The 135895-nt window shown below is 48.0% G+C and overlaps 13 protein-coding genes across 44 annotated transcripts in view; 6 read left to right on the top strand and 7 right to left on the bottom strand.

The window, feature by feature from the left end:
• Window positions 1-8101, top strand: part of CHUK (component of inhibitor of nuclear factor kappa B kinase complex) — a 33508-nt gene extending 25407 nt beyond the window's left edge. For 4 of the 5 annotated variants that reach the window (XM_084525265.1, XM_084525264.1, XM_084525263.1 and 1 more), the window contains 5 exons: window positions 574-670; window positions 1511-1658; window positions 3863-3999; window positions 5466-5565; window positions 7767-8101. In XM_084525265.1, coding sequence (XP_084381391.1) covers window positions 574-670; window positions 1511-1658; window positions 3863-3999; window positions 5466-5565; window positions 7767-7793 — 509 coding nt within the window. In that variant the 3' untranslated portion in view covers window positions 7794-8101. Of the gene's footprint in view, window positions 1-520; window positions 671-1510; window positions 1659-3862; window positions 4000-5465; window positions 5566-7766 lie in introns of those variants that run through there. The other variant, XM_084525266.1, reaches the window with a different exon arrangement.
• A 140-nt stretch (window positions 8102-8241) lies between these two features.
• Window positions 8242-27613, top strand: ERLIN1 (ER lipid raft associated 1). 6 transcript variants are annotated; one of them, XM_084525307.1, is made up of 13 exons: window positions 8242-8395; window positions 8682-8805; window positions 9920-9989; window positions 10139-10220; window positions 10696-10742; window positions 16984-17045; window positions 17997-18122; window positions 19383-19456; window positions 24801-24859; window positions 25896-25987; window positions 26487-26576; window positions 26853-26932; window positions 27137-27613. In XM_084525307.1, the coding sequence occupies exons 3-13, from the start codon at window positions 9970-9972 to the stop codon at window positions 27353-27355; spliced, it is 951 nt and encodes a 316-aa protein (XP_084381433.1). In that variant the 5' UTR covers window positions 8242-8395; window positions 8682-8805; window positions 9920-9969; the 3' UTR covers window positions 27356-27613. The 6 variants fall into 6 exon arrangements, with proteins under 6 accessions (XP_084381433.1, XP_084381432.1, XP_084381431.1 ...); XM_084525306.1 differs by having other exon boundaries at window positions 8242-8517; XM_084525305.1 differs by lacking the exon at window positions 9920-9989.
• Window positions 27614-31231: 3618 nt separating this feature from the next.
• Window positions 31232-44937, bottom strand: ADAM8 (ADAM metallopeptidase domain 8). 18 transcript variants are annotated; one of them, XM_084525245.1, is made up of 23 exons: window positions 44815-44937; window positions 43950-44059; window positions 41454-41530; window positions 41088-41166; window positions 40067-40143; window positions 38763-38961; window positions 38302-38367; window positions 38144-38212; window positions 37483-37652; window positions 37328-37409; window positions 36344-36492; window positions 35958-36135; window positions 34832-34921; window positions 34135-34330; window positions 33868-33967; window positions 33601-33784; window positions 33439-33516; window positions 33228-33312; window positions 32941-33055; window positions 32664-32838; window positions 32414-32578; window positions 32186-32290; window positions 31232-32068 (listed from the first exon to the last, which is right to left on the bottom strand). In XM_084525245.1, the coding sequence occupies exons 1-23, from the start codon at window positions 44873-44875 to the stop codon at window positions 32018-32020; spliced, it is 2661 nt and encodes an 886-aa protein (XP_084381371.1). In that variant the 5' UTR covers window positions 44876-44937; the 3' UTR covers window positions 31232-32017. The 18 variants fall into 18 exon arrangements, 14 of the variants coding, with proteins under 14 accessions (XP_084381371.1, XP_084381378.1, XP_084381381.1 ...); XM_084525252.1 differs by having other exon boundaries at window positions 32414-32500; XM_084525255.1 differs by having other exon boundaries at window positions 32414-32464.
• Window positions 44938-46864: 1927 nt separating this feature from the next.
• Window positions 46865-75117, bottom strand: TUBGCP2 (tubulin gamma complex component 2). 3 transcript variants are annotated; one of them, XM_084525228.1, is made up of 18 exons: window positions 74999-75117; window positions 73948-74101; window positions 71416-71544; window positions 70887-71063; window positions 67544-67703; window positions 65688-65895; window positions 63752-63951; window positions 62413-62602; window positions 61358-61503; window positions 60526-60706; window positions 59426-59606; window positions 58551-58723; window positions 57076-57204; window positions 55579-55699; window positions 54913-55056; window positions 54184-54312; window positions 53138-53301; window positions 46865-47235 (listed from the first exon to the last, which is right to left on the bottom strand). In XM_084525228.1, exons 2-18 carry the CDS (start codon window positions 74095-74097, stop codon window positions 47130-47132), a joined length of 2688 nt encoding a protein of 895 aa, XP_084381354.1. In that variant the 5' UTR covers window positions 74098-74101; window positions 74999-75117; the 3' UTR covers window positions 46865-47129. The 3 variants fall into 3 exon arrangements, with proteins under 3 accessions (XP_084381354.1, XP_084381355.1, XP_084381356.1); XM_084525229.1 differs by lacking the exon at window positions 74999-75117 and adding an exon at window positions 74309-74857; XM_084525230.1 differs by lacking the exons at window positions 46865-47235; window positions 53138-53301; window positions 74999-75117 and adding an exon at window positions 53335-53385 and having other exon boundaries at window positions 73948-74116.
• ZNF511 (zinc finger protein 511) lies at window positions 75016-81473 on the top strand. Its single transcript, XM_084525239.1, has 6 exons — window positions 75016-75245; window positions 75322-75395; window positions 75938-76139; window positions 76358-76482; window positions 77362-77547; window positions 79550-81473. The coding sequence occupies exons 1-6, from the start codon at window positions 75126-75128 to the stop codon at window positions 79617-79619; spliced, it is 777 nt and encodes a 258-aa protein (XP_084381365.1). The 5' UTR covers window positions 75016-75125; the 3' UTR covers window positions 79620-81473.
• A 1474-nt stretch (window positions 81474-82947) lies between these two features.
• LOC311439496 (uncharacterized protein) lies at window positions 82948-84072 on the top strand. The gene is made up of 4 exons (XM_084525243.1): window positions 82948-83362; window positions 83443-83501; window positions 83677-83714; window positions 83820-84072. Exons 1-4 carry the CDS (start codon window positions 83294-83296, stop codon window positions 83984-83986), a joined length of 333 nt encoding a protein of 110 aa, XP_084381369.1. The 5' UTR covers window positions 82948-83293; the 3' UTR covers window positions 83987-84072.
• Window positions 84073-84392: 320 nt separating this feature from the next.
• On the bottom strand, window positions 84393-86106 carry ECHS1 (enoyl-CoA hydratase, short chain 1). Its single transcript, XM_084525238.1, has 8 exons — window positions 85956-86106; window positions 85614-85811; window positions 85407-85534; window positions 85234-85333; window positions 85050-85154; window positions 84855-84974; window positions 84710-84777; window positions 84393-84624 (listed from the first exon to the last, which is right to left on the bottom strand). The coding sequence occupies exons 1-8, from the start codon at window positions 86065-86067 to the stop codon at window positions 84559-84561; spliced, it is 897 nt and encodes a 298-aa protein (XP_084381364.1). The 5' UTR covers window positions 86068-86106; the 3' UTR covers window positions 84393-84558.
• Window positions 86107-86682: 576 nt separating this feature from the next.
• On the top strand, window positions 86683-87123 carry SPRN (shadow of prion protein; the record flags this gene model as incomplete). Its single annotated transcript, XM_084525490.1, has 1 exon — window positions 86683-87123. The coding sequence occupies one exon, from the start codon at window positions 86683-86685 to the stop codon at window positions 87121-87123; it is 441 nt and encodes a 146-aa protein (XP_084381616.1).
• Window positions 87124-87625: 502 nt separating this feature from the next.
• On the bottom strand, window positions 87626-90313 carry MTG1 (mitochondrial ribosome associated GTPase 1). 3 transcript variants are annotated; one of them, XM_084525235.1, is made up of 11 exons: window positions 90131-90313; window positions 89997-90060; window positions 89656-89761; window positions 89492-89572; window positions 89243-89299; window positions 88914-89004; window positions 88766-88827; window positions 88457-88664; window positions 88169-88250; window positions 87966-88078; window positions 87626-87827 (listed from the first exon to the last, which is right to left on the bottom strand). In XM_084525235.1, exons 1-11 carry the CDS (start codon window positions 90267-90269, stop codon window positions 87730-87732), a joined length of 1101 nt encoding a protein of 366 aa, XP_084381361.1. In that variant the 5' UTR covers window positions 90270-90313; the 3' UTR covers window positions 87626-87729. The 3 variants fall into 3 exon arrangements, with proteins under 3 accessions (XP_084381361.1, XP_084381362.1, XP_084381363.1); XM_084525236.1 differs by having other exon boundaries at window positions 88457-88553; XM_084525237.1 differs by lacking the exons at window positions 88766-88827; window positions 88914-89004 and having other exon boundaries at window positions 88457-88553.
• Window positions 90314-90656: 343 nt separating this feature from the next.
• On the bottom strand, window positions 90657-93684 carry PAOX (polyamine oxidase). Of its 2 annotated transcripts, XM_084525231.1 has the most exons (7): window positions 93483-93684; window positions 92924-93413; window positions 92623-92822; window positions 92064-92319; window positions 91691-91803; window positions 91332-91489; window positions 90685-90835 (listed from the first exon to the last, which is right to left on the bottom strand). In XM_084525231.1, exons 1-7 carry the CDS (start codon window positions 93667-93669, stop codon window positions 90704-90706), a joined length of 1536 nt encoding a protein of 511 aa, XP_084381357.1. In that variant the 5' UTR covers window positions 93670-93684; the 3' UTR covers window positions 90685-90703. The 2 variants fall into 2 exon arrangements, with proteins under 2 accessions (XP_084381358.1, XP_084381357.1); XM_084525232.1 differs by lacking the exon at window positions 91332-91489 and having other exon boundaries at window positions 90657-90835.
• A 314-nt stretch (window positions 93685-93998) lies between these two features.
• Window positions 93999-103304, bottom strand: LOC311439497 (lysosomal acid lipase/cholesteryl ester hydrolase-like). Its single transcript, XM_084525244.1, has 10 exons — window positions 100143-103304; window positions 99185-99293; window positions 97991-98108; window positions 97136-97334; window positions 96379-96488; window positions 95756-95901; window positions 95241-95387; window positions 94871-94942; window positions 94438-94503; window positions 93999-94237 (listed from the first exon to the last, which is right to left on the bottom strand). Exons 1-10 carry the CDS (start codon window positions 100160-100162, stop codon window positions 94004-94006), a joined length of 1221 nt encoding a protein of 406 aa, XP_084381370.1. The 5' UTR covers window positions 100163-103304; the 3' UTR covers window positions 93999-94003.
• A 2875-nt stretch (window positions 103305-106179) lies between these two features.
• Window positions 106180-118276, bottom strand: LOC311439490 (lysosomal acid lipase/cholesteryl ester hydrolase-like). Its single transcript, XM_084525233.1, has 10 exons — window positions 117078-118276; window positions 114881-114970; window positions 114148-114313; window positions 112365-112563; window positions 111731-111840; window positions 111217-111353; window positions 110226-110369; window positions 109183-109254; window positions 107871-107936; window positions 106180-107282 (listed from the first exon to the last, which is right to left on the bottom strand). The coding sequence occupies exons 1-10, from the start codon at window positions 117081-117083 to the stop codon at window positions 107049-107051; spliced, it is 1224 nt and encodes a 407-aa protein (XP_084381359.1). The 5' UTR covers window positions 117084-118276; the 3' UTR covers window positions 106180-107048.
• Window positions 118277-119862: 1586 nt separating this feature from the next.
• LOC311439491 (lipase member M-like) lies at window positions 119863-135649 on the top strand. The gene is made up of 10 exons (XM_084525234.1): window positions 119863-120187; window positions 130786-130899; window positions 131236-131353; window positions 131618-131816; window positions 131949-132058; window positions 132947-133083; window positions 133571-133717; window positions 134481-134552; window positions 134983-135048; window positions 135207-135649. The coding sequence occupies exons 2-10, from the start codon at window positions 130795-130797 to the stop codon at window positions 135438-135440; spliced, it is 1188 nt and encodes a 395-aa protein (XP_084381360.1). The 5' UTR covers window positions 119863-120187; window positions 130786-130794; the 3' UTR covers window positions 135441-135649.
• The last annotated feature ends 246 nt before the right edge of the window (window positions 135650-135895 follow it).

Here is a 135895-nt window from a genome sequence, read left to right as displayed (position 1 = left end):
CCTAGAGCTCTCCCAAATTCCTGTAGCACTGTTCCTCAGACATGAGTTTGTCCTACAATTTTCAGACTTGGAACATCAGCCTTGAAGAAGTCTGTCTGCCTCCAGGTATTTTTTTTCCTGTCCCAGTTACAGGGTAGTCCTTTATTCCCCGCAGATTCAGGAAGAACTCTGTCATCACTCCAGTCAAAGGGCAGTCTCTTTTCTTCTCCTGCTTCTACCTCTTAGTTGTACTGGATGGAGCCCCATGTCTGGGTGTTAGGTGTTCTGAACATAGTAGCTCATGAGCAGGAAGAGTCAGTTACGTATGTGTTTGACAGCCACCTGCAGACTGTATTGAAACCAGTATCTGGGCAGCAAGAGTTGCTGGAATTGTATACATATCTGTGGAGAGAAGAGACGTTAAGGAAAAGCTGTGCCTAATGAGAGATTTTAGCTAATTTCAGAATTTTTTAATTATGTTTGTTTATGTGACTGCACGTATTCAGTGACTTTCCTTGGTGCTGGGCATTTGTATCCACAGTGGCTCCTCACTGAAGAGTATTATACTTATATGGTGATTGATGTCCCTTCCAGATCATGCCTACAGTGACAGCACGGACATGGTGAAGATTATTGTGCAGACAGTTCAGAGTCAAGACCGAGTTCTCAAGGAACTTTTTGGCCATCTTAGGTATTTATGCAGAAAAACAAACAAACGCAACTTTCCATATTTGTATCTTTGTAGCAGGAAAGGAGAGGAAAACCATGGAGAACAGAACCCAGATGATGTGTTCACAAATGTGAACTTCTCATAGCAGTATTAGTTCTGCTCCTTTGTCAGAGTTGAATTTCCACCTAGCTCTTTTAAAATGCAGCTAATGTATGCAACTAGTAGCAAAAGGGAGGAGAACGTAATGGCTTGTACTGTTAGCATCCAAGAGGCTGCTCTAAAATGTGACAAATTCTGCCAGTGCTTAGGTTGGGATTTTTTATTTTTATTTTTTTAAATAAATTAAAGAACATTGTAACAGTTGAGAAGGTAACATTGATTTGTTCATTAAATTTTCAAACAGATCAACAAAAGAAATAATATGTAGATCTCAGTAATCAGCAAAACATGACCTAATTTTATTTTCAGATGTAGCTTATGCCACAAAAAAAAAAAGTTGCTAGCTAAAGTACAGTCATCCCACAGAGACCAGCACAGACCAAAGAAAATTAAAATACCATGGTTGAGTTTCTCTGTTGTTCATTGTCATTAGGACCAATTTTTGTATCTCGTATAAGAATAGCTTATATTCTGGGTATTGTTGTGTGTTGTCTGCCCACTTTTTTGAGTCTTAACTGGACTTAGAAAAGTCCAGGGGCCTCTCCAGTCTTGTGGCTATTGTACCTGCATCACAATGTTGTGCTAAGGGAAAGGGCTGTTCTCACAGGCGTTTTCATGAATCCCAAGATGAGGCCACCTTGGTCCTGCCAAAGCATATTGCCACACAAGTAGAAAAGTAACTGTGCTTTGTTTTAATTTCAGCAAGCTCTTGGGCTGCAAGCAGAAGATTATTGACTTGCTTCCAAAGATTGAAGTGGCTTTAAATAACATCAAAGAAGCTGATAACTCGGTGATGCAGATGCAGGGCAAAAGACAAAGGGAGATATGGCATTTGCTCAAAATTGCTTGCGTAAGTAGCTTTTGGATTAGTTGTTGGCTCTTCCTTCCATTACAGGAACCAGGGAACATCAAATGAAACTAAAGAGACAAGATCAAAACAGACCAAAAAAAAAATATATATCCACACAACCGGTACTTTCCTGTAGAGAAGGGAAGTTTGAGATGCTAATAGTTCACACAGATTTAGAAAGGCACTAGACAAATTAATGGAAAAGAAGTCCAGTAAAAGAGTTGTTGGTTCCAGTGAGTCCTCAGATGGCAAACTGCTGGAGGCTGGAGTACAGTACACATGGCATGGCACGACATGAGCCTTGTTCTTATGTTCTCTGAGCATGTAGCACCAGAGGACATATACTGGGATAGGTGAACTCCAGACTGCTCTTTTAAACCTATCATTATGATAGTATTGCTGCAAAAGTGAAATAGGTGCTTTCTTGAATAGTATAAGGTGTTTTAAGGATACACTGCTTTTTATGCATTGTTTCTAGTGACTGTAGGGCCAAAACAATCTCCTGATTTCCACATGCTAACATTTAAGGTTATCATAGGAAACATAGCCTTTACACGCTCAAAATTGTTGTTGCTGTGCATGGCTCACGGTTTAGGACATGGCATATTGCAGTGGGTGGGCCTCCACATTCCCACCCAGCTGTGCTCTCACTTCCCTTCCAAAGCAGGACAGGGAGAGAAATAAAATGAATAACCTGTGGTTGGAGATGAGGACAGGCAGATTGCTTACTAATTACCATCAGTTGTCACAGACTCAGCTTGGAGAAGATTAATTTAATTTTTTGCCAGTTGATAACAGTAGGACAGTGAGAACTGAAAAAAATAAAACCACTTTTGCTCACCCTCCCTTTCTTTCCACACTCAACTTTGATCTCTGTTCTTCTGCTTGTTCCTGCCCTGGGCAGCACGAGTGATGGGGAATGGGAGTTGCAGTCAGTCCATAATGCTTCATCTCTGATGTTCCTTCTTCCTCGTGCTCTTCCCCTGCTGCAGTGCAGGGTACCTCCCGTGGGATGCATTGCTTCCCAATGTTATAAATGGCTCAGTCTTCAAAATAGGATTATAATGAAAGTTTACAATTTATTAAAAGAATAGAGGTAAGCAAACAGTGCTGGGTGCACCGGGAGTCTCCGCTCCACCAGGACGCACACCAGTTACATCAAGTAGCTGATTTTTATGCTCCAAGACTAATACATATTCATTACTACTTCTAAAAAAAAAATAGGTTATTATAATTAGCTTCCGTGATCCAGTCCCTCCTACTGGAGCATGCGCATCGGTCTCCGGTGGTCCCTCTGGGGGTCTTTAGGGGTCTTTCATGCTGAAGGCTCGTAGTTTTTTTCTTTCCTCTCCCAAGTTTTTTTCTTGTCCTTCCCCTTTGTACTCCTTGGCAGCATGTCAAATTTACAGAGCATCCCCTGCAAGTCTTGTCTCCTAGCTGTCCTTCAGCTTCTTTTTTTTCTTCTTAATCTCCTGGCCAGATATCAGAGGCTTGCATAGTGTCCCATTCAGAAGCCATAACAGTCACTAGTTGTTAGCAGTTGTTCTGAAACCCCCAGACTTCAAAGAAAGAACATACAAACACAAATAGCTCTCTTATTGACACTTCACGAGTAGTTAAAACATTCCTCACAGGCCATTCACAGGGACAGTCACATCTATAGCAGTGCTAAATCAACCACAAAGAAGACAAAAAAGGCTGTAACTGTTAGAAATAAGAGTTCAGAATAACAAAAGCAAATAGGTTCATAGATTTGAGGAATATTTTCTGACACAAATTCCTTTGCAAGGTACAAGAACTATATACATCAACCATTCTGTTTTTCTTAGACTTGTGGTTATACAAGGGTATGTAAGACAGAAGGTCACATTTATCATACCATGCGGCCCTAGCACTGTTCCATACTGACACAAATCAGATGAACATATATAACGCCAAGCTGCTCCTTTGGATGGGATGGAGTCCTTCAGGAAAGGACTGCTCCAGCATAGGTCCCCCACAGGTTGCAGCTGCTTCCACAAACCTGCTCCAGGATGGGTTCTGCTCCACAAGCTGCATCTTCCTTCTAGGCACGTCCACCTGCTCCAGCATGGGTTCCTCCATGGGCTGCAGTGGGACAGCCAGCATCACAATGGTTCTGTCCACAGGCTGCAGGGGAACTTCATTTTGTCTATAACAGCAAATCGATTTTTTTTTTTTCCTAGACTCAGAGCTCTTCTCGATCACTGGTAAGCTCCAGCCTGGAAGGGGCAGCCTCAACTTCCGCAGCCACCTGGCTCCCCCAGAGCTCCTCGGAACATGTTCCTCACCCGCTATCACCTATGGCAACTCCTGAAGATGGGTAAGAACTATGGGGAAAGGATGCTGCTGCAGAGAAAGAGCCAATGTAACTATTGTTTGTGTGTACACTTTGAAATCCTGTCCTCTGCCACTGAAGTCTTCAGTGTTTGGGGCCCCATCCGTTTGACATGTCTTCGCTTCCCATGTGGTGGTTTTTGGATAACAGGCAAGGAGTGTTATGGCATACTGTACTGCCTCCGAAGGCAACATTGTTCAGTTCCTGACTGGCATTTTTAAATAACTTCCTTCCAGCTACACCACAACAGTGGCCCGGGGGACCACAGCAAAATTAGACTTTGGCCGGTTTCTTTTCATACCCAAGTTCTCATAGAAGTCTTAGATAAATCAGACTATATTTATTGCTTGTTACAGACAGCTTCAGTAATTTTAAAAAGTCTTAATTGTGTGAATGGATGTCTGAAGCTGGGGTTATTAGTAAGCAGTCCATCTGCTTCAATATCTGTTTTTTTAATCCTTCTCAAAAAGCTTTCAATACCTAGTAAGTTACTAATGCTATAAAAATCAGAAGTTAGGTTAACTTTATTCACAAACTGCCACACTCTGGTCCTGTGCAAGTTCTGCAAACTACTTTCAGCTACAGCTTGGAATCTCCATCAGCTAGCACTGTACAATTAATTTATTTCATGTCAGATTACTTAGTCTTGTGGTTGGGTAACTTTCATTATTAAGGTCGATCAGCTAGTCCTAGCTGAAGTAGGAGAGTTGTCAGGAGCTGAGGGGTTTGGATTTTGTCTTTTTTTTTTTTTTTCCCGCTCTTCTGAATTCAGTAATAGTTTTACTTCCAGTCAGCCTAACAAAAAGAAGATACTCCTCAAAGACTGCTCAGCACTCGATCTGCAGCCATGATGATTTTGTTGACGAGGGCAGGGGGTATAAACACAAGCATTTAATTTATCAAACCATTTGGCCATCTCTTTGTTTTTTGGTTGTCAGGGAAATATTTAGGTTCTGAAGGTACACATTTTCTAAGCAGGCTGTTGCTGGAAGTCCGTTTTTTGAAACTTGAGCAACTCTTGCTACTTTGTCTTTTCTGTCTGCTGCTGCAGGGCAAATTCCACCTCCAAGGGATGTGCATTGATCACCCTTTAGCTGGTGATCTCTGGCAAAGCTCCTCCTTGAACTATGGCTTTTCTGTGAGGCACTACAAAAAGTTGAGAGATTTAATTCCAGTCCCTTTGTACTCAGTTTGCTTCCCAGGTTCTGTTAAGGTTGGATTTCAGTGTGGTTTGTGTACTGCCTCTGAAGAGCAAATCCAGTGTCAGGATCTGCACAATGCCACCTCAATACAGGTTTTGTGCACTACAAGGCAGCTCCTACAGTTGCATAGAACAATTAGTCCTTGTGTTGTTTTTGTTTGTTTGTTTTGTTTTGTTTTCTTCAGTGCAGGGCCTACTGACATCAGTTTTAATTGTCTTTTAAATCAGTCTTCTTATGCTTTCCCTACAGGGAAGATTTTATTGATGTGATAGAAGAGAATCTGAATTATCTCGACCGCTTCAGCAGTATTTTACAGGAGGCAAGACAAGAGCAGAGTAACAGCATGATGGTAAGTCTGTCGGTGTATTTCTGAGGACCTGATTTTTAAAAGCCACAAGATCCTCTTGGGGTGCGGATAACTCCTCCTTAAATAGGCTAATTTATAATTATGCAAATTGATGTGGCTGCCACATGATGTCTTTCACTCCCCTGGACTCTGCTAACATGCTGGTCCTTATGGAAAGTAGTACTTGGAAAAGTCTCAGCTGGCTAGACTGCACAGAGCGAGACTCTCCGGCGGGTAGAGTTTGATCAGAATATTGGTTTCATTTTCAACAAGACTGTTCTGGTTCACATCAAAGAGAAACCAAACTTCACCATCCTGCTCCCTGAACTCTGGGTGTTGCTCTACTGAGCAACAAAGGAGGATGGGGCAAAGTCATCCCTGCACTGGAGTGAGCAGGGCTCTCCAATTCTGAGAGCCCTTTTCTGATTATTAAATGAAGCTCTCCTTGTGGCAGAAGCAGAGAGTCCTAGGAAGGCTTTTTGTATTAGTCTGTGCTTGAAATACCAAGACGTGAAAAAAGTAGATAAAGATCACCCAGAAGCGTTGATGTGATCTGAAACTGTTCCTGAACTACTGGTGAAGGCTGGTAAGTTACTGCTTAAAAGAGCTCATTTACTGGGAGGATGAAGAGCACCACAGAACACCAGGTTTCTAGAAAAGGTTCTTACCTGATTTTGGAGGCTATATCATAGAAACACCTATATAAATACAATGAGAAAAGAACAATTAGGCATGTATATCAAACTTTTTATCAAGGAGAAGTGTCAATACAGCTTCTGTCAGCGTGAAATTGTCTCACAGATTTATTGCAGTCTTCTAAGGAAGTCACTGATCTGTGGAGAAGTAAGATCTGTTGGCATGCTATACCTTGGATTTTGAAAAAGCTTCTTATAGTGTCTTCTTAGGGCTAACATCTGTTCTCATGAGATAAAAAGTTAAAGCTGTTTACCAGTTGTAACTGCTGAAATAGCAAGGAGCAGAGGGTTGGAGAAATGAAGATGTTTGAAATGGAGCTCTTGTAAACATTATAATTCATAGACATTTTAATGTTCTGCTGTTTATGAAACATAGTAAACAGCGAAGTGAGTTTGTTGGAGTTACTAAGTTATTCAGGATGAGTTCAGTGAAATGAAAATTCATCTGCAAATGAAAACTCATTAGTAGGAGTTGCAGACAACTTCATAATACCAAGGCATTGAGCAATATGCATGAGGGATGAAATTAGCCACTGAATAATGCAAAGTAGTTATGTTAGCAAGAAAACTGCCTTAATTATGCATAGCCATTGGCCATTGAATACTTTGTTCAGCCCTGACAGGGTTGGTATCAATTCTGTAATACAATCTTTCCTGTTGTGTTTCCTTGCTGTTGCTGGAGAGGAGAAAGTAGACCTGTGACTGCCTACTTACCTGTTGATCTCTGTCCTCTCCAGCCTCTCATTCCAAGGTGCAGCATCTGTCTCTGGTATATTTTAATCCAGAAAGATTGTTTGCTTGTGGTGGCATTATGCTCTGCAGATCAGCATATGGATTGTTGATGCATAGAATCATGGAATCATAGAATATCCCAAATTGGAAGGGACCCCTAAGGATCATAAAGTCCAACTCCTGGCACCGCACAGGTCTGCCCAAAAGTTTAGACCATGTGACTAAGTGCACAGTCCATTGCAGATTGTTTATGCTTGGTTTCCTTCCTGCTTTCCTTGCATCATGAAACAGAAGTTAGGCAACAGAAAAGCAGCAGAACATGAAATTTGTCCTCTTCAATTCACTTGGAAAAACACAGAGTTAAAAAAGAATAGCTATAAGATTATTTTCTCTATTCTTACAGAAGTACGACTTGGAGCCTTTAGTTTTCTTTTTCTTTGGTGTTCTTGCAGTACCTGTACAATCAGTAGGACCAGTAGCACTAGGTTCTGTTCAGACACAGAATGTAATTCCCAAAATCATGTATTCACAGATCATAATTTCCAAAGCGACTTCACAGTACAGCTTGTGATGTGCCCGAGTGCTGTAATGAGGACAGGGACTTTTGCACAGGAGGCAAACCAAGCGGTGAAATCGGGAGGATTTTTTTAGCTGTTCCCTCAAAATGATTCTTTCAAGGAGAGCCACGCAATAGCGAGAACCCTTCGGTCACTGCCTTGCCCTCAGGCATGGAGCAGCTGCTTCCTTCACCAGCCCTTTCCTTGCTTCTTCTTGCAGGGATTTGACTGGAGTTGGCTGAAGTAGCACTGAGACCTGCCGTGCTGCTGCCTGAAAAGAGGGTACTGGGCTACTGAGGGGCACAGCAGCCCCCTCGCCTCGCCTTTTGGAACCGCAGCCGAGCCGGTGCCAACGGCTGCAACGGACATACGTGCCTAGCAGTGAAGGGGCCTGGCGGCCGTTACCGCATGGAGCTGGGCGGCGCTGCACCGAGGGAGCAGCCGCCGCTGCCGGGCTCTGCGCTGAGGGGACGGGCTGGAGCGGTTCGCGCTGGGGTGCCGTGTGTTTTTAACCCGAGTTTATTGTAAATAAACGCTGCCCCGAGGCCCCCTGCAGCTGTCCTGCCGCTCTGCTCGGGCAACTGTGCAGCGGCCGCGCGCCGTGACGCCATCAGCGGGCGCCTCGTTTGCCGCGCTCTCCCCCCCGGCGGCTGGAGAGTGGGGGAGAGGCGGAGCCTGCGCGCGGGGCGTGGCGGGAGCCGTTGGGCCGCCGGTGCAGCGGGCGCGGCCCGGCCCGGCCTCGCCTTCAACAGGGGGCGCGGCGTCCAGCGGCACGGGCCCGCGCCTGCCTCCAAAAGTACGAGGGCCCGGCGGGCGCCTCCCCCGGGACGGCTCTGCCGGGTTAAACGGGTGAGAGCTGGTCCCGGGTCAACCCGCAGGGCGACGGCGAGGTGTGCGGCTCCCCGGTGTGGGGGGCGTCGAAGGAAGGTCGCGATAATTTGGGGGGCGGAGAGACCGCGCCGGCCGAGGCGGTAACAGCGCTGGGAACGGGGGAGGCCTGCGGGGTGCTGCGGGGGCGCCTCCCGCATCGCCGGCCTAAGCAGGCCCTTTGCTTCCCGTTGCAAAAGGGGCAGCGGGAGGGGAGGCGGGACCCCGGCCCCGCCGCCCGCTGAGCTGTTTTGTGTTTGTCCCGCAGGTGCTGCAAGGATGACCATGGCCCAGGCTGGAGCCGTAGTTGCCGCCGCCACGGGAGTTCTCGTCTTTTTCTTGTACGCCTCCATTCACAAGGTTGAGGAGGGGCACCTGGCTGTGTATTACAGGTACTGTTTCCTTCTAGCACTCTGAAGGTTTCCGTGGATTTTCGTCTATTTTTTTCCTGTTGCTAGGTTTCTTCCTCGGCCCTTGGACCACATTTGGAGGTGATTGCTCCCCTCTGATTTTTTCCCAGGGTTTCGTTCAGAGATTGGCAGGCTGAGTTGTTTCTGCCCTCTTACACGAATGTGGGTCTAGAAAGCCTGTCTGTGTATAGAGCCATTATGAACTTTGGTCTTTCTGAATCCTGAGCTACTTTTCATATCTCTTATGAGATGACTTTTCCGGTCATAACTTGGATCTAAAAGCGTAAAGTCAGTGTTCTTGGTTTACCCAGTCCTTTCCTGTTTGTAGACCCTCTTTCTCTCATGCTGAGTGCTGTTACCTCTGTCCCAGGCCATCCAGAATATTGACTCAGGACCAAGTTTCACAGGGGGCTTGCAGCTGCTGTGGATACTCTTTGCAGAGCAAGAGAGATAGTGGTAGCAGTCACTAAATGCCACTAGTTGACCAGATTTTACTTCAAACTTTAATGAAGGAACAGATGAATTCAGCACCCAGCCTTTCTGATTTTCTTTCTTTTTTTTTTTTTTCCTGCCTTATTTCTGTTACATCCTTTCTACGCTTCACATTTGCCATCATGGGCCATTTCCTTTGTGCTGCTTTTTCTTTTTATTACAAGCGCGTTGAAGTAGGATGCTGCAGGAGACATTAACGCACCGAGAGGATTCATTACTTAAGAGTTCTGTGTCTCTTGTCTTTTAACTAAATGACCGCCCAGGAGACTGTAGATTTGTTTTGTGCTTTGGGTAAGGGACTGTACCGAATGCCTTGTGGAAATTCAAACTGACATTATCACACCAACTGAATTTTTCCATGGTTGCCAGTCAACTATTTAGGGAAGAAAAATATGTATTCTTGAAGCTCTTTGCAATGCTGCCAGTGATGGAGGATTTTAGCGATATCTGCTATCTCTAGAAGTTAATTGCTCACAGGACTGAAGAAAATGATTGTCAAGTGGCAATTGACAAGCATCTGATGCAGAATCAGCTCTTTCATAGGTGAGTTGTGTAGTCAGGGCAGTTCGCTTTATGCTCACCAGCTTGCTGTTTGGTATTGTAGTCTATAAGGTTACAGGCCTGCAGTGACTCCTTCTGAGACACCTTGTGTTGATGCTGCAACTTTGGAGCAGGTGAGTAATGTAATTTGCCCTACCACAGCTGTGACTCCTGGTGTTTTGAACATTCTCTCTCAGAACCAGCACATAGTATTTTCTGTTTGCTTGAATCTTTTCTCCATTTCCCTTTTTTTTCCTGCATTTCTCTTTCTCTCTCTCTCTAGGGGTGGTGCATTGTTAACTAGTCCGAGTGGACCAGGCTACCACATCATGCTCCCATTCATTACCACCTTCAAATCTGTGCAGGTTAGTGCCTCCTCATCTTGGAAGAGGGTGAGTGGGAGCAAACGTCAGAAGGGATAGTGCTGCATAGGGGTGACTTAGGTAACTGGTGTTTCCAGAGAGGCTCAGTGAGTTGGCAGTTGGAGCAACAGCTCCTCAGAAACCCTATGTTCCCACCACCTGGGTGCCCTAGTGCATGTGCCTTGCTTGGACAAGACATGTCTTGCTTCAGGAAGACAGTCTGCATTTGTGGCCTGATTGTTTGCCAGGAGAGTTGCAGGAAGTATGAGTAGGGAAATGAGCACAGCTGCATTGTGTCTTCCAAAATGCAGGCAGAACAAAGTCTGTCTTCAGCTCACACCTACAGAAGTCATGAGGGAGGCAGAGGACATGTTTTTGATTCCGCATGCCTATGTAATGGTTGTAAGGGACTGGATACTGTGCAATCTTCCTTGGGAATGTGGTGTTTTTCTGAGCACTGGCTGTCTTTTTATTTCAGACCACGTTGCAGACTGATGAAGTGAAAAATGTGCCTTGTGGGACAAGGTACGTTTTTTCTCTGTATTTCTTCAGGTGATGGGCAGATGTCTTCTATTGCATAGCTTGCAACTGTATATATTACTGTGACACAGAGGCTGGAAAGTAAAGGCACCTACCCTAAAATTGGTCCCAAACATGAACACATACATTATACGTGGAAATTAAGCAGAGGTATGGGAGAGAATGTTCTTGCTTTCACTGGAATCTATGTTCAGAGATCATTTGCATTTCCAGTGATATTCTCTTAACTTGTTTTCTTCCCTCAGTTACTCTGCTAACCCGTTGTTGTGCCTTGGACTGCCCTGTGTTTTGCAGTATTTCTAGTCTGAGGCTTGTGGCTCATACAAGTGTTGACTCCAGCAGTGGGCAAAAGTAAATAATGAATGGGAGAATAGGAAGCCTCCCTTCTGATGGGGAGATGGTTCATGTCAAAAACAGCTCAAGAAAATGAGTTTCTTGGGATAGTTGGGGCATTTTTGGAATAAGCATTTCACCTGACGTAAAGGAAGAGGCAGGCTAAAGAGACAGCCTATGCATGGGTGGCCCTTGAGTGCTTCATAATTAAGTTGATCCTTTTATAGTTCCAACAAGTAGAGCAAGAACAGAAGTAGAGAGCAAGTTGAGTTGGGTTGCAGGTTCTGGTTTGTTCATTCATTCTCAAGTTAAAGGGATCACAGAATCTGTTCCTGCAGGATCAATCAAGACCAGTGATTCTTCCTGTGTTTTAACTGTAATGTGTTTTAACTTAATATTTCTGTTGTTGTTGTTGTTTTTTTGGTTGGTTGGTTGTTTAAAAACAAACAAACAAACAAAAAAAACCCTGCCAGTATGACTTGAGTAATGACACATAGCAACCCTGCTGAAATTGAAAGTTAAACACTAGTAACATCCTAAATAAAGCAAAGTTGATTTTGATCTCTTTTTCTTCTTAGAATTATTCCTATAGCAAGTCATGAGACATTGCTTGGGCTTAAATATTAAAATTAAATTCTTATGGATTGCTAACAGATCTAAAATTTTAGATCTTAAACTTCTTACAGGAGTGTTTGTAAATAATGCTACTGTTCAGAGCTGCAGCCAGGGCTTTGTTGTTAGGTAAAGAATCTTTGGGTGCAAATGAAAAGCAATTGCTGGAAGAGAAGTAAGACTTGTGATTTTTCCATGTCTTAAATGGCATGGTTAAAAATAAGTCGTCAGAGCAGAGTTTTAAGAATGTGTTTAATGCTAACTTCTTTGGCTTACAAGTATCAATAATATTTCACCTGCTGGACTTAGTAAAACAGTGTCACACCTCTGGGCCAGAGACATTGTCCTGGAAGCCATCTCAGCAGACCTAACAGATTTCTGCTGAAGCTTAACCACGGTAGACATACAGTCAAAATTAAACTGTGCTGCTCTGTTCCTGCTTGAGCAGAGACAGTTGTTCTGCAGGTCTGTCATTTAACAGCTAAACTTTGTAGTTTCATATGACAAGTTCATTAAGCTCCTGCTAAGTTTCAGAGTTGCAGAATTCAGTTGTGCACTACAAGTCGTTGTGAAGTTGCAGGTAATACGCATGCTCAAATACACCAAACAGCAGCTGAAGTAGTTCTTAGTAATTGAATATACTTCAGACCAAAGGTCCCAGTAGACCTGTCCATTTTTAAGATGTTATTACTAGAATGAGTTTCTGTATTTTCTTTTATGCATTTAAATTTTCCGCATTTGGAATCAAAAGTCTGAAGCTACTCTGTGCCAAAGGTTTGAATCCAAATTTCTGTAATAAAACATTTGTTTATAAGTAATGAAGGGATCAAATCTGAAATTTTACTATCTAGGCTCAGAGTTTGTTAAAAGAGCAGACCCTAAACACTTAAAAGTTCTGTAATTGTATTCTGAACCATCAGACTTCAAAGGCTGGTTTCTCTTCCACCTTGTTCATGTCCCCTGTATCCTCATCTACATTGGGAAGATTTCCAGTGGCTGTGTGGGTGCCCATCTCCAATTTTTGCCTTACTTGTCCCATTTATACTTTACAGTATTAAATGATTATGTTTAATAGAGGTTTTAAAATATTTTGGCACCAGATGTATGTTTTTCATAAAACAGCTGTCACCCCAGAGACTACATGTAAAACCATTTCATTACAGCAGGTAGGATATTTATGTGCTCTAAGCCATGAAGAAAATCAATTATGTGATTGCCTCTAGCATCTGAGACTTCTGACTTTCCCTGACAAGAAAATGCCTTCTCACTTCCTTGGGAGGTTCAGCAGTTTCCTCAGGGCACATCTCCAAAATAAAGGAGAAATCAGGAGAGCTCAAGAAACTAGTTGTAGAAGAGCAAGGTATTCCAAAGAACTGACTTGAAGAATACTTCACTAAATGTATTACTTGTGCAATATAATAAACAAGTTGAGAGTAGTTTAGTCAAATATTACATGAGAGAATTAGGTAAGTGGCATTTTTCTTGCAAACTTAACTGGAAGGACTCATTCTAAATATTGTACAGGTTTTACCATGCCAAGAAACAATAAATAGTCAAGACACTAAGTAGTATTGTTACCCAGGTAACGTTAGATGTTTTATTTGTATTAACATAGATGTTTTATTTGTAGTATTAGATGTTTATTTGCAAAGGTGTGAGAGTTGTGTTGTGCTTGTGCTGAAGATCCTAGGCAGGAACCCAGAGTGCTAGAGGAATGCTGCTCTAGGATGGATCCCTGTTAGCTAGTCCTGTGGAAAAATGTGTTGTGCAGATTGCAAGTGGATGTGTTAGGTTTATCAGGTCTAACCTTCAAGCCTTGTTTTTGTATGCTGTCATTACCTAACCTTGTCTGGTCTTGTCTGTGGTCAGCTCTAGCAGTGAGCATTGAAGATTTGCTTTTTTTATAGCCTCTTTTATGGCAGCATCCTTAGTTCTTCCCTTGACTTCTCCTGGCCCAGCACAAGCTAAAATCCTGAAATGTATGAGACTAAATTCTACTGAAATGCTTGCTAGTGTATGTCAGTCTCCTGTAGCATCCCCTGTACGTTTTCAACTGTCCTGTAAAGTTAGGGATGGCTTTTTTTTTTTTTTTTTTTTTTTTTTTTTTTTTTCACAGTACCCAGAGTAAGAGCATCTTGTTTTGTGGCTAGGGCTGACAGGTACTGCTGAAGGTTTGTAGTAGAGACATTGCTACCATGGGTCTCTTTCTAGCAACTTTTCTTGGTTTCATCTCTTAGATGATATAGCAAACTGCCACATGCTTAAACTTCTCCCAGATGCACATAGCCAATGTGCTGATTTTCCTTTCAGACTTCCTACGGACTTCTTGTTCTTCTCTTCCTGACTAAAGAGCCTGCTCAGTTCAGGGCTGCTCTGTCTGACCAACCTCATGAGCAGCTCTGACATGAGGACTTTGGGCCCTGTGAGTCACCACTACAGAGGCTGCAAATTTGAGTGCGTGAGAGGCTGCGGAAACTATGATGCAGAGTTGTAAGCACTGGAGGTCCCTGCGGGAGCTGTACTGTAAGAGTCACCCTGCCTTGCATCTGGCTCTTGTAAATTGAGGTGTTTTTTGAGTGGATGTCAGTTGCTGAAATGGGAAGAGTTTTGTCCTAGATGGCGTTTAAGCTGTAGGTGCTAAAGCAGTTGGATTCTCATCCCAAATCAGTGCATGGTGCTTTGCAAGAACAACTGTCCCCAAACTGCCCAGGATGCTATCTCCTGCAGCCCAGTAGATTACCAGTATCCTCTGTACCAGGCTGTTTGCAAGGAGATCTTGTCTGAGGTGCTCATCATAAGGTCAGTGTGTTACAGTCCAGTTTGGCTCCTGGATCTACATCAGCAAGGTCCAAAAGACCATCAACGCTGCCCAGTGTTAGATGAGATGCTTCAACAGCTGGCTGAACGTAAAACAGCGTTAACTGCTTTGTAGGCTTGCGCCCTCAGTGAGGAAGGAGGTGGCCTGCCTATTCAGCGGGCATACTCGCTTATGCCCCTTCTGTTGACCCACACTGGTGGCTGGGATCCTTGGAAGAGTTATAGATAGTGTTGGTTGGGTTGGGGTCAGCAGGCAGTCCTTTCTGACCTGAGGTGCTAATCACCTCATGCTTGCACATGAGGTGATAAGGAATTGCATATGCATGCTGCATAGGAGACAGATTGTATGAGATGTTACCATTTTTCTTCTAATAGCCCCATAAAATTGAAATGCAAAAAAGACCCCAGTATTTAAATGTGCAGCATTGCTCTACTGGGGGATTGCAGTGGATGAAACCCACACTCTCTGCTATGGTTCCTCACCAGGATGTTTTGAAGATAAGCCAAGATGGTAACTGGATTTCCCTGTCCTTGTGGAAGCGTTATGAGGTGACTGGAGCAAATCATTAGGATGAAAGCAGGTTCAGAAAATCCTGCAGAATGATGTTGGAAGTCACTTGAAATGATAAATAGTCATTTTTTTGAGCACAGAGGGACAGAGTGCAGAACAAATGAGATGGAGAAAAATGCACATACCGTGTTGTTATAACTGCTCATATAGCTTGACACATCTGTGAAGGACTTTGAAGGCCTGTCTTAAATAAAAGTAATAATTCTTAAGTAGGAATGACCATGGCCTAGAAAGAAATCTTGAGAAAAAAAAAAAAAAAAGAGAGAAATTCTCCTTAGAGTATTATCTCACCAGGAAATAAGTCTATCTTCAGCTATGAATGTCTTTTCTGCTGGCTTTTACATGTACCTCTCAGCAGACAAGTGCAGTCCATCATCATCTTTTTCAGATAACAGCTTACCGTGAAGCACACTGGTTTGTAGAACAAGCACAGGCTGTGCCTGGCAGACCTCTCCTAAAAGAGCACAGAAATGATTCCCTGTTTCAATCTGCCCACTTGCAATAAGATTTGGCTTAAAACTGGCAAGGTAATTTTTCTGCAGACTTAACTTTTAACTGATGAAGTTAAAAAGTACAAAATAAGAAATCAAGTTTGTTGTGGGGAATACATCTGAGTTAAAACACTAGAGAGTCTTAGTTTGGAGCTGGATAAGATCCACATCTAGAGAGCAGCTGTCTCTTAATGGTTTCTGATAAAACTTCTTCTTTGTGCCCTGCCTTTCAACAGAGGGTAAAACAGAGAGTATCATATTTTAAAAACGTGCTCTTCAGAAAGTTAAAAGCTGTTGCAAGTTAGTTTTTTCTACTCTGCAGAGTCTGTGCTTTTTACCTGTGTCATAAACAAGGCCTGAATTTAATGGCATTTAATTTCATAAATTAAAGGTAGGGATGAGCTCTAATAGAGGCTAAGGAGTGAAAGGGAGTGGAAGTACATTGGATGCTGCTTAATGCCTTGGACTGAGAGGCAAGTCTGGAGACCATTAGGATCAGGAGGTCCATGTGCTGATGATGGTTTATTTCCATCTAGTGCCACAGATTTAAAATAAATGGCTAGTGAGTCTTCCTGTGGGCTGGCTCAGAGCTTTCTCTTCTATTTTGGATTGTCACTGCTGTTGCTCTGGAGTATGAGCAGTAGCTCCAGTAGTCTGTTATCATTTGGAAGTGCTCATGGGACCAAGCCCTGCCAGCTTTCTCTGGCCCATCTGACAGTGCCTGGTCTCACCAGGAGGGCCATGGGTTCCTTCCTATCAGCATCTGGAGGTGTGGTTGTTTTTCTGCAGCTGCATTACTGCTGCAGAGCAGTTGTGGTGTGGCATGGTGACACGTGAATGCAAACTAAAATCTCTTACATGCTTTCTTTCTTTCATTTCTGACAGTGGCCTTGTCCAGTTACTGCTGGAGTTAGTGAACTTAAACAAGTGGATTTTCTGTTTAAATGTATTTGCTGTCTAGAAGAGCTGCCATCTGTCTCCAGTTTGTGTAAAACAGAGGCTGCTCTGCTGCTTTCAGTAGGTATACCTGCTGTCTTTGCTGCCTTCCCTTCATTGTGTTGGAATCCAACTTTCTGATGGTTGCAGCTACATTCCTGTTTGAGGTTATTTTCCTTCTGTTGGTTGAGTAGGAGATAAGGTGAAGTGAAAGCTGCCTTGCAGACTTGTTGAAACAGGCTTTTGATTTATGCAGAGAGAGGGACCAGTCTGTGCAAAGCTGGGGCTTGCTTGCTGCCATCTGATTGCAAAATGCTCGAGAGGTCAGAATTGTCCTGGGTAAAAATTAACTGCAAGTTTCCAACAGAGTTTGGTAAAAAAGTGAAAAAAGACAACTTTGCTTTAAATGCAAACCAGTGTTAACAATTTAATTAGTAATTCATTAACTCTTCTTTTTCACTTGTAGTGGCGGTGTTATGATCTACATTGACCGAATAGAAGTTGTGAATAAATTGGCACCATATGCAGGTATTTTCCTGTCCTGTTTCAACAAGCAGCACTGTGACTGTTTTCACTCATCCTCTAGCAGCTCTGTCTTGGTTTGCAGCACTGCTTCCTTTTTTTCTGTCTTAGTACCTTTGTGGTTACCAGTACTTAGTTTCATGTTTGTGTCTGCAAGCTTTTCAAAGAGCCATAGATTTGCGGAGATGACAATAAGTTCTAAGACTGCTTCTCCCTTGAAGGATTTTATACCTGGGTATGTTAGGCTGCTTGTGGCAAGTGCTAGAGCAATCCTATTTCTTGGAGCTGAAGAGAAGGGAGACCTGTGAAACTCAGCGTACACAGCAAAGCTCCCAGCTGCTTGCCAGCTCAACAGCTGAGACCATTACAAAGGCAAAGCCCATACAGGAGCCTCTTACCTTATTTCACCAGCTGCCAAACCCAAAGACCCAGACAGCTTTTTTTTCAGCAGCATAGTTTAATGCAAAACTCTTGTGTTACTGAGGTGTTTTTCATGTTACAGTTGTAGGAATGATGCTTTTTGTCATTTTTTTTCTAGTGTCCTTTCCTATACATGTGGGTCCTGAACAGGGGCCATTTTTTTTTATGTTGATCATAAACCAGGATAATGTTTGACAAAATATGTTGCTGTATTGACTCATCTCTTTGAAGTCATATAACTCCAGCAGTGCTTGTGGAGAGGACCGCTGTGGGTTTCTCCTCTGACCTCCCTCCCACTTGCTACAGGCATATCATGAACAGCCGGTCTGGGCAGTTGCGACTGTGTCCGACCAAGTCCTGACACATCCAAGGATGGATGTCCCCTAACTCTCTGGTGACCTACTGCTGTACTAGTTTCCTGATGTCTTGAGCTGTCATTTTGATGTTCAGGCATTGCAGAAAGCAGTACTTGTCAACAGAGTCACTGGATGCGATCGATGCTGGTGGTGAGCTGAGATAATTCTCTTATTTCCTCAGTGTATGATATTGTGAAAAATTACACTGCGGACTACGATAAGACCTTGATCTTCAATAAAATTCATCATGAGCTGAATCAGTTCTGCAGTGCTCATACTCTTCAGGAAGTATACATCGAGCTGTTTGGTAAGTGGATGGCAGCCGGACACACCTACCAAGGTCTGTGTAGTCTCCCTCTTCTGTTGTGGAATATGTTACAACAGTTTCCTGTGAGCAAACAGCCTCTGTACTGAAGTTGTAGTCTAGAAACCATCTCCTTATATATCTGTATGCCACTTCCTTTGTAGCTTTACTCCTTAATGATTTGGATTTCTTTGTCTTACCCCATCTATATGTGGGATTTGATTTGTCCTCTTCCACTTAGGACTGAATTCTGGATATACTAAGTAGCTCTCTGCTATTGTGCATGGAGTCGTGCTCATTGTTTTCATTATGATGATGCTTCTGTCTTGTTCGCTTACATTTTAAGCCTCCGTTCTGTTGCTGCATTAACTTCTTTACTTAAAAAGCTTAATTCTGACTGTTGGCAGGGAAGAGCCAGAAGGACGTGCTTGCAGTTCATTGCACTGCTCTAGTTTTTTCACAAGGGGTATCAGTCATTCAGGAATTATCCCATTTAATGGTCTGCTCCTGGGATCCAATGCCCTGACCTTGGCATATGCCTGTGGATCCAAAGGCATAACAGCATTATGTTCCTTCTTAAGGGAAGGAGGAAGGGAAAACGGATTTATCACTTTGGAAGGTGAAAGGCTGTCAGACTTCTAATGTTAAGAAACAGTAGATCTTTGAATGCTGTACTTAGACTTGCCAAATATCTGTAGTCAGAGAGGAATTTTCTGATGGTATGTGCAGTTTAATCCCATTGTAACTGTCCAGTTTAGTGGAAAAATCTTCCTGGAGCTTGGAAGTGACAAATACATTTTTTTTTCAGTAGCAAGTATTGGATCCTGCATGTCCCTCGAGACCAGAGCTTGCTGCTGGCAATGGGATTGGCATGGCTCTCGCTAGGGAGGGATGGGCTTCTGCTGTGGGCTCTGGGTATGTTTCCTTTCTGAGAAAAGCCACTTACCCTCAGCTCAGGTATCATGAATTCATCAGTAGTTTAACTTTTCCATAGGCACTAGTGTGTGGTTCTTACAGCTCTCCTCTTGGGAATATTTTCCAGGGAGTATAGGAAAGGAAGCAATGTACTCAAAAAGTCTTTTTATCTTGCACCATAGAGATGCCTCTTCAAAGCCAGCTGACTTGTTGTCACACAGAGAAATGATGATAAACACTGAAATGGAGATAATATGATGGAGATAATGGAGATAAATGATGGAGAATGGAAATAAGTGGAGAAATGGTGATAAAAGCTAACTGGTCTCTCTCTTGTCCTCCAAACAGATCAGATAGATGAGAATCTGAAGCTGGCCCTGCAGAAAGATCTCAATGTCATGGCACCAGGTCTTACTATCCAGGTAGGTTCCTTGCCTAACAAAACGTATTTTTTTCTACCTGTTATTTGCTCATGTTTTACTGTATTGATGAAGTTTCTTGCTTCTGTTTTCCACCTCGTGAAATAGTTGAACCTGGAGATGTGAGGTTTGTCAGTTGAAGACTGTCCATGTGACAGTTACCACTTTGAAATGCTATGAATCCTGGTTGATTTTCTGTTCAATGTTAGAAAATCATCTTTAGTCTTAGTCAGGCTATGGGACCTGCCAGCTTTTTGTCATGTTGAAGTTCAGGGCAACTGACTGGGAAAACCTTAGGCTTGCAAGGGCTAAAATGGAAGTCTCTGGAAACTTTCACTGTGGGGAAGAAAGAAACTAAATCTGTTTTGCTATTTTTATTGCGACATTTAGCTAAGCTGGCTGTGCAGGGACAGAGAGCCTCCCTTTGACAGCATATGAAGTGCTGCAATAAATACTGCTTTCTGCTTTAAGGTTTATTTTTGCCATAGGCTGCCCTGTTGACAAGAGTCAGCCACAGACAGTATCTTACCAAAAAAGATGAGATGGCTCTGCTCTTCCAAATATCCAAGTGTACATTGCTCACAGCATTCCTATGGAAGATTTTCATAAAACAAAATTACCATCATGATTAAAAGCTCAGATCTTTTCTTATTATTTTTTAATAATTCATAGAATCATAGCATGGTTTGGGTTGGAAGGGACCTGAAAGATCATCTACTTCAAGGCCCCCTTCCATGGGTTGGAAGGGACCTGAAAGATCATCTACTTCCAGGCCCCCTTCCACCAAACCAGGCTGTTCAAAGCCCCATCTGGGCTGGCCTTGAGCGCTTCCAGGGATGGGGCATGCACAGCTTCTTGGGACAATCTGTGCCACTGCCTCACCACCCTCATAAGTAGAGAGTTCTTCCTTACATCTAATCTAAATCTGCCATCTATTAGTTTAAAGCCATTACTCCTTGTCCTATCACTACACTTCCTGATAAAGGGTCCCTCCCAATTCATTATTGCAAAGGTGGTATTAGAGGGATTTAACAGCATTTATTTCAGGGTCCTATTAAAACTAGTTAATGTAGATGAAACTTTGACGAATCCTCCAAGTTGCTTGATAAAAAACTTTATTTCCTAGTGGAGTGGAACGTTGACCACAGTCTGAAGAGTTGGAATAGCTAGTTAGTCAAGGGAAATGCTTGTCCTGCTCTGCTTTGCACTGGTGCAGCCTCACCTCGAGTACTGTGTGCAGTTCTGGGCACCACAGTACAAAAAGGACATGAAACTGTTGGAGAGTGTCCAGAGTAGGGCTACAAAGATGCTGAAGGGCCTAGAGGGGAAGATGTCTGAAGAGCAGCTGAGATCATTTGGCCTGTTTAGCCTGGAGAAGAGGAGGCTGAGGGGAGACCTCATCGTGGCCTACAGCTTCCTCGCAAAGGGGAGTGGGGGGGAAGGAGTTGATCTGTTTTCTTTAGTCACTAGTGATAGGACCTGTGGGAAGGTTTAGGCTGGATATCAGGAAGAGGTTCTTCACTGAGAGGGTGGTCACACACTGGAACAGTCTCCACAAGGAAGTAGTCACTGCACCAAGCCTGTTGGAGTTTAAGAAGTGTTTGGACTGTGCTCTTAGTCACATGACCTGAATTTTTGGGTAGACGTGTGTGGTGCCAGGAGTTGGACTCGATGATCCTTACAGGTCCCTTCCAACTCAGGATATTCTGTGATTCTAAGAGAAGCGGAGGCCAGTGGATAGTAAGAAGGTGTCTAGGGACAGTGTCATAGGGCAGGCTTTTGCACTTTCCTTCAGATAGCAGTACATTCTTGGGCTTTTCCTATGTGTCTGGACACAAATGGGTGCATCTTGGGAAACAAAAATGTGCAACTGGAAACGCTTGCCTGTTTGCAGTCCCATGGCTTGTTGGGGATAGCTCACGAGATGAGATACTGTGTAAGTAAAGACTAGGCAAACACTGGGTATGGTGTGGTCCTTCTCTGCTACAGACTTTCACCCTAGCTGGGTGACGAATGAAGTAGATAAAGCTGCATGAGGAAAACCAAAGGAAGCATCGTTATCACTAGAACTCATGGAGAGCTTTAACCACTGACATATTTTTTGGAAGGGCAGAAAGGGTTGGCTGCAGGCAACACCAGATTTTCTGAAGGGCATTGAATACATATTTTGGCATGGGTATGGATGAACACAGTGCTCCCAACTGAGTTGAAAAGTGAAAAGCCTACAAAAGGGGATAGGTGAGCTGGGGCTTGGACTTAATGGTGGATGTTCAGGGTAACATAAAGGGCTTCAGAGGTGCATCCAAGCGAGAGGAAGCCTCAAGAAGCTGTAGGCCTACTGTACTGTGGGGCAGAGGACGTGGTGGCTAAGAACATGGAAAAGGCTCACGTACTTGGCACCTTCTTTGCCCATCACTTCTTTCCAGCATGGCTTGCCCTCAGACTGCCCAGGTCCTTACCCTGCTGCCAGAATCTGCAGAGGTAAAGCATTGCCTGCAGTAGAAGACATTTGAGCATAGAAACCACTTAGGCAGATGGGAATACACAAATGGGTGGAACCAGGGGGGATGCTGCATCCAGAGGGTCTGAGTTGCTGCCTCCTGACATTGTGAAGCTACTCATTTATCTTTGAAAGGTTACAGCCAGCAAGGGAGGTTCCTAATAACTGCGAAAAGGAATCTTTGACCATGTTTGAAAAGCCACACTTCTGGAAACCAGTCTTTGTTTTGGTGCAGGTGGTATTACAGAGGTAGAAGTAATATACCCCTATGCAGCCTGCTGTGGCTGGGAGCATGAGGGAGTTGCTTCGAGGAGAGCTTTCTGCATGCAGAACCTTTCCAGGAACTTGGAAAGGCTTTGTTCCTGTTGGGAGCTTAAAAAAAATCCTTTAGCTGAAAGATGTTCTGGTCTTAAGTACCATAAATCTGCTTGCTTTGCTTGTTTAGAGAAGCAGCAGTTGTTCCTGAGTGTCTTGTGATGCCATGCTGGCTGCTTCTCTCCAGGCAGGATGCATGTAACAGGGTTGAAGTACCTGTCATACCAATGTTTCCCTTTCTCTTACCACCTGCAAAGACTTGTTTCAGATGTGCCCATGTGATGTTCCCCTCTGTGGAAGTTTAGATCTGTTCTTTGCAGATTTGCTGGCCCCAGAGAGAAGTGAGCAGCAGGTTCGGTGCTAGACCTGCAGTGGAGCTGGAACAAGAGGGTTGTGAAACCATTGTATTGCCATGGACTGTGTTAATCTGCATCTTGCAAAGGTCCCTAATGAACCAGGCAGCACATGGGCTGTGTTATAAATGAAGTCTCAACTCAATCTGAATTTAGTAATATTTATAAAAGGAATATTTATAAAAGGCAAGTAAACAGTGCTGGGTGCGTGGGGAGTCTATGCTCTACCAACACACACACACGAACATAACTTTTAATCGGCTTTTACATACTAAACCCGAGTACACCTATACATATGTACAATCAGGAAAAGTAACAAACAGTCCTTTAAGTCTATTACTATTAATGTCCATGACTGGGGGAGCATAGTTGGCCTGGTTGAAGTGCTCCCATATCTTCCATGACTTATAACAGTCTCCATTTTCCATTCCTTCTCTTGATTACAAACACCAGAGAATTCCAGGGCTAGTCGTGGGAACAATATGTCTTGCTTTAAGTTGTCAAGCAACTCGGCCTTTGGGCCTTATATATCCTATTCTTTCCGGATTGAAGGAAAACATACCCATCTCCTTTTTAAGGCCTGGGTCAGAAGGCACGTCCAGGTCACCAGGGGGTGTAACAGCGAAAGCCTTTGATGGCTGTAGCAGCAGAGGGGCCGATGGCGTAGCAGTCAGATCAGTGAACGAGCCTGCAGCTCCCTCACTGTCTGGCAAACCACACGTTTCTGACTGTGGCCCCACACGGCTCTTTAAGGCCTCAGAGACTGCTCGCCAGGTGCCGAGCAATCCCACTGTAACCTTGTCGTTTTTACTTGCAGAGTCCCACACCTTGACCTTAATTTGGTCCCATATTTCAGGATCATAAACTGTCTGATTGTTACCAGGACAGTCTTTGTTTCTAAGGAGTATGATTCCCCGTAATGCACAACTGCTTACCAGCGAGGGGCAGTTGTGTGCGCAGCTCCACTTCTCTCAGCTTGACCTTCTTCCCAGCTCCGGTGTGCCTATTTCCATCGACTTTCTGTAGGAGCTTCTCTGAGAAGGTTGCTGAGTTTGGCCGAACCTATCATCATGAGGTGATCAATGTGCCTGTTCCTGTCCTGGTCTCTGTTCTGCTAGCCTGTCCCTATTCGTTCCTTTTTATCTTGAGGACAGGTTCCCCTCTTACACCCTTCGCCCCATAGCAGTTCTTTTCAAAACAACTTTTCATTGCTCAAACAACTTGGCCCAGTAACAGCAAACACCCAGCGACTTCCATGCTGTAATGGCTGGAGAACAAGCAACCCAAGACTGCATGGCATCTCCTGAATCACCCTTTTTTGTTCCCTCTAACCTCTCTTACACTCCTGATGGCCTCATCGTTAAGAGTCTGATGTTATCATCAACCATGGGGCTTGCTGACCCCTGTGGCCACACTCCCAAATCTCCCCCTTCTTTATTAATATCAACCATCTTATTGACACAAATTATTACTCCGTATATCACAGCTGGGAGGCATCAGCTCTTGGTCTTGTCTCTAGATGTTTCCTTCCTGTTTCAGAGGAAGCCCTCTGCAGAGCAGCTCAGCAACTGGCTCTGCCTCTTGCCACGTGGTATCAGTATTGCCATGCAAATCGTTCTTGGTGATCAGCGGTCACATGCAGCAGCTGTGCCCAGTTGCCACATGCCCTGCTGCTCTCCTGTGTCTTCGCTGCAATGTCTGTCATTGCATGGTAGCTTCTGCAAGCTTTTCTCCTAGAAAACTCATTACTGAGCTTGTGGCTCTGCCTCTGTTTGCAATTCTTACTCCTGCAATTTAATTTCATTGGGTTGGTGAACCTCTTTCTTGAGCACTATTTTGGGAACTGTTGTCTGGTGATGCTTGAGGAGTCTTCCCATCTGTGGGATGTAGAGCTGGGCTTCTAGCAGAGTTGGCGAACCTCTTTAGGAGTCTTTTCCACATTCATTACTTGATCACTTTGGTTTCATTAAAGGTACAGAGACAGGAAATAAAATGTAAGGTACTTGTCTGGAAGTGGTTGTACTCAACTGTCTTGTACACAAGGACTGGAATCCTCTATGTGTGGTCTTGGGTTAATTTGAAGATGTCTGGTTTTGCAAAGACATTTCATAGCTATGCAGATCTCGTCAAAATGTTTAATCTAAAATGCACCCACTTTTTTTTTTTTTTTCCTCTATAGGCTGTTCGTGTTACGAAACCCAAAATCCCAGAAGCCATCCGAAGAAATTTTGAGCTCATGTGAGTAGCAACACCTAAAACTGTATGAATTGGTTTGGAAGGCTTATGCCTTCCACCCTGTGTATTGTTAGAAGACTCTAACCTCGCGTTCAGAAGGTGAGAGGTGGACTCTAGCCAAGCAGTTGCTTGGTTAGGTACACCTGTGCAGTCTTTTTCCATTTTCATATCTCTTTCACTCTGAAGCCTTTTAGCCTTTCATGGTTATTAGATGGTTAGTCTGTAGCAAGGCTACATTACTACTCCCTTTTGGAGGGGACACTAATCTATAGAGAACCTGTAGAAGATTGATAAACCAAATTCAGGGTTCTGGAGTCCGTGTGCTTTGCTTGCAAGGTCCTGTCTGCAAACTTAAAGAATCATAGAAAGATTTTAGTTTGATACAGACCTGTGGAGATCTCTTGTCCAAACCCCCTCCCAAAGCAGGGCCAACACCACAGTTCCTTGGGGCTGTGTCCCAGAGCATCAGGGTTGTCTCCAAGGACAGAAATGCCCTGCTTGCATGGGAAGGGCTGTCTCCTCGGGGCTGTGTGGTGCTACAACTTGTGCCGGTGCCTCCAGTGCTCTCACTGTACCCCTGGGAGCAGGGTCTGCCCACAGCATCTCCAGGACCCCCTTGGGCCAGAGGAGATGCCCTCAGGACCCTGGTGCCTCCTTGCCTGCAGCTGAGTAAGCCCTGCTTCTGCATCCTGGCCACACATACCCACCCCCCCCACGTACGTGTTTTCCACCCACCATCACCAGAACCTCCCTGGGTTTGCTTCTGTTTGTTGATGTCTCCCTTGCAGTGGGGGGACTCAAACCATATGCAGTGTCCAGATGTGGCCTCACCAGTGCCAAATAAAGAGGAGGAATAATCTCTTCCATTGATCTGCTGGCAATTCATGTGCTCGTGCAGCTGAAGATAGAGCTAGCCTTCATTGCTGCAAGGGAATGCTACTGACATCTGGTCAACATCTTCCCACCCAGGCATCTACTGCCCTTGTTTGCAGAACTGCTCCCCTACTGTTTTCATGCGATGTTGTCTTTTGCTGTGCAGGGAAGCTGAGAAGACCAAGCTGCTCATTGCAGCCCAGAAGCAGAAGGTAGTAGAGAAGGAGGCAGAGACAGACCGAAAAAAAGCACTTATTGGTAAGTGAGCAGTCAGTACCAGCAGACTGGGGCTAGACAGTTTTCTCTGAAAGCTGCACCAACAGTCAGAGACGGTAGAAAACAGGAGTGTTTATGTTGCTGTATCTACTTCCCACCTCCCTCCCCACAGCAGCAGAGCAACGAGTGCCTCCATCCTACAGCACGGCTGCTGCTGGAGTAGATCAAGAGTTAACAGTTCTGCCAGCAAAACTGATTGGGCTTTAAAATGTCCCCAGGTCAGGGAACGTTGACATATTTGTCAAGGGAGGGGGTCAGCCAGTTCGGTACTAGACGCATCAGCACTATTGTCATTCTATAACTGTTTCTTGAAGCATAAACGCACTGAACCTATACAGGACCATAGGACCCAAGCAGAAAGGGAGGCAGCGGAGGGCAAATAACTTGCATGGCAGCATGTCCCTGACCATGTCTGGGGTCAGGGTGCTAATGCTTAGGCCTTAAGAAGTGAATATCTGAGATGAGCCTGTTGTGATTGCAGAGGCAGAGAAGGCTGCTCAGGTGGCCAGGATTCACTATCAACAGAAGATTATGGAGAAGGAAACTGAGAAGCGAATTTCTGAGATTGAAGGTAACCATAGTGCTGGCATGCTGCTGGGGGGCATCTTTAGCCTAAGGGTGGTTGTGGGTTGAGAAGCCTCAAACTGGGCTTGCAAGCGGTACTGCCCTACAAAAATAATAAAGGGTGCAGTAGCGTGAGATCACCTCTCCAAGAAGCCAGAAGTGGAGGTGCCTAGCAGCGGAGCTGTCGCAGGTACACCTGGGTTAGTTTGTGCCATGCTGGGCACGCAGTATTTGTTCACTTCCTAATGCTTCTTTTCCTGTCCATCCTCTGTTGCTGTGTTAGATGCTGCATTCTTAGCAAGAGAGAAAGCAAAAGCAGATGCAGAGTATTACACTGCTCGGAAGCTGGCTGATTCCAACAAGGTGAGCACTTGAAAGCTGGTCACGAGAGGACTTGCTTACTCTTTTTCTCTGCACAGACTAGGTTAAGGTGGGCAGCATTGAAAAAAAACACACTAGATTTAACAGCCCACATTCCAGTTTCCAGGAGGCAGCTACCTGAGATGAAATCTAATGATGCGAACCCTAGAAAATTGTCTCTTACAGTCTCTGGTTTCTTTTTTGTAGCTGAAACTTACCCCAGAGTATCTGGAACTAATGAAGTATCAGGCGATAGCTACGAACAGCAAGCTGTATTTTGGTGACAGCATCCCCAGTGTGTTTCTGGATTCCTGTGCCTTTCAGCAAGCTGAACTGAGGACTGCCCAAGACACCAGCCTTTCTTCACAGGAAGGTCCAAACACCTCTGCAGAAAGCCACCTCAAACCAAAGGAAAGTACTGGCTGACAGGGGTAGAAAGAGACCTGGTGTAGCTTGACAGCTTACTCAGCTGTGAATGGGGATGTTGCCCTGTGCTGGTGGGGCACGTGTGGCGTATGTGGACATCTTGCATATAGGTGGCAGTTGGGTTGATTTTCTTCTAGCAGCACATTGCAAGTGCTCTGCCTCTTCCGTTTCTTCCCTATTAAATTGGTGCTTCCAAATGAGGGATAATTCTGTACTAACATACCTATACTGGAATATTAAAAGACGGTCACCAGGAAAGCCTTCTGCAGTAGGTGCAATTATTTAGCAAGCATTACCCTTGAGGTAGGATATTTGGCTTTGAGTGCAACGTGGCTGCACACTGGTTGTGCCACAGTGCTCTCGCTGAGGCTAAGCAGTTTTCCTTCGTTTTGCTGGGGAAGCTTCACTTTGTGGACTCCAAGGCAGATTTATGCTTATGGGACACAACTCTCCTCAATATCTCTGTAGTTGGCCAGCAGAGGCTGCCTGTTCTTGCTCAGAGCAATACCCAGCAAGGAGTGGTTTGGTGTGGAATAGTTTATTTGAATAGGATCTGCATAGCCATTATCTTTTCCTTTCCTGTAGGCAGTGGAAAGTAGATAACAACTCAGAGCAAGCAGTCTCTGATGGGGTTCTGTAACGCCCCTTCTCCAAGCAAGAGCCTTATGTTGGGTGGCCATGACTGACTGCAGTATACTTCATCTGGGTGGCTGCGTCTCACCTTGCTCCATAAACCAGTGTGTGGAACACCTCAGAGCAGCTGGTTGGGAACAGAGGGTCCAGAGCTGGGAAATCATTGGTTAGGTTGCAGCTTCCCTCTAGGTCTTTTCACCACAGAAAGGGTGCTGAATTTACACGGCTTTGCCTTGCTGCAAAGCAAAGGGAGAGAATTGATGAGAGATGCAAGAAATTCTTGGGGTGGAGTGCAGGAGTCTTATCATTATCCTGCTTCTCAGATGGACTTCTGTTACAGACCACTGCCAGGCAGATAACCAGGTGCCTGAGGTCAGCAGGCAGCCTTTCCAGCCCAGTGCTGCTTTGCACTCTCCATCCCACTTGTGCAGTTGACCCTGCTCTGCAGCAGATTGATTCCTCAGCTGCAAAGCTGGCAGGGCATTGCCACTTCCCAGAGCAGCATTCATCACTCCAAGAAGCTGGACTGGCCTTGTACATCCTTGACCAGCTGCAGTGGGGAGTCTGTCTCCAGTCTCACAGGCACTGGCTGGGCTTTGCTGCCTCACAGGTTTTTGACTCATCAGCGATGCTGGCGGGATGACCTCCTGCTCTGGCATGTGTCATGATGTACCCATTTCCCTGCTCCCTGTGTATCACTTCAGGGTGAGAGAAGAGGCATGCAGCAAAGGTGAATTTCCTTGTGGGGGATGAAATCTGTTTGTATAATCTGCTTTCCTCTTTTCTTCCATGCTCCCCTTTGCCTATGAGGATGTGCTTGTTTCTAGAACCTGTTTCTTGTTGTGTTCTGTGACAGTCTCAGAAGATGATGTCTGGAGAAGCCACTGGCAAGGACCTGAGCCAGAAGGCCATGCCCCTGCTTGCAGTGCTGTCTGCCTCTTAACCCACCGCATGTTCAGAGACCACCTCTCCTCCATGTACCTTGGATATCTGTATGTTCCCGCTTTTCTGTCCCTAGCACCATCTACAGTCTTCTGGCAAGGGAAGGAACTCACTTAGCTTTTGCCTTGGTGGAGCATTCAACCCAGAATGAACAACATGAAAGTGTCTGCTAATGATCTCCCCAGGTAGTTGTGTGTGTGTGTTAGTTCTTCCAGTGCTATTTTGCTTATACTGTTTAGCTTTGTTGGCTGAAAGGATGGTGGTGTCACCCCCTGAGGAAGTTCAGTAACATAGGGTGCCTTACCCTTTCTCAGTTCCTGCCCAGCTGCTGCTCATCCATCTCTGGAGTAGAGCAGGGATGTTTTAACCCTTTCTTTCCTCCATCTGCAGACTCCCAATGCCTAGTTACTACTCTGCTTCAGGATGCATGTGCATGGCACATGGGTTGCATGCCTGTGTGCAACTTACAGATGCAGTGCTTGGGGACTGCCAAGCAGAGCTTTTGCAGGGGGAGCTTGTCTCTTTGCTGCCAAAGGCTTGAGCAAGCAGTGTCCTCCTGCTGCAGAGCAGAGATGTAAAGGTGCTAATGGCTAGGGATTGCTGAGGGCCCTGAGGACTCCTCTTGGAGGTGGGGAAGCAGGAAGGGTGCTGAAATCCCATGGCTGGTGATGGGAGAGGAACAGGCAGGCACAGGGTTAGCCTTTCTAAAACTGGTAGGGCCTGCCCCTGGGGAAGGGTACAAGCCAGAGGCGGGATGGCAGCATGCTTTGTGTCTGTGGTGTTTGGAGTGGCTCCTGGAAGTACTCTTGGATTTACAAGACCCCCCTTTTCCCTGTGGGAAGGCCTTTGAGGAGCCAGTGGAGACACATATCAGTTCTTCAGTGTTGCTGGCTTGCAGCAGTCTCTTTGCAGCAGAAACACAGCCTCTCCTCGTCAGTTTGGTTGGCTTCTGAGATGAATGCTGACTTTCTGTGAACAGAAACCTTCTTTAGAGAGGTGACAGAATTGCCTGGGATTAGGCATTGCGTAGTGCTGGCATCAGACCCCAGGGGTCATGCCACAGGTGAGCAGACAAAGGTGGGTTATGCTAGCCTGGAGGCGCTGGGGAGTAAGGGCATCAGGGAACCTTGAGCTGACACCAAGGCAGCTTGCAGATCTCTACAGCAAAAGACCCCCACACAGGGAGAAGGGTAGCTAGTGCAGGAAGGGTTGAGCCATCTCCTGCCCCTGCAGCCATCCAGGTGTGTATGTGGGTTTGCCTCCAGTGGCTGTCACTCTGGCTAAATGTTGTCCCCATCTGGCTAGGTGTGCATCTGCCACCTCCACCCTTTGTCTTATGGACAGGTTATCGATGCTCTTGGGGTTTGAGATCCTGCAGCAATATCTGCATGATGCTCAGTGCCTTGCACAAAAGCCTCCATCCCCACTTGATGGAGGAGCCTGAGTGGATGTACAAAGGGTGAGGTGCCATGGCTGGCAGCTGAATGAGCACCATGACACCTGGGATGGGCTTTGCTTCTCACTCAGCCGGGAGGGCTGAGTGAGAATGTGGATGTAATGGGGAACATGGCTTTGAACTGTTTTTTCTCTGTTCAAAAGGGCCTGCATGCTGTTGTGACTAGAGGGGCTTGCTCCTTCATCAGCACCTTCTTTATAAAAAGCACTATACATATGTTCAAGTTTACATGCACAGTGTTGTGTTCTTTTTATAAAACAATAAAACTATTTTGTTACCATTTCTTTGGTGGCTTTGTGTGTCTTAGAGCTGGTGTCGCTTTTTCCTGCTCACACAGCAGTAATGCTGCCTCTGGTGTGTCTCCTGTTGACTGCAACACTGGAAGCCCCTCAAGCATCCCAAGCTCAAAGAGAACCACAGGACGGTGGAGCTGTGCAGTGAACACGGTATTTACAGCTTGTTCTGTCTCTACCCCCAGAGCTCGGGGTGGGAGCTGGGCTGCCACACATGCTGCAGCCATGTGATTCACAGGGATCTAGCATGGGACCTTTCCCAGGGACAGAGTCCTTGGGCAGAGATGTAAGGTACCCATAGGCTTTTCTTGTGACCACTGCGCTGATCTAACTGCCTGCAACTGGGAGAAGGCACTTGGCCCCTGCACCTCTGGCACAGGATGCAATTCAGCTCCAGCACTTTGCCCTTGCCCACCATCCACACCTTCTTGCCAAGCACAATTAGCACCGAACCCTGCAGCCCAGAGCTGTCCTCACATGGCTCTGGTTCGATGTGGTGCATCATGCATTTACCCTCCTGCCTCAAAGCTATGATGCGACACCCCAAGCCACTACTGTCTTCAGTCTTTTATTTGTATAAAAGCCCTCAACTTAAATGATGTAAAAAAATGGGGAGGATCAATTTCACAACAAAGGGCTCAAAATGATTGTGTAATCAAATTAATGGCCACAGTAAAAACACACATGGGAAATCTCATTTCAAGAGATCAGTAGCTTGAGCAGCTAAAAACCTGCTGGGGAGGGAAATTACAGTAAAGCCAAGCCTGGCTCGGACCTGCCAGAGCACTGGCAAGATGCGTGGTGTGCCTGGCCCTGGCTGCAGTGTCAGGTCTACACAGCATCCTCATTGTGCCACCCCAGGGTGCTTAGGGCCAGGAGCTCCTTACTATGGCCTCAAAAGGGATGGGATGTGAGGAACAGGACATATTCACTACATGCAGGGAGAAGGCAGCAGCACCCAGAGCACATGACAGACTAACAACCCAGGCTGGCCTCCAAATCAGAGCTGTCCCATCAGTGGCACCAAGAGAGGCTTGGGGGAGAAAAACGGGCATTGTTTGGGGGAGGGGAGGGTTCTGGGGGTACAGTGGTGTCAGCACTGTCTCTGCTGCTGGTTTCCCTCTGACACTGAGCCCCCAGCTCATGGCTGTCTGGGCAATTCATAAAACTACAAAGTCTGTTAAGGCACAATTCAAGTATCTGTAAACATGAATGCTATCCAGGGAGGTTCAGCAAGCGATTCAGGTACCGGTGACAGAAGACGCAGCAGCCTTCAGCCAGCCTGCCAAAGTGCCAGCACCCATACCTCCTCTGCCACAGTGACGGACATGTCCCAGGTCACCTTCTGGCTGCTGTCGGCTTCAGGGCCACTTTGGGGGGGATGTCCAGCTGCAACAATGAAGGGGATGTTAGGGGGATGGGGCGCAAGATCCCCATGGGGCCTCTTGCTGCTGGTAGGGGACAGAAGTGACACTGGGTGTTGGGGGGCACTGGGCACGAGCTCACCTGGGGCAATACTAGGAATGTGCATGGCTGAGACAAGAGGGTCGGAGGCTTAGTGGGAGGTGCTGGTGGTGATGGCGATGCTGCTCCTGCCACCATGCTGCAGGGCTGGGCAGAGGGGCAAGAGGCAAAGGCGAAGTAGACTCCCTGTAGGTGAGCCTGCACAGCCTTGCTCCCCAGCCACCAGCCCCAGCTCCATCCCAGCACCAGTGCTGTACTGGGGGCACCTACCTCCTTGCTCTTTAGGGCTGGCAGAGGTTTTCTGGGTGGCTTTGGCCTCTGCTGGGGACAGGAGGGGAGAGACTTGAGTCCTGGGTGCTGGGAAGGGACCTGTGTGAGGGACGGCAGCCGGACTTCAGGGCAGAGGAACAGCTGCCCCAGGGAGCAGGGATGGTGCTGTCCATCAGGCAGAGGGATGTGGATGAGCCAGAGCTCAGGTTCACTGCAGCTCCCACCCCAGGACTTCATGCTGCACTCCTACCTGTGGGACCGGGCGGCTGGGCACCAGGGGCCGGGTGCTGTGTGGGGCCATGGTGGTGCTGAGCAGATTGGGGCTGCTGATGTCACGGTGGGACAGCTGGCTGCTGGGGGGCTGCAGCCGGTTCCCCTCGTGAAAGATCGGGTTGGTGAGGCCAGTGGTGGTTCTGCTGGAGGTCCTGTGAGGCAAAGGACCAACAGGCAACAAGGGCTGCTGCAGCCCTCCAGCCCTGAGCTTGTCCTGTATTCTTGTAGCTTAACCCTGCTGCAGGCCTTCTTACCCCTTCTGGAAGTACCTCATCCCTCTGCCTCTGAGCAGAACAACACCTCCACCGAGCAGGATGCTGGAGAGTGCCAGCACGGACAGCACAGCAGCCAGGACCATGCTGCTACCCCCTACAGAGACACAGTTGGCACTGGGACAGACACCCCGATGCCAGAAATGCCCCATGGGGACAGAGAGGTGGCCAGCATGGCAGCAAGACACTGACCTTGTTCCTTGCTCCCACCCTGGCACAAGCACAAAGCTCAGAGAGATGATGCTGGCTACGTGCACAAGGTGCCCTACCTGGTGTGAGCTCCAAAACCTTGTGCTGGCAGTATGGTGGTGCCCACCCTGGCTCACAGTGGCACTCCCGCTTGTGATTGCACACCTGAAACCAGGGAGGGCAGAGTCAAGGCAAGGAGGCAAAGTGAACGGCAGGGACTACCATCCATGTTGCTTGGAGATGGAGAGCCCTGCTAGCTGCAGCCACAGGGAACATGGAAGCACAACCTACCCCATGGCTGTTACACTTTGCTGAGCAGTTCTTCTTGCCATAGACCAGAAGGTTCTGGCAGTGCCCAGTGTAGCAGACCTGGGGGTGGGTGAGAGGCTCTGAGCACAGCCCCATGGCCGAGAGTCACCTCCCACTGCTCCAGCACATCCCCCAGGCACTCACCATCTCCTCCCCACACTTGGTGCCAGTGGCCACCAGCCTGAGGTTAGCCACCATCTCATTGCCATCATTGCTGTCGAGGGCTGCTTTGCACTTGAATTGGCCAAAGGAGAGAGTGAAGAAGCCGCTCCCAAGGACAGGACTGGTGTTGTCACTCATGCACAGCAGTGTGCCGCACTTCACATCCCTGTCAGCAGAGCAGCTGTGAGCCCTGAGGAGCTTTGCCTGGTCCCCAGGGTCAGAACTGAAAACAGGCTCCCTGCTCCTTACTTGGGGCTGCAGGGCCTCGTCCCAGACTCAGTCAGGCAGTGGAGTTTGAGGTCTTGCCTGCTGTTCTGCTTAAAGCATTCATCGGGAGCTACTCGGGCTGCTGTGGGAGGCACAGAGCAGAAGGATCATGTGGAGCCAGAGCCTGCAGCAAGCCAACAGCAGCTGGCAGCAACATGAGGGCAGCTACCTCCGGCCATCCCTGACACCAAGAACTGCCTGCCCCACCACCAGCCCTCTCCCAAGGTGGGGGGAGAGGAGGAATGCTACCTGCACCCCAGAGCACACGGCACTGCTCAGCGTGTGAGGGGCAGGCCCCGTTGTAGCAGTAGCCATTGCCACTCTGGCAGGGGATGCCGTTTTCCTGGAAGACATCGTCCGGGCACTCGGAGCTGAGGCCAGTGCAGTGCTCTGGAAGGTCACAGTCATTCTTGCTGTCCCGGCACATTGTGCCAGCAGCCTTCACCTGTGCAGAAAGAAGGCTGTCAAGAGCCACATGGGCACCACATCCCATTGCCCTGATCCAGGACAGAGCCTGTCAGCACCCAGGTCTGCAAAGCATCTCTTTGCACCCCCAGAAAGGGGAATCCAGACACGGTGGCTTGTGTCACAGACAGATCTGTGCCAAAGATGGCACAAAGGTGTTTGCTTTTGACTGGGCTACTGCACAGGAAGGGGACATACCATTAGACCAGTTGTTCCTGTACTTAAGTACTTCCCCCCATGCAACACCTTGTGTTTTGCTTTTAGGTTGGACTTGCCCCAGTGTCTTCTTACTGTACTGTCCCTTCATATCAAGGCATTTCTTACACTGGACAGCAGCAGAGGTCCTCCAGGCCCTTTGGCAGCTGTAGGCATGCATTTCCTCTGCCACAAAGCTCCTCGGGAGTTGGAGTGGGGGGATAGGGGAGAGTGGGCATCATGCCCTAGCCAAACACTAGGCCTCCACCAGGTCTCTGCACAGTACCTTGCAGTCCTGGCAGCAGTCACCTTGTGCGCACTCGGCCCCCTCTCTCAGCTGGCAAGTGGTGGCATTGCAGCAGCGATCAAAGCACTCCTGTGAGACACAGCCAAAAATGGCTTGGTTTTGAGACAGCAGAGTCCAAAGTGGCTGGAGGAGGAGAAGTTGCATGGGGCCTGTGTTGGTGGGACCAAGAACCAAGGCTGCATGGGGCCTCTCATTACCACAGGACTGACAAGTCTCAGCTTTGCTTTAGCTGCAAGCTCCCAAGAGAAAAACACCATTGCCACAAATCCACGCTGCAGAGAGAGCAGCAAAAGCCTTCCAAAAGAGGAAGGGGCTGAAACTTTTCCAAGTGCCCCCTGAAAGAATCTTTCCTTATTTTTGGGTGGCTGCCAAGTTACTAGGGCAGTGTAACCATCATAGGCATAAAATGGCTCCAGATTGAACCATGTGGCAAAAGCACAGCGTCCTGGTCCAAAACTCTGCACTGCCTGACTGGGGCCCTGCACTGTGGATGTGAACTGTTCCTGCAGCATCTTTACCCCCATTACCACCATAAAACCAGAAGACTACAAAAGATTTTTCATAAGATGTGGAGTTTGGAGGAAAACAGACATGACCTTGGCCCCTGGAAAGGTAGCACCCTTCGCAAATCTCCAAGAATGACACAGAGGATCTCTGCGCTAACTGCATGAGGAAGGCAATGGGTTCCTCCCCAAAGGTCCCAGCACAGGTCTCCTGGCAGTTTGTCACAAAACTTCCCCCTGTGTTGTACTGAGATGAGGAAGAGCTAAACACGCCTCTTGTGAGGACAATGTGCTCTGATGTCCCCTTTCTTAGGCCATCTCTCCTGAGGACATGCTGGGGGATGTTTCCCTGGGGATGCCTTTCCTAGGAATGCTCCTGCTAAAACCACGGCCAGCTACATGAGGGGTGGGGGGGCACACATCTAAGTTAACAAATGCCTTCCCCAAGCTATTTTTTGGCATGAACATAAGGAGCACAGGGAATTCAGGAGGTCTTGCAAAGCCCAAGGGCGGGAAAGAAGCTTCCACAACCCCCTCTGAGTCTGAGTGAGGAGGTTTCAGGTCCCAGCCACTCCATTTCTTCCTGAGCACCCAAGCTGTACCTCTGGCCTGCCGCAGTCACACTGCTCTCCCCGCTCTACAAACCGGTTCCCACACACTGGCTCCCCGTACAGCTCATCCGCCTGGGGGACGTTCAGCAGGCAGCTGGTCCTGGGGTCCTTGAGGAACTGCCACATGTCCTGCTCACTGCAGCTGCTGAAGAGCCTGGGATAAGTCTGGCTGAAGGGGCACAAAACCAGGCAGTAGTGAGCACGGTGGAGCACCTGCAGTCCTTCCCACCCAGCAAAGGTCAGTTAACAAAGTGGTGAATGTTCTCCCAGACTCCCTGACAGTCTACCAAGCTTCACTCCAGCTCTCATCAGGACATCTAGAAATATTTGCTGCCCAGGGCTACTCTTCACTCTTTCTTCACATTTTCTCCACTCACCTGATCTTTGCTGCCATAACACATCCTCCTTGATCTTTGATTACAGGACAGTGGCAGCCAGCAATATCTTCATCATGAGACATCCCTAGGTTGTGTCCCATCTCATGAGCCATGGTGGATGCAGCACCGATAGGATCCATGCTGTGGTCCTATGGAACAAAAAGTGAAATGTGGTCACAGAATCACAGAATATTAGGGATTGAAAGGGACCTTGAAAGATCATCTAGTCCAGTCCCCCTGCCAGAGCAGGAACACCTAAATCATTTCACACAGGAATGCATCCAGGCAGGTTTTGAAAGTCTCCAGAGAAGGAGATTCCACAACCCTCCTGGGCAGCCTGTTCCAGTGCTGTCACCCTCACTGTAAAAAAAGTTTTGTCTCATATTTAAGCGGAACCTCCTATGTTCCAGCTTGCATCCGTTGCCCCTTGTCCTATCATTGGGTGTCACTGAGAAGAGCCTGACTCCATCCTCCTGACACCCCCTTTACATATTTATAAATATAAATGTTAATAAGGTCACCCCTCAGTCTCATCATCTCCAAGATAAAGAGACCCAGCTCCCTCAGCCTTTCCTCGTAAGGGAGATGCTCCACTCCCCTAATCATCCTCGTGGCTCTGCACTGGCTGAGGTAACTGAACACAAAAGCTGAGCCTGGTGTCACAGCCTCTGAAGAACTCCAGACTGGGCTCTGAAGGGCATAAATCAGCATAGATAAAGCAGCTACCCTGAAATGCTGCTTTGCATGTCGCACATTTGACTGCTTACATTCCAGTAAAGGATGTCATCCCTGGGGAGGAGTGGATGGATGAGAAGCATAAACAAGATGACGAAAGACCAACTGCAAGTCAAGTCCCAACCATGTGACAGGTGGTGTGAGAAGCCCCATGTCCATAGAGCAACTCTGGGATGCTTTTTATTGCTCAGGTACCTCAAAGACCTCTGCTGCAGCCCTTGTGGCATGTGCCTAGGCAGTGGGACCCACCTGATTGACACCACCTGAGTCCCTGGTGCACATCGCAAGCTTCTTTGCCAGCCCTACGGTTGTGTCATGGAAGTCTACACCACTGTGGGAAGGAAAAGTGACCATGGGCATGGAATCTCTGTGCCAGCTCAGAAGAAACCATCCAGCCTGCTTACGTGATCAGCTGGGCATTGTCGTGCTGCTTCCTCTTCAGCAGCTCTGTCTCCCGCCAGCGGAGGAAGTTCTCCAGTGTCACCTCTGCATTGCGACTGACGGTGATTTTGTCCCTGTTGCTCCACACCTCCAAGCCAATCAAGGCCACACGCAGGCCCAGAGGCTGGTAAAGCTGCAAAGGAATACAGTGCTTGTACCTTAGCCGTGCGGCAGAGGAACAGTCTCACCTCCCCTGGGAACTTGTTGCCCAGCCAGGCCAGGCCCCCCACCAGCAATACTATATGAGGTCTAGCACCTCAAGTCCTCCTCACAAAATAGCATGAGCTGGGCTAAACTATGTAGACAGGTCCTTCCTTTTCTTGAGGGCATCTGTAGGACATGTTCCCAGAAGAAATTTCCTGCTGTCCCTTCATGTGAAGTACCTAACAGAGAGCTCAGAGGCAGGCTTCACATGCTCCTGAGGACTCCAGGTAGAGGCGAGCCTCAATGCCTACTTTGCACACCCCACTGGCCAGCAGAGTTGGTCACCCTCTGGTCACCTATCTAACGGTGTGAGGTTGGCTCCAGCTCTATCACAGATCTCTCCCAGCTTTGACTGGGGTGACTGGGGCCTGTGCTAGCACTGCAGGAGTAAGGAAGGTAAGTTGGCACCCTGGGGCTCACCTTGTCGACATGGTTCACAATTTCCTTCATGCGGTTCTGCACCCTGTGCAAGTCCTTGTATTTTCTGAACTAGGGGAAGGACACAGAGAGATTCCCGAGTTGGCTTCCAGTTCCCAGAAGCCATGTAAGACTGAAAGCACGAACTCACCCTCCCTTACCTCTTCATTGTCCACAACCAGGACAAGCTCCACATATCGGGGCCCTTTGCGTAACTGGGCTGATTTCTGGAAGGGAAGACAAAAGTGAGTGCAGAAAAAAGTACAGCTCTCTGGTTTGCTGAGCCCTGTTGTTAACCATCCTGTGGGATTTGTTGGAACCTCAGGCATCTTCCAGTGCAATGCAAGACTAGAGGTTCTTCTAACTCTGCTTTCTGATGTTATTTTGCCCAGGTGTTTCAGACATCTTCCAACACACAAGGAAAAGCTCCAGCCTGCTACTGCTTTAAGGCAGATGAGAGGCTCTGTGAGACCCTGTGTGGGACTGTGCCAGGCAAGGAGCAGGGCAAGGGGAGGGAAGCATCTCCATGCAATGCAGCATGGCCCAGCTCTCTCCTGGGCTTCGCATACCCTAGGCTCTCAAAAAGTCAGCTATGACAAGGAGAAGCAATGCAATCCTTAACCCAGTGATAAAGCTTCATGGGTGCAGCACTTTTAGGGTCGTGGTCATACTCCAGGTGCATACTCCGGGTGGCACCCGCCTCTTGGCATGCGCCGCGCTTTGTCCTGAGGTGGGCAGCTCTGTACACCACATGCCAGCCAGCCTCGTCCTCCTCTAGAGGCTTCAGCAGGAAGGTGGTCTCATTCACTTGGAAAAAGCCACTGCCAAGAGAGAGGGCAGGCATCAGGCGGGGGCGGTGTCATGCCAGCAGCCTCATAGACACTGTGCAGGATGGACAGACCACACACCAGCCCTGTGAGCACCTGCGATACAACACACAGCCATACAGGAAAGCACCCACCACTTAACCCACCCTTCTGTGGCTCCCCTAGGTAGTTGGGATGAGTTACGGGCCATTCACAGGCTGTGGCAATCAGGTCCTCCTGGCCATGTGCAGGCCATCACAAACAGCAAAAAGCCCTAAGCAGCTCTTGGGCCATATGTTAATCCCTAGCCACTGTGCATAGGAAAAGCCAGGGACTTTGTGCCTCTTCCCTGCAACTTTGTCTCATCTTTCTGCACCTGTATTATCCCATTCTCTGTGTGTATCATTATGCTGCTTGTCCTGCCTGTGAACATGTTGTCCTCCTGCTACACAAACATATTACATGTCCCATGTATGCACATGCTCTGCTGAGCCAGAGTCCCTGCAGACACAACCGCTGCTCACAAAACAAGGAACCAGCTGCCACAAAGCTGCAGCAGGCACTTGTCCTGCAACCTGGCATTTGTTCATCCTGCTAACACACTTGCTAACTCCATTCACTGCTGCAGACACCTTGTCCTTCTCACACATACCCCTGCAAGACAACCATTCCTCCCCAGCTACTAGATTTATTCTTTTGCAATTTCCGTCTGTCAGCTGAGCTTTTTTAAGAATAGCAGGATGCAAATCTTGCATGGCAAACTGAGCAACCCTGCATGGAGCTGGGGGCTCAGGTTCCTCTGCAAGGGAACTTTCAGCTGCTATGTAAAGATAGAGCCAAAGCAGATTTTTGAGGAAGGAGCAGCAGCACTGCGAGAAGCTAGGGGAGAGCGAGTTTGGCGTGGTAGAGTGGATGGCTCTGGTCCCATTCCACTTTCACTCGGTGCCATGAATCACTCCCCCAGAAGTGACACTGTAAAGCTCTGTGGCTGTTTTCCCTGCTAGGCGCTGAGCCACAGAGCCATGCACACCCAGAATGTGGGGAAAGAATGTCTTTTGTTTTCCCTTTCTTCTGTACTGCCCCCAGCCAAACTGTTCCCCAGGGAAACCTCAGGTCTCACCTGAGCCCACCACAGGTGCTGATGCTTGCTGCAGAGTCTGTGTACCCCACAACATGGCCTTGATAAAAACAGTGATCCTGAAACACAGAAAAGAGGTGCATAACATTGTGTCTGACCAATCTGGCCCTCTGCAATGGAGCAATTGCATCAGTGGGCAAGGGAAGACCAACTGATGTCATCTACCTGGACTTCTGTATGGCCTTTGATATGGCAACACTCTTGCCTCTACATTGGAGAGACATGGATTTGATGGATGGACTATTTGGTGGATAAAGGATTGCCTGGGTGGCCACATCATAGAGTTGCAGTCAATGGCTCAATGTCTAAACGGAGACCAGTAGCAAGTGGTGTCCCTCAAGGGTCCATGCCAGGACCAATACTATTTAATATCTTAATCAGTGACATGGACAGTGGGATTGAGTACATCCTCAACAAGTCTGTGGATGACACCAAGCTGAGTGGTGTGGTTGATATGCTACTGGGAACTGATGTCACCCAGAGGGAATTGGACAAGGCACAAGGATGATCAAGGGGCTGGAGAACCTCTCCTATGAACACAGGCTGAGGGAGTTGGGGTTGTTCTGCCTAAAGAAGAGAATATTCCAGGAAGACGTTCTAGCATCCTTCCAGTGCCTAATGGGGGTTGCAGGAAAGCTGGGGGGGGGGGGGGGAGTACTTTTTACATGTGCCTGTAGCGCTATGACAAGGTGAAATGGTTTTAAACTAGAAGAGGTTAGATACAGATCACATAAGAATACAGAAGAACTTTTTACAGTGAGTGTGTGAGACACTGGAACAAGCTGACTGGAGAAGCTTGACTGTTGGAAGTGTTCAAAGTCAGGCTGGATGGGGCTTTGGGCGACCTGATCTAGTGAAAGCTGTCCCTGCCTATGGCAGGGTCTTGGAGTGGGTCTCAGCTCAGCCCTGGAGGCATCTCAGGAAGCATGATGAAGGCTCTCTGTCATTGGTGGTGACCCAAAAACTCCTCTTCCAGGAGGCTGCTGTTACTCCAGACCCGTACCTGGACATCTGGCTTCTCTGTGATCTCTGTGCCATCAGCCAAGTAGTGTGTCTCAGTGTAATGCTGTCCCAGCAGCTCCCTGCAGATCAGAAAAGGGAGCAGCATCAAGAGAAACATCAGCTTTGGAGAGAAGATGGCTAGAAAGCAAGGCAGAAGCGTTCCATGTTGCTCCAGACCTCTCAAGCCAAATCTAACCCACCTGACCCACAGCACATTTGACACTCCCAAGAGCTTGGATTTATTTTCCCAGTGTGGGTCTGGGCTGATGGCTTTGGTGGCCAGAGCTGTGATGTTGGGCCCCAGAAAAGTGATGTGTGCAGCAGGGTGGTAAGTGAGCCTGCCCAGGGCCTGCCCACCCACACTCACCTGTTCTTCTCTACGTACAGAAGGTAGTCCCTGCCTTCAGCTTGGATGCTGTAGAGGACATGGTCCGGGTAGGTGCTCTGCAGGAAACAAGATGATGGCACAAGTCAACACAAACTGCATAAAGGATGGCTCCATTGCCCTGACCTTGCACATCCTTCCTTCTGCAAGGCAACTGTGGGATGGGGAGACTTGCTCCTCATTGGCCACGTGCAAGCTCACCCTGAAGGCATCCAGCAAAGACGCAAGAAATCAGACAAAAAGAAAGCATGCGGGCAATAATGTGAATCCCCAGCACATCCTGAGATAATAAGCAGGTCGCCAGCAATGAAGCTGAGTCAGCAAAAGCTGGTTTCCCGTGTCTGACACATGGCTGCAGATGGCCACATCAGAAACTGAAGTTTCCTGCTCATCAGTCACAAGAGCTCCTTTTCTGGGACTTAGTTCAGAACTTACTCACAGGCTGAACCACAAAGATCCCTGGTGCCCAACTGCTTTCATCAGCAGAGTCTTCCTTATCTCTGCCTGATCTAACACGAATATGATGAATAGAAAATAACCTGATTTGGATTCTTGTCTGCTACTGACGGTAAAGTTCAGTCTCATTGTATTGGATTCCTCCCTTCTCCCTCCTTCCCCCCCAGTATCACCATAGTGCTGGTGGAAGGGCCCCAAAGGTGTCTCAAGCACGCCCTATGGTCCCTAGGACCAGGTCAGTGGGGCAAAGGCCCCAGAACCCCCATGGAGATGCTGTATATCCCCAGAGAGCAGGGCTGCTCCACCTTTATGGGAAGATTTGTTTTCAACTGGCCAAAGATCCCATGTGTTCCCCCACCCTTGGAGGCTGGGACAGAGACCTCCAGAGATCCCAGCTCCCTGGGGCTGGTGGGAGAGACAGCAAGGGATGTGGGACCTGAGACCTCCTCAGCCACTGCTGCAGCAAGGAGAGAGTGCCCTGAGGCGCATCCTCAGCTCTTATGGATCCTGGGGTGGGGACTCAAGCAAACTGGAAAGTGAGGGCTCACATTCCTCCTTGATGAGGTGTCTGGCTTCTGCCTGGGTGGATGGTGATGGTACCTATAATCATCAAGGAGCCTGGTCAGGTAGAGGGGTTTTCCTGCTCTTGGTCACCCTCAGTCCTGCTGCCTGTCTTTCCAGCTTGCATTGCTGCTGGCAGTAATCGGCTGCCTGCCAGAAAACGCTCTCACAGGTTCCTGGCAAATTCTTCTCTCATGAACAATGTCTCCCATATGACATGTCTGTCCAGCGCCCTCAGACAAAGTGGTGCTGTGTTATTGTTGGCAGTTCTGGAGGCTTTAAGAAATTGCAGAAAAGCAATTCAGAGGGGAGTGTAGCGGCAGTCTCTTGGAGACAACCACAGAGTGAGGAGACGAAAAAAAGCCATGATAAAGTTTCCCCACAATTCACCCAGCCACACATCAGAGGCTTGGCTGGCACCATCCCGGAGGACTGGTCCAGCCCAAGTTCCTCAAAGCCCTTCATGCTCCTCCTCCAGGACCCTTTCTTGTGGGGGAGCAGAGGGATGCAAAGAGAGGGGCAAAGATGCCCAGTGGCACAGATGGTGTCTTTAAATAGCAACATTTGTCTCATGGACAAGTTTAGGTTTCTAGAGCAGAGAAAACAGATGCTTTCGGGGAGTGTTTTTGAAACTCTTTTATCAGAAAGGGTTTGAATCACAGATGAACAGGCTGTATGAAGAGTTTACTAGGAAACAAATGTCCTCAACCCTTCCATCCCCACAGGTGCTAAAATTGGTGCTTTTTCACTCTTAAAACACAAATCCATGTATTCGGCTGGTCTTCACTTCTTTCAAGGCAATGTGGAAAGCCTCTTGAGTTCAAGGCCTTCATCACATGAATGCCTACCTGAGCACTCAAAACTCCTGAGTCAAACCCCATTCCCTCCCTCAGATTACAAGGTTTCCCAAAAAAACAAAACAAAACAAAACAAACAAACAAAAACAAACAAACAAACAAACAAAAACCCACTGAGTTTCTTTCATGTGGGTTTCTGAAACTTTCTGATTCTTATTTCCTGTCCCCAAAGGATTAAAAAAAAAAACAAAAAACAAAAAAAAACTTAAGCAAACACAGCAAGAAAAGTGCTTAAAGCTCAGCAAGAATCTGCAAACTCCTATTTAAGTAAAGACCAGATGTCACAAGATCAGTGCAAGGCTGGAAGGGATAGCCACACTACATAACATCTCCAAAGAAAGCACTAAACATTGCCCTCCCTGAGAGTCCTTCCTGCTATCAGCCCCTATTTTGACCTGAAACCATCCAGAAAAGCTGTTGTGATCAAATACCTCCACCCTCTGGGGTGGACAGAACATGCAGTATCATTCAACCAGTGCAGACACCTGGCTAAAGAGGTCCAGCTCTGAGCTCTGACTTCTGCTGACCAAAACCCTGCTGGACACCCTGAGAGGCAGTGAAGGTGGCTGTGCAGAGATGGAATTTGGGAGGCAACACTACTTACAGGTGATGCAGAGAGGTCCCTCTTCCCCCGGGGCTCCAGCACCCTGCGGGGCTTCACCATCTCATACTGCTCGACATGGGCCAGCTCCTCCTCTGGTCCACTAGAGACACCTAGAAAATTCAAAGGGGGAAAAACTCAAAATTCATCTGTGCTTTGAGCTTGCCACCTTTGCAACCCTTGTTTTTTGATGTCTGAAAGCAGAGGCTCCTCAGCACAGGAGCCAGCCAGGCCAGCAGTGGAGCAAAGTGCCTGTCTGTGGTGCCTGGAGCCTCACACATGGTGCCCGAGAAGAGCCAGCAGCCTTTGCTGCCTCCCCCTCGGCTGGCTGAGTCACAGTTTCTCCACCAGCACACCTCAGGCTGCCGATGACAAATCCCCCTTCCCCCCATTCTCACAGGAGTTTCATCCAGGTGCAATTGCATAACGCTGCACAGCCCACGGGCTGGCAGCATGGCACAGGACAGAGGTCACCAGGAGCACATCTGTGGTGGGGACCAGTGTCAGACGGGGGCTTCTCCGGCTGTAGGAGGCAAGCCAGGTGCTTGGGCTCAGTCCCAGTTTGCCATCCCCTGTCCTCAAGTGAATATGAGGTGGTGGATGGCACATGGAGAGGTGATGGAGAGTGGGGTGGTGATGGCATGTGGGACGGCAATGGAGTGTGGGGCGGCGATGGCAGTGATGACCGCCAGCCTGGCACTGGAGCTCTAGCCCCCGTCTGAAGCAGCCGAAATCTTCCCGACCGAGCCGTCCCGACAATCCAGCACCCCTCCGGTCAGGAACCCCGCTGCTGCCGCGCCCCGCGAGCATCCCCGCGCACCCACCCGCGAGCTCCCCCAGAGCCCTGGGCACCTCCACCCGTTCTCACCGTGGCCGAGCAGCAATAGCAGCAGCAGCCCCAGCAGCCGGAGGACGAGCGTCGGGACCATGGCTCGGCACTGCCCGGCCCCATCCGCTCCGCGCCGCTCCGCTCCGCGCCGGCAGCCTCCGCCCGGCGTGACTCACCCACAGGCGGCAGGACAGGACGGGATGGGGCGAGACGGGCCTCCGATGGGGCCGCCCCCGGCGGGGGGGGGTCCGTGGGACCGGGCCGGGTAGACCGCAAGAGGAACGCAGCAGAGCCCCCCCCGCTTCCGGACAGCCGTCAGGCTGGGGGGGGGGGGGGGATGGTGACGGGGGAGCCCCGGCTGCAGGCGCTGCAGCGGCCCTATGGCCGTGGAGGAGAACCGCATCTTGGCCCTGGGGAGGGAAGCGCGGCTGGTGTCGCTTGCTTGTGGTCATGGGCTCCTTCCCAAGGGTTCGCATGACCCAAAGCTGCTGGGTTCTGGAGGCCTGGGTCTCCACTGGCCTCCAACTCCTTGCCACAACCTGGGGATGGGTGCTGCTTGGCGAGTCCCCCTCCTCTTCTGGGTTCTCCTGGGCTCAGGGACCACATGCTGGTTGTGGCTCTGCTTCATGTCCTTGGGCCAGTGGCTCTGTCCTGTGTCACCACTGCAAGTCACTGGGGTTTACTCACTGTCTTTTGCCTCTTGGCCAGGGTGTCCTAGGGAGCCTCAGGGACCTTGGTGGCCTGCAGCCGGGGTGCTGTCTACCTACTAGAACCCTTTTCCTGCCTATTTTTTCCTTCCATTACTTTCACCCGAACACTCCTAGTCATGTCTGATCATAACAATATTATTATTTCTATTACACAGTTGTACTCACTGCAATGACTGTGCTTGCAAGTTGTGCAGAGCTGAGCAGGCCTTGAAAGAACCACAGACCACTGCAGGCGACCTGGCTCACAGGAGAGATACAGACTGGTCAAGCAACAACAAGCTTCTCCGGACACTGAGACCTGACCTGTAGGATGTGAGGCTGCTGAATTCAGACGGTTGTTCCTTGCCACTCTCCTGGCACAAGAAGGCTATGCAGCCCTTTGTGGAGGGAAGACATACAGATGCCTCCTGCTCTGTGCTAGCAGGATGTCCAACCTGGCCTGCCCTTGGAGAGGGTGTATCTCTGAATACCCCCAAACCCCCCAGGTATTCAGAGGGACGATCCCTCTGAATACCCCCAAACCTTCAAAGTTGCCACTCAGTCAAGCAAATAGCCACTTGTGGGTCACAGTTTTTGGGCAGCTGAAGTTACCTGTCAGTGTGTTCTCATTCTGGGGACACTGGAGGAAGCTTGCATGCTCTCCCCATGGCCAATGGCCAGGACAACACCTTATAAGAATATGAGTGTAAATGGCATATGCATGTGAAGCAGGATGAAGGAAAAACTGGAGGGTGTTCAAAAGATAGATGACCAACAACTGGATTAAACAGTAACCCAGGGAGCTTTAAAGGGGCTTTTGAAGCAAAGCAGCAATCAGCCTGACAGCCTACAAAGCTGTGTAAGGTGGGTGTAGAGCTCCGCATATAAACAGCAGGAGCTGAAGGCTGCTGGAACACTTCTGTTTTGCCCCACCAGCATCACCACCTCTGCCTAGGACAGTGAGCCATGTGTGTACACGTGCTGGTGTGACCAGGACATCTTGGGGTTACTCACAGATAGGTGCTTAGAAGTTATTTGTTAACTTTAAAAGTTAACATTTCACAGCTATTTGTTGTACTGTTTAAACTGATCCTGAATGTAGAGATCAATGATTGCCCACTACTATACCTGCTCCCAAACAGGCTTGTGCAATTCTTATGCCTGCACAACCCCACAGATACTGAGTGCTTCTGTGAAGGACTCAAGACAACATGATTTGAGTATCACATATTTTAACCAGCTACAAATCCCACTTCATCAGTTTGAGCAGCTGATCAGCTCCATTTCAGCAGCCATCCAGCTGGGCTGTCTTCACAAAACAATGCTGCATGCAGCTAAGCCAGACCTCTGTGAACTGACCAGGATTTAGTCATGTAAAGACTAATTTACAATGTCAGCTGTTAACAGAAAAAATTTTGATTTTTTTTTTTTATTTTACAACACACAAATACATCATTTTACAATGCAGTTTTAAAAAAAAGGGACTTAAAAGCCTCAGAAGGCAAAACCCAACACATACAATCCAGAAGATCATATATTCCCCTGTCTCTCTGCGATAACCCTTGTGGTTTGTTTCCAGCTCACAGTGAGTGTAGAGGGCTGGAAGCGATTGAGTGTCCTGTTCTCCGCTGGTGCAGAAGATACAGCAGTTGCAGTGGCAGGGCTTCACTGGGCAGCTATGGCTGTGTGGGGAAGCAGAGGAGCTGCCTTCTGGCTCCGCTCAGCAGACATGTGCTCCAGACACTCTGTGTAGAACCCATTGAAGTCCAACCTGAGAGACAAAAGGCAGATAGTTCATCAGCCTCCTTGCTCACCTGCCCCAAACAGTGGCACGCAGCAAGCTGGATATGTTGCCCAGGGCCTCTGAGAGCTTACAAGTGCTGCAGCACGTTTGTCAGGGTGCTTGCAGGCAGCAAGGGGTTCCCAAAACACATTGACTGTTTTACAGGCCATATGAATTTCAGGACGCAGTTTGCTGAAAGGAAGGGGTCTGAACCAAAGCCGTGTATTTCAGCATCTGCCCTGTGCCACACGTGTGCTGTGACGCACCAGAGACATGTGCCCTGCTCTGGAGGAATGAGCCACTGAAGCCAACAGGAACAGCTGCCCAGCCACAGCAGGATTCTGTGTGTGCTGAAGCATGCTACTGGGGCAAGCCCCTCACTACAGACCAAGAGGACAGGTATGGGCATCAGGCACCTGCAAGAACTGTATGAGGAAGCCGTGCATTTTACTGAGTGGCCAAGGAGCAACCCTACATGTCATCTGAGGAAAGCTGGGCTTTAATTCATCCCCACCATTACCCTGACTGCAAAAGCAGTAGCTATGTCCTGAAAATGGGACTTTTTTAGGACTAAATTTAGGACTTGTTAGTGTTAGGTCAGAGGTTGGACTAGGTGATCTTGGAGGTCTCTTCCAACCTAGATGATTCCGTGATTCTGTGAAAAGACATGCAGTACATTCTCCTTCCCAAATTATCTCCTTAAACATTGAACTCCTGTATGAGGAGTATAGCATGAAATCTACCAAATTATCTACTGTAACTACTATGAAATGCAGTTTCCATTACCACCATCTTTTTGTTAAGACAATTATGTTTTAAACAGATTAATGATTGAAGCAAACAAATGGCTGAATGCTGCTGAGGCAAAGTCACAGGTATCGCTGATACATTTAAATATATCTATAAAACAGACAATACCAGCAATATCATAAAACTGTGTCCTTAACAATCCAAGTGTCTCATATGCCACAGAAACACCCAGCTCCACTCCTGCTGTGGCCTTCCTTAGGCTGTTCTCTGCACTGTGAAGCCACGTAACACACATGGGGCTCTTCAAAATGTGTGTGCTAGGAACACCAAGTGAAAAGTGTGAATCACACAAAAGTTGCTCTGTTCATTTCTCAAATAAGTTGTTCCAATACTCAATGAATGGGCACAATATTTGAGTTTCATGTTGCTTAACAACGTTGCATAAATGCCAACAAAGTGTTCCTTGACATTTTTTGAGACTGTGGAAAGCAGCCTAAACAGATGGAATTTACTGGTTGCTTTCTCCTGGTTGAAAAGCTTACAACTCTTTTGTCCTTTAAATGATATAAAAAGGAAATGCGACACTGAGGCAGTCATATTTACCAAATTTTGACTCAAATCTAAGGGCTTGTAAGGCCAGGACACATTTACATCCTTTTCCATTTCAACTCTGTTTTTACGATCAAATTATTTTTAATAACTTTCTTAAGAATTTGCCTGGTGCTTCCTCAAACCCAGCATATACTTCAGTTTCTTGTTCTGTGGCTGGAACTTTTATTTGCTGTATTTCTCCCTCACTTCACATGTTCTACTGGTCTTACTCTAAGCTCAGTCATTGCTGTTGACTCCAAATTTGTGAAGGAAAGATATTTGATGAATGCTAGCTACACTTGATGAGTAAAGTTTTCGGAGTATTTGAAATCAGTCAGTCACCCATCTGACAGTTCCTTAGGCTGTAATTCTCCTTCTGACTGCTGCAGAGTGAAAGAGAAACTTTGGGCATTTTCTGCAGCTGGCAGCTCCTTGCCAGCACTGTTGTTGATGAAGCCAAGACACCTGAGCATCTTCAGCATACTGAAAATCTGAATTATGTGTGTGCTTCACTGCTTGAAGAAACCCCCCTAGATCTCTGTCTCCTGTTCTTTGATGCTACAAATATGACAGTTGGTCCTCAGTTACTCAGTAAAAATGTACAGGTACTATAAACCGAATAAATATTATTCAGGATTAATAAAAGTATTAGAATTATGAATAAAAGGTATCCATTACCTATTTTACATTTTGACAATCATCTTTAACAAATAATCAATTAAAAAAGAAAAGACCAGTATTTCTTATAAACTCCTCTGTCTCTCAAGTATGGTATTTTAGATGGTAACCATGTCCATTTGGCTTCTTGGGTTCCTGTTGCCATAGAGTCCAGGACTCAATCCAATAATCTCTACAGACTGAATGAGAGCTAAATGTCAAGTCTGGGCATTCACCGTGGGATTTTCACTTTTTAAAACATTATCTAGCAGCCTGTAGAAATAGAAAGACATTCTCTTGTATAGCCTGCTAACACACAGAATTCCAGTTGAGAAAATAGGGACATCTGCTTTGTAATTCAAGGTCCATCTGTGTCCAACATCTTGGTGAGGGCTCACATGATCCTAGATGGTCCAAACTGGGGGACTTAACAGCAGTGACAGTCCTGACAGCATAAAGACCCAGTACCCAATATTTCCTCTGCAACCCTTGAACAGAAATGAGGCATGGAAGTACCTGAGGGCAAAGGCCTCAGACTCTGTTCAGAACAGCCTGTCGTGGCTTAGCTCACCATCCTCAACGCAAACTGAAAAGGAAGAGTTCTGTAGCTCTGGAGTAGTTCTGGAGTGCGGCGAACAGGACAGGCAAACAGGGCATGGTGCGTCGAAGGGCGTGGCGCGGCAGTTTGCGCGGGCAGGGCGAGCGGGGGGCCCATCGTCTCTCTGTTGCAGCTGCCTCTCCCTTTGGTGCTTGTAACCTGCTTGCGTAGAACCTGACCATGGTATCAACCAGTCAGAAAACCGTGGCCTCTGCATCTCGTGCGGCATCTCCAGCCATGGTCACCAGTGTGGCTACTCAGACGGAGGGCTTGGGGACACATGCAGCCGTCCAGGTCCTGGGCTGCAGAGTGTGCCCCAGCCTTCTGTCGGTTTCCGACAGCAGTGGTGGGTATGCCTGTGGGAGGTGTGCCCAGGTTGAAGAACTGCTCAGCCAGGTAGCGGAGCTCCGGGAGGAGGTGAACAAGCTCAGGAGCATCAGGGAATCAGAGATGGAAATTGACTGGTGGAGGTGCACTCTACCCTCTCTGAGGCAGGCTCACGAGCCTGCCACAGCACAGGCATCTCCTGTTATGCAGAAGACGGAGGTTCCCTCCTCCTGCCAGGCAGCGGGAGGAGACCTAGATCAAGGGGGGGAATGGAGGCAGGTGCCTATTCAGGGTGGTAGGCGAGCCCTCTCTCTGCCCACCTCACCTTCTCATCTACCCTTAAATAATCGATATGAAGGACTAGAACAAGACAATCACCTCGAGTACTGTGTGCAGTTCTGGGCACCACAGTATAAAAAGGACATGAAACTGTTGGAGAGTGTCCAGAGGAAGGCTACGAAGATGGTGAAAGGCCTGGAGGGGAAGACGTACGAAGAACGGCTGAGGTCACTGGGCCTGTTCAGCCTGGAGAAGAGGAGGCTGAGGGGAGACCTCATCACAATCTACAACTTCCTCGTAAGGGGGTTTCGAGAGGCAGGAGACCTTTTCTCCATTAACACCAGTGACAGGACCCGTGGGAACGGGGTTAAGCTGAGGCAGGGGAAATTTAGGCTTGACATCAGGAGGGGGTTCTTCACAGAGAGGGTGGTTGCACACTGGAACAGGCTCCCCAGGGAAGTGGTCACTGTACCGAGCCTGTCTGAATTTAAGAAGAGATCTGAATTTAAGAAGAGATTGGACTGTGCACTTAGTCACATGGTCTGAACTTTTGGGTAGACCTGTGCGGTGTCAAGGGTTGGACTTGATGATCCTTAAGGGTCCCTTCCAACTCAGGATATTCTATGATTCTATGTTTTCCCACATCCTGCTGAATAACCATACTTCTCTTTTCTTCAGAAGCAGGAAGTGCTCTTAAAAAACAAGTTCTCATTACTTGAAAGAACTGCCTCCACAGCTCAGGAGTTAACCTTCTGACACAGCTAACACTCGTGTGGTCTGTAAAACACAAAGAAATCTGGTGGAGGGTGACTCCTGGCCTGGACACCAGCGGCCCACAGCTGAACAGGATGCACCGGTAATCTCCATGGTGCAGCATCACCAAGAGATACAGCTTCCATCACCCTGCTGGAAGCATAAACAGTTGAGAGAAGGGTGGAGAGACAATGATAAAAGGGGTGAACCTCTGATGCTATGCTAGGAACAGCACTGGAAGGAGGGCAACACCTGAGCTACCACCAGAAAATACATTAATATAATCTCTGGCATGACATGTGATGGAAGGCTGCTCCAGGACATCTGCTGTTCCACGGTGGAAAGAATGGTCAAACACTTGACATTCTTCTGAATTCCTGAGTAAGCTGAGAACCACCTCCAGCCTTGGGCTGAGCTGGGTGAGGCCACCAATGGGAGGATCTCCACACGTTCTTTACAGGATTCAGGGACTGTGGGCCATGATGCTCTTCTATTAACAATTCAGGCAACTTGATCTTCAATAGTGTGTTGGCTGTGCCCAGTGCTGCCTGCAATGATGTTCAAGAGGCTGGATCATGGAGTTAGTTGCCATTAGGATCTCCTGGATGAAGCATCATAAAAAAGCCAGTCCATTGGAGCTTGTACTGGAAATGATAAAATGTCCTCCCTTACATGACGAATTCAGGGAAAATGACAATTTTCTACAGTGGTGTGGGAGCTGGTGGGCTAGATTTCACTCCTGGAACCACAAGTGGTAACAGGAATGACAGATTTTACTCTTCAACCTTGGTCTCAGCTGTGTGACCACATCTCAGGCATAGTATCAGATGCCAACACAGGAGGCTGGGAGCCGTGTAAATGTACAGTAGTTGCTGATCAAGAAGTTCTCAGAAGTAAAGGACAACTGGAAGCCCGGTCTCCTGCTGGAATACTTCACAAAGCAATATTTGAACACGTAGGTACCAGCGATCCTGGACGGGGCTATCAGATATGGCCAGAAAAGGCAAAGGAAAGTTTCAAGAGCCATGGCATGAGGAAGAGACAACAACCTGCATCAAAAAAATCTTCCTGAAGCCTTTACTCTCTTATTTCAGGTGTGGCACATCTCAACAGAGGTGTAAGAATGAATGTGTCTGTTACGCTTACAAACAGAATAAGCACTTCAGAAGAGTTGGTGTTGAAATATTTTATAATAATATAATTAATATTAAACATTAAATTATTAAAAAATATTAAATATAATATGTTCCTGAAACTCCTAGCCTCTTAAAATTATTCCTCTGTGCAATACTGGAAAAAATAATTTTGTTTGTTTGTTAAGTGCCTAACAGTCTGCAAGAAGCATTACTGAACCATTAGAGTCTTTGCGAGGTGTGAGGCAGTCAGTATCCAAGAGCTCTTTTATGCAACTCCACCATGGAAAGTCTTTGAGTTAACAGATGCCAACTCCTGACAAACGTTTGTCTTCTTATTCTGTGGTCATGCACATGCCTCAGCTGAGCATTTCCAATCTGCAGGCTGACCGGTTTCATGAGTGTTTAACTCTTAAAAAACATAGTCCAGCCATAAATATTAAAAGCTGTTATCAAAATAGGCATTTCTGATTAAGCTCTTGCATGTTTTTCTAATTTTGGAATATTTATGCTGCATTCAGGAATTAGCTAGCACATTAAAGAAAAAATCCGTCTACTCAATGAGATAATCCCCATGAAAACTAATGTTTGTATTAGATTTACAACATTAATAGAAAAAAAAATCACATAATCCAAATGATTATTTTTAAATGTATGTGTTGAAAAGCAAAGCAACATTTCTTGTGATTTCAGTGTTATCACTAATGCAGGAGATGCACAATCATAAACATCAATCATTTCTTCTGGGCTGAATCTGAATACCACAGGAGGGAAAGTTACTGAGAGGAAACTACTGGCTCACCTGTAGATGATGTTGAGCATGCTATGCTCACAGTCATTGGTGCTGTAAACACTCAACTTGTCCAACAGGTCAAGCAGATGCATAGAGAAATTAGTATCAAACTTGTTGATTGTTGCTTCGAAGCCAGATGTCAGGTGGAAGTTGTCAGCATGCTCTGCTAAAAGCTACCAAAGCAAAGGATGAGTAGTCTCACATTTGCTGATTCACACTTGCTAAGGAGATGAAACCATTCCCTCCATTTTTCTAACCTGTTCAAAAATATTGCCATAAAACTTAACAGTCACTCAGGCACTGAAAGAAGATCTCCAAAGCAGTTGCAAGATCCTGGGTAATTAAAAACCTTGTCCTGCCCATCAGGGAGAACATCAGAGTAGATCCTAGTAGAGTAAACCTCAAATACATGCTGTTGCTTATTTTCAGGCAGTAGGAAAAGTCAGTAAGAAGAAAGGGGAGTGTTACCTAAGCCAGGCTGCAACCTCTGGAGTGCTCTCATTGCCTTGCAGTGTGATGGACTCTAGTGCCTCTGTGCTAGAGAGGGGCTTTCAGCAGGACAGTAGGCAGTCTGCTAACAGCAGAGCATGCCAAACAAATACCTTAGTAAGCGTGCCTCTAGACATGGAATACAAACAACACAAACAGGAATAACAGACAAGAATACAGACAACACAAACACCCCGGATATGAAAGGCTGTCACACTCACAGCTTTTTGGCTTATCTGTCATGAAATGCAAGTCTGGAAATAGGAAAGTTCTTGAGCTGCAGAAAGCCTGCATGTATCCACTGCACATCTGAAAACACAGCTAAGAACTTAAAAACAAGTGCAGTGAATTCTGTGGGAGACAAGGTCTTCAAAGCAGACTTTGAGAGCACCAGTGCTCTATGCTGCCCTCAAAAATGCCCACAATTCTGTGAAGATTCTGCTTTTGGGACCAGTGGTGCTCTAGAAACCAAATGGTCTATCTGCAGGAGGCACGAAAGCCACCCTGACCAAGCTGCAGCCCCAGGCAGCATTGATAGAGGCTGAGCTATTCTCCCAGCGTCCCACCTTGTTAGTCAGCTTCTTCTTTGTGGTCTCTTCAGCACGCTCCTCCTCTGTTGGTGGGCCCAGCATTGTGCCATGTTCTAAGGTGAGCCGGTCCATCTCATTATCCAGCTTCATGCTCTGGGTGAACCTCTTGGAAGGACAGAGGTTTGGAGAAACAGTGAGCTCCCATTTTTTCCACTTTGCAAACCATGAGGTTGATTCAATCCTGCTAGCCCTGATGCTAGCTAATCCCAATGGAAGCTAACTCTCTGAGATTAAAATTACAAAGTTAATAAACAAAACTGACTTAACCCAATGGAAGGTTGTTTTTTTGTTTTGTTTTAAGGCTCCCTGACATGCTGGCTAGAATCTGCCTAAGGAGAACAGTCTTCACGGGTCCTTACAACAGTGTGTTAAAAACTAGAGAGCATCTTAAAAACTGCAGAACTTACACCTCTAATTCTGCTGCAGAAATGGATGAAGAGAGGTAATGAGGTTCATATGAACCTGATCTCAGTACTGAAATAGAAGAGCATAAAGGCAATTTTGCAGAGGGAGAAGCTATAGAAATCACTTGGAGGAAAAGTCCGAGCCATCAAAGCTTATAAAGCCTGTTGGTGGGGGAAAGAGAGGCTCTTCCATATGTACCAATGACCAGAGGGGTAAGAGTTGAAAGAAGGGACTGTCAGGGCTGCCTGGCACCCAAAGCAACTGATGCCAGCATGGTAAAAATGGGGAGGCTATACATACCTGCATGCAGTTTGTGAACATGACACAGACAGACATCAGCTTGGAGAAGATCTTCAGCAGCTCTGGATTGGTTAGCATGCAGTCCTTCAGGCAGTTATCCAGGAAGCTCGTATGATGGCTCAAGACATCATCAATATTAGAAGCCTATTACAGGACAGAACATAAGTGAAACAAACCAGGACAGCTGAGCTGCACTGGACCAAAGCTCTAGGCCACCATCCTGCTTCTGACAATGACCTCTGAGACATGCTCTAGGACATGTTGAGTTACTTCTTGTGTACCTCAATGAATCAATTGACGATGCCTAGACCTGCTTGTGATCTTTGTACCCAGCATCCTTCTTCCTTTTCCACAGATTTCTTTTCTCTGTGTAAAGTGATGTTCAGTAGAACACCAACTTTCCATAGCAGGATGAAGAGTATGGGAGCTGGGAACAGATAGGAGGATGCACAAGAGGAAAGGGATACATGACTAACAAAGCAGAAAGGTTATGCAGAACAGCAGCAGAGTTTGTAGTGTGATAAGAACAATAGTTCACCCAACAAAGTGTCTTCAATAAAATACTGAACAGTGGCCTACAGTAACCGAAATTAAGCAGTTTTTCCCTACATTAATTTTGGTAACTTAAGAATTTTCTTTGTACTTCTCTCAAGCATGTACACTCACCAGTTTCAAGTTCTTCTCAAGAATGTGCCACGTTGGCTCCATCACTTCAAACATCATGTAGTACTGGATATTCTGTACAAAATTCAGCATCCGCTGCCGCAGTGTGAAAGCACCAGCAAACCTAGGGAGAAAAAATCACACCCACACAACTTAGAACTAGCAGAAGCCATGAAGAGCTATCACTAAGCTTGCACAACCAAGCAAAGCAGAGAGCTAACTATTTCTGTCCTAGCAAATTCACTGCTGCAGTGTGACAGTGATTATAAAGTTAATGGAAAACATCTCTGATTGTTTTCCACTTATTTAAATGTCTTTCCCTTAATTTTGAATCTGGACAGTTAATTTGAATATTTGCTCATACTCAGCCATAAATGGACAGTATTAAAGCCATTTTACTGGTGTAGCTATCTAGTGAGGCATGCATTTGTTAGCAGGGTAAAATATAACAAGATAAATGGCTCATGTTTCTTTCTAGCCTATAAATGCTTGCTTGTTAAATGAATACTTAAAAATATTAAATTTAATCAAATCACCTGCCACCAATGGCATTTAATGCAATTTCACCTTTGCAGGCTATGGCAGAATGGCGGGATTATATACAGGTTCTTTCAATGTTAATTTACACAGACACTGTGATGCCAAACTAAGAACTGACTTCACTAAAGTGGGACAGGCCACCAGAGAGGTGAGGGATACCCACCCTAGGGGTTTTCAGCCACAATGACCTGTCCACTGCTGGTGACAGTCACATTGTAAACAGGGCGTTGTACTAGAGACCTCCACAGGTCTCTTCCACTAACCTCCTCTACAATTACAGAGGAACCAGAGCTACAGTCATGTTGGCTGAGGTCACCTTGTGACAGGGAAGTGCCACTGGCAAGGCAGAAGGGATTGCCTTGCAGTGCTGGCACCTCTCTCATGCTCCAAACAGGCGTCCCCTGCACTTGGTGTGCAGCTCCAAAGACTAAAATCTACCCTCACAGATGGAACAAGGTTGAATCATTTTCTAGGAAAACACCTCACCAATTTTACCTTATTCACTTGGTATGACACCAAAATCCCAAACATTTGCCAAGCTATGTGAAGGTCACGAGTCTTGCATAGTGGCCTAGCTAGAAGTGAAGAAGAAGCTGCTTTTAAACTACTGGGGCCTTATCTAATCTTGCTGATGCTAAAGTAGCGAGCAAGACAATGTCCACAAACGTACTCTGCTGTAACTGCTTGGTATATAATGAGCCAACCCTAAAGATCATTGGCTTCCTTTCCTAAACTTTTTGTCAAAAAAGAGGAACAAGTCAAGCAGCGCAAAGATTATTGAGCAGACACTTTCAACTGAAACCTAAAATGTTATATTCTGACCTCTCTTAGCCTGTCAGAAATTTGTAATGATCTGTTTCCTGTCAAAGTGATCTGATTCATGTCATAGCATACCTGACTAACATGGAAACAAGGAAAACCAAAGCTTCACAACTGACCCAGTAGGAAAAAAGGCCATACCACTTAGCTGAATGTAGGGAGAACTGCTTGGCTGTCTTATTGCTGATCCAAACGTTGCACAATTGTCTTTCTACATGTTTGCAATAGAACATGTGTCTGAAAAGCATCTGGTATCTTGTCAGAGCTTTCCTGGAAAGAAAGGAGAAAACCATTCAGATTAAGCCCTTTTCTGATTGACAGACAAAGTAAGCTATGAAGGCTGAAGCTGCTCAAAGGAACACAATATGTTTCTTACGCCTTCAGATACACACAGATCTGCACTGAAATAATTCAAATCAAAGTAAAAAATTACATTTGTAATCATCCCAAAGAATTCCTCTCCAAGGAGACCCTCCTCCATACTTCCTGCCACAAGGTAGAGACTCCTTTTCCAGTTCCATTGAGCCACCTGTAGAAAGGTCACTCACATACCTACTGGTATGGAGGGCTAAAAGCCTGTAGTTTTATACCCGGTACATTAAGACTGCAACAACTGCCAAAACAATTCACCAGGATTCTTCAAAAAGATGAAGAAAAACTGTAACCAAGCTACAGGCAGCAATACTGTGCCAGCAATGCACTGCTAGAAACAGATGGGGATGCTTATTTATAGTATCTGGGACTGGATTCAGGTTTGCATTCAGACACTTCCATGTAGGTGTCTACAGAGGTCCAGTCGACACAGTTTGTGAACCTGCATCACATAGTATTTTCACTCTATAGTTACCATCAAAGTTAATACGCTCGATTTGAGAGAAAGAGACACAATTTCTAAAGCATCATGTCATTAGGAAAGTCCCGCTGTGTCAACTGATTTTTTTAAAGGAGAAATGAGGGGATAAGCTAATTACTGGCATTTAGCAATCAACATCTGTCACCCTTTTCACATAACACTGCCTGTCCCATTTGCCATGGCTCACAGTAGCATGTCTGCCAGTGTTCCTCCAGGAGAACAGGAGACACATTGCAGAAAAAAATTAAACATTTGGTTCCTCCTAATTCAATTAAATGCAAAATGGTTTATACAGTAATTCTAGCAACAGACTGTATCCTTCTAGTTTGTAACCAGGGCTACCAGAAAGGACTTTTTTTTCTGCCCCTCTACACCTAAGAAATGTTTGACTGGAAACATGGAAACCTTCTAGTGAGAGTTCACTTTCAAATGAAGATCTTCTCGTGGAGATTCTTCAAAAAGCTGTGGACAAAAGAACACTGGGAAACTGGTCACAAGATGACCATGGACCAGGCTGAGATTCCATTTAAAATGGAACCTTGACTTTCCAAGTACGTCTTTGGCATAGTCTGTTGGGGCTGTACTGTCACACGATATTCCATAGTCTGTAAGTGGAGCTCAGCAATCCCATAGCATTTTCTACTGGTTGATTTTTAACATCACTTTAAAGACATTGACTTGGCAGTATTTTGCTGTTTGCAAATGTGTTTTAACCCCATACAGAAATTTCTGCCTTTTTTCCTCCAGTGGATGAATACTTTACCTGTTTATAATAAGGGACAGAGGCCATTTAACGATGTAGTCAAAAGAAAATGCTTCCAGCCCGCTGAGAGTGAGCTCTGTGGGATCTGCACTAATAACGGCCTTTTCCTGTTTTGTTTCTATGGCCAACACCCTCAAGAGCTGCGTAATGAGGTCATGGGGCATTAAATCAATCTATAAAGAAGGAACAGGAAAAAAGTGAAGTCAATAGGGTACTCACAACTATTGCGTAGCAAGAGCTATGTGGCAGAACAACTGCATTTTATCCAAGTTGCTCTCAAGTCATCAGATCAACCTAGAATACAACGGTAAATAGTCTGATCTGGAGCAGACAGCAGAGAGTGTCACTGTAGTGTTTGACCATCACCATATAACATGCTACTATGCCAATAGTTCTACCTTGCCCTCGGCCTCTATCAGGTCAATTCAGATTCCACATTCCCCAAGTGCGGCTTCTGTGCCAATTCACATTCTGTAAAATACTACAGCAGAAGCTCTTGACTTTCACCTAAGATGTAGTAATCATTATATGTCAGGACATCTAATTAGATATTTCCTTGGACTCCAGAGCGGGCATCCAAGCTGAGAACAAGCATGAAACGTGCTACTGCTCCCATCTCATCCTGATGCCACCAAAAGCACCTTCTCTGTGTTTGGGCATCAGCCAAGAAAATGTGCCCCCTTGCACAGGACAAGTGTTTCCCATTGCTAATGTGGATGAAACAGGACTGAACTGAGAGAAGGTCTGCAGAAATATAGGCATTAATTCTGTTTTCATTGACTGCACTTTCAGCAGCTTCTTACAGGCATGCTGATTTTCCCAATAGCAGGCCTTCTGCTCAGATTCAGTTATCTTCTGCTTATGTACATTCTTACCTTTAAATCGTCCTTGAAAGGATCTGTGTTGGCTGTGCTCATTCGCAAGGCTAATTCAAGCAAAGCTTCTAGCCTAGTAGTTATGATGTCATCTACAGGCTTCTTAAGCTCCTCTTCTGTGAGATCCATAAAGTGAACAAAAAAGTCCCCTTGATCCATTAGGAAATAGTGTTTTATAGATCTGCTCAGGAAAATAAGGATAATTGATTACATTTTTAAAAAACAAACTTTTTTACTTGTTTACAGAATGCACTGATATAAATAACCCATTTGAAAGCTAGTCTTTTATTCACGTTCCCCTCCATCCCATCACCTCAGTCAGCATGCTTTTGTGCACTCATATCAGGGTTGCTGCTGTTCTTTTTTTCCTGTAAAAATGCACATTAAGAAAAAAGGTATGCGCTACACTGTTACGCAAAGGATCATATTGCTGCTCTCCTGAAAAACAACCCAGCCTCCACAGAGTCCAGATCTATCCAAGAGGCAGTTGCTAACTCAGTAGAATCCTGAAATCTCCTGACCAAGTATCTGTGCTGACTTTTGAAGTATTCCATGTACTTGTGTTGACTTCTGCTATAGTATGATGCATTAACTTCAATTATTACATGGCATGAGGGAGAATCAACTGCAGTGGGCCAGGAGCCCGGAAACAGCTCACAGAAGAGCTAGCATCTGGCCAAAGATCACACACGATCACTGCCATTTTCAGAGTGAAAATGGGACTAGCACAGTCTTAACATACTGTGGTTACACACGGGGCATGGGGCTGTGCGTCAGCATTGGGCTAGACAAAGCCAATGCCACCCTGACCTAGTTTTGGTGGTAGCCTTCAAGGAGGAAGTTGGACTAGAGACCCCTAGAAGTCTTTCGCACCCAATATTTCTGTGATTTTACACCATTTTTTATTATTTTTGGGGAAAAAAAAAAAAAAAAACAAAAAACAAAAAACAAAAAACTTTTTTTTTTTTAAGGTCAACATTTCTAACAGGAACAGAGCTAATACAATAGTAATATTCCAAGAAAATAGAACTAACTTTAAAACCTTATTTTCATTATCAGAAACAATCTATTTAACATACATTTAAGAAAATAAATCAAACCTCAGGTGAGCCACCAGCTCTTTCTCCTCCATTAGGAAATCCAGAAGAACTTTGCTAGCATAGTTGTATGCTTTCTCTATTTGTTCCACATACGCTCGCTCTTTTAAAGTATAGATGACCTCTTTAGCCACAGGGCAGGTAACATCACGTCCACATTCTCGCACAACATTCAAGTATTTCCCTGGATTAAAAGAGAAAGAATTACCAATATTCACAACATTGTATCTGCCTCCAAGAAAGAAGCTTCCAAATCACTATCATGAAGCAGAAGATACATTGTGAAATGTTTATATTAAGTTCTACAGAAAGCTGGAAAGGATTTAAATGCCTTTCAAAAGATGATACAGAATTTAAATTAGGCTACTAATACCATGTTTAAGGTGATTCAGAACAGTTTTTGTTTTTCCAGTGGTGGTAAAACACCTTTGCAGACAGCCAAAAAACTTTGAAAATCTGGTGCTGTACTTTTGTATTTTGAGGAGTTTGTACTTATGGCAGGGAACAATGGTAACCATTGGGTGGCATGCTTCCTTCAAGTGCCCGAATTAAGAGTCTGTGTGTCCAAACCTCAGCCATGTAGCTAGCTGCTAGAAAACTGTACCCACGTAACAGAGGAGTAAGACAGAAAGCTCCTCTTTCTGCTGTACTCCTTCAAACATTTTTTTATTTACATGATTTGGAGTTCCTTCTAATTTCCTCTTTTCCTCCGAGAAGTTGCAGCTGGATAACCCCATGAACTGGCAAAATGTGATGACATTTATTTAATCTTTATGTAAAGAATGGCGATGGTCATCTTAGATTTCTCTTATATCAGAAACATATCTTTACCGACCTGTGCTTAGTATTTTGTCAGCCATTTTCTGTAAGAATGATGGAATCTGTTGCTGTACAACAGTATATCTTTGATCCCAATACTTGTCATTATAGTCTTCCTGAATCTTCTCCTTCTGCAACTCGTGTTCCTCCACCATGAACTCACTGAACATTTAAAGGAGATGTTTAGAAGCAGGAAGTGGTACAATGAGGATTACTTGTTTTGACCTGTAAACTGGTAATATAATCTATCAGAAACAAGGTCTCATGAAGATACATTCCAACTGAGAACTGACATTAGTCTGTATTTGTAGTAAGAGAAGCATTTTGTGGAGTGTTTGCATTAATCTGCAATCAATTATCACAGATACAGAATTTTACAGGGCTCAGAAACCAAGCCTAAATGTTATTTGGCTGTTAGTGTACAGGTGAGAAAGCTGACCTTTGCTTTCTCACTATCAGGAAGGCTTTCTTTTTAGCTACATGTATTTTAGTTTCTCCCGTTAGGATTCTGAAAATGTGTGAAGAAATTAAAACACTTCCGTATGCAACAGGAGTGTTGCATAAACTATTAAGAACAGAAAAATGCTTTAAATGATTCTACAAGACAAGAAACTTTAGAGAGTGTTGTTAACTCATATCAGATGATCATATTAGTGGACTACATTAACACAGATTCAGTGAGTTAGCACACTTGCGCTTTATGAGAACAGGGTTCACCCCTGTCCTGAAGGGGATGTGGATATGGACGGAGAACAATTCCAGTGGGACAAGCATGGTAAGGTGGAATTTGACTGGATTACACATTTGAACTATCGTGCTATAAAACAAGTGAGCATGCCCCTGATTGTTTAACTACTGAATCAAATAGGAAATGTAGTTAAACACACTCCAGTAGCTCCCCTTCCAGGCAATGTTGCCTTGTGTACCAACTGCTGCTCGGTCTGGGCACTTATGCTATCCAGACTCTATAAAACAGAGGGACAAGTACACTAGAAAATGTAAAAACCACAAAGACCGAAACAATATTTCTTAACTTTTTGATTTCATTTTCATTCCTTAGCTGTTCTTTACCTGTATGGATCATTAATGATGCCTCGATATATCCACTTTTCCAGAATTTCAAAATAAGGCACACTGGCTGCCTTGGTTAAATACAGACACAGTTCCTGGGCCTGGCTGTCTCCCGTGTAGTTGAAAGTCTTATCATGGAGTAAGCTCAGGGTTGATCCTCCCATACACTCACCCTTATCCACAGAAGTAGCTAAAATTAAAAAATATAGGTGTGTAAGACACAAGGCTCTTTATTTAAATACACAAATTATCTGCACAAGCTATGCTGACCAACTTAATGACTTTATTAGTTGATTAGCTGACATCAACAGTTCTCCTAGTCAGCAGTAGACTCCTCCTATACATCTGTGAAGATGCAAGGCTATTCCACCATGCAACCAAAAGCCTATAGCCTGAAACACACTGAAGTAAAATCCCAAATGATCCACCTTACAAACAAGCAATAATGAAAAGCAGTTCTCCAAACAAGGAGAACTGAACTCAGGCAGACACAAAGCATCTGATGGCTCAAAGTTCGAAAGGCTTCTGTGCTGAAGCATATACAGAGATCTTTCTTTCCAGACACTAAAGAAAGAATCCTACACTTCAGTGACTTGCTTGTCAAACCTCTAATCTCAAAAGTACATCCATTCTCCAACGTAACACTGAGCTAGTCACACATACAGCTTGGAACACCTGATTTTGGGTAAGCTTGTAGTAAAATTTATACTTTGCACAGCAAAAGGGATGTAAGGGACAGAGGAAGTGGAATACAGTACTGTCATGAATTTTTGATTGAAGTAAACCTTAATGTAGATGGCTAATTGTTGTGTTCCAGAAACCTAAAAATTTCAGGAAACATGAATACCGGGAAGGATAATCCAACTTCGGATTCTATGTAAAACAGATTTTTATGTCCAGATAAAGCCTCTGGGCTTAGTAGACAGAAATATGAAAGTATTCTCATTCCAGAGAGTTTAATTTAATCAAAATTATTGAGGAAACAATACAATGAAGTAAGAAATTGAAGGTATTAAAATGCTATTAATGAAAGTGCTGCAATTCTTTCCTATAGGAAGGATTATCTGCCTGGCAGTATTCCTGTGAGATGTGCAAGCAATATATGTTCTCAAATGGGTTGCAACTGTGCCTCATCACTCAGCACACTAGTGTAATTCTGAGGTATCCAGAGAGGGCCTGTTCTGCCTTTCCACCATATGTGGTGCAGCAGATGGCTACTGCTGATGCAGTGCCTCTTAACATAATGATACATGCCATGTCTGTATTGTTACTATGTACAGTTCTCAGAAACCACTGTCATGCATCTGTCAAAACAATTACTGTATTTTTTGAAACTTACCAAGTGAAGCAAGAATCTCTAGAGTCCTCATTGTGGGCTGGATATAAAACCAGAGTTTCTGCAGTGACAGAAGTCCCTGTCTCTGAAGATGTTCCAGCTGTGTAATTAGTATCATGTATTCCTTGATCAGAGTACGCATAGCAGCAGCCAGAGCGTGATTTACCTGTCCATACTCAAAGGAAGACTTCTCCTCTATAAACCTGCAAAATGCAAAATGGAAACTCCTGGGTAGACAAGGCAATTTCCATCATTTTCAAGCACTTTAACTTCAGAAGGCTATACAAACATGAACAGACCATGTGTTGCAAAGCATACCAGTCTTCATCTGGAGTTTCATGTTTCACATTTGCTCTGTGTCCCCCTCTTTACTTCTCATCACCAAGTTTCTTAGTACAGAATGCTATGGGAAAATGTTTCCTCTCAAACTGCAGGGGATCTAGAATTTAGAGTAAAACCACTATAAAAAGTGAGAGCCACCATTTTCAAGGTGACTGCCTTTATATAAGAAACAGATTAGAAGACAGGAAAAGATCTCAAAAGGAAGCAGTATCATGGACCCAGACACTGGGGAAAACATTGTTGCTAGCTTCTGACTCTCCATGCCACAGCAGGAATTCACCTCATCAGACATAGACAGCTTCATATATGTTAGTGTGGTGGTTTTACTCAGGTGGGCAGCCAAACTCCACCACAACTGCTCTCTCACCTCCTGTCCTCAAGAAGAAGAGGGAAGAAAGTATACTGGAAAGAAAAAAAAAAAAAAAAAAAACAAAACTCACGGGCTGAGGTAAAGAAGATTTAATTAAAGGGAAAAGGAAGACGGAAAAAAAAAACAAAAAACAAAAAACAAAAAACAAGCAAAGACTGCGCAGAAGCACACAGAGAGAAAAGAAATTACTCACTACTTCCCATCAACGAGCAATGTTCAGCCACATCCTGAGAAGCAGGACCTCAATAAGTGTAGCAGTTGTTTGGGAGGACTGACATTTTCACAACGAGAGCACCCCTTCCCCTTTCCCATCTTTTATTACTGAGTGTGATACCGTATGGTATGGAATATCCCTTCAGCTGGTTTAGGTCAGCTGTGCTAGTATGTCTTTTCCCCACCTCTTGCCAACCCAGAGCCTGCTGGCTCCGGGGGGGGGGGGGGGTTGGAGGGAGTCCTGATGTGGTGCCAGTATTGCTCAGCAATGGACAAAACACTGGTGTGATACCAGTACTGTTCTAGCTACATGTGCAGAGCACAGCACTGTGTGGGCTGCTTCAGGGAATGTTAACTCCATCCCAGCCAGACCCAGCACAGTTAGTGGACAAAGAAAGATGCTTCCAAATACAAGTCACATCAAGGAGTTGTGTAAAAGAGACTAGATAAATTGTTTCCTTAAAGAGTTTCTTTCTCTTTTCTGATCTTTTAGGGACATCAAATCAAACACAGACATCCACCCTACAAACGTCTGCTGTCAGTGAGCTGTACCTTATCCTAAAGCCTTTCAACCATTATTAAGGTAGCTACCAGAAATTAAGCAGCAGTAGGCTGTGTCTCCCGCTCAGCAGCAGACAGAAAGGTTGTTTTAGTCCTGGATGCCCAGAGGAGATCAAAAGACAGGAAACAAAGAGAAATCCATAGCAAAGCAGGAAGAGACAAGCCATAATAAAACAACACAACCCATTTTTCCTTTGTCTGAATGCACCAAGACAGTGTTTGGATACAGCAAAGGTGAGGTGAATGTAAAAGTGAATACACAGCACAGAGGAAAAAGTCAGAAAAAAAGAAATGCAGTCAAAACCATTTCAAATAAGGTGTCATTCTTATTTCATACCCCCAAAGGTTTAAATTTAGCTTGGAAGTCACAATCTGCAAAATGACAGACTATATTCTACACCTTAATGCTCAAAGGAGAACATCCTCCTTCGAGAGGAAATGTCAGTTCTGTACCTGGTGATAGCAGAGTAACTTGCTGCTACAGGAAGAATCCTGGTCACCAGCTCTTTGATGGACAAGTCCAAGTTTGGATCAACCGAAAATGTTCGGTTCTGCCTGCCTACAAGAGTCTGTGCTGTGATATATCTTCCATCCACACCAATCAAAACATATAGCAAGTCCTCCACAATCACGGATTCCTGAGAGGCTAATGGCAAAGTACCTGTTTTCAAAAGGAAGACAAAAAAAGCACACAATCAGATCATGCCATTTCATTCATATCATTTTGACTGAAGACCTGAAGCTTAAAAGAAGACATACTACCATACAAAGAGAACAAAGATCAGCCAAAGCTGAACAAAGATACAAAGAAATATAACAGAATTAGGGTCAGCTCCAAAATCTTCTACCTTGCTTTCCAGGCAAAAAGAATCCTTTGGTCATTTATACTCAAAGTAAACCAGGCAGACAGGGCTATACATCTGACATCTGTGACCACAAAAACATCACTTGCACTGCCGATCCTTTCACTGAAATGGGCTCAGTTATACTGGATCTGAGGAGTTCTAGTCTTGCTGACAACTCCCCCTACTTCCCTTCATTGAAACATTCAAATATACAGTTTAAATACAGACAAAAATAAATGCTAACTCAGCAAAAGCTGCAGGTGAACCAGAAGTTGCAGGGTCTCTGAATGGTGCAATCAACTACAACCCACAAAGAAGGATAAAGGACTCAACTTGAAATGTGATATAGTATATTGGAGGACCAGATCAGAGTGGCTACAGCACTCACTATGGCAAACCTTATCTCATGAAACTAGCTAACAGTCCCTCTCAGTTTGTAGGACTGTATGTGCTGGTGCAGCATTTGACAGTCATTTGACAGTCACTCATCAGTGATTACTGGGCACTACACAATTTGTTAATCCCTGGAAAAAAAAACATTTAACTGAAGATACGACAGAGTCTCAGTCATATGATTCAAAAGACTCAAATAAAAGCATGTAAAATGTATGCATCAGGCATGCTTAAAACTCCCATGCAGCTAAAAGAACCATTTGACAACAGGGAAACACTCAGCCCTGCTATTCAAATCAGCATCTCAGAGAAAGAAGTTCTGTGTGCAGCAAAAACATACTGGCCTTTTCCAAACTTTGACAAAACAAATGGTTCTGAGCTTGCTGGGAACATACCCTTAAAGAACGTCCCAAGAGGACACAGCAGAAACACAATGGTGGATTTATTTATGTATCATTATTTAGGGGAACCTCCAGGAATAAGCCTACTGTTGTCATGTTCCACACAGTCCAAATTCACATAAGAAAGAAACTACAGGTTTCCTACAAAACTACAGGTTTCCTACAGGAGTTCTATACACAACTCTGCTTAAAGCTATAACACAATAGGGTAAGATTGGTCCCTTGCAGCTCTGGCTAGAAACAAGAGCAAATCGGGCAGTTTTTTATAGTTTTACTGGAGAGGAGATTGAACTGGATGGATTAATGATGGCTCCTTTGACAGGTACAACTACAGATACAGCTGAGAATAGTTATGGAAGCTATGACTCGAGAAAAAGGACTGGGAAAACACAAAACAGATTACATTGTGTGTTTTAACAATGGGGATGGAATTCAGCACAGGAGAAGCACTGAAGGAAGTAAGTTTGTTGTTGTTGGTTTTGTTGTTTGTTTGTTTGCTTTTGTTTTGTTTTGTTTTTTTTGGAACCCCGGTCTTCATCTGCAGAGTCCAAGGAGTCATGTTTTGCTTTTAGACCACTTTCATCCTGAGTGTGATGAAATCTGAATTTCATCATGGCACTTCTGAATGGAACATAATACGTTAAGGTAACTTTCCCTGTGTATCACATACCTATAGGTACCATTGTGTCAGTGCTTAAACTGGTGCCAGTTAAGAAGTCACCAATAAGTGCAGGTCTCTCATATACCCAGGATGGAAATACTGGAACAGGCTGACCTGAATTCTTCTTGTTTTGCTTATCTCGGAGCACTTTTCGTGTAAGCTCAAGAGGCTGTTGAGAAAAGAGAGAGGGAGAGAGAAAAGGAAAAAGATCTTCAGAAGCACAAGAAATTTTGAATTTTAAGCAGAAATTGACTGAAGCTGCTACCTTGAGAACAGAAAATAGAATAACTGATGTAACTGATGTCCTGCACAGCGCAGGATTTGGTCTGTTAGTACCATCTAGTCTATTGGTCTCAGTGCTGCAGAGATGATTTTTTTTATACAGTTGGCATTCTTTTTATTGGAGAATACATCAAATAATGCCTTGCTGTATGCCTCCCCACCAGCCTCCGTGCTATGGCACAGATATGGGAGCAGAATGGGGACCTGCACAAGCACCAGGAATCTTATTAGTTTGCAAAGTGCATCACATAAAAGCCAGCAAACTACTTGGAGAAGCTGTAAGCAGTAACATCTTATTAAAGGAGCACTTGCAGACAGGTAAATGAACACTTTTGAACTCAGTTTCTGCAGAGTGCCCAGTGAACAGCTGTATCAGAAATGCAATCCCGATAATCCACTGGTGGAAAATAATGCTGTTTTTACTCTGAATCAGTCAGTGAAGGAATTAAGCTCTTAAAATGTCAAAAGTTTTCATCACCAGCTCTGGATATCTGTCAGTAAAATAAATGGAGCGAAAGATTAATTCTCAGCTATAGGGGCCTGCATGACATGTAACCTACATCAACATTTACACCCACAATTGCACAAACATGGGGGACATGCTTATAAAAGCTATTTCTTAAGCTCTACAAATACTTACGTGAAATGGAATATGCACAGGGTCATTTTATTTTCTTCTCGTAGAAGGTCTCAGAGGACTCAGAGGAATGTGGGAAGGAAGCGAGCAAACATGAGCTTTGCATCTTAAAGGACAGTGTGAATTCATTCACCCTGGGGCTTACCCCAACCATTCCTCACATCCTAAGAGATGCCCAGTGTGAGGTCTTAAAACCCTTCAAAACAATCAGCCACTGGACGGCTCCCCCAGACAACACCAGTTCTGCTGGTGTTTGCTGCAACCTCAGTGCTGGCATAACCCTGGTGCAAGGTCCTCAGACCTGAGAGGCACCAGATTCATGGCCTTGCAGAACATCCTATCTGCTTGGGAGCCTCTCTGCAGTGACAGCTGTGCCTCTGGATTTCTCTACCGTCTCTACAACAGCTCACAAAGCGCCTCTGAACAGAAGTGATCTTCTCCGGCAAGCTTCAACTCAGAGGTATTGGATTTAGGGGAAAAAAAAAAAATTTTGATTCCTGGATTAAGCTGGAATTCTGGAACACCAAGAAGAAAGACAGATGAGGTCCAAACATTCCCACAAATATCTTCAGGATAGTAAGATTTGACAGGAGACCTTTTTTCCCCACATAGGAGCAGCAGCCGTAGGCTAGGCCAGCGGGGAGATGCAGGATCTCTTTCCTGGAGGGATAAAACAACAGCCACCCTCACTTAGTGCAGTTCTGTGAGAGGGCGGCTGAGATATTTCTGCTATGTGAGTTGATACGGTCACAATGACCCAATGACCCTGAGCATCAGACCTTTTATGAGAGTTTCAGCTCTGTAAGCCTGAAGAAAGCATAAATGGAGCAGCTGGGAGGCATAAATCTTTTCAATTGGCTTACGTTGCCATTTCAATTCCTTTGGTTGCAGAGTCATATCTGTGCCTCAAAGGAAAAGCATGCATGGGAAACCAACTCGTAATTCAACTATACATCCTAGGGAACGCTGCTTACTCTTCTCTCCTCTTACAGCAAGTCCACACATAAATCCTATTAAAAACATCAGTTATCTTACTAGAAATTTGTCTTTCCTTCATGATCTAAATCAACCACTTGACTCAAAACATCTGTGGATTTGGATGAGGCAAGCAAACAGTCTGTGGAGACATGCGCTTCACAAATATCTGTGGAACAAGACCAGCGTCATCACTGCCTGACAGAAGACGGGGGGTTTGCACTCCCCATCATCACGTGCACTTAAAGCCCTTAAAGCTGAGAAACCCTGTAGGCATCCCTAAACACTAAACATGGAGAGTTCCCCTACAGAGCGAGCACCTGAGTATTCACACCCCATCAATATGAACAGACAACACACACAATACAGACACAGCAATGCCTCCACAGACCTCAGGCAAAGAGCTGCTGTGGCATAGACTGAAGACTGAAAAGACCCTGGCACGTGTTTTCTGAGTGTTCACAAGCAGGTCTACATCTCAGAAACATTCAGAGCCTATAGGTTTGTCCCTTGATATATTTATTGAATAGTCAGCCAAAAGGCAAAACAGAAACAAAACCAAAACTCTGAGGAGAATAGGAATCACAAAATTTTAAATGGAAGAATTTGCACATATTGTCCAGTTACTCACTACGGACCTCTGAGCCCCCACTCTTCTCCTTCTCCCCATATATCATCTTTGCTTCTGTCCAAATAACTGTTCATACTGTTGCTCCTGTGCCTTCTACAGCCAAAATGCCTAAGCATAGCTAGGAAATGGTCATTTATATAACTGATTATAGGAAAAATGATGTTTGGATTTAAGTAATAATCATCCCTTTGAACTTTCTGACCTACTGATAATGAAACATTTGCCTATCTGTTTTCTAAGCCTTACAATAATACAGTTTACTTTTACAGTTGTTTCATTTGTTTGTTTGTTTTTACCCTTTTTCCTCTTTGACTGGGATCAATTTGAAGCATTTATTACAGGAAGACTCATTCAAATAGCTCAGAAAGAATGGCTGTGCCCACTTGTGGAATGATTATGTGAGGCATTGCACCCACATATCTGGGAGAGCAGAATTTTCAGCAAGGATGGGACAGGTCATAAAGGCTTCTGGGCTCCCGAGTAAGCACTACTACAGGCAGAAAAGGAAATGGCTGAACAGGTTAAAGAGGTAGTTTGAAATGGAAAAGTGAAATTATATTGATCCCAGCCACTAAGGACTGCTGTGGCCTAAAATCAACTCACCTTTACTGACTTAAATAGAAAAGGCTACTTTTATGAAGAACAGCACAAAGATTTAATACATGTATAATTTGACTAACACATCTTGAGAGAGAAAATATATTATCTGCATAGATAGGAACATTTTTAATTCCACTACATGATAAAAGTTAAGAAAGAGCACAGCTACATGCAAGCAGTAGGGAAAGATCTTGTTCCCAAGGCTAGGGAAGAGACTACGCTAGTACCTGCTGTACACTGGAGTTGGCTGTGACACTGCCTAGCTGCTTGCGTAGCTCCTCAAGCTCCTGTAGAGATATCTTGGAAGTAGATGAGGAAATGGAAAAATTTGTGCTGCCACTGGCTACTGCATTTGCTGCAAGTTCCGCTCTTTCTTTAGCATTTTGTTGCAAATACTGGAGTGTCTGCACACACACACAAAAAAAAAAAAAGATTTTGTGAATACTGGTCAACATGTAATAAAGCAAAAAACATCTGACCATAAGATGGTTATGCTGCATCAGACCACAGGTCTTCACATCCCAGTATCATGTCTTAAAGTGGACTATGTCAAGAGGAGCGCAATTCTCAGTAGTACTTTAATGTAAATGCTAGAACTGGTTATATTTAACAGAAAATGCTAGAACTGGTTGTGTTCTGTTGATTTCAATGCATTTCACTTAACATTATCATCAGAAAGCACGTGCACTTAAGACCAATGCATTGCTACTACTTCTGAATACTTACAGCAAACTCAATTCTAATACAGAAACAAACCTCTTTATCTTCTGTGAGCTTTGACAGCAGATATACTAAAGAATCTAGATGTCTTGTATTTTTAGACTTCAGCTCATCGTACTTCTTTAAAAAATCTTCAGGTGTTCGAGAAAATTCTGCTATTTTAACCTGTAAAACACGATGTTAATATTAAATGTTTAACAGACATTATCATCACAGCATTCAAGGGAGGAGCATTATGCAAGGATGGAGACAAGGTGTAGGCTGGTGCTGGCTCCAAAGTACTTCAGGGAATAGGCTTTGGACTGAATGATACAGCATTGGCTTCCTACTAATAATTACAACAGAGGTGTGGGAGGGTCCTAGCACTTCAGGTGATGGCCATGGTACTGCAGGAGTGAAAAGATTATGGAAAGCACAAGATCTGTAGCAGAACTGACTTTGTGCATGCACAATCTGAAGCAATAGTTTTGTATCAGCAGGCTTATTAAGGCACTTGGCACCAATGAAGCCCCATCTGGATACCAGGTCCTCTTTGGGGGCTTCACTAACAATAGAGATATGAACAAAAAAGATTGAACCCAGAGCATGGGCACAGCATGTTGCCCATTGCTCACAGAGGAGTTGCAGACTTTGCCATGAGAGGAACAGCAAAAGCACAGGAGGCACTGACACAAACAGCACCAAAGAAAGCCCAAGCTGTCCCTGGGGTCCTTTACTGAGAGAGCAATGCTGCCCTGGGATGGGGCCTAGGGAAACGAAGGAATCTCTTGAAGGTATTCAAAATACAGCTAAGCAATCTGCTGTGGCTGAGATGTTGGCCCTGCTATGAACAAAGGGTTGGACTATGGATCTCCAGCAGTGCCGCCTCCTCCTTTAACCTTCCCACATTTCAGTGAACTATAGCTGTAACATAAATGATGCGTAAGTCTGGAGTACAATGGCCATTGAAGTATGCCTGGTCATGAGTGTCAGGCTTTAAATCCCTGATACCATGGGTGGGTACTCAGAAAGAAAGTCAGATATTGTTCAGACAATCACATTTCATAGGATAACTATTTTTCATTTATTTCTCCAGAGAACAACCCCTCTAATTACAATTTGAAACAACCATCACAGGCACAAAATAAGCTCTTTTTAATTTTTCTCCCAGTTTTAACAAACCTCATGTTCTTTCACCAGTCCCTCCAAGATGCAAGGATTTTTTTATTCTATCTTTTCATGATGAGATCTTTTCTACTCTAAGTTGAAAATCAAGATTCCAGATGAGGTTATACACAAAGAAATCACACTGAAGAGAGTTTATGCCTAGTTTCTCCATAGGATGCCTTGTCTTCGTGGAGCCAGCAGTTTATAGAATCATAGAATCATTAAGGCTGGAAAAGACCTCCAAAATCATCTGGTCCAACCATCTCCCTACCACCACTACTACCCATTAAACCATGTCCCTGGGCACTATGTCCAACCTTTCCTTAAAGGCTGCCAGGGACGGTGACTCCACCACCTCCCTTGGCAACCCATTCCAATGCCTCATCGCTCTCTGAGCAGAAATGTCTCCTAATTTCCAACCTGAACCTCCCCTGGTGCAACTTGAGGCCATTCCCTCTAGTCCTATCACTAGTTACCTGTGAGAAGAGGCCGACCCACAGCTCCCCACACCTCTTTTTCAGGTACCTGGAGAGAGCAATGAGGTCTCCCCTGAGCCTCCTCTTCTCCAGACCAAACAACCCCAGTGCCCTCAGCCGCTCCTCACAGGACTTGTGGGCCAGGCCCTTCACCAGCTTTGTAGCCCTTCTCTGGACACGCTCCAGGGCCTCAATGTCCTTGTAGTGAGGGGCCCAAAGCTGAACACAGCACTTGAGGTGTGGCCTCACCAGAGCAGAGTACAGGAGGACAATCACCTCCCTGGTCCTGCTGGCTGCACTATTCCTGACACAAGCCAGGATGCCGTTGGCCTTCTTAGCCACCTGGGCACACTGCTGGTGCATGTTCAGGCGAGCATCGACCAACACCCCCAGGTCCTTTTCCTCTGCACAGGTTTCTAGCCACCCTGCCCCAAGCCTGTAGTGTTGCATGGGGTTGTTGTGACCAAAGTGCAGGACCCGGCATTTAGCCATGTTGAACATCATCCCCTTGGCCTCTGCCCATCGACCTATCCTGTTCAGGTCCCTCTGCATGGCCTTCCTACCCTATGGCAGACCGACACTTCCCCCCAATTTGGTGTCATCTGCAAACTTACTGAGGGTGCATTCAATTTCCCCATCCAAGTCATCAGTAAACATATTAAAGAGTTAGGGCCCCGACACCGACCACTGGAGAACACCACTGGTGACTGGTCGCCAGCTGGATTTCACTCCATTAACCAACACTCTGTGGGCCCAGCTGTGTAGCTAGTTTTTAGCCCAGCAAAGAGTGTACTTATCCAAGCCGTGGGCTGCCAGCTTCTCCAGCAGAATACTGTGGGAGACCGTGTCGCTTTTAGCAGCAATTGCAAAGGAAGAACAATGCTTCAGTAGGTCTGCCCATAAGACTTTAAACACATCTCAGCCGTTACTACAGCACAGCATTTACCTTAGCACTGTGTGCAGAGACAGTGGTGGTAACATACGGCGTGCGGTTCTTCTGCAGAAGATCGATGTACACTTCAGCTCCTTCCCCTCCATGGACATGCAGCAGGCTGAGCAGCTCATTAACATCGTGGTGGATGCGGAACTCACTCATATTCCTGCCCGAGGTTACAAACCGCATGGTGCACAGAAAGGCAGTGAGATATTATTTTGCTTCTACATATAAAAATGTAACCAAACAAACAACATTTCCTAACTTTATTATGAGCCCACATGGTACACAGGGACATTTAATTGGAATAAAAAAAATACGTGTAAGGGGAGAAAGCAAGCAAAACTGCAACTCCGCGTCTGGCCTGGTTTACCTCTGCTCACTTCAGGTGTGGGTGAACCAGCAGAGGACTTTTCATCATGGAAGTGACATGAGCTGCCAAGTAGTATACTGTCTCTTTACAAGAAGAGCTGACATGCTGAGCAACACGCTGCAGACACAGCCGAAACCCTCTATGCCCCCATTGTTTCTGGAGTTACTCAATGGCAGCTCTTCCACGCTGAAGGGTTTTTACATTCCACTGCCCTTTATTACGAACAGATGAATGCAAAATTAACTGTTAAAGTCTGCAGTTACGACGGCCACAAGTGAAAGAGCAGGACAGAACCAACAGTGAGGGGTTCGACACTGCAAGCCTTAGACGTGCTGAGCAGAGACCATATGGACGCGCTTTTGGCTTGCCGAAAAAGAGAAAAATTAAAAAAGAAAAAAGGAAAAAGGGAAAAAGGAAAAACAAAAAGGAAAAAAAGAAAAAAAGAAAAGGAAACAATGAGAAAAAATGAAAAAAGAGAAGAGAAAAAGAAAAATGAAAAGAGAAAAGGAAAAAGAACCGTTTGAAGCAGCTGCCTGAAGGCCCCAGCGTGAAGCTCCGCCCGGCGAGGAACCAGCGAGCGGTGGATCCCCGCCCCGGGGCCAGCCTCAAGCGGCGGCCCCGCTCTCTCCCGGCCGCCGCCGTGCCCCCTCCCGCCCCGCCCCGCCCCGCCGTGCCGTGCCCCGTCCTCACCCCGCGGCTCCGAGCGGCTCCCGCTCCCCAGACCCAGCCCGAGCCCACCGCGGGCCTCCTCCCGGAAGCCTCCGCCACCACCCCACGGAAGCGCTGTCGGCGCCTGCGCGCTGCCCGGCCTGACCCCATGGCGCAGCTCCGCCGCCTGCGGGAGCGGCCCCCGCCGCCCTGCCGGGCTCTGCCGCGGCCGCCCTTCTCCTTCGCCCCGCGCCGCCTGCGCCTGGGCCCGCAGCACCCCCTGCTGGAGGTGAGGCGGAGCGGGGCGGGGGTAAGGGGGAGCGGCGCGGCCGCGGGCAACCCCCAGCTCTCCTCTCCTCTTGCAGGACGGCGACGTGCAGAGGCACCTGTACCTGCGGGACGCCCTCACGGGCCGGGCCGAGGAGGCAGAGAGACCCAGGTGCGGTGCTGGGGTTGTGGCAGCCGACAGGGGACCCCAGCGAGCGGCGTCCCTAACTCCGTCGCGTCTTTCGGCTGTTTTTCGGATTGTTCGCGTACCCCGAGCTGGCAGGGACCCGCAAGGAGCGCTGAGCCCAGCTCCTGGCTCCATGCAGCACCACCCAAACCCCAAATCCTGTGCCTGAGAGCTCCTTGACCTCCAGCAGCTCAGTGCTGTGTGCCCAGTCCCGGGGCAGCCTGTCCCAGTGCCCAACACCTCTGGGTGCAGATCCTTTCCCTACCCCCCAGCCTGACCCTCCCCTGTCCCAGCTCCATGCCGTGCCCTCGGGTCCTGTCGCTGTCCCCAGAGAGCAGAGCTCAGCGCCTGTCCCTCTGCTCCCTGCGAGGGAGCTGCAGGCTGCAATCCTTCCTCTCCCCTTTCTTCTTAAAAAGGCCACAGTTAAATAAAATCTTCTAAAGAGGTATGCACACCTTACATTAAGGCACTAATTTTTATATTGAATATGGCTGTAACATACTGTTGATATCCTAATTTCCTTGTAGGGTGTCTGAATTCTGTTGTCACATCTCTGGGTGCTCCCAGGTCTTTGACACCCTGGAGGGCTATGAGCACCACTACAACACACTGCACAGAAATGTCTGCTCCTTCTGCAAGCGATCCTTTCCTTCAGGGCATCTCTTGGATATCCACATATTGGAGTGGCATGACTCACTCTTCCAGATAATGGCTGAGAAACAGAACATGGTGAGTCTTCCACTGGATGAGTCCTGTAGAAGTGGCAGTTGCCCTGTGTGTGGCAGGATGCTGGCAAGGCAGTGAGACTGGGAAAGCCATATTTTCTTTAACTTCTAGTTTTGCTCCATTCAGACATTATGAAGGAGGAGAGGAACCCACCAAAATGATCCTGCATCCCCCATAGGTTGCCTTTGCCAGTGGTGTCTTTTTTTTTTCCTGTCTTTCAGTACAAGTGCTTGGTAGAAGGCTGTGCAGAGAAATTCAAGAGCAGCAAAGACAGAAAGGATCACTTGGTCACCATTCACCTTTATCCTGCTGACTTCCGATTTGGTAGACCAAAGAAAGTGAAAAGGTAACTGCTGAATTGCAATATCACAACGGGCTTTCCCACATAGAGGTAGTGTTATGCTTCTCTGCTGGTTTGCTCCCTTTCCAGAGTAAGCAAGTTAGACTCAGAAATTAAGTTTTTTTCACCTTATCTTAACGTTGAAGTGTGTCTTAGTTCTCTCATGCTTTCTTGAGTTTAAATGCAAAGTCCAACGTCTCTCTGCGTCACCTTTTGCATGTTTCCTGCTTTATCTGCAACTCTTTGTGATATTCCACTCCCAAGAAGTGTGAGTAGAGCACAGGGAGCCTTTGTAAATATAGTGGATGGTTTTCCCAGCTGGCTGCTTTCGAGCGAGCGCTGCATTTACTACAGGGATTAATACAGGGATTGATACTGCTTAAAACCAGTGTCAGTGACCTGGATGATGGGATGAAGAGAAAATTCCTTTCCTTTCTGCCATGGGGGTGCAGCCATGTGATGGGTGCCCAAAGGGACAGGGAGCCTGGGTCTATGGAGTCTTTCGACACTTGCTTGGGTGACGTGCTCCAGTCATACAGTACATCCTGTTTGAGGCAGAGGATTGGACTAAAGGCCTTCAGAGGTCCTGTCCAACCTAAGTTGGGAGTCAAGCCTGTGAATAAGTTATGCTTTCTGGATAGAAAAATAAAACTTAGGGACTAAGCTGTGTGCTATAATGCAGCAGTGCTAAATACTTTTGCTTAGCTCTCAAGCAGCTTTATGGCCTCTGTGGGTGTTTTGTGCAGCCAAATGTCTTTCATGCAATAACTCAAAAAAGTCTGACTTGACCTGCTTTATAACTTCATCATTAAATACCTTTTGTTTCCTTTGCTCTGGGCTCACATGGCATCTGCTGAGAAAGGATACAAAATGTTGTCTCTGCAGTGGCACCAAGCACATGACCTGTCCCATGCAGCAGGGTGCAAGTGTGCCAATGGATGTCAGCATGGAGACTTCGGAGCAATTCCAAGTGGACCCCATGGAAGTAGGGCCCAGTGAGAGCATGGAGATCCCTCAGCCTGCAGCCAGCCCCAGCCCCACAGTGCCAGAGAAACGACTCTATAAATCCAGGTCTGTACCACTTGCCTTCACAGGCAAAAATTTCCAGGGTTGGGACCGTACCATCTTAATTTCATACTGCAACACAGCTCAGGCTGTCTCTTATTGAAGATAAAAGAGGTAATATTTCTATTTATTTTTTAAAAGCCCTTTTTAAAAAAGAGAAAAGCATAAGGAATAAAAAGTGTGTGTATGATGTGAAAGCCTTGTTAGCAAGTTGTTTCTGTTACTCTGCCAGCTGGTGATCTCTTCCCAGAGTACTGCAGAATGGCATGGGTCTGAAGGTAATTCTGTTGCAGTCTAAGCCCTAAAGTATTCAAACAAGTTTCTGTCCTGCTTTGTAGCACTTTCCCATCCTAGCTAACTCTGGGCCAAGCTGGTGTGTTTGGCTGTAGCTTTCTGGGCTCATGGGACAAGGTATAAATAAAGTAGGTGAACACCCTACTTACCTTTTCCAAGGCCAGATCAGCATTGCTGTATTTTCTGTTTTTTTAGATAAAAGCATTACAGAAAATTGAATCTGAACAGCCTAAAACTGCCTTGACTTTTGAAATCATCTTTATCACTTACTGTAAAATCTATACACAGTGGCAGCATGTGATGTGATCCAAAGGTCACTGAAGCAGCATGTCACCCTCTTCCCAGCACCTGGATTATTGACATATTAGTGACAGTGTTAATGGTCAATATAGTTCAAGTATCCTGCTCTCGGCACCAATAGTTCCAGGTTTTCCTTATACTATTCCAGCTAGCAAAGGGATACTTTGTTCTGAGTTTGCTGCATCTGAGACAGGCTCACAGTCTGGAAGAAGCATGGTGTGCCCACAACTGTGCTGGAGTGCCACACAGGGACCTCAGCTCCCTTGCACTTTCATTGGCATTTGCACTTCACTTTGTAAAATTATGCTGTTTCACAACTCTAAGTTGTGAAACCATGTCTGAAAGTGCTCACCAACATGCTACGGCCTACTGGGTCTGCTTTTGACAGTAGCATGTAATGGTCTATATGACAGAAAACTGTTGCTTTACACGTACATGGGGGTAAGGTGATGCTAAGTGGCTGACAGAGTGACATTTTAAACTTGACTGCTTTTTCAGGAGTAACAGGTTATAAGCAAGGAAGAAAAGCTGTCTTGAATTTGACATGATGCTCCTGGTCATAAGAGACTTTGCTGAAAGGCCTCACTTTTCTTGTTGCTTCTGCTCTTTGCAATCATACGCCTCCACAAAAACAAACACTCTAACTGCCCAGTGGCATATTACATTTTGTAACAGCTTGTAACTGCTTGTGAAGAGAGAGGAGAGCCCTCCAGCACATAAATGAAATGTGCAGAATAAATTGAAAAGAAGACAGTATTTCCCCCATATTTTGCTTTGTTGTGTGTGATGCCTTGCTCTTCCTATCCTGTGTGCTGGAAACCATGCAAGACAAAAAACATCCCAGTGAGCCTGTGGGAGGTGAGGTGTTAAAGGATGGGCAGGGTGTTGGGAAATGGGCTGGCTATAAGCACACCGAGAGCTTGTCCAGGCGAATCAGTGTGCAGCCAGACCTTTGCACTAGCAACCTGTGTCCTACAGAGCTCCTGCAGTGCTTAATGTGCTGGCAAAAGCTGAAATAAGTGACTGTTTCTGCAAGACTTCCTAACACGGGCTGCAGCTGAGCCCTGTGCTTCAAGTCTTACTCTGTGCAGAAGTCAGTTCTGCACTAATATCAAATAAAGATCACTTCACAGAATCACAGAATCACAGAATTTTCTAGGTTGGAAGAGACCTCAAGGTCATCGAGTCCAACCTCCAACCTAACGCTAACAGCCCTCCACTAAACCATATCCCTAAGCTCTACAACTTAACTCGTTTAACTCCAGCATCATTACCTTGCATTCTTGGGCTAAGCCAGCTTCTCATTTTAAAGCATGACTGTTTCTGATAATTGAATGGTCACAGCAGGACCTCTGCTGATACACAAAGAGCAAAGATCTCACAAATGCGTGTTAACAGATGTCTCTCTTTCCAGGGTCCCATCCACAATTTGCTTCGGGCAAGGTGCCACCAGGGGATTCAAAGGCCCAAGGAAGAAAGTCTGAAGCACTAGAAATAGTCACAAGATGCAAATGTACCAGCTGCCACCACCAGCAAACATTATTGATAGTGCCGTGGCCATGCAGGAATATTTGCAGTCACATGCAAGGATCCACTCCCTTACAGGAAAGTGGAAAGGAGACAACAGGGGTTGTGCGGTTTGGGATGCATAAGTATCTCGGGAGGTACTTTGCTACAGTCCCTTTGTGTCTGCGTACCTCATCCCTTGGAGAGGATTTCTGAGCAGAGCCATGCTTATATTCATCTTCCATGAGCCACAAACCTCTCTTCTCTGATACCCCCAAAACCAAACTACAGATAAATTTGTCTGCCTCTGTGCTGCTGAGTTGTTGTGTCTCGTCATCAGCAGGACTCCTCTGGGTAGTAGCAACTTTCTAAGACATACCTTGCCTGATCTTGGTAAATGATTTTCTGAACTCCAGACAGACACAAGAATTGCACAGACTTAATCACTGCCAAAAATGCAGCCGGGGTAACACAGAGAAACATCCACTGTATGCCATCTTCTAGGAAGCCCTTCATCCTCCCAACCCCATCAGCTAGCCTGCTGGATGAGTATCACACTTCCCTACCAGCCCCTGCAGGTGAGGACTGTGTTTGTATGGAGCAGTGTCTGAGAAGGGCTGTTGGAGTGGCTTAGGGTTGCGCTGCTCCTGAGTGAAACCATGCATGCAGAAAAAAACATTATATTTGCCATACCTCTATCTTCTGCAATCTTGCCTTAAGTGTACTGAGCAGAGTATGTCTGAAAGCCCCTAGATAACAAGGCACAACACTTTCACAGTCTAGCTTACTTTTTGTCTGACGTTTTCTAGCAGCATTATTGAAAGATGATGGTGCAAACAGCCCTCCCAACAGCATATGGACATGGGGTGGGGTGAACTTTGTTTTTTTGTCACCAGCTGCTAGCAAAAAGTTCCAGCCTGCAGCAGAGCACTGCAACTTGGAGGTGAGAGTAACGGTGCTGTCTTGCAATGCAGGTGGAGCCAGAAAGGCAGAAGGAACCTTTGGCCTTTGCCCCAAATAACTCCAAAATCAATTGATGATGGAGATGATTTTTCCATCCATAAAGAAAAAAAATAATCACAGGAGGTTGCTGGTATGGCATTTATCCAAGAAGCTTAGGATCTGTAATTGCTTTTTTTCCCTTTCTCCTCTCTAGAAGGAACAAAGGGCAAAAAAAAAGGCTTTGAAAATGCCTTGCAAATAGGAGCAGAGAGCAATTTTTAAAGGGACATAAGTGATTTCCCTGTGAGGTTTAAAATGTTTTATTCTGTTTAAAACAACTGGTTTGTCCAGCTTTAATCCTTGCTCCTCAGCTACAGCGGTCCCTGACCAACAAACCAACTGGAGCTGGGTAGAGTGGAGGGAAATGTGGAAAGGGAGGGCAGGGACAGCGTGAAGGCTGTGCAGAGGGAAGCACAGGTGCTGGTAGGGACAAATGGGGTGGAGGATATTACATAAGGAGGGATGTCACCCCGCATCTGGTGCCTGCCACCAGCCACAGCTACAGCAGTGCAGCAAGCACCATGCACTGCCCTGGGACCTCCAGCAGCAGAGGCAGGCCATCAAAAACACGTCCCAAAGCAGGAAGCCCCTAATGAGATATTTCCATGCTGAGATAACTGAAAATGTTAAGTCCCTGAGCCTGCAGGCTCAGGTGCGCTGAGGTATGAAGATCACACGGGAGAAACCAAGTCTGCTGCTCAGTGCTCCCCCTTGTATGTTTAGCTCTGAAGCTTCCATCTGGAAACATCTTTCTTCATTTTTCCCAGACTCTAAGTGTCTGAGTGTCCACCCTTGGTCTTAAAAAATAAGTAAAAATCATAATCACAGACTCTGGGCTCACGGCTGCTTCTTTTTGGGGTGATCAGCTTTTTGCAGAGTCCATGGGCCAGCCTTTCCTGGGTGGCTGGTGCCATTGAGAAAACTTTATTTCAAGCAAGGAAGTGAAGGGCATGTGGTGTGACCCCTGTTTAGCTTTGGCATCCCTGGCATGTCTCTGGTGGCACATAACCCTTTGGCTGGTGGCTCTTGGAGCTTGCTCCTCCCTGGCAGTGCTGCTGCTGGGGATGCCAGGCCTGCAGGGCTGTCTCCAGTCTCTGGAGCCATCACTGGACTTGGGATGTGGGTGGGCACCACCCTGAGGTCTTGCAGCCTTCAACAACGGAGATCTTTCCAGCTCCCCCTACTTCGCTAGCCTGGGAGCCCTGTGCTGCAGAAGACAGGTCTCGTGAGGCCCCAGGAGCCTTCAGGAGCAGCCAGCACAGGAAGGACCTGTCAGAGAGGGTCCAGAGGAAGCCATAAGGATGATCAAGAGGCTGAAGCACCTCTTCTTGTGAAGACAGGCTGAGGGAGCTGGGATTGTTCAGCCTGAAGTAGAAAAGGCTCCAGAGAGACCTGATAGCAGCTTTCCAGTGCCTAAAGGGGGCTACAGGAAAGCTGGAGAGGGGCTCTTTGTCAGGGGGTGTAGTGATAGGACAAGGGGGAATGGCTTTAAACCAAGTGTAGGTTTAGGTTAGACATTAGGAAGAAATTCTTCACTGTGAGGGTGGCAAGACACTGTCCCAGGCTGCCCAGAGAAGCTGTGGATGCTCTACCCCAGCAGTGCCCAAGGCCAGGTTGGATGGGGCTTTGGGCAACCTTGGTCTAATAGGAGGTGCCCCTGTCTGTGGCAGGGGTTGGAACAGGATAGGCTTTAAGGTCCCTTCCAACCCAAACCATTCTGTGATTTTGTTCTACGAATCCTGGAGGTGCTGTCTCTGGCTCCAGCACTGCCCAAGTGCAGCACTGCAAGAAGAGGAGGTGGTTGAGCAGCTTTGGCTTGCTGCAGAGGTTTTATGCCCCAGAAAAGGAAAACAAAACAAAAACTCAACAAAGGAAAAGGCAGCCAGCTCTAGGCTGTTTCTCCTCACAGTTATTCTGCCTCATTCACAAGCTGTACCTGAGGGTCAGAACAGAGGACAAGCCCCAGACTCACCACTTCCACCCAATGCACTGAAATGACAGGATTGCCTGCTGCTCACCTGCTACTCGCCTGCTGCTGGCACCCACCAGCACCATCCTGCTGCAACAGGTGGGAGATGGCACCAAAATCCCACTGGGATTCACGCACAGGGTGAGCAGGAAGCTTTGTCACGTGTAGGAGGTGCTGCTGAGGAAATGCCCACACTCTCACAGCCTCATGCACTGCTCCAGGCACCAGCAGCTGCTAGCTCAACCATTACAGTGGCAGCAGTCCTGGCAGTGCTGTAGCCACTGAAGCCACGCGCAGCACCTGGAGTAACATGGTCAAAATGCAGCATGTCCACCGTCACCTCCCGGGGGCTTTGGGTGCAAGCCACAAAACACAGGCCCACATGGACAGACCATCTCAATGTCCTGCTGATGGCCAATTCCTTTCTTAAAACACCAATGGCCCCCTTATGTACTGCTCACCCACCTGCACAGAAAAGCCCAGTAGTGCACAGCAGGTTGCAGCTGTAGTCGTGCATAGTGAAGTGCACGAGTCCCAGTGTAAAGTAGGGTGCAGGTGCAGCAGTGCAGGTCAGGGTGCACTGGCACTGCTTCCCCATGGAGCACCAGGAGACAGACACGTGGCTGCACCGCACCTGAGGATAAAGTGCGGGGCAAAGGCCAGGCGCGGGCAGAGGCAGCCATGGCTCTGTGCGGCACGGCCATCCTGCTGGGCACCGCTCTCCTCCTGCTGGCCCCCGGGGGCACCCAGGTGAGCTTGAGCCTCTGCGGCACAAGGAACTCTGATGCGAGGAGCCACTGCCCTCATGCATGCCCCCCTCTCTCCTGCAGGCTCTTGGTGGCCCCGTTGGGGAGGATGTGGACATGGACCTGGATGAGGTGAAGGAAATGTAAGAAATATCATGGCACCACTGTTCAGGGGGGTGGTGGAGGATCTGGCTGGGAAAAGCAGCAGGCAAAACAACACCCCCAAGCATAAGGCACCTCAGGGGGAATGCATTGCTCTTGCTACATGTGATTTGCCTGCCCTGCTGTCCTACATGCTGCCTCTGCTCTCCCTTCCAGCCTCCTGGGTCGAAGAGCGGTGGAGCCACCAGAGCAAGGTGAATGGGCCAACGATACTGGAGCAAGTAACATGGTCTGCCCTGGCAGCGCCCAGGCCCTCTGCCACCACCTTGGCCACTTAAAACCTCTCTTCCCCCCTGCAGGGTCACCCCAAGTCCAGGTGGGACCAGAGGAGGACCGCGACCACCTCTACCACTCTGTAGTGGAGGCTGAGGCTGAGGAGCCTGCTGACCTCGGGAAACCCCTGGTTATGTCCATGGAGGTGCAGAATGGCCCTGAGAAGGACCGCGACCACCTCTACCATGGCTGAGTAGGACTGTGGCCCTGCCTGGGCTGCAGACGAGAGGCTCTGCCCTCCCCAGGTGCCCCCCCAATAAAAACTCTCCGCACTCCTTATCCTGGTTGTCTCCTCGTTTCTGCCAGGAGCACAGTTCTACAGTTCTGTACTATCTGGGGGTGTTTAAGGAAAGGTTGGATGTGGTACTTAGGGGCATGTGGCTTTAGTGGGTAATATTGGTGGTAGCGGGACAGCTGGAGCTTAACGATCCTATGATTCTGTACCACAGTGCAGCCCCAAAATTCTCAGCTTTGGGGAACTTCGACAGGCTGGGGGGGGCTCAGCCCATCACCCCGGTGCAGCGTGGGGACCTCAGCAAACCCCAACACTTCCCAGCTTGGGCGGGCCCCTGCCTGGCTACCAGCAAGGACACCAATGCTGCGGCAGCACCAGGAAAGCCTTTTAATAGTGATGTCTAACTCCCTGACAGGGATTGCCTTGCCTAGCGCAGAGGTAATTGGGGTGATGTGGTGCTGGGGGTGGGGTGTACATCCAGCTGAGGCACACGGGTGACAAACGGCAGCCGACACCTGTGCCATTGCAGCTCAGCTGTCAGTGAAGTCTGCTTTGCGCTTTTCCACAAATGCCGTCATCCCTTCCTTGCGGTCATCCTGGTGGAAGAGTAGAGGCTGGAGGAGGGGAGACCGTGGGCCTGCTCCACCCACACAATGCACCGAGGGCCGGCCCTACACTCACGGTGGCAAAGGTGGCGTAGAAGAGACGCTTCTCTGTCCTGTTCCCTTCCGCCAGTGTTGTCTCGAAGGCTGGGAAAGGGAGAGAAGATGGGGACACCATGCAGCCAGCACCTCCCACGGTGCTCTCTACCCCTAAAAACCCATACCAGCATTGACAGATTCCTTTGCCATAGCCACCACCAGCTTGGAGTTGCTGGCAATCTTCTCAGCACAGCTGATGGCCGCGTCCAGCAGCTTGTCCACGGGGAAGACCTTGCTGACAAGACCTAGAGGAAAAGCAGGGAGCTGGCAGCAGGGTCAGGGGGGTGTTGCTGTGATGCTGGCCTTGCTCACATCCCTACCTGCTGCCTTGGCCTCTGCTGCTGAGATCCGCTCCCCAGTGAGCACCATCTCCATGGCCAGCGACTTTCCCACTGCCCTGGTTAGCCTCTGCGTCCCACCAGCACCTGGGGAAGGGGTGATGGGCACAGCGGGCGGGGACCCCCAGCTGTCCCTGCCCTGCCGAGCTGTGACACCCGCGCTCACCTGGGATTGTTCCCAGCAGGATTTCAGGCTGCCCGAACTGCGCCGTCTCTCCAGCGTAGATGATGTCGCACATCATGGCCAGCTCACATCCACCGCCCAGCTGGCCACACAGCGGGGTTAGCGCGGGCGTGGGGCACGCGGTGCAGGGCACGCAGGGACAACGGGACACTCACGGCATAGCCGTTGACAGCAGCGATAGTGGGTTTCCGGACAGTGGCCACCCGGTCCCAGCCAGCCAGGAAAGCGCCGCCATAGCACTGCTGGAAGCTTTTGCCCTGCATCTCCTTGATGTCTGCGCCGGCTGCAATGGGAGCAGGGGTGCTCATGGCATGGGGACCCCAAGGCAGGCAGGGCAGGGAGGCGGGCAGCCGCGGTGCTACCTGCGAAGGCCTTGTCGCTGCCGGTGATGACGATGGCGCCCACCTGCGCGTCGGCCTCGAAGGCGTCGAGCACCCGCTGCAGCTCCACCATCAGCCCCTCGCAGAGGGCGTTCAGCGCCTGCGGCCGCTGCAGCCGAATCAGGCCCACGTTGCCCTTGCTCCCCGCCTTCTGCACCTGCAGGAACTGGAAGGGGGGCCCTGCCCGCGGCCCGGTAACCGGTCACGCCGCCGCGCCCCCCCGCCCCCCCCGCCGCGCCGCCCGCCGCCATTTCAGGGCGACCTTCGCCGGGCGCGGCGCCCTTTGCCCCGCGGGACGCTCCCGCTGCCCGGAGCCCCGCTCACCGGCGCTGCTGCAGCCCCGCGCCGCCGGCAGACGCCGGCCCGGCAAGACGGGGACGCACAGGCGGCGGCAGGAGACTGCGGGACGGAGGAGCGCGCGCACGGCGGCGGCCATGTCTGCGGAGCGCGGGGTCGGAGGGCGGCCGAGGCCACGCCCCCCGGCCCCGCGGAGCGCCCATTGGCTGGCGCGGCCCCGCCCCGCGGCGCGCCCCGCGACTGGCGCGCGGCCCCGCCCCGCGCCGCGCGTGGGCGCGCACCGGCCGCGCAGCCCCGCTCCCTCCCGCGGCACGGCCAGACCGGAGGGGAACCAGCGGCGGGCCCTGTCCCGGTGAGCGCGGGGCGCGGGCGGGAGCCATCGCGCGCGTGTCTGGAAGCGCGCGGCCGCGGTGGTGCACGCCGGCGAGGCGCGGGAGGGAAGGAGAGGGGAGCGCGCGCGACCGCCGGCGTGATTTGGGCACGGGCGCGGGCACGCGGCCGCACGGCAGCGCCCACAGCCTCCTCTCGGGGCTGAGCGCGAACCCGCACGCGGGCGCGCCAGAGGGACACGGGAGCACACGAGGCTGTGCCACATGTGTGTAAGCCCGTGCGTGCACGCGCACGCACGTGCAAGACTCAGCAGGGTGCGCGCGTGCAGCCCGTGCGCTGCCGCACGTGCTACGCCCACACACCCCACGAGCGTCGCATAAGCGAGGGCACGCGTGCAACCCCGGCACGCTCTGCACGTGCTCGCATGCCTGCCACGCACCCATGCAGCCTGGCCATCCCTGCGCGCAGGTCCTGTGGAATGAGGCGGCGCCTGGCGTGGTGCTGGTCGCTGATGCTGCTCACCGCCACCTTCTGCGATGTGGCCGCCGGCAAGGGCGGGCGCGGGGGTGCCCGGGGTTCCGCGCGGGGCAGGGCAAGGGGGGCTGCCCGCAGCCGGCTGAGGGCCCTGCCCCGCTACGGTGGGGCCCTGCGCGTTGCGGCAGCGGCGGCTGCTGGCGGGGCGGCAGCAGGGGCTGCACTGCAGCAAGGCCGGCTGGCCAGTGGGCCTGACGACAGCATCGAGTACCGCGAGGGCAATGCAACAGCTGGCGCGTGGACCTCGGTGGCCCCGGGCTGGGTGGCCTGGGGTCAGGTTGCCTCCTGGCTCTGCCCACTCGCTGCCCTTCTGCACCGCTTGGTGGCCTGATCCTTCCCATCCCCCAGCAAGGACCAGACACTCACGCCTGGCCAGAGGTGCCCCCCGCTGTGGGCCAGGACCCCACAGAGCCCCGGGCTCATGGCCTGCCTGCGCCAATGTTAAACCCCACCACCTCAGACGCCCCTGTTTGTACCACCCCTTCGCACATGGGATTCTCGATGGTTTGACAGTGACAACGCAGCAATAAACCCAGGCAGAAAGTACACGAGACTGGCTGCAGCCCAGGCACTGAATACGGGATGGGTGGCACAAGCTGAGTGCCCTGGGGCAGCCGAAGCCCCTGTTCCAGGGCCACAGTGGTTTCATCTGGGGCTGGAGGTTGTGACTGCAGTGTTTGGTTTCTGCTCGAGGCACCCACTTCCCCCAGTCCTTGCAGGGTGGCCACAGCCATCACTGAGGCACCTCATCCCCCATAGCAACACTACAGGGCAAGGCCTATGGCACAGCCAACCCCCTCGCCCCCCAGACACGAGTTCCAGCAAGGCACAGATCAGCAAGAGCCACTTTAATCATACCCCCATGCTACCAGGGCCTGCCTCCCTGCTGCTGCTGAGATCTCTGCACCCCTTGGTGAGCCCACGCTGACCCCATCCCTCAGTCCAGCGTCACCCTGCCCAGGCGTCCGGCACGGAAGGCACGCAGGAACTCGTAAGCAGCAGCTGAGTAGTTGAGCATCGTCACATTGACATTCCCTGGAGAAGGAGGCAGCTAATGTGAAGGAAGGTGCCAGAGGCTGGTGCAAGCACTCAGCAGAGTCCACAGCCCTACAATCCCCCAAAACCCAAGACCACACGACCCCCCAAGACCACAGAATGCCCCACACTCCTCACCTGTTCCCGTGAGCACCTTCACCTTCTGCGTCTTGCCCAGGATGAGCGCCACATGCTTCAGCACATGCCCAATGTCATCACTGGCCTCAGGCAGCCCATAGTGCTGCACGTACCTGCCAGAAAGACGTGGCTGCCACCTAGCCCAGCAGGTGGCTGTGCCTAAGGGTGCCTCCAGCTTCTCCCCGTCTCCACGCCATGCTCACCCAAATTGCTGCTGCCTGTTCAGTGTGTATAGCAGGTAGTCAGCCATGATGTCCTCCCCGACCAGGTGGTCACGGATAGCTCCTGGAAGAGAGGGCAAGTCCCAGCAACTTCAGCCTGCCTCAGCTCTGTGCTACGGCAGCCCCACTCCCAGCCCTGTCACCTCTCCCTGCACCCATGCATCACCTGTGGACACTAGGCCAGACACAAAGCCCTCAAGTGTTGGCTGCGGACAGTGGTGCTGCTCTGCCCAGTGGCCAGTGCCAGCTCATGCCCTGAATGCATCTTACCACACAGTGCCAGCTTCATGCCCATCTCCACGTCCCCCAGCTTTGGGGGCAGCACTCCAGGAGTGTCCACCAGGTACATAAGGGGCGTCTCGCAGACCTGCAGTGGGACGGCGGGGCTGTTATACAGACATGTGGTCCAGTAATTAGCAACAGGCTCAGGCAGGGGTGGTGACACCACTAACAAGCTGAGCTCTTCATTGGAGTCTTGCTGCAAAGTAACGGGGTACAGGCTTCTGAGGACATGCAAGCGCTCAGGCCCTTCTCCAAGGCCAGCACCCACCCAGCTGGCAGGGAGAAAAGGGACAGTACCTGAATTCTGGTCAGCACTGCCTTGGTGACACCCGGCTCACCACCAACTGCGGTGGCTTTTCCTTTGGGGAAAGGAGAGAGTGAGGGAAACAAGTGACATGCCTCGGCACGGCTATGCCAGTGGCTCCTTCCTGCGCCAGAGAAATACCCTTTCTGAGGTGCAGCCTCCGCAGTGAGTTGATGAGTGATGACTTGCCCACGTTGGGCACACCGATCACCATGATGTTGTACTCAGCATTCTGGAAGCAAGGGGGATACGCGCAGGCAGAAGCTGGTTACCAGCCAGCTACACCTCAGCAGCCACACAGAAGCAGCCCAGTGTTTGCCAGCACTTCCAGGCATGCAGCACCCTCTCCTCAGCGGGAGAGGGAGGTGCCTGCAGCCCTGATTCCCTGGTCACCCGCTTGCTGGTGGGGCACTAAGACCGCAGGCCCAGAGTGACATTGCACACATGCTTGCAGTCTCGTCTCTTCTCACCTCGGCCCTGTCATAGCGGGGACTGCTGCTGACGAGCTTGGCAACCAGGGGGACAATCTGCAGGGAAGCAGGGAGAAGGGCTCTTACTTGGGGCCAAGGAGAGGATGGGGCACCTTGGCCAATTGGAGCCAGCCTTGGAGATGTGGAATACTGTGGCCCAGTGATGCTGGTCACCAGGCATGCTACTACGTGTCACCTCCCCACAGCATGGCATAGCGGGGAGCCACACTGGGGTTGCTGTCCCGTTACCTTCTTGACATTGCTGTCCCGCTGACAATCAGCAAAGACAACGTGAGAACATCCCTGCTGCTTCAGCTGCTCCAGGACTTTCTGTGGAGACAGAGGCACTTCTGGCACTGTCCTGCAGTAGCCCCACCAGGACCCTGGCCAGCTCCAGCACCCCTCCTGCTCACCAGCTGCTGGCGAGGGTCGGCCAGGTCCATCTTGTTCAGAACCAGAACGTGTGGGCGGATGCCCAGTGCCTCCTGCAGCATGGGGTTACGGCCTGACAGCGGGATGTACTCACTGCTAAGGTGAACAACTGCATGCTGGCAGCAGGGGCAGATACTGGGGAAAACAGAAGGGCTGGGGGGGTGGGAGTGTGGTCCGGGGGCTAATTTGGGGGTTACAGGGCTTGTACGGGGGGGGGGGGAGGGTTAAGGGACTTAGGCCAGGGCACCAGGAGGCGATGGGACACGGTGCTGGTGTCAACGCGGGGCGAGGTGCCGGGGAGGGTGGCGTGGCGGAGGATATGCGAGCGTCGTGCACCTCGACCAGGCAGTCTGCGCGCCGCAGGGAGCCCCGCATCTGCCGCAGCCCTGGAACGCAGCGCCGGGTGGTGAGCAGCGGGGCGCCCGCTGAGGGGCTCGCCCGCCGCCGGGCCCTCACCTTTGGCCATGTGCCCGGGGAACCAGGAGGCCACGTCGCGACCGCCGAAGTCGAAACGAGCTCGGAAGGCGCCTGGCCCCCAGCGAGGCCCGCCCGCGGCGGCGGCGGCCGCTCTCAGCGATCCCGCCCGCCCCGTCATGGCGGCGCCGGCGGCAGCGGCAGCGGGCGCGCAAGGGAGGAGCGGGCCGCGGGGGGCGGGCTCGCGACCGGGATCGGGGCCGGGCCTCACCTCTCCCCGCCCCGCGCCGTTCCTAGAGCCATGGCGACACCGCGCGCTGCAGCGCCTGCGGCGGGGGGCGAAGCCTCGGCGGCGGGGCCGGGAGGGGCCCGAGGGGCGCCCCCCGAGGTCCCCGCCGCCCCCCAGCCGCCCGCCGCCGCCCCCCAGCCGCCCGCCGCGGAGCCCGCACCGCAGCCCGCCCCGCAACCCGGCCCGGCGACGGCCCCGCTGGACGACGTGCGCTTCATGATCGCCAGCACCAACTGGTACTAGCGGCGCTGCGGCACTTGCGCCCCCCCCCCCCCGGCGGCGCCGGGTTCAATAAAGGAGGCTCGGATCGCTGCGGCAAGGCGGGTTTATTGCCGCTCGGCGGCTCGCGGGAGCCGGTTGAGGCGGTCGGCCTCCCGCCAGCCCGACAGCAGCGCCCCGTGCGTAGTGGAGTAGAAGGTGCGGTGGGTGGCCTCGCCGGCGAAGAGGAGCTGCAGCGGCTGCGGGGAGGTGGGCGGTGGGAGGTGAGCTCCCCCGGGGGGGGGGGTTGTGCTGAAGCAGCTCCCCCAGGACCCAAAGGCCTCCCGTCCCCGGGGTCCGGCGTGGGGGGGGGGGTGCCCACTCGCATGCACAACCTGCTGTGCGGAGAGCAAGAGGTGGGCACCTCTGTGCGCCGCAAGCACGGTGGCAGAGGCCAAGGAGGAATACTGCGTGGCCTGAGGGTGCTGGGAAGCGGGTGGGGGGGAGCTGCACATCCCCAGAGTGTATGGGAATGGGGTACCCCCCTCATCCCTGAAGCTTGGCAGGAGGACTCAAGCGTCATGGACTCCTGAACAGCGCAGAAGCCATCTATCTGTCCTTGTACCCCCTGTCCTTGGGGTACCCTGTTCCCACCTGTGGCCACCCATCCCCACACATCTCCGCCCAGTCAGAGGAACAGCACCAGGGCGGCTGTCCCATGGGTCCCATACACCCGCCATTTCCCGGCATAATTACCCTGGGGTCTGATGCGTCATCAGGCAGAGGCTGGGCCAGCGCATCAATGTCATCCCCTGAGCTGCCAACAGCCACGTAGCTGTAGGAGCCCCGGGTGTAGGGTGCACTGTGCCACTGGGACCGGAGAATGCTCTGGGGAGCAGGCAGGCTTGGGTTCCCTACACACATGGGGACAAAGCTGAGACCTGTCCTCCCAGCACCACTCTGGCGGACTCTCCCAGCACCACTCTGGGTGTTGGGAGAGTCCGCCAGCCTTCTGCCTAAGCAGCCTGGGAGCTCTTGCATGGAGATTTAGGGGATCTTCCATCTCCGAAGGCACCCTGGCCCCACTGGGCAGCAGTGGGTAGGGGAGCAGGTACCTGTCAGCGTGCGGAGAACGTTGGTCATGGTGCGGAGAACCTCTGCATCGCTTAGCGTCTCCATGTACTCTGCCTCCTTCCCAGCAATGAAGCCACAGAGGACGTGCCCAAGCCTGGGGGAGGGAGAGGAGGGCACCTGTCAGGATGGAAGGCGATGGGGCTAGTTCCGCGCAGGCAAGAGCCCTCTCTGCCCTGGGAACACCACCGTTCCCACTGTGCTGCAGCCAGAGGTGACAGCGGCTCTGTGAAGGCTTGACACCACAGACGGGACCGAGACACTCATTCACGTTGCGTTGAAGGTGCCCAAACACAGCACTGCCTGCCAGCACTGCAGAGATGCCGTGGTGTGGGGCTGAAGTGCCCAGCCACATACTGCTCTGGTGGCTGGAGGACCACAAAGCCGATGAGCTTCTTGAACCAGCCGGCTTCCAGGTCAGTGCTGGGCTCTGCAAGGGGTGATTCGTCCTCCCACACCACTTCCAAGAGCTGCTGCTCAGGCTCCCAGAAGGGTTGCTCAAACTCCAGGAAGATCTTGTTGTTGGTGCCGAAGCCCAGGCGGCGAATGGCCTCTGCTTTCCACTTGGGCAGGGGGGGCTGGAAAAAGTCGTGATGGTGTTCTTTGAGGAAACCTACAGAGAAAAGATCAGGCAGCTCCTTCCACTGCAATCCAGCTGCTCACTGAGCCTGGGGTGGCAGTGGGGCTCAGCAGGGTGATGCAGCAGTCAGGGAAGGGGATAGGGCCGCAGTGCTTGGGTTTGGGATACTTTCTCCTCATGGTCCATGGGAAGGGGAGGCTGGGAAGGGGCTCAGGCCAATCCTGCCCATATTCAGCCTTGCCAGCCAGCAGCAGCGCACAGGAACATCCCCTCGTGGTGTGGGGCAGGGACTGTGGGTGCCAAGGGATGGGCAGGGCAGGGAATCGGTGGTCTCACCCAGCGGGATGGTGATGATGACGTGGTCAGCGAGAAAAGAGTCACCGTCCTCGCACTCCACCCGGACGGGGAAGATCCTCGCCACATCCCCCTTCTCACAGAAGGACCCCTGCCACTGGATGGTTTTCACTGGCTTGTTGAGGAGGACGGTGCCCTCAGGCAGAGCTGCAAGCATGCGGTCGGGCAGGCTGCTGTAGCCGCTGTGGGAGAGGATGACAACCGGGATGCCTGCCTGCCCTGCTTGGTCACCCTGTGTGGGACCCCACCAGGGGCTTCCCTCTGCTCCCTGCCCCACACTTACCCCGGGAAGGTGCAGTCAAGGCCGGGCAGTGAGGTGTACTCCCCAAAGGACCCCAGGGCCACCAGGTCCATGCTGTGGGTGCCGCTGATGCAGCACTCCAGCTTCAGACAGGTGCTGAGGATGGCCAGCCGGAGCCGCTTGCTGTCCTCATTCTCATCCCAGGTGGGGGCCAGCCGGGCGAGCTCTGCCCGCAGGTACTGCCCCACACCGGCAGCAGGCAGCTCCTTGGCATGGAGGAAGGCCTGGGCCGAGCCCAGCAGCTCAGAGAAGAGAGCGCGGGTGCTGCTCACCAGCTCGGGTCTCAGCACCTTCCCTGAGCTGCCGTAGGTGACACAGGGCAGCAGCGGGTGCCCCCCAGCCTCCACCTGCTGGTTCTCCTTCTCGGCAGCGCCGGGCCCCAGCAGGCCGTAGCAGGAGGCCAGGTGAAAGACGGGGTTCCCCTCCGAGGGCCCGTGGATCCAGTGCGCGCCCAGCTCCGCCAGCCCCGAGGCTGCAGGAGGGGAACGGGCTCACCCCGGGGCTCCCGAGCTCGGAGCCCCCCCTCCACCTCACTACCTACCAAAAGGGTGGCTCCAGATGCGGCCCCCGACGCGGCTCCCCGCCTCCAGCAGCCGCACAGCGCCAGGGCCCTGCAGCCGCTGCGCCACCCCCAGCGCCGCCAGCCCCGCGCCCACCACCAGCACCCGCCGCCCGCCGCCGGCCTCCATGGGGCCCGCGCCGCTTCCGGGGCCACCCCGGATCTGCATGGCTGTGGGGAGCTGCGGCAGCGCCACAGCCCTGTCTCGTCCCCTTCAAGCAATGTGTTTATTTATTTATTTATATTTATTTTGTTTTTCTGGATGTGCGGGTATGGGTTTTGCAGCACGCAGCAGGGTGGGGACATGCAGAGCAGGAGCAGGCGGTTTGGCAGTGGCACCGCTGTCATCTGGCCCCATGTTCCCCGCATCCACCCCAAGACCCCTGTGGCAGCTGAGGAAGGTTTGGCTCGATCCATCTCCTCGCTGCCACAGACAGGGGCTGCTCCCAGCACCCAGCCTCCCCGTGTCCAGATGCAACTGGCCTGCTGAGCTGGGTCCCGCTCTACCGGGACCTCTCCATCAGGGCCAGGATGTGGCTGTAGAGGCGCCTGGGGGCATCCAAACCCCAGATGAAGTCCCAGTGGTTCCAGTCAGCAATGTGCACGTAGGAGACGACATGGGCGATGCGGGGCAGCAGCAGGTGCACGTCCCTCCAGTCGGCTGCCCAGTCCTCACCCCCTGACCACACTGCAGTGGGCACAGTCATCTTCTCCAGCTGGTAGGAGGGAGGTATCTCCTGGAGAGACACAGACACGTCTGAGAACCCCCACAAGCTAACCCAGCCCTGCAACATCTGGGACAGACTCGGCGTGACGCTGGCAGTGGTTTTGGATGGGGACATCCTGGGGAATGAATGCAAGGGGGTTTCCCCAGCCCCTGCCACTGCCACCTGCCCACCTCCCTCCTCCAGACACCAGCGCTGCAGCCTCCTCCTACCTGGTGGTATATTGCTTGGTTTTCACTGCCATAGTCAAAGGCTTTGAAGTCTCCTGAGGTCATCACCTGGGAGGAGAGGACCAAACTGCAGTGAGATGCGCAGTGGGGCCCCTCAGTGCAGCTGCAAAAGTCCCACATCTCAAAGCCTCCTTGAGGGACTACTTTGCAAGAGGGTGCTTGATGTTTCACAGTGGGGTAGCATCCCCACAGAGCCAGACCTTCCTCTTGTACAGGGGTGGTGATTTGACCTCCTGTGTCCATAGCTGCCAAGTTCATAAAGCAATGGGTTGCACATGATTTCGTGCTACCCTTGCACCTGTGTGACCCTTCTCGCCAGCAGTGTTTTGTGTGCAGGGTGCTGCAAGAGAACTTTCTGTTGGTGACTTTACTTTCACACACTCAATGTCCTTCTGCTCTCTTTCAGGGAACCTACCTGGGCCCAGTGTATCATGTTTTTGACAGATGTCCTGTCAGGATAGTGGGCTGTGTATACATCCAGCCGGGTCTGCAGGGAAAAACATTCAAGATATCATTCCTTGCAAATAGTTAGGACCAATGACAACAGTTGCCAGACAATGCATTTTCCAAAACAGCCGCTGCTGAGTTGTGCTGCATATAGACTTGGTTCAGGTTCAGAAATATAATTTCCATTAAAAATCAATTGCTCTGTGGTGCGGCTGTGGTGCTTCCTTGTGCTGCCAGGAGGTTTAGCATGTCTCCTGGGGACAAGCAGTGCACGTGCAGAAAGCTTGTGGACTTCTTCTTTTGGGGTGGCAGCAAGAGGGGTACAGAGGCACACATACCATGTTGAGGTTCTTCTCATTGTAGCCTCCCAGCAGGAACAACAGGGTGGCACAGGGCTTGTGCAAGACTGGGTGCCTGCACAAGTCAGGAAGAAATCTCCAGAGCTTCCTCATTCGCAGTGAGGCGTCTGTTTGGCCCAGCAAGAGCTGGGGAAACAAAGAGCAAAGGTAACTGCTTGCATTTCTCTTTCTGCACCCACCCCTCAGCCTGTCTTCCGCAACCCGGCTTGCCAGAGCCCTGCGGTGTCCCCATGAGCTGTCCTGTAAGGGGACGTGCTGCACAGGGTGCCTGTGGGAGCAAAACCTGCTTGCCTCTACCCTCCGCCCTGCTGGGATGCGTGCAGGTTGCTGAACGTTGTGCTGCCCATGTGCTGGTGGAAGGCACGCTGGGGAAATCGATGTTCTTGCCTCTTCTCTTTCACTCCACCTCTCTGGTGGGCTGAAAGCACTGGATTTGTTTCTCACTGTCATTAAAATTGAGCTCAAGGGAGTAGAGTAGGGACCATATTTCATACCTGAAATACCTTGAATTGTCTGTCAAGCAGGAACGACATTTTCATAACTGGACTTTTGGCGTGCTTAATTAACACTGCAGGAGCCAGGGCAAAAAACATTTTGATTTTCTGAGCCAGTTCTGGCATGGATGAAAATGCTATGAATGCTGAGAAAACAGAAAAACAATATGAGACTTGTTGGTCTTTGTTCTCTCTTATGTTCTCTCATACCTGTGGTGGCCTAGCTGGTGAAAAAAAAACAACAATGCGTGCTTCATCAGAAAGCACAAACTGTGACCTCCATGCAAAATGCCTCTGTGTTTGGTGCGGAACATTGCAATTCGATTTTCTGGACTGAAATTTGGTTTTCAGGAGCTTACTGAGGTCACCAAGAAATTTTCCTACTGATCTGGAACATGCTGGTCCTCCCAGTTCTCCTTTATAGAAAGCACTGCTGCTGAGGGATTCCTCACTGCAGGAGACCTTCTGAACATTGCCCTCATGTGCCTGCTCGGCTGTTCACAAAGATAGGACCTCTCTAGAATTTCTGTTCACATATGGAAAAATTATTGTTTTCAAGGTGGTACGGGCCATGCCTTCCCTGCTGTGGAGAGAAACGTGATGTCCAACCCTTTCTAACACACCAATAGTGGCACCCTGAGAGTAGCCCACGTAATATATCTGCTTCTGGCCGGTCTTCCGCAGAACAAAGTTGATCATTGCTGGGAGGTCATACATAGCCATTTCATGGAAACTGCAATACAGGAATAGCATGTCAGTTACAAGGTATATATACAGAAGGCTTTGACATCTGAGGGTAATTTTCCAGTAGAAAATTCTCATGGCCAAGAAGAGCTCTGTGGTGGGTGGAACTACATGAGGTCCGAAGGCATCTCTCCTACCATGGCCTCATTGTTCCTTGAAAAGGCTTAGTCCTCCCATAACCGTAGTTGGGAAACTGTGCAGACCCCAGCCAGCAGTGCAACACAGCATTTCAGGTGCAACACATGACAGCTCTGAAGACCCACAACTGGCTCTGCAGGTCAGGGTGCCAGCACCTGCTCTGCTTCTCAAGAGCTCCTGCCCATGTGTCTTTTAGAGTGATACGGTGAAATGCAGACCTACATTATTAGCTTGTCTACTGCAAGCTGGTGTCTCCACAGGGTGGAGACCTACAGAGGCTGCAGCACCCCACTGCCTGGAGATGCTGGCACCATATCACAAGCTGGGTTTGCACAGGTGTCTCCAGCCTTCCTGCCTCCAGCCTCCACTGGGAGGTCTGGGGGAGGCCATGTCTGGGACTATATGCTCTGACTTGCCTTCATGGAGGCACCCACCTCTGCCCAGAGGTTAGTGACAGATAGGAAAGTTTGCCAGCTTTTGTAATCCACTCCAGCCTACCTGAAATCCCAGAATTCAACCTGATCAGTGGAAAGATGCCGGTGTCTCTGGGACCAGCGTGTTCCCCGACTGTTTCCCAGCCAGACGTCATAGCCAGAGTCTGCTAGTATGAAGCCAAGGCTGTTGTTAGACAGATTTTCAACCCAGTTGCTGCCTTCACCGAGTAGCCCATGCTGAAGAAACACAACTGGTTTGGGGCCTGGATTTGAAAGAGAAACAGCATGTTTCATTCAAACAGAATCCTCCTACTTAACCCAAATTCAGGCTAAGACAGCCTCCTTGTTGCATGCTCAGACAACATGCAATGCATGTTGTTATGACATCTCCTTGAGAAGATGAAGCCTGGAGAAAGACATCAGATCAGGGACATTAGGAAATCTCTGCGGTAGTTGTCTCGTGGCTATTATCCTGGTTGTCTCAGGCTGGAGAGCTGCTGTTGTCTCTCCCAGGTCCTTCTGGTCCAACATGCCCATACCCTCAGTGCCGTGGCCATAGGCAGCTCACAGCAACCATGTAAAAGCTCAGGCCTACAGGCCTGTCCCCAGGATAGTACAGATTCCAAAGTCACAGATTTAGGAGGAAAAAGTAAAACTAAATTATCCCACGATATGTCTTCACCCTCTGAGCCTTGAAGCCAAGTTGCTGCTTGATAAAAAGGGTTCCCATGCTGCACCCATTTGCTGGCTGGCAAAACCTTGGCTGTAAATTGGAGAAGTGCCATGGATTTAGTATTTTAGCTTTAACAGCGTATACTCCCTTAGCTGGATAAATTTCATCCCTTCACACAGATCTCAGGTAGCTGATCAGTGGGTTACACCTTTTTTTTGCTGGCTTCCTTGCCAAACAGAACCATACCTCCATTTCCAGGCTTTTCTCTCCCGTGAGGAATTCTGTTCAGGATGACGTAGTAACCATCACGAGTCAGGACTTCGTACTCCTCACTGGGGTACCCTCTGTAGCAGATGATTTGGCTCTGAGAAAACAAGAAACAAGGTGGAAAACCCAATCAAATGTTTGAAAATACCAAATGCTGAGGTCTACAAGGGATGAGGAGGCATGGGCAGTGACTGAGCAGGAGTGGGGCTGCTCAGGGTCAGGAGGCAGCAGGGCCCAGCTGCAACATGCATCACGTGTCTTTGGATTCCTCCAAAAGTGAGGGCTGAAAGCAAAAGGGCTTACTGGCTCCTGATACTAGCAGCAAAACATGTCATGTCATGCTCTGAGCCAGCTGGCAGGGCAGATAAGATCGTGGGCATATCCATCCTGCAGAGCTGGGCTGACTGGAAGTGCCTCTTGTGGCAACAGGACAAGCTCCGTAGGATTTTTCACAGGACTCACGTGGCTCTGCCAAAGCTTTATCTATGCTGAAAATTCAACAGATTGGGACGTTTCAGTCCAGTGAAATCAAGCCTACAGATTGCCATGCTTGCATTTTCACATGGTTGCTAGAAGAGGCTGATTTCAGCAATTTCATTGCCAAACTCCTGAGTGCATCTAAAGGTGCAGCCTGCTGGATCTGCAGTGCTGGCCCAGCTGGGAGTGGGGCCAGCAGGGGTCTGGATGCAAAGCCCTGCCCTGGTGCCTCCAACCCAGGACTGGTGTGCTGGTGAGCCTGTGCCTGGTGCAGCACCACCAGCGCTGGCTCCATTTTAGGCTCACTTGTGGGGCTTTTAATTCCTCACTGAGCTCCAGCCTTATCAAGGGGAATGGGAGAATGCCAAGCTGTTTGAACAAGGAGAAGAGGAGCGTGCAAAACTTTCTACCCTCAAGGAAGAAATCTGATCCAATCCACATTGTGATTACTGCCTCCTCTAACTGACCTGCTTATAATTGCGCTTAATGCTGGGAGGAAAAAGATTCATTCAGGAAGCAGGGCTTGTTAATTGTGTTTTTGAGGCAGCATAATACTACTCAGCTGTACAAACCCAGCACACACAGCTACACAAGCCCTCTCCACACACCCTCCACCCCTCTGCAACCCTCTTTCCCCTAGCTACACATCTGCAAACCTTCAGACAGAGAGGAAATTCAGGCTTCTCCTGAACTTACAATATTCATGAATGTCTCAGGATTTGCACCCATGTGCTCCATGACATCTTCTGAGTTTGCAGCTGCTTGTGTCAAAAACAAAGTTGCAATGAACAACCACATCTTGCACCTGTGTAAAATATTATTAGTATATTATTATTATTCATTAATAACTGTATATCTGTAGATCACAAATGACAGGTTGTGCTGGGGAAGAAAAGGAGATTCCCATCTCCAGGTTTCATTTAGATTCCCTGCAGGGCTCTCCATGCTTCTCCACACAGGCTGGATCGGGAACTGGGCAAGACCCATTTGAAGTTTTAATCGTAAAAAGATGATGTAATGCAAGTACTAGGGTGATGGAAAATGCCGTTGGGCCAATTGTCACATGGAGGGAATTAATCCTAAATAAGAATTTGAACTACGAAAGAAACACATATCTATACTTTTGCTGTGTCTTTACTGCTTAGCTTTTGCACACAGAAGCCACCGAGGGTCCCATGAACTGAAACTACTAGAGACTTGTAGAAAGACTATTTATTAAATGTGTTGCCTGAAAAAAAAAAAAAAAAAAAAGGTTTTTAATCACCTTAGAATCTCTTGCCCCGAACAAAGATATATTCGTAACACAGTTAATATTATATGTGATTTCTAATGCTTTGCCAGTCTATTAAAAGTTAGAGTGTAACTTCTACTCAGTCACGTGAGCTGCAAATCTGTTTTTTCAAACCACCAGCCATCTGTTTTCTCTCTACCTTCCTTCATCCTCCTCCCGGTGGGTCTCCCACACCATGAGACATATCTGCCCTCTGAAATATTCCCAGTGTTCACAATAACTCTATGTTAATACCTAGAGATAAGTTACTGAGAAAAAAAAAGGAAGAAAACAAACAAACAAACAAACAAACAAAAACAGTCAATGCTTTTTCACCCTCAGGATAGCTCCAACACAAATCTGAATTACAGTAAAATACATTACCAGGCAGAGCCCACTGTCATATCTGATCAGGCTGGTGGTGGGAATGGTTGTAGCTCTACCAACACCAGCATTAAAAGGAGCGTGTTGTGTCAGAGCCCTGCTACGTCGGCACAACACTGGACCAGATCATGTGTCCTCCAATTAAGGGATGTGAGCATGGGTCATATCTTTGATAACTTCCTCCACTTGGTCTTGTGGTCATAACTCTCAGGCTTGCAACGGATTACATTTTCAGAAGCAGCTGAGGTGACGCAGTAAGGAATTTCAGCTATGGAATTTCATCTTAAGCTGATGATAGCCACAGTAAAAAACATCCAAATATTTCATTTGGAAAAGGTCATTTCCTAACTCCCGTGTGCCCATGGGAATGCATCTTAGAAGGGGTTGTGGAGGAAGGAGAAGACCCAGGCTGCTCTCACTGCCTGTGCACACAGACCCCATGAAATGATGTGGGCAAACGGCAGCTGTGTCTGGCTCTCTACCAGATTCATGAGGCCACACAAGCATGCTGACCTCTCCATCCTCTCACATGAGTGTCAGACCAGACTTCATTGGCTGTGTGGGTGGAAAACACTAGGCCATTACACTATCCTTCATAAGTGGCAGCGGCCCAGGCAGCCCCTACATACCTCTTAGGCCCAAGCAGTATTGTATTTGCAGCTGGCAACTTGCAAAACCTCTGTAATGTTCTCTGGGAAAGCACCAACCTTAGCATCTTGCCGATGGACTGCAGAGAGAAGGAGAGCTTGTGCAATGCCTCTGTTTGGCTGAAGCGATGTGTATTACACAGAGCAAAGGTGCTCTTTCTCCACCTGCAGCCCATGATGCTACAACCTGCGCTTTTCTGTAGCTGCTCAGTAGCCACCCAAAAGTCCAAGCCTTTGTCTGGCTACCAGGTGCCCTGCTTACATGTATATTTCCTGGACAAGGATTAGGTTGACTTCTAATATTTATACCAGCCATAGTCCAGGAGCAGTCTGTGAGTTGTGAAACACACTTCTTTAAAACACACACAGGTTACTCCATCCACAAGACTAATTTTCTATCAGTGCTCATCACTGACTGAAAGGAGCTATGTGTGTGGGTACAACCTTCCCACAACAGGTGTGCGAAAGCCTTTGCTGTTTCATTACCTCACTTCTGTCCATATTTGTGCCTCTTAAGTGTCTTCCCCCTCTTGTGAACACCAAAGTCCCACTACATAAGATAGACTTCACAAGTTGTGTAGAGGACAATTCCAGCATCCATCCTAAGAGTGTTTAAACAATGCCCCGTGGATGGAGAAACCAGCACCCAGCCTGTGTTCTCTACACTACCCTCTGGTTTCCTTCAACAGCATCAAGACAGACTTCACCTTTTACTTGTACAGTCAGCTGCTTCATCCACTGTCATGTCTGTTGCTTTCTGCCTCCGCTAGGTACTAGCTATGTGGTGGAGGTACTAGATACTAGCAGTAGTGACTAGTAGAGGTTGGAAAGATGGCAGTGTCCTCTGGCCAAGAGACAAGGCTGTCAGAGTGGTGTATCAGCACTGTGACTGGTGTCGCATTTAGCACTGGTACTTACCATATCTATGGTAGGAAAGAGAGGAGTTGCAAACAAAAAGCAGCTAGTTTTTTACTGAGAAATTCTTGTTTAGCTTAGTCAAAGGAAGAAATGAGGACCTTAGAGGTTTCTGAGGTTAGGGGACCAGAGCTGAACATTTTGACAGGTAGGTGCAAGTTTGGGTAAAAAGAACAATACTGTCATGACACTGCTGTGCATGTACATTTGACAGAACTGTGAATCATCACTGATATGAACCTACAGTGCCAGGGCCTCATAATACCTGGTAGGGTGCATAAGCAAATATTGGGTAGACTATTATGGGAATCTTAAAATTAAACTGTATAATCAAACTCATGGAATATTCGTACAGTACTGTTGTAGGATCTAACTTAAGAAAACTCAAGAGCATTTAGAAACTGAAAGACATTCTACTTGACTTTCTAAGCAAGTAAACCATGCAAAGAACACACACTCTCAGCAGGGCCAAAATGTGTGTGTCCAAGTGGTCTGGCCGAGGTCAACAGAGGGTGACATGGAAGGCAAAGGTTGCCACTGTTGAGTTGTCAGTACACTTTCGGTTTCCTCTTGAGCACCCAGGCCAACTCCTTCCAGGACAGGCCTCTAAGGTCTTTTAGAAGACAAAAGTTGTGGTGTGATGTTTTGGCTCTGCATCTGATTTACTTCAGGCTTCATAAGTGTTAGGCAATGATGGGCATCTTTCATTTTCTTGTTTGGGATTATAACCTGTCATCCTCTTGGGATAACAGGAAGAGAAACAGCCCATAAGATGTACTCTATCCCCTCTGCTGTTGTTCTGTTGTCAGGCGCGTGTCTTCTGCCAATGAGTCACCTTTTCTGTGGCACATCAGGGTGCAAGCAACACATTCCTCAGTGCTTACAAGAGTGGTTGGTATTAATCATGTCCTCGGCAATCAGTGCACACCAGATCAATGCATACTGTTCTTCTAACTCTTGTTTTGTCAATTCTCCTGGTGCTTTCACACACCTAACAGCTTCCAGGTAGTATGTCCAATGTGCTGGTTGTTACCTTCTACCTGCTAATGCTTACCAAGCATGAGGGTAGGCAAATCACAAGTAGGGAGATGCTTAACTAGCTGTTGTCTGGTCTTGGCATCCTGAGCTGGGAAGGACAGTATCATTCTGATTTTAGGAATGACAGACTCTTCTGTAATACCAGCCAGATAAATATGATTCCCTCACAATAAACTTAAACAACCTTGCTCGAGTGAAAAATCTGATAAGGAAAGTGCTGCTTATCTAGTTGTACATCTCCTAGTTTAAAGCCCCTCCATGAGGCTGGTATATCACCAGTATCTCTGATTAAACAGTTAATAGGGACTTTATCCACGTTGCACAGTCAGGCTTGATGAAACAATGAATTATTTTCACAACACCTTTCTATAGTTGTTCATGCAATCATTTTATACACAGTAGTGAAACTGAATCAACAAGAGCTTACATGTTTCTTAAGGTTTATTGCAAAATAACCGTGATATGGTGACCAGTGATTTCTCTCACCTCTATTCCTGTTTCTTTGCTCAGGTGAATCCAGAAGAATCCTGAACTTCTTGTACTCTTCTGATCTCTCTTAACTGTACACTTCATTTTAAAACATGTCTAACATTGAAGTAGTTTGGTTTGTTTATCAACAGACTTGGGCAACTTCAGAAAACTTAATAAATTAATATTAATAATTCAAAATATTATTAAAGTATTAACTTTTCAAATTTGGCATTTTAGTGCTCTTGGGCCTGTTTTTCAATGTATTGCAGAAAGTCTGACTTAGGGTCAAGGCAATCAGAGACCTTCAGGAAGCAGTAACAAGACCCACACAACAGAGTCCAGGGTGAGTTGCGGCAGTCAGGAACAGAGACCTACTCCGGTTAATGAAGAACACTGGAGTTAGTTATATCTCAAAATTATTTAGGCTAAACGTAACTTTCCATGGCTTCATCCTGTTCGCATCTGCCTAATGTACCAATGCACAAAAATACAAGTCTCCAGGACCAATTACCCATTCTTTCTTCCAAGCATTCATCTAGCAATCTTGAAAGAGGTTTCAGAAATAACTTCATAAATAACACAGAAATTGCTGATAGTTACTAAACCAAGAAATCTACGTGTCCTCAAATGAGAAAAACTCTGAATCTACTTAGCAATGGCAGTGACTGCGGGAGATGTTTTTCAGGCTTGCTGTTAAGGATCAGAGAAACATGAAAAGGCTGTGCACCATATGACATGGCTTGACGAAACCCTGTCCTAGTTTAATCCCAGTACAATTCAGTTTCTAAATAGCACTGTAGGCCAGTAGATTGCTTAAAGCAAATACTAAAACAATCCTAGGATTACTTACAAAAGCACATCGTCATTTTAGGCATGTGCCTTTGCATAATCCTCAAGCAGGAATGACTCCGTAGAAGATGCACTCACCACCTCCCTGATGTGGACACAGCCCTGTGAGCTGACCGTATGCTCCACACAAAGGCACATGAGCCTGCTGCTTCTTTTACATTGGCTGTGACGATAATAGAAAATTATAGGTCAGCAAATATGGTGTGATTACTGTGTTTTGAATGGGATGTGACATAGTTTTAAGCCCTTCCTGCTTGGCACACTGTGCACAAGCAGATCACGAATTGCTTTTCCTGAGAACATCTGGAAGAAAGTTAAGTAAGTGGCTAAATGAGCAACACCCTCCAGATATTCAGGTGTATGGTCGAGGTTTTTTCCTTTGCTCACCCCTGGAGAATAGAAAGGGAATATTGCTGTGCCATGAATACACTCCCTGGGATGGTGAAGGCCTCATGCTGGGCTGTGAAGTCTAAGAGTGAGAGACTGAGCTGGTTTAGACCCCGACCCACGGGCTGCTGTCTGGGGCTGATCTTGCACCTATGTCATCACTGTGGACTTGCCTGATGAGTCTTAGTTGCACTTGGCCACCATCCTGCTCTGCTCCCTTGCTGGATGGAGGTTCTGGTACAGGGGCTGGTTGGGGAAACCTGGCTCTGCTGCCCAAAATATCCCCCTCATCTTTCTGCTGACCAGCTCTCAGAGAGCTGACAGCCCTCACAGTGCCTGGACATCCTTGTTCTGCCAAGAGACAGCTCAAGCCGCAAAACAACAGGCTTCAGATGGGCAAGGACTCCAGTCCCTCCAAGATCAGCACAGCTTCCCAGTTAACTCAGTCCATTTATTGATCAAGGCAATCTAAGATGACAGAACATCACAATATTTATGCTTACAAGCACCTTGATTTTTTACTGTTCTCTTTCCTTCCAAAATGCACTAGTTCAACTACTGCTGAAACCTTAACATGTGGTAGTTGATAAGTACCAGTTCCATAGGGAGCAAGGCACTTCTAAAACCTGGTTTGGAAAGAACTTCATCAAAACACTCCATTGTGGAAATGAATTAAATAAATTCAATACAAGCATTGCTTCAGACAATTACAGAAGTGGCAGAAACATTCTAAACTGACTAGAAAGAAAATGCTGCAATTCTTACGAACCTTCAGAATTAATGTTAGTACTTTTTAACTAAAAATAATTAAGTTCTTACAAGCTGTTCAGAAGTCTGTTTGGGAAAAGTCTTGCCAAGCTTTGTATGTTTATTTGCAAGGATAGAAGAGTCTTGCATTTGCATGGAGATCCACTGCAGCACTGGAGGAATGTTGCTCTAGGACAGAGCCCTGCAGTAAATAACTACTCACACAGAAAAAGATGTCATTATAAATACAACAAGTGATGTAGCTCATCACTGGAGCTCCTTCCAGTACCTAAAGGGCACCTACAGGAAAGCTGGAGAGGGATACTTTGTCGAGAAGTAATGGTATTAAACTAAAAGAGAGTTGATTTGGATTAGATATAAGGAAGAAATTCTTTATTGTGAGGGTGGTGGGCACTGGAAGAAGCTACCCAGAGAAGCTGTGAATACCCCATCCCTGGAAGTGTTGAAAGCCAGTTTGGATTGGGCTTTGGGCAACCTAGTCTGGTGGGAGGTATGATTACCTTGCCCAGTCCTGTTTTGTTCTAGCTTTAAGGATGGGGAGTGAATGTTTTTACAGTTGGTCTCCTTTGATCATTTCTGTAGACTCAGACAGAGCCTGCTACAGTTGTCCTGCAGGGATGCACACCAGCGCCAGCAGCCACATCCCATCACCTCTAGACTCTTGGATGGAAGCAGGTTGCTAGCACCCACAGCATGCCTTTGGGGAGGGCATTCCCACCCCTCCTCAACTTCCATCCTGCCCTCTGCCACCCAGCTCTTCCCTCAGGGTGTGTGGATGCTAGGGGCATTGTGGGCAGCGGGCACCTGCCAGTGTTGCAAGCCACAGAAAGCTGTCCTAGAGCAGGGGGAGGACTGGGTAAGCTGAAGTCCCTTGCTTGCATGCAACAAGAGGTCTGTGCTGAAAATCTCTGTGCTCCTCCAGAGGTTTAAGACAGTACAACCACACAGAGCCCAGTGGACCCTTTTTGCTTTATTATTATTTTTCATACATCTTTGTGGGAAAAGTGCCTTATCCTTTGCCCTGCTTGCTTGTAGACATATTTTAAGAATATCATTGCACAAACAGGCAAATTCACCATTCCTCCCCTAATCAATACTTTATTATGAAGGGTAATCCAGAGGCTAAGAACAGAGTTAGACTCCCGACTCTTCTTCTCTCTCACACATAAAGAAAACCAAAGCATTTTATGAGACTCAGCAAAAAGTGACTCTTCCTGCTGGGTTTGTACCTTGGGACTAATACATAAAATGGTGCAAAATGGTCTTTTTTGGTACAGCTTATTGAAAACCCTGTTGTGTATGATCAAGTTTGGTGTCACCTGAATCAGCAGTACTAGTTCTTTTTATTACTAGCAGAAAGTTTTTAGCTCCTTCCGACTGTAAAACAATGAACTGTGTGGTCCCATCTGAGCACACTTGAAACACCAGCATGCACAACAGAGCCAAGCTACTATCCTGTTGTTCACAGCTGGGAACTCAGCCATAGGGAGGCCAGAGCCTACAGCAGCAGCCAAGAGCCAAGCTCCACAGAAATTTCCTGCTGCTGGAAACCCATGTGGGTGAGGCACCTGAGAGACTCAGAGTCAAAAGTCCATGCCCAACTTCTGCGAGGACCTCCATCTACTTAACCTAAATCCCACATGATTCTCTGATCATGGGATTGGCCTATTTTCCTCGTTGCCAGAGTAATAATAATCCCACAACAAGCGCAGCAGTTTAATGAACCTTTTCCCCCTCTTTTTTCCTTACTTTTTTTTTTTTTTTTTTCTTCAAATAAAAGAAGCCCCCAAAGACAAAGGAGAAATGAACAATTACTGCCACTTTTCCAACTCTAGGCATTCTTCTTCATCAGTTCAAGAATTTCTTTGTATACTTGCTCATATGCTTGCATACCCCAAAGGAAATCAAAGTGGACAAATTCAGGAATATACTTCTTGTACACCATGTTGGTTATACGAGGCAGTGTTATATTTACATCTTCAGGGGCTGAAATCCAGTCCCTGCCGCCATACCATGCAGCAAGTGGTGTTTTCATATTTTCCAGCTCATAGAAAGGAGGTGTGCTCTGGAAGATAAATACTATTACTTGAGAAAGAAAAGCCTGTGAAGTCACAGACAATTTGAAGATACAAAGTGTTCTTATTGCTGCTTGGAATTTCTTGCCTATCTGGAGAAATGGCCCAGAAAATATCACTGCAGATCTTAACTATGTCTTGGACTCCCACGCATCTCACCAGAGAGATGAAAAATCACCAATGAATGATATCACACATCACACAATTCTTCTTTATAAGAAAGGTACAATCCCATATGACAAGGTAAATTCCATAAATCCCATAAAATTCAGTCTCAGTCACAGCAATATTTTCATTGTCATTTGCTTTTCCTTCCTTCCTTTCTTTCTTTCTTTCTTTCTTTCTTTCTTTCTTTCTTTCTTTCTTTCTTTCTTTCTTTCTTTCTTTCTTTCTTTCTTTCTCTTTCTTTCTTTCTTTCTTTCTTTCTTTCTTTCTTTCTTTCTTTCTTTCTTTCTTTCTTTCTTTCTTTCTTTCTCTTTCTTTCTTTCTTTCTTTCTTTCTTTCTTTCTTTCTTTCTTTCTTTCTTTCTTTCTTTCTTTCTTTCTTTCTATTGACAAATGAGAATGAATTTCTCTTACCTGGTTATAATGAAGCACATTGTCGCTGCCATAATCATAATATTTGAATTCCCCTGTTTGATAGAGCTAGAAGAGGAGAGCTATGTTTATTTTCCATGCATTGCATGAGACCATGAGAAAGATAAAAGCAGGTGAGGAAGGGTGGATAGATGATTTACTCCTGCATAGCTTCAAATATCAGTGAGAAGCTATTTTTGACTGCATATTGTATTAATAGCAGAAAAGATAGCCAAATTAAGCATGCTGATGCCCTAGAAATTACGTATTTCATTTCTCAATGGTAATAAACTGATTGAAACTGAACAGAAATGCTTTAGGAAGGTTTTGCACTGAAGCACTGGGTGTGCCATCATTTCAAATGTGAGCAGGGGACCAGAGTTCACTTTCCTCTGGGATGGAAGTATGAGCTGTGTTCCAGTTTGTATTTTCCTGTCATGCTTCTGCTGTCACACAAGATGCTTCGTTTTCACTTAATTAGTCCGACCAACACTTGATATCAACAGGAATCAACGGTTTCAGAAGGAGGACATTCCACCAGCTCTGTGCAATAAGCTCCCTGCTCCTTGGAGGAGGTTCAGCAGCTGGTGCCCAGTGCTGGGGCTTGCTGCCAGCCATCAGAGGGAACAACTGCATGGTGGAGGTTGCCAGGGGACCCCACTGCTCCCTCCTGCCACCAGGGCTCGAGGATGCTGCTTGTTGTGTGTGATATTGTCATTCACAAGGAGAGCTCGACTCCTAGGAAGATTTCAGTATGGCCTGTAAGTTTCCTCGGCATTGCTCATGGTTTTCCTCTCTCCTCTCTTGTGTGACTGGTAAGCTGCAGAGCATAGATGCCTGGAGGCTGAAGCCCCAGAAACACACAGTGCACCTAACACACATCCAAGAGCTATTCTCAAAAAAAGGCACATGTCATTAACTCTGGGCAAGTTTCCTTTGTCTGTCATAGTCCATGGCTACAACAGAAGTTGTGCATGTTTTCAATGATTAATTGTTTTGGATACTGGATCTATTGGCCCTCATCTATTAGCCTTCACTCTAATATCTCTTGTTCTGATTTATTACTAGTTTTTCCTTCCTTCTCCATCTCCTAGCAGCTCTAAAGTCTTCTGGTCATCTTTTGTTGAAAGTTGCAGCCAAAAGAACTGCATCTGCACAACTATTTCATGCCAAATTTCCCCTTTCTCTCATAGAGCTCTGCAGGGAAAGTAATGGAGGATTATACCTAAGTAATGAAAAGAGGTCCTTGGCAGCTTAGAGAGAAGAATATGGTTCCTGGTTGCATGCTATCTTATTCTATATCAGGAAATATTACCTGGCGCCAATGTAACATGTTTTTTAGGGATGTTGAATCAGGGTAGCGAGACAAGTAGACATCTATGCGGCTCTGGAAGAAACCATGGAGATATTTATTCTCTGCACTGGGGGAAATCCCATTAGAAATACATTTAATCCTGTTCAGTAGCAATACAATGTCTTTGATTCACACAGGCTAGCTGGGGCTCTCATTTGCACAAACTGCTTCATCTTATCTCTTTGAAGGCAAGACTCAGCCCCATGTCATGCAAACCCACACTGCAGACAGACAGTGGCATGAAGGGTGCTGTAGAGATGCCTTCGGTAAGCCTGGCAATTTTCATGGGATGCTGGGTCAGATTACGAGTCTATGCGGTTTTCAAATCAAAGTAAAACTGTATCTTGTGCTCAGGACCCTGTTGCAAAGACAATGTGCAACACATCACAGTAGTTCTACACATTATTTCTAAAGCATTCCCTCCTTGGAAAATTAAGGAATAACACCATCAATTTCTTTGAGAAATAGTGGCCTAGCTCTGACTCTATCCATGACCAACCTAGGTACCTCCATTGACCTGTCACTGATTTTACTTGCAGGAGCCAATTGTGACAGGATCTGGTTCTGAGGAAATGGCCCTTCCCCACATGAAGCTGTGAGGGGTCTCCATCCTCGGGGACAGCCTCAGCTCACCTGGACACAGCAATGAGCAACCTGGGTTGCTGCAGTGCTGGCCCTGTTGGGCGCAGATTTCTCGGTGAATGAAAGATGCAAAAGGCAGGTGAAGGCAGCTATCTGATGGTGCTGCTTTACTTGGCTTTGAGGCACTACATGTGTCAAGTCTTGGAGTATTTTAGGTGACTTAAGAGTCACGGGGTCCCAGAACGTTTCACACAATCTCTGCACTGAGGGGTCTGCCATGCAGGTGGCCAGCCCCACAGCCTGCCCCACTTCTGACAGCCAGTGAAAGCAGGATACCGTGCTTTCCCTGACACTGCACAGTCAAATCAGGCTTAAACAGTCAGAAATTGGATCACTTAACAAGTAATCTGTAGCATACATACCACATTTAAGCTGTTGGTAAACCCACCAGGCAAGTAAAGGACCAAAGAGCAAAAGCTTTTAAAGAATGTGTAGCTGCACAGACGGGAAGTCACTTGCTGCAAAATCTCGCCCTTATCGAAGACCAGTATGTGTCCTAAAATGAACTACAAAATGCAAAAGCATCAATCAGCATGGTTCACAATGCTTCAGCAGCATGCAGAGGAGAGCTCACAAAGCCAGAACAACCCTCAGAAGATGTTGGCTACCAAAGATGGGGACCAGGACTCACATTGTGTGGCTGATGCTGGCATGGGCACACTCTGTGTGGCCATGTAGGTCAGGAAAATGGGGAGCAAGGCTCTGTCTACTGGGACATCTACAACCACCTGAACTTGCTGTGCATCTGCCCTGGATTGGCAGCTGCAAGCACACTGTGCCACTAGGATGTGACATGGAGGTGGCTGTCAGCAGTGAATCCCTACGCCCCCAAGCCTGCTGTGTGAGCTTGGCAGGAGGTGAGTCAGCAGCTCCATCCCTGCCCTTTGGAAGGGCCCACACTCCTATTTCTCTTCCAGATGTTCCGCCAGCAATCTGTTCACCCCTGGAAGTTGCTGTCTGCATTCCCACAACTTTGCTGTGCTTTGTAATTTGTCCTTTTCCAAAAAGATCAGGGCCCTGGAAGAGCCAGGATCTTTCCTAGAAGAAGTTTCGTCTAGAAGGAAGGACTCAGATACAATATCTAGAAATAACTCTTCTCTGGTTAGGACTGGGCAGCATGATGCTTTACATGGTTTAATGCTCCCCAGGTTCAAGACTACAATTACAAATGTACCCTGCTCAATGCAAAAGGCACACAGAGAGCAGGGAAATGGAAGCGACTTTCACCTTCCCCTCTCAGTTCATATGTTTCAGGGCAAACCTTCCTTTTGGTAGGACCTTTCTCAAGTGCTAAACCAAGGACTGACCAACAGGAAAACCAGGAAACCAGGTGAGTGTGTGGCGAGAACCTACCTTAACGAGACCCTCAGGAAGGTCAAACACTCTGACCAAGGGTGACTTCATGTTTGAGCTTGTGGTGATAGGAGCCAACGCGAAAAACATCTTGATTTTGCGATCCAGCTCAGGAATGGAAGAAAATGCGATGAAACCTATTGGAGTGAGAAGAAATCAGACCCTGCCCTGCTATTTATGTGTGAGTTTTCGCTCCCTGATGCATGTGGCCATTGGAAGAGTCCCTAGAAAGTGCTCTAACACGCAAGAACAAGTGCATGTTGGTGACCTGACCTGGACCTTTTGCTGCTGATGCATTTCAGCTTCCAGCTAGAATGTTGAGACCAGCTGCAGCTCCCACAAGCCCTTCTTCAGGCTCTGGCAACAGCAGGATTAATCAAAAACCAATGCTGCAACAGTTTTTGGACCACCACTGCTCAAATATAATATAAACCTATACACAAATATAATACATATATAATAGACTTATACACGAGGTGCACAGCCAACCTGATCCTGATGCCGTCATAAGTACCTGTGGTGGTGCCTTGAGAGTAAGCCACATAGTATAACTGCTCCTGTCCTGTTTTCTGCAAAATATAGTTGATTGTTGCTGGAAGGTCATACATGGCCATTTCATGAAAGCTGCAACAGAGATGGGCATGTAACTGAACTATTAGAATGATGAGAGTAATAGGCATGCCATGACAAGTTTTTCCACGTAGTATTTCCACCAGCACATATGCAGGATCTGTGCTGCCACCTCTGAGTGGCAAAGTTTATTTGTTATTTTTCCGTATAAAAGATTAGTACATTTTCTCTGGAATGTGCCATCTGCTCCTATCATCTGGAGAAGCCCCAGCTGCATGAACACTTTTGAGAATGAATGTGTTTGCAGCAAAAGGCTAAATTAGGGAAAGACTATTTGGGTAGAGCTATTTTTGCTAGGTCTCTAGCAGATACGGGCACGCCGGTCATGTCTTGGTAGTGAAAGTAAACTTTATGCCCAATGGCAGCTTGTGCAATTGCGCTGGTGGAGCCACTTCTCCAGTCTAAGGAAACTGCAGGGCCAGGGCTAGAAGCCCAACACAGTACCAGATACCTGCTTACTCATCTGAAAGCACTCCTGGGCAGATCTAATGGCATTTCTGTAGCTTCATTGAAAATACCTGTAAGCTGAGTATTTCTCGTTGTGATATTCAAACTCTTTGTGTTTGCGCGACCAGCTGTTCCCCCTGCTGTTTCCTATCCAGACATCATAGCCAGCATCTGCGAGGATGAAGCCCAGGCTGCTGTTGGGCAGGTTAGTAACCCAGTTACTGCCCTCCAACACCAGGCCATGCTGCAGGAGCACTGCAGGCTTTGGAGCTGAAGAAAGAAGAAAAGGGTCATTTTCTCCAACATAACTTTCTATTCATACTTCCGATACTGTTTTGTCAGCACCCCACTGGAGAATTGTCTACAGTGTAGGGAGAATAATTTGCCTGTGACCTTCAGCCTCTTTGGCGATGTGTTTTTGGTGAACGTGTCGGCTCTTTGGTAATCCCAGGGCAGAGAAAACCGATAAAATGAAGCTGAAAAAAAAAGATGGGACTCCACACTGAATGCAGCATGGTAAATTACGCCCTCAGGAAGAAGGAAACCATGCCCCATGTCTGTCTGGACACTGAATGTGCCCACTGTATGGAGATCACCCTCCTCCTTGTGCCTTTTGTTTGGCTCAGTGTCTGACCAGGAGACACCAAAAACCCAGCATAGTCTAGGCTTTGTGTCTGTCTCTCACAGCACAGTCCCATCACAAGAGACACAGGTACTTGAGGTGGCCAGAAGCATCTCCTCCACCTATTTCTGCCCACTTCAATCCATATGGGCAAATTCCAGCACCCCAGAAAAAAAAAAATATATATGTTTTTTTGACACAGCACCAAAAAGCATGAACTGCCATAGGAAAAGAGTAGAAGAGAGCATAGAAAGATTCAATTTGGAAAGGACTGCTCCAATTCCCTGGTCAAAGCCGGTCCAACTTCACGGCCACAATAGGCCATCATAGGGATATCTGAATTCAAACAGAAAGTCTACCACAGGCTGCAGCTATGAAAAGATTCATATAAAAGTCCTCTTTCCTCTCCTCTCCTCTCCTCTCCTCTCCTCTCCTCTCCTCTCCTCTCCTCTCCTCTCCTCTCCTCTCCTCTCCTCTCCTCTCCTCTCCTCTCCTCTCCTCTCCTCTCCTCTCCTCTCCTCTCCTCTCCTCTCCTCTCCTCTCCTCTCCTCTCCTCTCCTCTCCTCTCCTCTCCTCTCCTCTCCTCTCCTCTCCTCTCCTCTCCTCTCCTTTTTTTTCTTTGTCTTCTCTTTGTTATGTTATTTTCTAGACCCTCACTGTAAGATGACAAAGTAACCCTACACTCACTTACACTGACTTACACCCATCTGCCATGTTCATATGTCAGTCCTCCCATTTCCCAGGAGACTGACACCCTGCCCAGAGTGGGGCATCATCCTTTCCCTTTGAAACAATAGCTCAAGTCAGGAGCAGAAAGCAGTCAAAATGGAGAGATGGCATTGGACTGGATACGTGGTTTATTTTTGGTAATAAATGGCTCTTAGCTGCTCTACAAAGAATACCTTTACCAGGTTCATGGGTCCATATTCCAGCTTCCCTTGTACTTTAGTTCATGGGTTTGTCTGGCTTTGGACTGGAGTAAAGTCTGGGGACAGATTTCTTTGCCTCATTCATTTTCCTTATCTTTCCCCTCCTCTTTTGGGTAGATCCTCCTGGAACAACAGGGTTGGCACGGTGGGCACCTGCATTTCTTCTGTTCCAAGGCTAATCCGACAGGGAAGGATGCCTATCTGAGGACCCACCCATGCTGAGGCAGACCTTCCCATAGACTCCTCCAGCCCAGCAAAGTTTTCAGGGCCCCAGGACCCAGAAGACCTTCCTGTGGCACTTACGGACACAAAACATGCTGGAACCTTGTGTCTCTGCTTCATGGGAGGTGCTTGAACTCCCCAAGTTGTCTCTACCATGAGGAATCCTCTGTATGGTGAGGTAATAACCATCATCTGTCACAATTTCATGCTCTTCATAGGGGTACCCGTGGTAGCTAATGATTTCACCCTGCAGGACAGGAGGGATGACATGGGACAGGTCTGAAGGGAGGTGGGGGTTCTCCGTACTGGAGAGATGCCACATCAAGCCCCGGCCACCCTGTCCCAGATCTGGTTACTCCTGCTGTCAGCAGGAGGGTGGTGTAGGGACCTCCCTATGTCTTCTCACCAATGCTGTGGAGATACCATGACTTCAGCTAACAGTTTTGGCAGGTGTGAGTTTCTCTCACTCAGGTCTAGTAAAGAAAGGTCCAGGGCTGATTTTTATTTTGCAATCAATGCCTATGAAGAGCTAGGCAGCAATGAGAGTGAAGCTCCAAGCCTGAGACAGCTGTCTGGACCAAACCAGTTGACCCAGACCGGACTGCCCATAAATGCCAGCTGTAAATCTGTGTGTATATATACACAGGTAGACAAAAGGTCTAATAAACCTCTGGCACCAAACTCTGGTAAAAATACACATGCAGAGACCATGGGTCCTATCTAGACTGTGACAGTATATACCTTACATATACAACATTTGACCATTTTAGGGGCTGGCACATCAAGAAAAGAGCAGAGAGAAGGCAGGACTTACAACATCCATGAACACCTCGGGGCTTGCATTGCACTTTTCAGTGCTGCAGATGAAACAAGCAATGGTGATGAACAGCCACATCATGGTTCTCTGAAAAACAGTGTCAATATAATGAGAGTAAGAGACATTGATCTTGCTGACACAGGAGACAGGAATGGCATTTGACATGTGCTATACTTTTATTAGTAGATTAATCTGACCACCCAACAGGTGAAACAATTTTAAAGTTGAAATCATACAATTTGTTTTAAGAAATGCTCATTTTGCTTATCTTGTACAATGTCAGGGTCCAAACTCCATCACATTTTAATCACACGTTCTCCATCAGAGCCTCGTATTTTGAAAAAGTATTTGCATGCACATACACGTATACATCTGTACCCACCTAAGCATTCTTGGTCTTTGAAGAGAGGATTACAGACTATTCATTTTAAACGATGTTTCAGATAGTCAAAATAATAGATTATTTGGTTAAACTTGCTGAACTAGTCAGAAGCAAATCACTCAATTTTAAATTTTAGGATAATGGAGGTTTTGTTTATAACACTTTTGGTTGGGCTCTCTTTATGGCTGGAGGTAAGACTGTAGAAACCTTAGGACACTTTGGATTTGTTTGCAAACCAGCATGATGAACTGTCCCAGGAGACCTGCTCTTCTCCCTGATGGCACAAATGCTGTACCAAGACTTCAGACATTCTAAGGAGCCCGCATGGGGGGTCCCACTGCTCCTGCACGTGTATGGCTTTCACAGCACAGGCATCAAGTCTGCATGGTCAGAGCTGGAAAGGATCTCAGATCATGCTGTGGTCACACTGAGGCAGCATGGAGACCAGCTGATGAACCTGGTCGAAGGCCCACTGCAATCCACCCCACTGCCTCCCTGCAAAATATCTTGCTGGCCAAGGAAAGGAGGAGAGCGAGCAGGTTTCCATAATCTCTAACTGGCTTTCCTTGCTGCAGGAGGTGGTTGCACAGTGGGGAAGAAGGCCACCTACTCCCTTTGCTGTCTCTGCAGCAGATGTGGTCAGGATCACACCAGCACTGCTGTGCTGGTGGAGGGGGTATTTGGAGGTCTTTTGCCCATGTCCTACTCACAGCAGGGCTATCACCAGCACTGGGTCCTGGTGATTGTGGCATGGCCCAGCCAATGGAGACCCCCCACCTTCCCAGGGACCTCCCTGCTCTGGGGGAGAAGGGTTCCCTGCATCCAACCTGCATTGCCTGTGGCAGCTGGGGTCAGCCACAGGCAGCTGCAGGGCCTTTCTCACCACACTCATGAGGAGGGCAGGGCCACCAGGACCAGCAGGCAGAGGAGGGAGGCTCAGCAGGGCAGCAGCTGTGTGTGCTCCTGATGGCTCCACTCCCCAAGATGCCTGGGTCTGTCTTGTTGCTTTGTATTGAAAAGCAAAGCAAGGGGAGACAGAAAGAGACAGAAAGCATTTTTCATGGTGCAACATCATGGGAATAGCATGCAATTTCAAGGGAAGAGCACCAGCAGCACGTTCCTGACTTCTGAGCATCCCCACCATCCCTCCCTTGAGCAGAAAACAACTGTTCTGTTTCCCACCCCATCCGCCGGGCTCTTCAGCTCACTGCACCTCTCTCCTGATGCCCACACGGATGCAGTTCAAGTGCAGAAGGAGGAAGGGTTACCTGTCAGCTCGTCTGCCGCAGCAGGGCAGGTGTCTTTCTCCCAGGATCTGCTGAGCAGGAGGGAGCGGAGCGTGCTCTCTGTGCTGCACTCTCCCCACACACATCGGGCTGTTATCCCTCTCCTCCGTGCACCTGGCAGTGACGCAGGTCACCACTCCCCCTAATCCCTTCTCCCACTAATGTGCAACTTACCCAAGGACTGGAATCGCTCCAAAAGGAGACACCCTTCCTACCCAGGCTCACGTCAGAGTATTACCCAGAAGAGGAGAGAGACATGGTGAATCGGACATTCCCACCTAATACAGTGCAGTGTGATCTGACATTGCTCATGGCCTCCATGGGGCCAGTATGCTGCTGCCAAACTGCTCCCTGCCTGTAACGGGTGGAAGGGGCTGGGGATGAAGCTGCCTTGCGCTCCCATGGGAGCAGTTTCATCAGGAGGACATGCCCTTTCTCACATAGCATGTGGGATGCCTGCTGGGAGCACTGCATGAGGTGACTTTCTCTGCTGGGTGTGCATGGCCACCCCCACCTGCATGGTTACCTCCATGTGTCGGCGTGCACTTAACGTGGCCCCTGTTAGGCGATGTGAGCCTGCCCTGTGTGCCTCCTGTGGGCTGTACTGCTTCACAGCTGTCAGTGTCCTCAGTCTACTGCTGCCAGGGAGGCTCTGCAGAGCTGACAAAGGCTGGCAGGGGCCGTGGGTGGATTTTTGGCAGCACTGCCTTCCAAACCAGCGCTCCACCCCTTGCCAAACTGCCTACACACTTGCATATTGCAACAACCCAGCTTAGAGGGAGCAGTGTGATCTGGGGTCTGGCTCCTGTTGTCCTTCCTGATGTTAATATCTGCTAGATTTGGTCAAGCAGAGCTTGTTAAAAGACAAACAGGAGCTCTTTGGGAAGCCTAGACAAGCCCACCTCAATCCAAAACTGTAATGACTGGTTTTCACTAATGACTAGCTTAAGGCAGGGCCAAAAGCTCTCTCAGCCACACCTCTCATGAGCAGTGACTCAGCACAGAGCCTGATTTTTCCCCTACGGGGAGAGGAGGAAAGGCAGAAAAGCAGGATCAAGTATGTTGACAACAAACCACTCCTCCTGCCCCCCAGCATATATTAACACCAATGAAACTCACCTTTCTTTGGGGGAGAGGCCTTCAGAGAGTCTCCTGATCTAGCCATGGCTACTCCTGGTCCCATACACCAAGTCTAGGTCTGTGTTACTTCCCATACTACTTTCCATATTACTTGAGCTTGATGGAAAGAGAGCAGAACAGGAGCTAAGCCTTCACCAAGTTGTTCCCAGTGACCTCAGACCTCAGCGCACTCTTGTGTGGGATGGGGACTTTCCAGAGAGGTCCCAGCACATCTGCTGAGGCTTGCTATGCCACCAGGATGGAGTCGTGTCCCCTGGGTCCCTTCTGCACCAGTCCCAGCCCGTATCTCACTACTGCCATCTCTGCAGCCCCATGAGTATTCCCTCCCTCTCCTCAAGCACTGATAAAATCAATCTGGAAGGCCTCCAGAATGACCTCAATCAGCCCTGAATTATTGCATAGACTATTAAGGTGTGAACAAGCCAGTAAAATCAGCCCCATTCAGATCTCCTGAAGCACTGACACTTGCACCTCCTGAAGTACTGACATAAGCACCTTGATCTGACATGCTTGTAGATATTTGGATTACTGCCCTTTCCTTTCTCCTAAAAATGTTACTTTATTTTTCCTATTGGCTGCATTTGTTATTGGAGAAATAATACGTTTCTCTCATCTGTCCAAACAAAGAAGAACAGCAATTAAAAAAAAAAATCAATTTACAAAATTAAAATAAAAATAAAGAATTCTGAGCTGAAAAGCCAGGCTTACCTCATAGGTTTTAAAAATTATTTTATATTCCTCTTGCAACAACAAATGCCCAGCAAAGGGAAGAGAGAAGAGGATATTACTTGAAAGCAACCACAAATCAAACTGCTGGACTGCTTTATCATTTGTGCTGCTGGTAGGTATCAAATCCCAGCAGGACTAGTGTAAGTTGGCCTGAGTAAAGGTAGCAAATTTCCAACACACGCGGGTTTTGTCTGCCCATAGAGCAGGGGAATATGACTTCTGTCTGGCTGAGAACCAGTGAACCAGAGCAAGAGTCACTGAACTAGTAGGAGAAAGTTCCTCTACCTTGTGGGCACTTGGGGTTCAAGGAATCATCTGAAGCTGCTGCTGATTGCAGTGATAGCCACAGGAAAACATGGAAGTTTTGGACTTGTTTGGGTTCTAAAATGGAATTTTTCAGAGATTTTAAAATATATGTATTCTGAAATCTCTTAAATTTTCTTGAGATTTTTTTTTTTCCAAACTTTTGAATGTTTTTGTTGTCATTTGAAAATGTGCTTCGAACACAATATTTTGAAACACATATGACCTTTCAGGAAACACCAAAGCCAAATTCTCTGTTAGATAAAAGCCAAGTCACATCTATTCGACAGCAATCCTTACAAAGCCTCCTGCTCCTGAAGGGGCTTTCTGCAAAGAAAACCACAACGGGAGCTGGTGCCAGGGCAAGAGAGTTAGGGAAGAGAAGGTCACCAAGCACCCTCCCTACTCATGGACTGCCAACGCCCACCATGCAAGCTGCCACCCACCAGTTGTGCTGCCAAGGGGTGCTCCTGGAAATACTCTTGGGTGGGTGCACAGCCTTGGTGGCACAGGGACCGAGGCTACTTTGCCCCAGTGGCTCCACAGGCCCCAGTCTCCTTGGGCAGCGCTGAGAGCAGACCTCCTCCATAATAGGAGGCCTCCTGCCCAAAACCTCTTTAATCACTCTTTCCTAAACTGCTCCATGCTATTTGCTCTTTAGCTGGCTGCTCTCTGGTCACATACGCAGACAGGTCTTGGCCTGAGTGCTCTCCACAGGATAGTGATCTCCTAAGGATAAGAGAAATCCTGAGCAGCAGAGGGTGCTGTGAAAGCATTTGTGAGGGAGATGATCCACATGGACTATCTGGATCCACGTGGTGTTGTGGAGACCAGGCCGGGCTCAGAGAGGACATTTGGTGGTTCCCCACAGCCCTGAGGAGACGTGAGGGGTGGCTGGGTGCTGCTCACCCATGGCCACACGGGGCAGAAATTCTGCAGGGATGGAGCCTTCTCTGCTAGGAGGATGGAACAGGCCACTCTTGGTCCAACCCTGCACTTTGATCACAACAACCCCATGCAACACTACAGGCTTGGGGCAGGGTGGCTAGAAACCTGTGCAGAGGGAAAGGACCTGGGGTGTTGGTCGATGCTCACCTGAACATGCACCAGCAGTGTGCCCAGGTGGCTAAGAAGGCCAACGGCATCCTGGCTTGTGTCAGGAATAGTGCAGCCAGCAGGACCAGGGAGGTGATTGTCCTCCTGTACTCTGCTCTGGTGAGGCCACACCTCAAGTGCTGTGTTCAGCTTTGGGCCCCTCACTACAAGGACATTGAGGCCCTGGAGCGTGTCCAGAGAAGGGCTACAAAGCTGGTGAAGGGCCTGGCCCACAAGTCCTGTGAGGAGCGGCTGAGGGCACTGGGGTTGTTTGGTCTGGAGAAGAGGAGGCTCAGGGGAGACCTCATTGCTCTCTCCAGGTACCTGAAAAAGAGGTGTGGGGAGCTGTGGGTCGGCCTCTTCTCACAGGTAACTAGTGATAGGACTAGAGGGAATGGCCTCAAGTTGCACCAGGGGAGGTTCAGGTTGGAAATTAGGAGGCATTTCTTAGAGAGAGGGATTAGGCATTGGAATGGGTTGCCCAGGGAGGTGGTGGAGTCACCGTCCCTGGGGGCCTTTAAGGAAAAGGTGGACCAGATGATCTTGGAGATAATATTTTTAATGATTCTCTGATTCTCTGATTATTAACCGTAATGCCACCAGCTACACTTGTGCTGCTTCAGCTTGGTGGGTTGTATGCATTCACTGTGCTCATCACAATGTAGTATGTTCTGCTGTTTTTTCAATAGCACTTAGCAGCAGTGGATGGGCAGGAGCATGGAGGCCTGTGCCCCAGCCTGCAGTCTGGTGAGTTCGGGTATCACTTGGAAGCTCAGTAGAGGTGCAGCAGAGGTTTCTGTGGCAAGCAAGATCTTTATCTGCAAGGATATGGAGCCTGCCTAGCAGCCCTCATCTGTGCTAGACTTTCTGTTGCACAAAGATCTGCTGCTGCAAGACACTTTCTATTTTCTAAGATGAAGATGAGGGCTTGAAGCTGCTTTATTTTAGGAAAGTGAGATGTACTCTTTCAGTGACAGCAGCACAAAACACCATCACCATGTGCTGGAAGACTCTGCAAAGTCTTAATTTATGCTTCAGGCCCTCAGCAACATGCTGCAGCTGTGAAGTTGGCCCTAATGTGAGCTGGGGTGAGTCCACAGACCTCTGGAGTCTGCTGCTACCCAGCACTGCCACTATGCGTTGGTTGACTGCATTTCTTCTCTTTGCAGCTGTGGAGGAGTGAGAGGGGAAGAAAGAAGCCCCTCTATAGTTCCCTCCTTGTTTTCTAGCTGGTTATGAAGCTTTTTGTTGCTCCTTTTGAAGAATATCAGAAGAGGCTTTTCTGTACTGTTGAGTTTAATTTAACAAAAAGCTTGAGTTCAGGCTTTTTCTGGTTTGTTAGCAGCAGAGTGTGAAGTCCACTACTGAAAACAAACAAACAAACAACAAAAAAAAAACACAAACAAAACCAGAGCACCTCTGTGTCTGGATTGCTGTCCTCCTTTGTCACCAGAGAGAGAAGCAAGGTTTTGTGCATTTCCATTGCTATATGGCTAACCTCCATCATCCACTCCCTCTGAAGCTATTTTGTAAAGCATTGCAGGATGGCAGCCGGGCAGAAGCATGACATTAACTTCAAGGACTGACTGATGCTGGGCTGCGGAGTGGTGGAGCAACTTCCTGAGTGTCCTCAGGTCCATCCATATTTTTCAGCACTTTCTTGGTGAGGGAAAGCACACCTTGACTTTGGCTTTGCTTTTGTTGATTAATGGCCATGCACATGCTGTTTGTCTGCTCACCATCCTCTGAGCCAAAAGCTAGTCTTACTCCCCAATGATGTTCACACTCTGCATCCTTTTATAGCTTGGCTTCACTATAAAACACAGGTCTGTCTTTATGTGAGGGGCAGCTCAAGGAGAAAGGGTTTCTGGACACAGCCTGCTGGAGAACAAAAGGGTCAATCCTGTTCCTGAGATCTGTGGGGACCACAGTCCCACAAGCAACACATTGAGGGGCCACAGCAGGGTTGCCCCTGCTTATATAAAACATGTCCTCTCTCTTCAGGGGAGCAGCAGGGCTGGGGGAAGCCTCATCCGCACCTGGGAGCCACCAAGCCTGTCCATAAAATAAGGCTGGATTAGTATCACACCCTCAAGCCATGGTGGTGGGGAAGGCTGCCACGTCACATCTGCTGGTGGAGGTTGCTTCCAATGCTGGAGGTGCTGGGGAGATGGCTCTGTTCTGGAACAAGGCTGGGAGCTGGGTTTGACTGAATGCTTTGGTCTTTGAACAGCAACCAAATGCAAAAGCCGTTTTTAGCCCGTCGGTATGTAGCAGGCAAGGTAATTCCTAGACTTGGGCTCTTCTCATTGCTTCTGACATCTGCCTGAGAGGGAGCTGTGCTCCTGCTGATGGTCCTCAGGTGTTGTTCTTCATGCCCCAGCCACAGTCCTGCATCTCAGAACCATTCCCAGTGGTCCAAACCCAATTCATATGCACCGAGGATGAGTTTTTTTTTGTTGTTGTTGTTGTTATTGTTGTTGTTTTGTTTTGTTTTCCAGCAGAAAACAGCATGAAGTGCCATCCACAGCTGCCTTCTCACAATCTGTTGGGTGGCACACAGATTGAAGCAGTGTTAATGAACCCTAGATAAAGGGACTCCAAACACAATTTTGCTACAGGGCTCACAGCCTCCTGGAAGAGCAAGCCATGGCTGGCTGGCTTGAAAAGGAGACAAACTGCTTGTTGGTCATGTGCCAAAAGCCTTGGGGTCCCCATGGAGCAAGGGAGGGCTGTGAAGGGCTCTGGAAGCAGGGGGAGAGATCCATGGGCATCACGAGAGAGGCTGGTCTCATCATGGTCTTGGCTGTGCCATGGCCATGGTCTGAGCTGCCCTAGGACCAGGAACTGGGGCAGCTTTCTGGGGCCTGAAGTTCCCAGGGTTCCCAGAGGCCCTTCTCAATGGCCAAGCTGCCAAGAGCAGCTGGTTTCTGTAGGTGAAAGCTACTGGTAGTTCCTTGCCAGCATCTTGCTTGAACGCTTAACTGATGATCCATCAAAGATGTCAAGTTACCGTGACCTCCTCTTTCTTGGATGACACTCTTGTTCCTGGAACAAAATAAGGAAACAACCTGTGGACCTGGTGCTACAGCATCTTACTGGGATAGACAGGTTGTGATGGTCCCTTGCTCGACCAGTGGGTTGGTGAAAAGGGCCTCCCTGCCCTGTGCAGGAGACTTCTGGAGACATCTGAAGGTTTGGCTTTGGGCTGAAGTGCAGCCAGTATCACCTGCTCTAGCTGTAGGAAGGCTGTGTTATAGGAGCAGTGCTGGAGGCAAGCATGCCCAGAGGTCTCTGCATTACTACTGGGTCCCTGTGTGCTGTGATGAGCTCTTGAAAAGCTTCATCATGCATAATGAAGCATGGTCCATGCACAGAAGACATGAGATTCTGGAATGATGCCTTCAGTGATGTCAAAATTGGGTCTCAGCAGACATAGACACCTCAATGTAGCTGCTGGGCAGATGTGGAGTGGTGAGGTCTTTTGAACTACCTAAAACACCACTGGACGTTGGAGGGTTTGCAGAGCCACATGCAGACACACCCAGCATTACTCATGTTACATGAAGGAAGTCATGCCTGCAATTTATGAAGTAAGGAGATAAAACTTTATGTTGTCTCAGCACCAAGTACTTCAAACTTCATGGGCACAATTGGGGCACTACATGAGGCCTTGTAGCTGCAGAAGAGCTCAGGAGAAGAGCCAAATATGACACCCAAGAAGTTAATGCATCCACTTTGACCTCAAAGCCCTTCCTTCCTTTGCTTCACTTCATCAGGCTGCTCAGAGATAAAGCAGCATCCCTGGTTCTGTCCTTCTGGATTATGCCTGGATGGGGAATGGTGAGTCTAGAGGACAGCCAGACATTTCTGCTGAGCAGGAGGAGCCTGGGGAGTTCTGGTGCTCAGATACACGCCTTGCTTCATGTAGGGAGCTGCTGCAGGACTCTGCTTCATGGAGCTGGGTGGCTCAGCGCAGCAGTCCTGGCTGCCCAGTACTGTCCCCACCTTGTAAAGCTCCTGACCCTGTGGGGTTAGTCCCACCAAAGCCTCCGCTCAGGAGGCTTCCTCATCAACAGTCTTCTGTGGTCCAGCTGTGAGTGTGTCAATCATGAGGTGCGACATTTCTCCTGCTGCTCTTTGCTCTTCCTGATACAGACGTGGGTTAAGTTAGACAGACCCTAGGAGGTCTCTGGTCTCTACCTAGTCTCAAACCAGGGCAATTCTCCAGCCAGACCAGTCTGTTATGTACTTTGTCCTGCCTAGTTCGGAGCATCTCCACAGATGGACATCCCACCAACACTCTGGGCACCTGTTCTATTGCTTAATTACATTTACAAGATTTTTTTTCCTAGACATCTGCCACATTGCTAGACCTTTCACCAACTGTTGATCTTACTCTGCAGGTCACTGAATAAGAGATGATTTATTATGTTGGCCTTTCTTGGGACAACACTTTAGGAGTGTTGAGACAGGAAATACCATTCATGTAACGCTGTAGGGCCATTAGAAGTCATTAGAATGTCTGCTCCATACATAAGCAGCTTGCCCCAAATGGGAAGCTGTTACGAAAGTTTCCTCTTCTTGACAACCAGTAATATTTTGCGTGTCTTCTGCTCTAGCAATTGCATGCCAGTGGCTTTCCCTGCCACTTCTTAACCTTTTACTTGTATTTATGTTCTTTCTTAGATACCTGTGGTTAAGGCTGTCAGTGCAAGGTAACATCATATTGCATAAAAGGAGCCTTGGATCATCAAGTTGATAATGAAATACCTACTTAATTCCATTGTACTTCTCAGCATAGTTTTCACTCTTTTCTTGTATGTGTTTGTAGGTGCTTAAGTTCCTGCAAATATTTTATACTTCTTATACTTCTTTGGGTTTCATTGCATTTTCTTCAGTACCCCAGGTGACTCAAAAACAAAACAACAAACAAATGAAACAAAGAACAAGACAAAATTAAAAAAAAAAAAAAAAAAAAAAACAACAACACACAAAACCCAACTATTTTTGCACTTTATCCTCTCTATGTTCTTCAAAACATTAAATCTTCTCTGTTACATGCTATATCCACCAAAAGCATTGCAGATACTCTGTTTTCCACAACATATTCTGGTTTGCACAAGCCACTGTAGAAGAGTTTGCAGGTAAATGAATGCTGCCGTTTGGATTGCTTGGATTGCGCTATCAGCCCTGGATGTGAGTCCTGACATTTGTTCTCAATAAAATGCCTTGTGAGTGGTTTTAGCTTCCCACTGAGTTACCAAATCAGCCCTCTTCCTCCAGGACCTCAGCTGGGTGTGGGGAAAAGGACCTGTCATTAAACAAATCTCTTACAAAGTGCCACATCCTGCTTTTGCATGTGTGTTTCAATTTAGGAAAACAAACAAAAAATAATCCCAATGGTGAAAACCACAATAAACATAGGTACATCCAAAACAAAGGTATTTCACGCTGACAGAGAAAAATATGCTAAGAAAAAGTGTCCAAAAAGTTAGGAGCACTTTGTGCTTTGTTCTGTCTTCCTCTGTGCTAGATGATCACTACCTGAACTCCTTCAACAAAGGTGACAGTGTCCTTCCAGACCTGTGGATCAGCTTGGTCCATGAAAAACTCAGGAAGGAGATCTCTGTGGTCTGCAGTCATGTCCTCAGAGCAAGCTGGAGCAAGAGCAAAACTTGCTGTTCGGATAGCATTGAACAAACATATCAATCATCAAGGTGGAGATCCTCCTGCTCTATGGGAAAGGGTTGCTCAGTTTCCTAGAGAGGATGGGGTGGGGGGGGGGTTGTGCTGGCACCCAGTTTCAACAAGGAATAAGCTTCCATGGTTCCATTGAGTGGAAACTCCAGTCAAAACCAAGCTGCCATTGTATATGTGATATGGTGACATCTTCAGCCAGGACAGGTTGTGGTGTCTATGCTTGTACTTCAAGGGTTCTCCCATATCTTTGCTACCCAACCAGCTATTATTGACTTGGAGATCTCTCATCAGCCTTCACTGAGATACCTGTGTCCTGACCAAGCCTTTCCAGCACTCCCTTGTTGAGGAGGACCCACTGAGGACAACATGGTTCTATGGTCTCTGCCCTCCTGGCTCTGCACCTCAGCACCTGCCCTGTGCACAAAAGCTTTTTCCTACCACTTCTAAGACTTGCTCAACACCCTATGAAGAGGGGGAAGCTGTTATGGTCTTTCTGGGGCTGTGCTCTCCAGGATAGTCTCAGCCTTGTGGATTGCCAGGACAGTCCCCTGCCATGTCCTTCTACTAAAATCTCTGTTCTTGGCAGCTCCTTGTCTCTCATGTAGCATGTATCAGGGCTCCTAGCTGTAGGGAAGAGCAAGCTGCTCAGGCAAACTTGCAGGCAGTGGTTTGCAATAGATCTACCACTTCTTGTCTGGCCACAGAAGTCCAGTTTGCTTTCCAAAGCAATGGCCTCGAATAACCTTCTGATACAAATTTTGCCATTTAACACTCATGAGTCAGAATTCAGAGAAAAGCTTGTGTAGGACAGGAAAGATGAAATGGGAAAAGAGCGGTTGCAGGGTAACTGGAACAAATCAAGGCCTTCAAAAGCCCAGGACTGTGTATCTCTGAGCCAGTACACAAAACATGCTCATCTTTTTGCAGTGAACAGAGCAGAACATGAAAGGGACCTTCTCTGGTCAGAAGGTTTTGGCCCTGGAAATAATGCAGCCTGACTTGGGTATCGAATGGCCATGCTGTGAAATGAGCAGGTTCAAATTTAGTCCTATACCGAGCTTTCTTCTAACCCAGATGAGACATTGCAACACAAGCTCTAGACCTGAAGCTCACTGTAAAGGACCTGACCTTCTGGTTGTTCTGTGGAGACGTAACTTTGGCCAAACACAGCTGTTGCTTGTTCAGACCAAGTTGCAATCCCCAGTCAGGCTGGTGGTTCCTAGAACTTGCACAAGCTGCAGGCAGGAGGAACCCTTCTCACTTAATGTATTTGCTGCCATTAAAGACACAACAAAAAAAAAAAACAGTTAAAAAAACAGGGTACATCAGCATGTCCAGGGCAGACATGTCTCCAGCAAGGGCTGGCAGTGGCTGGCAGTAAATGCCCAGGCAGGGTAGTGGCACCGAGGGAAGGCTTTCAAACATCACAGAGACTATTTTCAGCTCTTATTCGACTTCACATAAAATGAAATGAAAAGTCAAATCTGACAGTGACTGGATTTTGCCATGCCAAATGGGTGGGTTGTCTACCAGCCTTGGCCAAAGCAGTTCCCAGAAGAAGACCCATGGTGGTCTCTCCATCTTTGATTCAGAAATAAAGCTGCAGAGGCTGGTGGACAAAGCAGAATGCAACCCTGTTCCCAGCTCAGAGAGCAGAAATGTTCATGCTGGGCAGCTGCTTCTGCACCAGGGAAAGGTCTAAAGGAGGTCTGTGCAGAAGAGGGTGTCCCAACCTCACAGCAAGCTCTTGCGGATCTATTGAATGAAGCAAGGAAGGGAGGTTCTGGGCCATGAACCTCTGGAGCTCCCACACTGACTGTCCTGCTTTCCCCAGCTGTTGGAAAGTGGAAGATGTCCAATATATCAACTATGAGAAAGATGGAAGAAATACCCCAAGGTGGGACCCCAGTGCTGCAATCTTAGTGAGCACTGCATGAGAGAAACACAGTGTAAACCAGGAACCGTTAATGCACTAATTGCTGGCTCAGGGATGACTATCCCTTGTGCCAGTCTGGTTATGCTTGTTTTCCTCCACCTGTTTTTTGCCTGTATGCTGCTCTGCAGTCACACAGGTCCACCTCAGCCAGAGCCATGGCTTCTGGTGACAGTCCTGCTGTGAGTGGGAGGCTGAGCTGTAGATCCCAGAGTTTCTGTCCTGCCACCATTGCTCTCCTGGCAGGAGGAGTGGTGGCAAGGTTAGGAGACGTTTGGTTGTAGGGGCCTGTGAATGCAGAGCTATCACAGAAGGTTGATGGTTGTGCCAGCCCACATGAGATTTGCTTTGCAATTTGGATTTCCATGCAATAAAAGTCAGACTGTCAGTGCTGTGTGAAGCTGGTATTCCTCCTTCCCTGGGTGAGCCTCTGTCTCTTCCCTTTTAACCCAGGCATGGTTGAGTCACCTTCTCTAGGTAATGTGGTTGTCCCTGTGCCTGCTGAGGGCATGCAGAGCTGATATGCATTGCTAGTGAGTGACTGCAACAGAAAAGACAAGTACGAGCAGCTGGTGACCTCTTCCAACCTCAGAGCACATTCATTGCCCTTTGGATTACAGATGAGGTGGCTGGAATATCCATGAGGAGGTATGCCAAAAATGCAATTTCCAATTGCAGGGTACCACAAGGCCTGGGTGTTCCTGATGATGTGATTGTTGCCCAACAGCTCGTTATCTGCCTTCAAGATGTGGTGCTTTGCTACTGCTCCCTGAGGTTTAGGACACTAGTGTCTGACTCACAGGGCTGGAGAGGAAGAGAGGGTGGTGTATTTGGAACAATATTGGTCTTTCATGTTCTTGATGGACAAGTCCCAGCCTCTCTGTTCCTCTTTATAAGCCAAGACGACCAGTTGTCTTGGTGCCGCTGTCCCTCCCGACTGCACAGACGAGCCTGGAGCAGAAGGTCAGGTTGATCTGTAACATCTACTCTCCTTCTAGCCCAGGCTATTGCTGGAAGAAATGTTCCTGACTGAGTCATAAGGCTTTGTTTATAGCTCTGGCTGTTCATTTCTGCTTCTAGAGACACACATGTCTTTTTAGTGAGCATAATAGTTAAAGTTTCCTTTGTAGAGTCTGCTTTGCCATTCTGCACCTGAAGTCTTTGGGTTTTGTGAGGATGAGCTTTGGTGCTTCCCAGTGAGCTTAGGAGCAATGCAAGTCCCCATGGACTCATGGTCAGACTATTGGGCTCTTGTCAAGTGTGTTGTCATGTCGTGTGTTGTCGTAGGTACTTTGGCTTGGTGCTGGGGGGCAAATGCTGGCAGGACCCACAAATGAGTTGATGGATTCATAACATCCAGGGTCTGAGCCTGGGGGTGCTATCATGTGATGTGGAAGCTCCAAATGAGATGAAGTCCTCTTGCTAGGACTCTTATTCTGGGGTACGAGCAGGGGATGCTCTGCTGCAGCCTGGCTCTGGACTGTGCTGAATTTTTTTTGTGCTAGAGAATTTTCCAGGGTCATGGATGCAACTTGGATAACTTGTGCACTCCCAAGGCTTGGGTGCAGGAAATGGAGACTGTCGTTTTGTGTGGTCTGTATGTTATCTTACCCTATTAATGCTAGCTGAATGTCACAGGTATGTGACTAATCCCTTTCTTTCCTCCTTTGCCACAGAAGCTTTACTCTCTTGAGGTACCAGGACAAGTTGCCCCAATAAATGGCTGAGTGCCAGTGATCTCACTGACATGTGTGGGCTTTGTGGCAGAGCCCATTCCAGGTCTGAGCTATTGAGGTATGCCACCGTAATACCTGGATGACATTGGCATGGGCAGCAGAGCCTTCAGTTATGGTGGTGTCTTCCAAGATATATGGGAAATTTTAGTGCTTCTTCCTGCTGCCAGAGCCCACTGCTCAGGAGCTGGGCAAGGGGGTGGTAGGTGGAGGAAATCCTCATCACAGAATGTTCAGGGTTGTAAGCTGGCCATGAGCCACAGAAACCATAGACCTGTGGCTTGTCCAGCCCAGCCTTGAAAACCAAGGTGTAGAACCTTTCTCCTCTGCTGCCCTGTGTCTCAGGGCAGCCCCCACCTCCCACTTCCTTGTGTCCAGTCTGAAACTCCCTAGGGGCTGTCTGCTCTTTTTGCTCCTCTTTACATCATCTACCTGTTTTCTGGCCAAAGTCAAATCAGTTGGCCAAAAGCAGTACTGTGCTCACAGGTCTTCTGTACCAGAAAGGGACTACTTCTGATGAATACAGAAAAGCAGGTTATTATGGCACAGCATTTCTGAAGCAGCTTTGTTGGTCTTTGACAGATTTGCCATCTCAATATCAATGACTACAGAGAGAACATCATTGTTTAAAGATATGACAAGTGATGTCGCAATACATCAAACTCACCAGACAAGGGATAGGCACTCCTTCACGCTCACTGCCAAACTGGGTCACATTTTATTTTTATATATATACACCACAAAATACTGGAATACAAACAATGCTGCCCACCTCAGCTGTTTGCTATGTGGAATGTGCAGCAGGAAAATGCAATTGGTGTGAGAACTCATGGTGAATTTTGTGACAGAACAATAGCGGTGAGAAGCATATTGTTATGACTGGCTTAGGGAGGATGTCTGGCATCTGCTAATTCCTATGCAGGCCAACCTCCTCGGTCCCTTGTAATCCATGCTGCTTGTTGAGGTGGTTATTTCAGTAATGAGTTGTCTCTGATGTCCTCAGGCATGGCCTGCAATGTCTCTCCTGATTCAATGTACACCTGGGCAGGTGAGAACAAGGCCACTGTAATCCATCCCTCCATTTTCCTCTCCCTCCCATTCTTCCTTCAGTCTTGTCCTGAAGTCCTTTGGGCTGCTGTAGTAGCATCTGGAGATGAGCTATCAACCACAATGGTGGTTGCTTTTTTTTTTTCTTTTTTTTTTTTTCTTTCCCACTAAAAAGGTTGTGAGGAATTGGATCAGGCTGCCTGTGGAAGTGGTTGAGTTCCCATCCCTGGAGGTCTTCAAAAATGTGTGGCTGTGGTGCTTAGTTACATCGTTTAACAGTAGACTTGGCAGTGCTATGTTAAAGGTTGGGCTAGATGACCTAAGAGGTCTTCTCCAACCTTAATAATTCTATGATATAAGGCAGGGACAGGACAGAGAAGCTAGGGTCAGCAAGAGTTGCTTGGGGGGGGGGCAGGATTCTGACTGCAGGGTGGGGTGGGAAGCATTAGGACATTCCGAGAAGCAACGCTGACATGGCAAGACACCACAGGAAGGTGTGGGTTAGTGCCTCCAGCTCCTGACCTGTTCACACCAGCCCTGTTATCCCCCAGAGTGGCGAGATGTGGTTGCTGCTGCTGGTGGCCCTGGGCCTGGCCCAGGGGCTGCATGCCGCTGCCCTGCATGGAGGAGTGAGCCGCAACAACCCCGAGCAGTTCATGAACATCGTAAGTGCTGCAGGGCAGAGTCCTCCCCAAGGAACCTGCCAGCATCTCCCCATTCCTTGCCCCCTGTCAGCACACAAGGGACAGTGGTGGGGAGGGCACAGGAACCAAGTTTTCCCCATTTTTCTATTGGTGTCACTCACTTCATGATCTCAGCCTGAAATTGGCCCCTCTGGCCTTCCTCTGGTGTAGACAGGCCTCCAGGTCTTGCATGTGCATGTGAAGGTGACACCAGATAGCATGGTGGCTCTGGGTCAGGCTCAGGGCAGATGCAGCATGTCTGGATGACCTGATGGACACGAGCAGGTCACCTTTCCCATTGGCCTTCTGTCCCTGCAGAGCCAGAAGATCCGTTTCCAGGGGTACCCCAGTGAGGAGTATGATGTGCTGACTGATGATGGCTATTTCCTCAGTGTGAACCGAATTCCCCACGGCAAAGGAGATGCTGGGGACTCAGGTGGGCTCAGTTTCATCACGTGTGGAGTGGAGTTATGACCCTGCTCAGAGGCAGGGTCAAGGTTTCCTTATAGGTCAGGGACAGGGATTGCAAAATGTGAAAAAAAATTGCAAAATGGTGAAAAATCACCAGCAAATTATGGGGGAATGGAATACTTAATATACAGCTTGCAGAAAATAATGCACACTGAGGTGTGTAAGGACTTTTCCTTTCCATTTGGGAAGGGGTTTTCTTGTGTGAAGTACCCAGTTTCTTCTCCTTCAGGATCCAGGCCACCTGTGCTGATAGTGCACGGGTTCAGTTTAGATGGTGGCGACTGGGTGGACAATCTCCCCAACAGCAGCCTGGGCTTCATCCTAGCAGACGCAGGTTATGACGTGTGGATTGGAAACTGCCGGGGGAACAGCTGGTCTCAGCGGCACCTGAACCTCTCTGTCAACCAGGAGGAGTTTTGGGACTTCAGGTGAGGAGGACCACAAGGACATAGCCAGGATGTGGGGCTGCCAGCACCACCCACCCTACATCCATGGGAGGCTGCAGACACCCAGTGGATGGTCAATAGGCATCCCCTCCAGCTTCTCCCCTTGCTTCCCAGTTTCCACGAGATGGCCATGTACGATGTGCCAGCCATGGTGTCCTTCATTCTGCAGCACACTGCGCAGGAGAAGCTGTACTACGTTGGCCACGCTCAGGGCAACTCTCTGGGTGAGTGGTGAGGAGGAGCCAGCTACACATGGGAGCTGTGTTGGCCCATGGCACACCCAGGTTGAAGGCAACCTTTGGGTCCGTGCTGGGTTCATTTCTGCCCTCGGGAGGAGCTTTAGATCAGGCAGATCGTGTCTTTTCTGCCACTGCACATTCACACCAGGCTCTGGCTGGTGGGGATGTCCAGGGTTCTGCCACCCCTCAGGACCCCCCATACCTTCAAAACTAAACTAAAGCTTTAAACTAAAAGAGGGTAGGTTTACGTTAGACATTAGGAAGAAATTTACTCTGAGGGTGGTGAGGCACTGACACAGGCTGCCCAAAGAAGTTGTGAATGGCCCAAACCTGGAAATGCTCAAGACCAGGCTGGATGGGGCTTTGGGCAGTCAGGGCAGGTGGGAGGTGTCCCTGTGCATGGCAGGGGGCTGGAACCAAATGAGCTGTAAAGCCCCTTCCTACCTAAACCATTCTGCAATTTTATGATTCTATGATTCAAGAGGTTTAACTTCAGCCACAGCTGAGAAGAACCAAGGTGAACTTACCCAAACCTCTTAGTGAAGGAGAAACACTAATGGCAAGCTACAACGAGCTAAGAACTTCTTACATTTTATGCCTTACCCTTGCTTCAGATACGCTTCCCTTTCCCTTCCCTCAAAGCAGAAGTTCATTTTTCCAGAGGAAGAAATCTTTCCGCACCCAGCCCAGCTCTGAGCTGCTAGTCAAACCAAGGAGCCACCACCTCCTTCTATAACCTTATTTTCTAGCAAAAAATAAAAAACAACATTCAGTCACGCATCAGAGATTTCCTCAGTCAGACTGGGCATTGGGCCATATGCTACATCAGTGTTGTTGCTGTTGGGGTTATTGTAAACGCTTGCTGTTTTTCAGGTTTCATAGCATTTTCAAGCATGCCACAGCTGGCTCAGAAAATCAAAGTGTTCTTTGCCTTGGCTCCTCTTTACACCTTTCATCATGCTAAAGGTCCTGTGTTAAAGATAGCATTTTTACCAGACATAGTGCTGAAGGTATGTAAATATATATATATATATTTTGTATGTGTGTGTGTGTGTTATTACCCTGCCTACTCCCAATGAATTAATGAAATTCAAGAACTTTCAGCAAGGCAAGTCACACTCTCTGTGTTGCAGTGGCTCTCCAGCCATTGTGCACTGAGCCCATGCCTGCACCAGATCTTGAAGAGGTGTGTAAAGAGATGAGAGAGAAGATCCCAGAAAGCAGGGATGTCCCTCTCATTCCAGTTTAGGATGGCCACATTTCACTCTAAAACATCATTACCCGTCCATCATTACTGTTTTTAAACAGAGGTGACAGACCAGTTACATGAGTCTGGCTATCCCAGGCAGACCACAGCTAGGCTGAACTTTTGAAGTTGGTACATCTAAAGTGGTACACCAAGACGATGGGGACAACAGCATGGAGTGGAAAGGACAGTCAGTTCCTGTGAAGAGGGGTACAGGACACACAGTGAACTGTTTCTTTGTGCTCTTGCAGACAATATTTGGAACAAAACAACTGACCCTAGTGGGAAGGGAGGAAAGAGCCATACTTGCCAAAACATGCAGCAACCTGCTAACAGCTGAAGTTTGTGAAAATGAGATCTTCCTTATTGGTGGATACAATAAGAAGAACTTGAACATGGTAGGTATATTATCTCTTCCAGGTCACAGTGACTCACACTTGTAATTTCCAGTTTCCTTGAACTTTCCTAGACACGTGGAAATACCTAATGAACTACAAAAAATAAGGCTTGTTCATGCCTGGAGAGTGCTGGCAGGTACTTCTTCCCCAGCCTGCTCTAGGTACAAGTGTTTTACCTGGATGCTGTGGAGTAAATATGCTCTGCATGGGAAAGTGGAGAGATGATGGCATGGGAAGGTAGTATTAATTACTCACCAATCAAAATGTCTCTCCTGATGTAAGATAAACCTATGTTTGAATGCATGATCTACATAGTTAGCAATACAAGAATAAGGAATAAGTATAAAACCCCCAAAAATGAAGGTGTAAAAATCACTGTGCAAGGCAGTGGGTATTTGGGGGTTTCTTTCAGCAGCATTCCCTGGGCTGCGATGTTAAACCTAAGAAATGCTGCTGTGGGTAAGAATCAGTAGTGGACTTGTCTGCAAATGCAAGGTAACTCCTGCCTTATTTTCTGCTGACTTATGACCGTGTGACAAGTTTGAAGAACAAAACCCTACTGTACCAGTTGCATTTCCATTTTAAAGAGATAGTTAAATGGTCTACCTTTAAAAGCTACTCTTAGCTCTGAATAGAATAAAGCTGCTTTTGCATATTAAAAATTACATTGCAGTTATAAAACAGAACAATTTTTTTTTTTTTTGGCCTAGACAGATTTTCATCATTCTCAAATCACTTAGAAAAAACTTTCTTTCTCCTGCAGAGCCGATTGGATATATACCTAGCTCATTTTCCAGACTATACGTCAGTAAAAACACTTCTCCACTGGGGACAGGTAGGGACTCTGACTTTATGATGATTACAACCTATGATTTTTAATCTTTGAATATGATATTTTACAATGACCCTTCATTCACCTTGGGGACGGATAAAGAGGTAGAGTTGGACAAAGCCAATAAAAGATATTTTGAAATCACTACACTGAAGTGTCCCAAAAGTCACAGATGCTAGCTGCTGCTTCAGGCTGGCAAAAGCAGGGCCACCCAGATATCTGCTCCAGTCCTGGGTAAGCACCCCGTGGAGGTGTTTTTTGGATGTTGTTTTTGCTTCAGTATGTGGGGTGAGCACTAGCAAGTGCAAACCTGGACACGAGAGCTGTGCTGGGCAACCTCACCTGGCCGCTGCAGCTGTCCTTTCCTTCTGGTGGTGCTGATCCAGGGCACCTGTTACTTGCATGGAGTTGAATCTTTGCTCTTGCTTTTCAGACTGCCAAAACTGGGGACTTCAAGCAGTTTGACTACAGGGAAAAGAATCAGGAAAAGTACAACCAGGTCAGTGGCACTTGCAGGAGGAGGAGGAGAGCATGAGGCTGGCTGACTGGGATGAGGGTTGCATCCTCCAGAGGCTGGTGTGTCCAGAGTACACCAGGACCCCATCTAATAGCATTATTAGGGTCAGAGCTGTGAATAACTGGAATGTTTCCCCCCAGACCACCCCACCCTTGTACAGGATAGAAGACATGACAGTGCCAACTGCTCTGTGGAGTGGTGGTGAGGACTGGGTGAATCCACCTGCAGAGACCCAGCGCTTGCTCCCCCGCATCACCAACATCATTCATCATGAGCATTTTCCTGACTGGAACCACTTTGACCACCACTGGGGCCAGGATGCACCACAGCGCATGTACAGGCAGATTGTTGCTCTGATGGAGAAAAATCCATGAACGTTCTACGTGCTGCCCTGGGATGGAGAACCCATTTGTTCCCACAAGCTCAGGGGCATTAGTTTTATGTGAAGTCTACCACTCTCTTCTTCCCTTCTTAAAAATGTCTCCTATCACCCTATTCCACACAGATTTAATGGACTAAATATAATTGTCTAATTTCTGCCTGTGTTCTGTGACTAGAGACTAAAATAAACTCTCATATCACAGCCTAACTCCAACTTTTTTCCTGGTGGGCATTGCCAGGTTTTGTCCAGAGAAGGGCAACAAAGCTGGTGAGGGGTCTAGAGAACAAGTCTTACAAGGAGCGGCTGAGGGAGCTGAGATTGTTCAGCCTGGAGAAGAGAAGGCTCAGGGGCGACCTTATCGCTCTCTATAGGTACCTTAAAGGAGGCTGTAGCGAGGCGGGGGTTGGTCTATTCTCCCGCGTGTCTGGTGACAGGAAGAGGGGGAAA

Source organism: Aythya ferina, assembly GCF_964211825.1.
Source record: "Aythya ferina genome assembly, chromosome: 7".
Taxonomy (NCBI): Eukaryota; Metazoa; Chordata; class Aves; order Anseriformes; family Anatidae; genus Aythya; species Aythya ferina.
This window is presented reverse-complemented; position numbering and strand designations above follow the sequence as displayed.

Coding starts and splice junctions, on each gene's coding strand:
- ERLIN1 (XM_084525305.1), top strand. CDS start 8,693: ATGACCATGGCCCAGGCTGGAGCCGTAGTTGCCGCCGCCACGGGAGTT. Junction 24,860..25,895: donor CGAAGAAATTTTGAGCTCAT/GTGAGTAGCAAC, acceptor TTTGCTGTGCAG/GGAAGCTGAGAAGACCAAGC. Junction 25,988..26,486: donor CCGAAAAAAAGCACTTATTG/GTAAGTGAGCAG, acceptor TTGTGATTGCAG/AGGCAGAGAAGGCTGCTCAG.
- ADAM8 (XM_084525245.1), bottom strand. CDS start 44,875: ATGGTCCCGACGCTCGTCCTCCGGCTGCTGGGGCTGCTGCTGCTATTG. Junction 33,313..33,438: donor CAAAGTGTAACAGCCATGGG/GTAGGTTGTGCT, acceptor CCCTGGTTTCAG/GTGTGCAATCACAAGCGGGA. Junction 32,291..32,413: donor CAGCCCTAAAGAGCAAGGAG/GTAGGTGCCCCC, acceptor CCCTCTGCCCAG/CCCTGCAGCATGGTGGCAGG.
- TUBGCP2 (XM_084525228.1), bottom strand. CDS start 74,097: ATGAGTGAGTTCCGCATCCACCACGATGTTAATGAGCTGCTCAGCCTG. Junction 65,896..67,543: donor TGACACAATGGTACCTATAG/GTATGTGATACA, acceptor TTTTGAAAACAG/GTACTTTGCCATTAGCCTCT. Junction 55,700..57,075: donor TCCCTACATTCAGCTAAGTG/GTATGGCCTTTT, acceptor TTTTCTCCCTAG/GTTTGCTGGTGCTTTCACAC.
- ZNF511 (XM_084525239.1), top strand. CDS start 75,126: ATGGCGCAGCTCCGCCGCCTGCGGGAGCGGCCCCCGCCGCCCTGCCGG. Junction 75,396..75,937: donor GAGGAGGCAGAGAGACCCAG/GTGCGGTGCTGG, acceptor ATTTCCTTGTAG/GGTGTCTGAATTCTGTTGTC. Junction 77,548..79,549: donor AAACGACTCTATAAATCCAG/GTCTGTACCACT, acceptor CTCTCTTTCCAG/GGTCCCATCCACAATTTGCT.
- LOC311439496 (XM_084525243.1), top strand. CDS start 83,294: ATGGCTCTGTGCGGCACGGCCATCCTGCTGGGCACCGCTCTCCTCCTG. Junction 83,363..83,442: donor TGGCCCCCGGGGGCACCCAG/GTGAGCTTGAGC, acceptor TCTCTCCTGCAG/GCTCTTGGTGGCCCCGTTGG. Junction 83,502..83,676: donor CTGGATGAGGTGAAGGAAAT/GTAAGAAATATC, acceptor TCTCCCTTCCAG/CCTCCTGGGTCGAAGAGCGG.
- ECHS1 (XM_084525238.1), bottom strand. CDS start 86,067: ATGGCCGCCGCCGTGCGCGCGCTCCTCCGTCCCGCAGTCTCCTGCCGC. Junction 84,778..84,854: donor AAAGGAATCTGTCAATGCTG/GTATGGGTTTTT, acceptor TCCCTTTCCCAG/CCTTCGAGACAACACTGGCG. Junction 84,625..84,709: donor TCTACGCCACCTTTGCCACC/GTGAGTGTAGGG, acceptor CTCTTCCACCAG/GATGACCGCAAGGAAGGGAT.
- MTG1 (XM_084525235.1), bottom strand. CDS start 90,269: ATGACGGGGCGGGCGGGATCGCTGAGAGCGGCCGCCGCCGCCGCGGGC. Junction 90,061..90,130: donor CCCCGGGCACATGGCCAAAG/GTGAGGGCCCGG, acceptor GCTGCGTTCCAG/GGCTGCGGCAGATGCGGGGC. Junction 87,828..87,965: donor GAAGGTGCTCACGGGAACAG/GTGAGGAGTGTG, acceptor CTCCTTCTCCAG/GGAATGTCAATGTGACGATG.
- PAOX (XM_084525231.1), bottom strand. CDS start 93,669: ATGCAGATCCGGGGTGGCCCCGGAAGCGGCGCGGGCCCCATGGAGGCC. Junction 92,823..92,923: donor CTTGACTGCACCTTCCCGGG/GTAAGTGTGGGG, acceptor CCTCTCCCACAG/CGGCTACAGCAGCCTGCCCG. Junction 92,320..92,622: donor CATCATCACCATCCCGCTGG/GTGAGACCACCG, acceptor TTTTCTCTGTAG/GTTTCCTCAAAGAACACCAT.
- LOC311439497 (XM_084525244.1), bottom strand. CDS start 100,162: ATGACAGTGGGCTCTGCCTG. Junction 97,335..97,990: donor AGAAAAGCCTGGAAATGGAG/GTATGGTTCTGT, acceptor TTTCAAATCCAG/GCCCCAAACCAGTTGTGTTT. Junction 95,388..95,755: donor GACAATTCAAGGTATTTCAG/GTATGAAATATG, acceptor TTGTTTCCCCAG/CTCTTGCTGGGCCAAACAGA.
- LOC311439490 (XM_084525233.1), bottom strand. Junction 111,354..111,730: donor CTCTCAAGGCACCACCACAG/GTACTTATGACG, acceptor TCACTCCAATAG/GTTTCATCGCATTTTCTTCC. Junction 107,937..109,182: donor ACATGTTACATTGGCGCCAG/GTAATATTTCCT, acceptor CTCCTCTTCTAG/CTCTATCAAACAGGGGAATT.
- LOC311439491 (XM_084525234.1), top strand. CDS start 130,795: ATGTGGTTGCTGCTGCTGGTGGCCCTGGGCCTGGCCCAGGGGCTGCAT. Junction 133,718..134,480: donor ATAAGAAGAACTTGAACATG/GTAGGTATATTA, acceptor TTTCTCCTGCAG/AGCCGATTGGATATATACCT. Junction 134,553..134,982: donor CACTTCTCCACTGGGGACAG/GTAGGGACTCTG, acceptor CTTGCTTTTCAG/ACTGCCAAAACTGGGGACTT.